The 135,630-nt window shown below is 38.3% G+C and overlaps 24 protein-coding genes across 33 annotated transcripts; 14 read left to right on the top strand and 10 right to left on the bottom strand.

The window, feature by feature from the left end:
- Window positions 1-1,639: 1,639 nt before the first annotated feature.
- LOC133733247 (uncharacterized) lies at window positions 1,640-2,946 on the top strand. Its single transcript, XM_062160898.1, has 2 exons — window positions 1,640-2,388; window positions 2,532-2,946. Exons 1-2 carry the CDS (start codon window positions 1,640-1,642, stop codon window positions 2,944-2,946), a joined length of 1,164 nt encoding a protein of 387 aa, XP_062016882.1.
- Window positions 2,947-7,829: 4,883 nt separating this feature from the next.
- Window positions 7,830-8,404, bottom strand: LOC133745141 (stress-induced protein KIN2-like). The gene is made up of 2 exons (XM_062173140.1): window positions 8,248-8,404; window positions 7,830-8,142 (listed from the first exon to the last, which is right to left on the bottom strand). Exons 1-2 carry the CDS (start codon window positions 8,305-8,307, stop codon window positions 7,999-8,001), a joined length of 204 nt encoding a protein of 67 aa, XP_062029124.1. The 5' UTR covers window positions 8,308-8,404; the 3' UTR covers window positions 7,830-7,998.
- A 1,495-nt stretch (window positions 8,405-9,899) lies between these two features.
- On the bottom strand, window positions 9,900-11,102 carry LOC133733238 (F-box protein At5g65850-like). Its single transcript, XM_062160889.1, has one exon. The coding sequence runs from the start codon at window positions 11,100-11,102 to the stop codon at window positions 9,900-9,902; it is 1,203 nt and encodes a 400-aa protein (XP_062016873.1).
- Window positions 11,103-16,583: 5,481 nt separating this feature from the next.
- Window positions 16,584-17,267, bottom strand: LOC133745132 (stress-induced protein KIN2-like). Its single transcript, XM_062173129.1, has 2 exons — window positions 17,110-17,267; window positions 16,584-17,006 (listed from the first exon to the last, which is right to left on the bottom strand). The coding sequence occupies exons 1-2, from the start codon at window positions 17,164-17,166 to the stop codon at window positions 16,863-16,865; spliced, it is 201 nt and encodes a 66-aa protein (XP_062029113.1). The 5' UTR covers window positions 17,167-17,267; the 3' UTR covers window positions 16,584-16,862.
- A 10,295-nt stretch (window positions 17,268-27,562) lies between these two features.
- Window positions 27,563-28,315, bottom strand: LOC133745126 (late embryogenesis abundant protein D-7-like). Its single transcript, XM_062173120.1, has 3 exons — window positions 28,162-28,315; window positions 27,918-28,052; window positions 27,563-27,815 (listed from the first exon to the last, which is right to left on the bottom strand). Exons 1-3 carry the CDS (start codon window positions 28,207-28,209, stop codon window positions 27,672-27,674), a joined length of 327 nt encoding a protein of 108 aa, XP_062029104.1. The 5' UTR covers window positions 28,210-28,315; the 3' UTR covers window positions 27,563-27,671.
- Window positions 28,316-30,245: 1,930 nt separating this feature from the next.
- On the top strand, window positions 30,246-34,657 carry LOC133733230 (uncharacterized). Its single transcript, XM_062160880.1, has 11 exons — window positions 30,246-30,263; window positions 30,412-30,600; window positions 31,358-31,457; window positions 31,749-31,841; window positions 31,946-32,074; window positions 32,376-32,459; window positions 32,604-32,750; window positions 32,845-32,991; window positions 33,165-33,262; window positions 33,842-34,049; window positions 34,346-34,657. Exons 1-11 carry the CDS (start codon window positions 30,246-30,248, stop codon window positions 34,429-34,431), a joined length of 1,299 nt encoding a protein of 432 aa, XP_062016864.1. The 3' UTR covers window positions 34,432-34,657.
- Window positions 34,658-35,362: 705 nt separating this feature from the next.
- LOC133726211 (S-adenosylmethionine decarboxylase proenzyme) lies at window positions 35,363-36,860 on the bottom strand. Its single transcript, XM_062153718.1, has one exon. It carries the CDS (start codon window positions 36,706-36,708, stop codon window positions 35,593-35,595), a length of 1,116 nt encoding a protein of 371 aa, XP_062009702.1. The 5' UTR covers window positions 36,709-36,860; the 3' UTR covers window positions 35,363-35,592.
- Window positions 36,861-40,425: 3,565 nt separating this feature from the next.
- On the bottom strand, window positions 40,426-44,926 carry LOC133726210 (uncharacterized). Its single transcript, XM_062153716.1, has 9 exons — window positions 44,577-44,926; window positions 43,679-43,909; window positions 43,324-43,519; window positions 42,308-42,478; window positions 42,112-42,228; window positions 41,536-41,733; window positions 41,385-41,444; window positions 41,197-41,295; window positions 40,426-40,968 (listed from the first exon to the last, which is right to left on the bottom strand). Exons 2-9 carry the CDS (start codon window positions 43,810-43,812, stop codon window positions 40,879-40,881), a joined length of 1,065 nt encoding a protein of 354 aa, XP_062009700.1. The 5' UTR covers window positions 43,813-43,909; window positions 44,577-44,926; the 3' UTR covers window positions 40,426-40,878.
- A 1,490-nt stretch (window positions 44,927-46,416) lies between these two features.
- Window positions 46,417-50,852, top strand: LOC133726208 (probable inactive ATP-dependent zinc metalloprotease FTSHI 3, chloroplastic). Its single transcript, XM_062153714.1, has 4 exons — window positions 46,417-47,861; window positions 49,145-49,468; window positions 49,959-50,259; window positions 50,559-50,852. Exons 1-4 carry the CDS (start codon window positions 46,755-46,757, stop codon window positions 50,756-50,758), a joined length of 1,932 nt encoding a protein of 643 aa, XP_062009698.1. The 5' UTR covers window positions 46,417-46,754; the 3' UTR covers window positions 50,759-50,852.
- Window positions 50,853-51,767: 915 nt separating this feature from the next.
- LOC133726209 (proline dehydrogenase 2, mitochondrial) lies at window positions 51,768-54,870 on the bottom strand. Its single transcript, XM_062153715.1, has 4 exons — window positions 54,143-54,870; window positions 52,479-53,124; window positions 52,148-52,388; window positions 51,768-52,052 (listed from the first exon to the last, which is right to left on the bottom strand). Exons 1-4 carry the CDS (start codon window positions 54,710-54,712, stop codon window positions 52,013-52,015), a joined length of 1,497 nt encoding a protein of 498 aa, XP_062009699.1. The 5' UTR covers window positions 54,713-54,870; the 3' UTR covers window positions 51,768-52,012.
- A 13,087-nt stretch (window positions 54,871-67,957) lies between these two features.
- Window positions 67,958-68,741, top strand: LOC133745121 (stress-induced protein KIN2-like). Its single transcript, XM_062173117.1, has 3 exons — window positions 67,958-68,091; window positions 68,188-68,256; window positions 68,457-68,741. The coding sequence occupies exons 1-3, from the start codon at window positions 68,035-68,037 to the stop codon at window positions 68,529-68,531; spliced, it is 201 nt and encodes a 66-aa protein (XP_062029101.1). The 5' UTR covers window positions 67,958-68,034; the 3' UTR covers window positions 68,532-68,741.
- A 3,025-nt stretch (window positions 68,742-71,766) lies between these two features.
- LOC133745110 (stress-induced protein KIN2-like) lies at window positions 71,767-72,563 on the top strand. The gene is made up of 3 exons (XM_062173107.1): window positions 71,767-71,924; window positions 72,021-72,089; window positions 72,294-72,563. The coding sequence occupies exons 1-3, from the start codon at window positions 71,868-71,870 to the stop codon at window positions 72,366-72,368; spliced, it is 201 nt and encodes a 66-aa protein (XP_062029091.1). The 5' UTR covers window positions 71,767-71,867; the 3' UTR covers window positions 72,369-72,563.
- Window positions 72,564-72,856: 293 nt separating this feature from the next.
- Window positions 72,857-77,165, top strand: LOC133745085 (ubiquitin-like-specific protease 1A). 5 transcript variants are annotated; one of them, XM_062173079.1, is made up of 8 exons: window positions 72,857-73,273; window positions 74,613-75,644; window positions 75,746-75,830; window positions 75,903-75,974; window positions 76,059-76,178; window positions 76,251-76,397; window positions 76,488-76,667; window positions 76,747-77,165. In XM_062173079.1, exons 2-8 carry the CDS (start codon window positions 75,493-75,495, stop codon window positions 77,029-77,031), a joined length of 1,041 nt encoding a protein of 346 aa, XP_062029063.1. In that variant the 5' UTR covers window positions 72,857-73,273; window positions 74,613-75,492; the 3' UTR covers window positions 77,032-77,165. The 5 variants fall into 5 exon arrangements, with proteins under 5 accessions (XP_062029063.1, XP_062029077.1, XP_062029070.1 ...); XM_062173086.1 differs by lacking the exon at window positions 72,857-73,273 and adding an exon at window positions 73,298-73,551; XM_062173091.1 differs by lacking the exon at window positions 72,857-73,273 and adding an exon at window positions 73,298-73,570.
- LOC133733226 (protein FAR1-RELATED SEQUENCE 5-like) lies at window positions 73,451-75,407 on the top strand. The gene is made up of 2 exons (XM_062160870.1): window positions 73,451-73,570; window positions 74,613-75,407. The coding sequence occupies exons 1-2, from the start codon at window positions 73,451-73,453 to the stop codon at window positions 75,405-75,407; spliced, it is 915 nt and encodes a 304-aa protein (XP_062016854.1).
- A 2,659-nt stretch (window positions 77,166-79,824) lies between the features above and the next one.
- Window positions 79,825-83,786, top strand: LOC133726206 (uncharacterized). The gene is made up of 6 exons (XM_062153713.1): window positions 79,825-79,984; window positions 80,495-80,907; window positions 81,213-81,358; window positions 81,700-81,976; window positions 82,623-82,895; window positions 83,156-83,786. Exons 2-6 carry the CDS (start codon window positions 80,599-80,601, stop codon window positions 83,630-83,632), a joined length of 1,482 nt encoding a protein of 493 aa, XP_062009697.1. The 5' UTR covers window positions 79,825-79,984; window positions 80,495-80,598; the 3' UTR covers window positions 83,633-83,786.
- Window positions 83,787-84,799: 1,013 nt separating this feature from the next.
- On the top strand, window positions 84,800-86,219 carry LOC133726204 (uncharacterized). Its single transcript, XM_062153711.1, has 2 exons — window positions 84,800-85,217; window positions 85,305-86,219. Exons 1-2 carry the CDS (start codon window positions 84,901-84,903, stop codon window positions 86,152-86,154), a joined length of 1,167 nt encoding a protein of 388 aa, XP_062009695.1. The 5' UTR covers window positions 84,800-84,900; the 3' UTR covers window positions 86,155-86,219.
- A 208-nt stretch (window positions 86,220-86,427) lies between these two features.
- On the bottom strand, window positions 86,428-88,236 carry LOC133726205 (protein translation factor SUI1 homolog 2-like). Its single transcript, XM_062153712.1, has 5 exons — window positions 88,080-88,236; window positions 87,695-87,779; window positions 86,987-87,192; window positions 86,844-86,897; window positions 86,428-86,674 (listed from the first exon to the last, which is right to left on the bottom strand). Exons 2-5 carry the CDS (start codon window positions 87,729-87,731, stop codon window positions 86,630-86,632), a joined length of 342 nt encoding a protein of 113 aa, XP_062009696.1. The 5' UTR covers window positions 87,732-87,779; window positions 88,080-88,236; the 3' UTR covers window positions 86,428-86,629.
- Window positions 88,237-88,501: 265 nt separating this feature from the next.
- LOC133745069 (uncharacterized) lies at window positions 88,502-91,439 on the top strand. 2 transcript variants are annotated; one of them, XM_062173073.1, is made up of 6 exons: window positions 88,502-88,753; window positions 89,398-89,725; window positions 89,819-90,035; window positions 90,121-90,559; window positions 90,741-90,839; window positions 90,944-91,439. In XM_062173073.1, the coding sequence occupies exons 1-6, from the start codon at window positions 88,678-88,680 to the stop codon at window positions 91,198-91,200; spliced, it is 1,416 nt and encodes a 471-aa protein (XP_062029057.1). In that variant the 5' UTR covers window positions 88,502-88,677; the 3' UTR covers window positions 91,201-91,439. The 2 variants fall into 2 exon arrangements, with proteins under 2 accessions (XP_062029057.1, XP_062029049.1); XM_062173065.1 differs by having other exon boundaries at window positions 90,121-90,658.
- An 859-nt stretch (window positions 91,440-92,298) lies between these two features.
- On the top strand, window positions 92,299-95,354 carry LOC133726203 (protein FLX-like 2). Of its 3 annotated transcripts, none has more exons than XM_062153710.1 (5): window positions 92,299-92,447; window positions 92,662-93,252; window positions 93,365-93,510; window positions 93,687-93,724; window positions 94,529-95,354. In XM_062153710.1, exons 2-5 carry the CDS (start codon window positions 92,699-92,701, stop codon window positions 95,027-95,029), a joined length of 1,239 nt encoding a protein of 412 aa, XP_062009694.1. In that variant the 5' UTR covers window positions 92,299-92,447; window positions 92,662-92,698; the 3' UTR covers window positions 95,030-95,354. The 3 variants fall into 3 exon arrangements, with proteins under 3 accessions (XP_062009694.1, XP_062009692.1, XP_062009693.1); XM_062153708.1 differs by having other exon boundaries at window positions 93,627-93,724; XM_062153709.1 differs by having other exon boundaries at window positions 92,329-92,447; window positions 92,665-93,252; window positions 93,627-93,724.
- A 496-nt stretch (window positions 95,355-95,850) lies between these two features.
- On the top strand, window positions 95,851-100,603 carry LOC133745055 (uncharacterized). 2 transcript variants are annotated; one of them, XM_062173058.1, is made up of 7 exons: window positions 95,851-96,126; window positions 96,220-96,353; window positions 96,643-96,826; window positions 97,582-97,725; window positions 98,185-98,724; window positions 98,943-99,119; window positions 100,112-100,603. In XM_062173058.1, exons 1-7 carry the CDS (start codon window positions 95,974-95,976, stop codon window positions 100,292-100,294), a joined length of 1,515 nt encoding a protein of 504 aa, XP_062029042.1. In that variant the 5' UTR covers window positions 95,851-95,973; the 3' UTR covers window positions 100,295-100,603. The 2 variants fall into 2 exon arrangements, with proteins under 2 accessions (XP_062029042.1, XP_062029037.1); XM_062173053.1 differs by having other exon boundaries at window positions 98,182-98,724.
- Window positions 100,604-113,016: 12,413 nt separating this feature from the next.
- Window positions 113,017-117,217, top strand: LOC133726202 (protein trichome birefringence-like 19). Its single transcript, XM_062153707.1, has 2 exons — window positions 113,017-113,651; window positions 116,262-117,217. The coding sequence occupies exons 1-2, from the start codon at window positions 113,118-113,120 to the stop codon at window positions 117,075-117,077; spliced, it is 1,350 nt and encodes a 449-aa protein (XP_062009691.1). The 5' UTR covers window positions 113,017-113,117; the 3' UTR covers window positions 117,078-117,217.
- A 4,358-nt stretch (window positions 117,218-121,575) lies between these two features.
- LOC133726200 (protein trichome birefringence-like 19) lies at window positions 121,576-123,967 on the top strand. 2 transcript variants are annotated; one of them, XM_062153704.1, is made up of 3 exons: window positions 121,576-122,311; window positions 122,459-123,243; window positions 123,827-123,967. In XM_062153704.1, the coding sequence occupies exons 1-2, from the start codon at window positions 121,820-121,822 to the stop codon at window positions 123,239-123,241; spliced, it is 1,275 nt and encodes a 424-aa protein (XP_062009688.1). In that variant the 5' UTR covers window positions 121,576-121,819; the 3' UTR covers window positions 123,242-123,243; window positions 123,827-123,967. The 2 variants fall into 2 exon arrangements, with proteins under 2 accessions (XP_062009688.1, XP_062009687.1); XM_062153703.1 differs by lacking the exon at window positions 123,827-123,967 and having other exon boundaries at window positions 122,459-123,518.
- On the bottom strand, window positions 123,657-126,290 carry LOC133726201 (uncharacterized). The gene is made up of 6 exons (XM_062153706.1): window positions 125,960-126,290; window positions 125,450-125,572; window positions 125,036-125,224; window positions 124,839-124,920; window positions 124,279-124,343; window positions 123,657-124,192 (listed from the first exon to the last, which is right to left on the bottom strand). The coding sequence occupies exons 1-6, from the start codon at window positions 126,248-126,250 to the stop codon at window positions 123,896-123,898; spliced, it is 1,047 nt and encodes a 348-aa protein (XP_062009690.1). The 5' UTR covers window positions 126,251-126,290; the 3' UTR covers window positions 123,657-123,895.
- A 3,569-nt stretch (window positions 126,291-129,859) lies between these two features.
- LOC133733224 (uncharacterized) lies at window positions 129,860-130,693 on the bottom strand. Its single transcript, XM_062160854.1, has one exon. It carries the CDS (start codon window positions 130,691-130,693, stop codon window positions 129,860-129,862), a length of 834 nt encoding a protein of 277 aa, XP_062016838.1.
- Window positions 130,694-135,630: the final 4,937 nt, after the last annotated feature.

The following is a 135,630-nucleotide window of genomic DNA, read 5'->3' as shown; positions in this document are numbered from 1 at the left end:
TGTTTACAAAAGAGAACCCCTAGTACTAACAGTCTAACACCCATTAGCATACATTAATAATTTCATGAAGCCAAGGAGTCCGAACTTCCTGAGATGTTTTAGCTTGTACCATCTTCAAACTTGTTCTAGCAAGAGTATGAGCAATTTTATTATTTCTCTTGCGTACATGTTTCCAATTAATTTACTAGATTTTTATGAAATTCTTTTTTATAGTTTTTTAATAATTTCTACTAAAATAGAAAGAAAGAAAAAAAAAACTCTTGTTTGAGAACAAATTTTAAGAAGGTATTATTGACGAATATAACCTCAAATTTAACGGCTTCTACGGAATATTTAACGACAGCGAGTTAAGTAATGTTTTAAAAAGTGAATGAATTAAGTATCGAACATGTCAGACCAGAGTGACTATTAGTGTTAAAAGAAAATAAAAAAATCAGCGAATTTTGTCTTGGACCAGCATGGCAACTGGATCACAGCTCTGGGCCGGAACCGACCCGCTCACTCGTCAAGTCTCTGGGCTGCCCACCCGTTTGGGTTTTTTGTTTTTTCCCGTAAGATGTGGAAGAGCAAACAAAGCCGAACCAGATCTCCGAACAGATAAAGCCTCTTCCGTTTTGCTTTATTGATACTTGTTTCCAGATAAAGCCTCTTGCTTTAGGGTTCAGCCTTTCAGGGATCTAAAACTTGTTTCCTCAATGATTTTGGGTTTGATTCAGAAACCCTGATCCCCATTTGCTGGTATGACTTGACGTTTCTGTGAATTGTTGCTCTTTCTGTATATTCAGATGGACTTGAATGTTTGGGTTTTGTTTTCGCTGGTGTTCTGTTTCTTCCATCTTATTATATGTAGTGAGGACTGTCAAGTTTGGTCATTCTTTGTAATTGTTAAAGCAGAGTTTTTGTACTAACATTGATCTGTTTCAGGTTGCATTTCAACTCCACAGTGGCAGCATTCTTGCTTTAGCTTTTGAAATTATTTTCAAGCTCTCTACAGATTCAGTGGTTGAGTCTGCTGCTTTGTAGGTGATTCTTCTGCTTTAGATTCACAGTTGAGGTGATGTAGTGAAATTCTTATTTTTACTTTTTCCTGATCATCAGCGGACATTTGCAGTTGTATGTATTTGCTGGTATGACTTGATTGTTTTGTTTCATTATATTGTTTTTTTTTTTTTTCCACTTCTATTGTTTCCTCCAACTTATTATGTAGTAAGATATGCGTCGACCACTCTGAATATAGGCATTCTGTATAATAACTGGAGCAGAGTTTTTATTTATTCCCTATGTTATTTAGCCAAATTGATCTCCCAATAAAGCCTCTTGCTTTTTCCAGAATCAGAAACCAAGAGTGATGGGTTTCTCATATCTTATTTTCATTTCTTCCCAAAAAGTATTCTCCCAATCAGTTTCTTTTCTGCTTATTATGTACATGTTCTATGTGGAGTGTGTTTATCTTCTTTTGATTAATGACTAACTTGTGCGTTATTTAGTCTAGGACGGGTTTCTATCATATTTGTTTTCTGTATATTATGTACAAATATAATGCAAGACATTATAGCTTTGGTGTAATTTTTGCTGTTCGGGGGAGGAACTCTTTACATTAATCAGTTAGATCGGTGGATCCTTGTTTAGTTCTGCCGGCATGAGTGGTGAAGGTTACACTACTGGTACACATGCAAGTATAATGTCATTTGGAGAGGCCTATGATGGTATACATCAATTGAAAAGATGCAAAAGATTACCAGCAAGAGCATCATCAAAATTCACTGATACTAGTATCGATGATCTCCCTGATTACCTGTTGGTTGAAGTCCTATGTCGACTTCCTGACAATAAAATCTGCTTGCAATGCACATCTGTGTGCAGACGTTGGTGCTCTCTCATCTCTGATCCTCATTTTATTGGTCGCTTTCTTTGGCTCCAAAGGGATTTAGGGTCGCCAATAATTCGTACTTTGATAAACCACAATGCAGAGGAGTTCCCTACTAAAGATGTGTTTCAAAGACTCAGGAGTTTCCTCCGTCTGAAAGAAGATCCATTTGTACTAGCGACATGGAATGACTTGGTTTTGTGCTGTGCAAGCAAGGATGATCAACATGATTACTACATTTGCAATCCATACACCATGCAACTGGTTACTCTTCCTCCCATCCCTGCATGCCACAAATTTGTGCCAGTGGGATTCATATGCGAGCCCTACTATAATTATGAAGAGGAAGATGGTGATCATCGAAAAGAACAAAAGATCAATATTAATGGTGATTATAGGTGCAAGGTTGTGAGAATAGTTCCTTCAGAAATAACTTGTTTTGGCATTACCATTCAAGTATTCTCTTCTGAGACCGGGGAATGGAGAGAGTCAGTTGTATCAACACCAGGAGACCTTTCCTCGTATATTTTTGATCGGAATATTAGCTTTGCTAACAATGGAATGATATATTGGAGCACTCATGATGGTGATCTCATTGGGTTGGGCCCCTTTGTGAACAACAACAATAGCAGTTCTGATAGTGTCGTTTGATTGAATTTGACAGTATTGTGAAGGAGAATTTCACATTTGATTTCTTAGGTGTGTACCAAGGATTTCTGCGCATGTGCGACTACAACTTTGACAATTATTGGCTGCTTGTTTGGGAGATGACTGAAGAAGAACATGAGCAGCTGGTTGTCATTGGACCTGGAAAATGTGGTTTGGAACATGTGAAACGTTATTCACTTCCCCCAAAAATGATTCCTGGTGATCCAGATGGGCATGTTGAATTGCTAACTTTTGACCCAAATAATGGTGATATCCTTTATCTACGCATAAATGGAGAAATCGTCAAGTGTAACATTCGTACAGGAAAGTGGTCAAAGATGGTTGGGACGAATATGCTAACTGATTTATACTTCTTCCAATTAGTGCTCCCGTGGTGGCCTACACCAGTTCCGAGACTACCAGATTATTAGCATGGCCAGATGTATTTAAATTTAATTTCTTGTGATTTAGTTGTTTCCTTTTGTCATCAAATTTTCTGGTCAGTTGTTTAATTCTGAATTTGTGTTTTTGGTAAAAGGTTTGCTCCATTGTTGTCATATATTTCTTTGACCCATTTGTGTTTCTAGAGAGAAGGAACCACATGATGTCACTTCTGAACTGAACAACAGTGGGAAGATGTTTACTGATGTTGGCTTGAAATGATGAGAATGGGAAAGTCAGATCAATTTCATGTCTAGTGGGGGTTGGTAATCCCTCATTGTTGGTCGTATCTGTTACCAAATAATATCCTAAGAAATTGACATCATGGTAGCAGACTGTATGTACTAGTTTGAGATCAACTTCCACACAAATGTATTTGGTAAAACTTCAACCAAAATTGATTAGTTGTTGTCATCTTGTCATGCATGCCTATTACCAGATCAAACAAATTAATGGGGACAGAAAGGACCAACAGAATCATGTACAAAGCAGCAGCAAATGCGTAGCCTTACATCATTTGCTTGCAGAGAGCTTAAAAAAAAAAAAATTGCTGGAGAAACTTCACTTGTTCAATTTGAAGCAATAAAAAAAAAAAATTCAGTCATCAAAGTAGCAATGACATATCAACTAATGTTACATTACAATGCAGACTCCATCGACGAATGCAGTGTCGAGGAATTACACAAGCAATTCTACCTCGAGGTCAATTAAATTCATGATGCTGCCAACACAGAGCGCCCAAATGGCCAAATTAATGCAGCAAGTAGGCTGCAGAATTGAACTAAACCCCAGGATATATCACAGGAAGAACCCCAAAAGCCAATTTCAAGTCTCGCTTGTTTGTAACGCACGATGTGTTGGTCAAGCCAACCATTCAGAGCTTCATTTATCCCACTGAACACTAGTGTGTAATGGAGATACAAGCTAGTGCAGGACCCCTTGACTTGTACGGTTGTACCCCAGTTTCCTCTCTTTGGATTCCTTGATGACCAGTTGGTGAATATAGTTTCCAGATTTCTTTTGGGAGTAGTCCAGATTTCTTCGTTTTGGTAGATTTCTGTGGTTGATCTTCTAGCTTCCAACATTTTGGGTCTCGCTCATGGGCTGCATAACTAACTTGGTCACCTCCAAGATCACATTCCATAACTATAGCCATCTTCCAAAGCCTCAGCTGTGAGTGGGTGACAACAATGTCAAAACATGTTTAAGACCCAATTAATCCATATCCTAGCCACACTCCAACAAGATAACGATTATGTCCCTTTTAAAATAAAATAAAAACAATAATGCTGTTATTGGAAAACAATACCATATAACTCCAACTGGGTCAACTGAAGACACAAATAAAGACTCGAACTAAACTTTCAATCTATAAATGTTCAAATTAATTACCAGGACCGGAAGAGTGCTTCTCCAACGAACAGCATATCAAAATAGATTAGCAATTTTGATATGCTTGAAATCTCATTCTCCTCCATCTTATGATTAATAGAGGAAGCAACCGTAGCTTGTTCAGGAACATCTCCATTCTCACATGAAACTCCAGTGTAGTCCACAGATGAACTCCTTTTGACTCCTCCGGTTCTAATACAGGAACCCTGCCACCAGATAGTTGAAGAGTTGAACCATGTGAACTGGAAGTTGGTCACATGCAACCGGAACAGGCCCCATTTTGAGATGATCTTCAAAAGATATACCCGATTGAGATGATCCTAGAGCCAAGTCTGAATTATCTTCTGAAACACTCACATCATCTGTCATATCTCCAATCTCCTCACCAGAATCAGACATGGCAGGTAATTCTCTGGCTGATCAATAATGGTCACCGCTTGAATTACTCATTGGAGAGCACAAGTTTAAATTATTCTTTCGTATATGCACGTTCTCAATCTCAAGAGCATCTACAAATGGCCCTTTTTTCCCGTGGATATTTCACTACCTTCTTATGGAATGCATGCATTGTACTACCCAAAACAAATGGCCCTTAGCTGCAGCGGCCTTGGCTTTTGGAATGCATGCATTGTACTACCCAAAACAAAAAAGCTTTCAACCTCGTGGATGTTCTATGTTACACCAGTCCCTACATCAATGGCATCAATATTAGATCATGTTCATATGTTAGTTCAAAGCTAAACACCTCATACTCTAGACAAGGAGTTGATAATATCTATTGATGGGAGGAGAAGAAAAATCATACCACAACTATATATATGCCAAAAAGCGGAAGTAAACTTTTCTTGAGGAAAGGAATTTATATTCATAGACTTCAATGCTCTTCAGAGAAAAGGGGAAAAAAAAAAAAAGAGGGGATAAAAAAGAAAAGGAAATATAAACTAGAAAACTAAAATCTGTGTCCATCTAAAAGCAAATGGAGTAGCCAATGATGCACTCTTTGCTAAATGGTGCTTGTTAGAATACATAGATTATGTTGAGAATCCTGATATTATTTCGGGATGTTCTCTTGAGGTTTATTGTAATGTGGGGTTTAGGCAAAATGTCCCCCCCCCTTGTATTCTGTGGTTTCATCAATGGTCACGGCTTGAGGGCAGTCGTACTCGCCCTTACTCAAAAAAAGGTCAAAAAAAAAAAAAAAAAAAAAGGTCATAGTAAAGATGTACTAGTTTTTTTTAATACTATTTCTCGGTGCCTAATCTATTTTGATTTTGATTTCGAATCTTCGATTTCGAATCTGCCCTCTATTTAATTTTGATTCCTCTACTCGTTCACTTTCCAAGATTTTGAATATGTATCAGTTCCTTGACTAGTAGATCTTGTTTCTCGTGCTTAATCAATTTTCAATTTCGAATCTGTGCCTTGTTTAATTTCGATCAAGGACTAAAATATCCTCAATATTTCCTCGAAAATTCCATTTTTTACAAGCACCAATATTAATTTTACCATCTTACTGATATTTTATTTTTAGTATAATTTTAGCTTATCATACAACTTTTATTCAAAATTTTAGTAAAATTTCTATTGGTATTCGATATTTCCATCAATTTTTTTTTTTAAACTATCGATATTTCCATGATTTTCGATATTAGGTCATTGGTTTCAATTGATGTATGCGTTCACTTTCCAATAATTTCGATTTCGAATCTGTGCCCTAGTTAATAGTATCGGTTTAGGGTTTCTGATGAAATCCATGCCTAATTATCTCTACTAGGTCGATATAAATTTTATATTTATCAGTGTATTCATTGAATTTTTCATCAAGATCAAGAAGAGTTGGAGCCTGGTTGGCAATTGCGTGCCAGCATAGACTCCGTTGTCAGCTATATGTATAGAACCTTGAAGGCTCGAACTGGGAAGAAATCTGCTGTCCCTAATACCCTGTGCCAAACCTGTCCCCATGCATTCATTGGTCCATAAAGATTAAGAAAATATTTTCTTAATCTTTTGTTCCATATTTTATTCTTTGTGGACCAATGAATGCATGTGGACTGGTTTGGCACAGTATTTTTGGGGACAGCAGATTTCATCCCGCTTGAACTGGCCTCCGACCCCTCGTCATAGGGAGCTAATCCGTTGAAGTTGGTGTCGAGGACTTCGTCATCACCAACGCTACTGAATTCATGGAAATCTACCGGGCAAAATACAATGGCAACGCAAGAATTAACAATCTTGGGCTTGAAACGCCATTTCCAAAGACTGGTAAGCAAGCAGTAACCATCTCTGTTTTTGTTCATCTGAGCTAATATTAATTGTGTATTGTGTATCTATTATCTGACAATTTCCCATTTCCCTTCTGTATTGGGAAGAACTTCACCATAAGAGGTCCCGTCATTTACTTCTTTTGAAGGAAGGTTTTAATAAAAAGCATAATTAGTTAAACGCGTATAAAACTTCTGTACACATTTCGATCATTATTTTGCATTGGGCCACTACTTGAATTTCAGTCACATAACAACTTCATTAACCATCACTTACTAAGCTCGTGCCTGTTGTAACATGAGAACAAGCTGGTCGATCAGCTGGAGAAGACCTCATATTAATCAAATATCAATTAATGTGACAGCAGGTTGAGAGAATAGTTTTTTTTTTTTTTTTAATTACGTTGTTAGTTTCATTGAATAGTTCTTCCTTTCTCTGCGGCTTCTCTTTGATAACTTTAAAGGATGATCACGGTGTTGGTTGCTCTCATGACTAAGATGAGGTCATTGGTATAAAGATTTGTTACACGACCCTTGTTTTTTTCACTGGCAGCATAAACTTGTGGTTGACATCAAAGGGATGATGATATGATCATCTGAGTTTTTGATGGTGATCCATCTAGAACTTGAGCTTGTTCCATTAACTTTTTCCTTGTTTGAAGAGTGACCACAACATCACCATTTTCGAGGGAATTTTAGCAATTAAGCTTGGCTGTTCATAAACAAGCAAATTTTTCAATGCATTGTTTTTGAACACCATTTGGGAGGACTTTTAAGCACTAAACTCCGCTTTTTATGAACAACCTCTCTTTTCAATGCTTTAAGCCTAAAAATCATTTGAGAGCATAAACAATCTCATTTCGACAAGTTTGGGAGGACTCTAATAGTTGTCGTAGTTCATGAACAACTTAGTAGTCTTGGAGGCCACAAGACATATGAAATTGATTAAGATCTTCGCTTTCACCATTATTAGCCGAGTACTCAAGTTAGAAAAATTTATTTTGCGAAGAAAGTTACTTAGGTACTTCCGTCATTATCAAATTTGATTAATTTTAGTAGTTCAAATTTGTTGTTATATATAGTAGTTCATTAGTTACTCATGTAATATAGTATACTTATCCCCGTTAGTTAGCAACACATCTTTCTCATATTTGAATTTGCGCGGAATGGGTTTGAATCAAGGTAATGATGACGAAAATTCTAAACAAAACACAGAGAGAAGAAGAGAAAGGGGGAAAAAAAAGCTTTTATAAAGTTTAGAGGAGTAGAGCTCTCTTCTTTATAAACGAAAACAAATTAAAGAATGTAACCAAAAAAGAAAAGAAAAAACATATTAAAGAAGAAATTGGCCTAAAAAATATAGGCACAAGTTATTATAACTTGCATGGATCATTTGTTCATGCCAGTGGCATCCTTGACAGCGTCAGCAGCTCCCTGTGCCTTAGCCTGCACCTGTTCTCCTGCATTCTGCATTGATTCCTTGGCGGATTGCGCTGCATTCCCGGCTTTGTCCATCATTGTGTTGGCCTTCTCCTGTTCAATGATTGGTCATCAGTATCCAACAAAATCAGAACCAAATTAACCAAAAACAATTTAGAACAAATTAAAACAGCTGCTGGCTACTAGTAGAGTACGTACCTGAGCTTGGCCCTTGGCCTCACCAGCGTGGTAGCTCATCTTCTGGGAGTTGTCAGCCATTTCTTCTTGCTTTTCTTGGAAATTTAGAACACTTGAGATAATCAACTGTATTGTTTGAGATTCAGTTTAATTCCCTGATGATGGATATCTCACCAATTAAGAATGCTTTATATAGCATTCTCAGTAAAATGGGTGTTTGACACGTGTACTGCCTTGTGGAAGTCTGTTTCAGCCTTTCGGGTACTTGATGCTATTCCTACGGCTAAGCTGTGTTGAAAAACTGCAGATGCTGGAGGTGCTCGACACTACAGTGACATGTGGAAGTCAATGTACATATATATAGCCTAACTATTCTCTAAATTTGACTACCACGTGGATCGGAGGAATTCCAAATCCAATTTCCTTATATCACAAGTAATTAATCTATCATATTTTCCAATTGTAAACCCTAAAAGTTTCTAATTAATTAGTAAGAAAAAGGATCCTTCTAAACCAAGCAAGGCTCGGTCATCTGCCATATTTATAACAAATTAAAGTCAAGAGCTTAACGTGTTTGGTTAAGTAGGCCTATGGATGGAAAAGATAACCAAGAGCTTGCGTGGCTGCAGCAGCAGAAAAAAGTTGATAGACCTCCCTACTGAAATCCTTCTCGACATCCATTCGAGACTGGCCAACAAAAATCACTTTTCTGGTCACATGGATCTCTAAGACATTGTTCGATCTAGTCAAGTGGCCTTCCCCCTTGCTGCCTTAAAAATTACAACACATCGATGATGCTAACAATGAAAAGACGCCGCCTCAAATATTGATTCTTTTTAGTTCCACAAGCTGTTACAAATCAATGATCTTGCGATCCTCGAAATACGATGACAATGGCTGGTCAGAGATAAGTGAAGATGATGGATTCGTCTCGGACATTTCGTCGAATATATATGAGCTAGAGATTGTAGCTTGCGGCTTGCTCCTTGTTAAAGACTCACAATGCTTGCTTAGGTAGCATATACAAGGAACTATAACTCGTAGCATATACAAGGAACTTCTAACTTCAGATAAGCTTTATAAACCTTTTTTGTGTGTACGAAAATACAATTGATATTAGTTTTGGTTAGTCCTTGTTGCTGGCCGGTTACGTGAGTACTGAGGGACCTAACACGGCCTGTTCGGATTCTGTCAGAGAGTACTCCCAGTCCCCGGTTCCAACCCTGCCCCTTTAAGAGATAAGGCAATCGTCAGCCGCCATCTCAGAAAGGCGACTCAAGGTTTATATTGGGGAGGAGAGCAAGGGGAAGAGGTTTGCCTTGATTTGATCAGTCTTGCGTCAAAATGCAATTGCTACAGGCGTATATAACAAAAAGTTTATCAAGAACACTCTATTTTGTTAAATTTTGGTGTACTTTTACATGGATGTTAAATGGTGCAAAACGGCTGCTAGAGAATCTCTTGGACCGGCTACAAGTTTCAAAAATCACAAAAAAGCTAAAGTTTGAAATAGTAACCAAGAGGAACCAAATATCTTTAAAAAAAATAATAATAATAAAGGGAAGAAAAAGAAGAAGATCGATGCAAACACAAGTTCAGTCTCTTAAAACCAAAAGATTATACGAATTAAAGAAAATGTCATGAAATTACAAGACAAATCGAACTTGGATTAACTAAGTGGCTTTCCCAGATAACAAAGTTCCAATCCCCTGAGCTGCCTCTGATCCTTCTACCAATAAATTACCATATGTTTTTAGAGAAATCAGGCTTCCGGTGTAACTGAAGATCTTGGGGACGGAATTCACTTCAACTCTTCCATTTCCACAACGCAAGCGTTTCCTAGAACCCCACCCTAGATTGTAATGGAGCACACCCACAATGCTTTTTCTGCTCCTAGAGTCATCAACAAGAATAAAACAATTGAGAGGCCACCATTCATAACAATAAGATGGACCAACATTGAGTTTTATGTTGTAGTCCTTCACCCATTCTTTCTTATCATGACTTTTCAACACCCATACCTCAACTTCGGTAACTGATACTGAAGTAGCATCAACAATGGCCAGAGATCCTCTCAAATTAAGCAAGTTAAGAACCCTTTTGGAGGGTAAGTTGGGATGAGAAGTCCATATGAACCTCTCCTCATTGAAGTCGAAACATAGTATACATTGTCCAATCAACCAATATGTGTTTCCATATGCAAATGCATTCTGCTTACTTAAACCACAAGGAGGAACCGCGGGTATTCGTCGCCAAGAGCTTGTCCCCAATACATGAACTTGGGTCAAATATGAACTGGAACGGCTAGGATCAATCCCGAAAACAATATTAACAATCTTGTAGGTGCTGGTAGTGGCATCCACTCCTATACCGTACCACTCATTCAAGCGGGATAGTGAATTAACATTAGAAGGTGGGAGCTCTAGAGCTTCTCCCCTAAGTGGATTGCATAATAGGGCTGGACCTCTTGATAAACTAGAGTCCTTAAAGCAAAGCAAGCCACCAGAAGCAAACTCTAGCTCATATTTAGTTTCAATGGACAAAATACCTGAAGAGAAACTGTCATCATAGCTTGTTGCTGTCCAACTATCGCCATTGTATTTCCAGCCTCGAAACAGCATTAATCTGGAATATTTGGATGCAGACCTAGAATGGACCATGACTAGAGGTGGCTCCTCAATCATATCGGTGTGCTGAAGATGCATTGCAGCTAGAGAGGGGTCGTTGACTAGCTTATAGAAAATCTTAGAGACACATTGGAAACGAAAAAGAGATTTTGCTGGCAGTCGAGAAAGGATGTTGAGGAGGATCGCCGTAGGGAGGTCCTTTGAGCTGTGGCTGCCGCTGGACATTTCCTTGGTCCATGAAATCTCCATAGCTCTACTTAATCCAACATGTTGAAGATTCAATAACTACGTGCTCTGACTGGTTTTGAATATGAAAGTATGAAAAATTTAAAAGATTTTCTATGGCTTCAATACAAAAGATTCATGTTTGACAAGGATAGTTTCTTGAAATACAAAACATTAGATATACATTAACTACTAAACCCAGGAAGTACGAAGATCCGAATTACATCTTAATCACCACAAAAATCTTTTCTTTTGCATACACAGTTACCAACACTCACATCTTGTAAAGCCCAAACTTTACTTCTATATATAAAGTATAAACCTTAGTGAGAGGTTGCGTACCTTGAATCAGCAGGTAAAGCAACTTAGGGTTGCAAGAGACACGTCTGATAGTTCTGTCTCTTTAGGTTGGAGAGTCGGCGCTTTATATAAAGATCGATGTTGATGATCCTTTTCCTTGATCGATCCTGAAAAATAATCGTTAATCCGTAATTAAGAGAAAGACCTCTAAGATTTTCTGCACGGCCCAATAAACTTGAATTGGGATTTGACTTATTTAATTAGGCTGTGTTATTATGTTTAGAAGTGCTTACCTAAGACAGCTTCCCGTAATATCCATATCATATCTCATTTAATTCGGAAACTACTACGTTTTTTCTTGTAGAATGATAATTTAGATGATTGCATTTAATCTTCCTATCATTATTACGAGACCTAATAGGGCGGATTTTTTGGGATATTAATTGATTAATGTTATGAAAATCTATTAAGGGCAACTACACTGTATGACTGTAATTTGAACATCATCACTCTATTTCGATCTAGGGTTGTTTGGATTCAGAGGAGAAGTTCTGAAGCTGCCAAAAAGTAAAAGTTAAGGAATGCAAAGTTTGCGAAATGTTCTATGAATCTGTGGTATGGGATTCCATGCCATCACTAGCATGCACCTACAAGATTGTTAGTTTCTCATGCGGAAAATCATATGGATATGTGACCAAGGAAGGGATCCTCTCTTTCGATTTCAAGGAGGACGATTTCACATGCACATGCACTCCTCTTCCTAGTTACTTACCATGTTACGGTTTAATACTTGGTTAATGTGAGAGAATCTTTGGCCATGGTTGTTATGTCAAGAGATGCTCCCCTTCATGTATCAAGAATCAACATTGAAATAGACTTGTAAATGGATTGGATTTTGATCCGTATTCACCCCGGATTCGTGGTTATTGAACTAGTTTGGATTGAAAATTTGCTCTGCTGATCTGTTAATGGTCCGGATATGTTAATCCATTTATTTAACGGATCAAGCACAACTTTAGTTTGATCCGATCCGTTAATAATTCAGTTCATTTTTATAATTTTTGTATTAATAAATATTATTTTTCAAAATATAAACTGTAAAATATCAAGAATACTTACTATTTTTAAATATAAAATTATAAATATATAATTTTTCTTAATATTTCTTTTTTTTTCTTTTCTTTTTTTCTTTTTTAAATTCAAACCCAGTTAAGGTATTAATATATTTATCACAAGCCAGAATAGGTCGTTACATATCATTCCGCTGCTATCTATAGACAGACAAGAAGATAGTGGTAGCACCCACAGTGGTACATAGAAATAGACATAATCAGTACACATTTAAATACATAGACATAGCGAGAATCCTCCTTCAACACTACTCCAGAGGCGCTAGAGAGCACTCAAAGTGCATAGCTTCCTAACACAAGAAATTATTGTAAATAGAATAAAAACTAAAAACATAGTATAAGCCTAAGGGCAAAAAACTCAACCCAAATTTTCAAGCCCAAGGGAGAGTCCACTCAAAGTTCATCAAGCCAGGAATGGCCTAGGCCCAGTCTCCGTCTGCATCCCACTGCCGCACGTCACAGCTCCAGACTAGCCCCGCCCCGACCTGCACCGCCACGAACCACACCGCCACGACTCACACAGCCACAAACCGCACTCCATGCCACGACCCATGCCGCAGGTCTGAGACGCCGCCGACGAGGCCCTCCACTACTGTTCAGCACGACAAACGCGCTCAGAGACTTCCACCGGACTAGATGCCAAAATCATACATGCAAAACCTTAATCAGAACACCCAATCAAGCTTCGTCGGGCAATAGCATCAATACCCATCCGGCAGCAAACCACAACGTCAGTGAGGCCGGAGGCCAACCAGACGTCAGGCCGCCGCCGGACGAGAGCGATCACTCAGTCAGAAGGCTCCGCCGCGGGCTTTAGGGTTTCTCAAAGAGAGAGGTTTGAGAGAGACTTTTTCTTTTCTTAATATTTCATGAAGTATCATGATAAAAATATAGTATTATTATTAAAATTTGAAAATATTCGTTACTGTAAACAAATCAAATTAGCGGATCGCGTATTCATTAATTAGGCGGATACATATTTAAAATTTATAACAAATTACATATAAGTTATTGACAAAAGATGACTTAACAAATACATCCATTAAAGATTGAATTAAACATATAAGGACTAAATCTTACAAATAAGGACAATGTGCTCTCCACTTGCCACATGTTATGAGCTAATTTACTTTTTTACCCTTAACTACTTCTTTTGACTTCTAATCTCTTTACAAGGATTATCTCTTTACAAGGATTAAATCTTACAAATAAGGATAATATGCTCTCCATTTGCCACATGTCATGATTTAATTTATTTTTTTTATTTTTAACTACTTCTTTTGACTTTTAATCCCTTTATGTAACTTTTTTTTTTTAGAATAATCAATTTATGTTACTTTTTTTTCTGAGAATAATTCATTTATGTTACTTTTTATTTTTTTTTTCTTCTGAGAACAATCCATTTATGTTTTTTTTTTGTAAGAACAATCCGTTTATGTTACTTTTTTTTTTTTTTTTTTTTTTTTTTCTGAGAACAATCCGTTTATGTTACTCTTTTTTTTTCTTGAGAATAATCTCTTTACGTTACTTCACAAAACTTCACTCTCCTACTACTCTTATCTCATCGCCTAATCCTGCTATTGCACTCATACTCGTCCAATTCTGCTACTGCACTTGTACTCGTGTTCTACTACTGCACTTGTGATCGCCTAATCCTGCTACTGCACTCATACTCGTCCAGTTCTGCTACTGTACTCGTCATCGCCTAATCATGCTACTGCACTTGTCCAATCCTGCTACTGTACTCATACTCGTCCAATTCTGCTACTGCACTCGTCTAATCGTGCTACTGCACTCGCTGCATTCATACTCGTCCAGTTCTTGAGAATAATCTCTTTACGTTACTTCACAAAACTTCACTCTCCTACTACTCTTATCTCATCGCCTAATCCTGCTACTGCACTCGTCCAATCCTGCTACTGCACTCGCTGCACTCATACTCGTCCAGTTCTGCTACTGCACTCGTCTAATCCTGCTACAGCACTCGCTGCACTCATACTTGTCCAGTTCTGCTACTGCACTCGTCATCGCCTAATCCTGCTACTGCACTCGTCCAATCCTACTACTGTACTCATACTCGTCCAGTTCTGCTACTGCACTCATCATCACCTAATCCTGCTACTGCACTCGTCCAATCCTGCTACTGTACTCATACTCGTCCAGTTCTGCTACTGCACTCGTCATCACCTAATCCTGCTACTGCACTCGTCCAATCCTGCTACTGTACTCATACTCGTCCAGTTCTGCTACTGCACTCGTCATCACCTAATCCTGCTACTGCACTCGTCCAATCCTGCTACTGTACTCATACTCGTCCAGTTCTGATACTGCACTTTTTCCTACGTGCCGGAGCTTTTTTTCTCACTGGTTTTGTTTGATTATTTCTTGTATTATCACCCTTTTGCACCTCCACACAATAGCCAATTTGAACCATAAACAATGAAAATCATATCATTAACATAAACAATAAACTATAAAGTAGCGGATCAATTCAATTTGAACATTAGCAGATCATATCATTGACAGTAGCCGATCATATCAAAGTAAACCACAGAACCTTAGTGATACTAAATTCATGAATCTGCTCCTCATGTATATCAAAGTAAACTACAGAACCTTTGTTACGCCCGGAATCAAATTTTTCATGTTTATTTGTTATTAAACGAGGAATGACGATTTTCTATACAATTTATTTAAGTTTCGATATTTTAGGGGGCCCTGAAAGTTTACTTTTTGACCGGGTCAAAATTTGAAAATTTTTTCTTCATGAAAGTCGTAGAGGACGTTAAACCGAGCGCGTGCATATTTGGTTCGTAAAAATCGGACTTCATATGCAAAAGTTATAAGCGAAATACGAAAGTTACTGTTTATGGTAATTTGGAAAGTTACTGTGGATAGGTCAGAAACCTACCCAGCCACTTTTCTCTCTCTTCTTCCCCGATCTCACTCTTCCTCTCTCTCCCCTGCGTCGGCCCTCTCCCGTTTTTCCTTGATTTCTCCGGCATCCGGCAACCAAACGGCGCGCCACCACCCATAAAAGAACCGTCTCTTTCTCCTCTACACGTTGGTACCCGTGGGTCACGGCGATTTGGCCAGAATACCATCAATTTTGACCAAAACCGTCACTGTAGCAGTTGTGTTCTCCAGCAAAATTCTCCATTTTCCGGCCACTTCCAGAAGTGAAATTGATCCTATTAGGAGCGCCTCGAGTCACTGATCATCTTCCCTCAAAGCTTCTAGCTGAAATTCTCACTGTGGAAGGAGAATTTGAAGGATTTCCAAATCGGTGAGTTTGGAAATTGATGAAACTCGATTTAGGACAGTGGCAGTGTCGTAAATTATGATGAAACTCGAGTACGTATTTTAGTAATTTGTCATTAAAATTGGGAATCAGGCTTGATTCATTTGGCTTTTGGGCCTGGGCTCATGTCCTTATTTGTATAAATCTTTTTGCAAGTAGGTTTTTTGTGTTTACATCTTTGGTCATGTGCTACTATGTAATTTTCTATTAAATTTAACTATTATTGATCCACCGGGTTAACGGATTGAGTCGGATTGAAATTTTTTATTATTAAACAAATTCAGATTTAGGTCAATCCGCTCCAAATTTGGTCCAATTACAGGTCTACATTGAAATATGAATTTGCAAAATTATGATATCGAAAAGTATCGAGTAAAAGACTACTGCTTAGTGGCAGCACCTTGCTGTTTTTCGGAAATAACCCTCCAGTTTCTCTAGGTACTTGGGAGCGCAGCATAATTGTTAAAATGGATCCGAGACATGGAAGTCGGAGTACTCTGCAATTCTACAATTGGAGACATACCCGGGACCAATTCCATATCGAACCGTGAGACCGAGGAAGTAGCTAGCTAGCTATAGATTCTAACGTTCATGTGATTCATATACCCATTGACATCTTCAATTTTGTTGGATGCCCGATTTGTCTCAAAGACTATGTTTCTATGCAATTAAGTAACTAGCAATTGGGAGAGCTTCATCATATCACTTCATATCAGAATAAGACTATCGAAATAAATATATGGGGAAATTCATTTAGGGTGCGTACACCAATAATGGTCACATTTAGGAACAATTTTTCATAAATGAGGTGAGAACTACAACAAACACAAAGCGCTCTCTTCCTTATCCAAAAGGGGGAAAAAGAGAGCAATAACACAACATTAACAAATAACTGAACCAGAACCAAATGAAAGTGGGTATGTGAAATAACACGCACCAAATGAGGAGAACTCTAGAGCTCGATCTTAGAGGACTAGAGCTTCTCTTCTTTATAAAAAAAGACTAAAAAAGCTTAAACATAAACATAGATGCCATCATAACAGCTAGCCTCAATCACTTGTTCATGCCAGTAGCATTCTTGACGGCGTCAGCAGCTCCCGCAGCCGTTTGCTGAATAGCTTGGCCAGCATTCTGCATCGATTCCTTGGCGGACTGTGCAACATTCCCTGCCTTGTCCATCATGGTGCTGGTCTTCTCCTGTTAACAATCAAAATCCAAACACAACGAAATTTAGAAACAGAAACAAAACAGATTGAATAGGTGATCGAATAGAGCTAGCTAGGGCTGAGAGTATATATACCTGAGCTTGGCCCTTGGCCTCACCAGCGTGGTAGCTCATCTTCTGCGAGTTATCCATTTTCTTCTTGTTTTTCTTGGAAACGTAGAACCGTCTGAGATATTTTACTGTATTTGCTTAGATCTGGAATTCGATCTTGCTTTTGATGAATACCTATCCACTGGGTTAGGGTTTATGTAGAGCTCGGAACCAGCTGAATGCTCGACACGTGTTGTGCTACGTGGAGGCAAACTGCAGGTGTTGATCCTGCTCTTATTTTTGACGGGACACGTGTTGCTTGATTATTTGGTGGTGGACCATTTGACCGTCCACTTTGCTCAAGTAGTTATCTTCGTATTTATTGGCAGCAGTAGTTCCCTGTTTTGGAGGGTTTTGACGGATTCTGGTGAAAGGAAATTACCTTTCCAGAAATAGAATTTTCTTATTAAGAAAACCACATGCATTTTGAGCAGAAGATGTAATTAGTTATGTTGATGTAAGAATCATATATGTCGTAACATTTTAATATTTTATTTATTATTGAAATTAAATTTGGGTGAATTTATTTTGTGTTTAATTTCTGAATTTATTTGTGTGTTTAAATTCAGAATTTATTTTGAATTTTATTTTGTAACTCATGGTGTTTTATTTTGATTTATTTTGGGTTTTAATTCTTGTAACCTATGGCTTTTGGTTACTACCCTATTAATGGTAGGGAGTGTCCTAAGAGCCTATAAATAGCACCATTTGTTGCATGCTCAAACAAATCATTGCTTTTACGTAATATTGTTACAAAACACTACTATTCGCCCATCAATTTTCTTTCCAAAATCCCCCAAAGCGTCTTGTGTGTTTTTTGGCCAAAGAAATGTGTTCTTTTGGTGGAGCTTTGGGTTCCTCCAATTTGTGCAGATTGGTGTGAGCCATACAACTTGTTGTTGGGCTGTTGTATCCTGGAGGGGACAAGTCAAGAGATTTCTGGTGCACCGGCATTGTTCCGCAGAGGGCTTGAATCTCCTTAAAGAGAGCGAGATACCCGCGCCTCAGCCTATTGTCAACGAGTTTCTCATATAGAAATTATAATTTTATTGTAATTTCACCAACAATATAACCCTAAAGCCAATTGCTTCCCGTGTTCTGTGGTATTGTTAAGGGAAGGGGTCAATCCCAACTCAAATCTTGGAGCTACAAGCCATTATATATGGAAAACTGTAAAATCTGTGGTGTACTTAAACACGTACTAGCTAGCTTAGTTTGTATGCAATAACTTGCACTAATCCCTTACCCTAATAACATTAGAAAGTGTTTTTAATATTTTTTTTTTGTCGTTGAAGACTTTTTTTTTTTTTTTGGAGGGGGAGGACGTCAATAGTAACCACACACACACCCATGCAGTGTATCCCAGCTTTGCCAGACTAATCACTGCACCGCAGATGCACGAACCCTCGTGTTAACGAACAAAGGTCCCTCAAATCTGCTGGCCACGGGATGAAGTTGGGAATCGAACGCTAGACCTGGAGGTTCTAGACTAGGCCGCTCGACCAGCACACCACACCACGTGGTTTGTCGTTGAAGACTTAATATTGCGTACATGTTTAAGGCCAAAACAACAAAATCCATTAATTCTCTATAGGACATTAGGACTAGTTCAAAATCACATGTTTATAGATATATAATGACATTTTAAACTATCATTATTTTCAAAAATATTACTATGTTCACACTTCACAAATAGAAACTTCTGACTTTACCCTAAAAGATATTTACCCCAACAAGTTATTGGCCTACCAAAATCAAAGCTACTTCTCAACTTCTAACTTGCAGTTGGAATAATTCGAAACCTTTTGAGGGGAATGTCTTCCATGCCTCGAGCTTCCCATACTCGTCTTATCTGGGTCCACACACGTGAGCTGCACGTGTCAATTCATTAAGGAAAAATGTGTATTGGAAAGGCATAGATGGTTTCCGGTTCCATTACTGGTTCGGGTGAAAAGAGTTTTCTTTATTTTTTTATTGACACCGAGTGAAGAGTTTCACCTGATTGGTCCTCCCTTCTTCTTCTTTTTTTCTTCTGTCCTCAGATACTGCTAGGTAAAGGGGATGAGAATTTTTGGAATTGTGAGTAATAGAAGTAGATCTGAAGTGAATTTACGTAGATCAATAGGACAGCGAAACCCGTGGGTATTGGAATTTGTTGAAGTTGATCCAGGCGATGAAAGGTTTATTCCGATTCCTCAAGGGTTGTATATGAATCAGTCAATCAGATGCTGAGATCAGCAAATGTTGTAAACAGTACTGGAAGAATTGGTTTTTTTACATGATAAAAAAATAAGTAAGATGATTTGATACTTCATGACTTCCGGTCTTCCGCAACAGAGTAAATGAAACAGAGGAAGCAGACAGAGCTTTTGTATGGAGTGTGTATTAAGAAAATATGGGTGTGTATTTAAAACTCCCCAATTACAAAGTAGGTTGTTAAAGAAAAGAAACAATTATAAGACTAAATAAATAAATAAAATACACTGAAAATGAGGAGGTTGTTAAAGGAAAAACATATTATGTGCCTTCGTCAAAGCGACTGACGGAGAGGGAATCAAGGAATCAGTGATTACCATCAATCAACACGATTACAGATCAATCAACATTTAATGTCATCATTGTAATTGATATTTCCGTTGTAATTCTCTCCCTATATAAAGGGACTATGAAATGAAATGAGTAGACCGATTCCAATCTCAATTTTACTTTTACACGTTATCAGCACGCTCTGAGCAAATAGCCAAGAAAAAAAAACTTAATTTTCTAGTTTCTTTCTCCTTCCCGTCAAAAAAAAAAAAAAAAATCCAAGAAGAAAATTTCTTCTTTTTCAGCCGCCACCAAAAAAAAAAAAAAGTTGCAGATCGGCCTCAGAACCCAAAACCCATCCTTGCAACCCTCCACAGCTGGCCTCATCCTTCCCGGCCACGAGGCCTTGGTTTGGACGATCAGCCCGCCCACCAGCATACCCACCCGCGCTGCCCCCCTCCGCGTCTGCTAAGCCGCCTGCAACAGCAACCCAGCGCCGCTCGCCTCCCACCTGCCGCCTGCAGCAGATCCCAACCTCGCGCGGTTCCAATCCTCCAGCCTCCACCCGGGCCTCGCTCAGCGCCGCACATCAGCCCGCGCTACTGACCCCTGCGCAGCAGCCTTCCCGCCCAGCCTCCGCGTCAGTCCACCGTGAGCAGCAACTGGGATTGTCTGCAAACCAGAAAAGAAAAAAAAACAGAGAAAATCAGAAAGAAGAAGAGTAGAAGGAGGAAGACGCGAAAAAAAAAAAATGAAAGGTGATACCCGGCCCAACAATCAAAGAAAAAAGAAAAAAAAACAAATTAAGCCCTGTGGCCCAGAGAAAAAAAAACAGAAAAAGAAAACAAAGAAAAAAAAAACAAAACAGGCCCTGCGGCCCAAGAAAGAAAAAAAAGCAAAGAAAAAAAGAAGAAACAAGGCCTGCGGCCCAGAAAAGAAAAAAAAAAGGTCCCGTGGCCCACTGCTGAAAAGAGAAAGGAAGCGGCTCAGTTTTTCTCAAACCCAAAAACATTGTTACGCACGCCTGCATCAACACGCGTGTGCGTTAACAATCCTTTCTCGAAATCAAGTATGTTTTCTTTATTTTGTTTTTATGATTTTAATCAAGCATGTGAATTTTATTTATGTTTTCTATTTTTAAGCATGCTTTATACTTCATTGTTTATGCTTTTATTATATTTTGTTATTAAGCATGTTTAGTTAAGATAATTTTGATCATTTTAAACATGCCTTGTTATTTATATAATTATGTTTAAGCGTGCTTTATATTTTATTGCTTATATTTTTATTATGAATTTTTAAGCATGTTTCGTGATTTTTATGATATATTATTGCTATTAGTATGTGTAACACATATTTTGGTGTTTATTTGTGAATTTTTTTGAGCATGCCATGTACTTTATATGCTATGTTTTATTATTACATGTGTTATGGTTAATTTTAGAATGCAACATATCAATTCCGTTTTGCCATGATAATGAAAATTCATGCACATTATCCATACACACTTACTGTGATAAAGCATTTTCACATAGCATCGAAAGAAAAAAATGTGACCATTACGAATCTTGGTCTTGAAATCTAATTCACATTTTTGGAAAATAATTTACGTGGATGTCTTTATGACTGCGTAATTTATATCTTCTCTCTTGTTTATGTAGATGGCTGATCCAACTCGACCTGAATTTGACATCTTGGACTCAGAATGACTTGAGTACCATCGTTGGGTTTCCGATGTGGAAACTGCCTTTGTGGCAAAAGACTACACTGCCACAATTACCGACCCCAAAGATGATGAACTATCTAATAAGGTGAAAGGAAATGTCTTAATGTTTCTGAGGCGACATATTGATCCTAGCCTACGCTGGGAGTACCTTTAGTTGAAGACACTCAAAGAACTGTGGGATGCCCTTAAGGGACGTTTTGGGAACATTCATGACACCTTGCTCCCAGAACTGGCCGTTTAGTGGAATGGAATCCGCTTGCTTGACTACAAAATGGTCAATGACTTCAACAAGGACATGTTGCGCGTAAAGGCAAGTCTCAATTTTTTGTGGAAGGGAAATCACAGAAGATGATATGATCTATAAGACTCTTTCCACCTTTCCTACTTCAGCGCTTATACTAACGAACCAGTATAGGCTGGAGTATGACTACAAAAGAATCACAACCTTCAATAAGTTGATCAGCCTACTGCAAGTGGCTGAGAGGCATAATGAGGTTCTCTTGAACAACAATGCCACGTCCATTGGGACAAAGAAAATTCCTGAGGCTAATTATGGAAAAATGAAAGGAGGAAAGAACTCCAATGCAAAGGGGTTTGGACGTGCTGATCCCTACCCACATGGCAACAATGCACCACGTGGAAAGGGATGTGGAGGTCGTGGAAACAAGGTGCAACAGGCACCTAAGAACCCTTCAGTCAAACAGGATAGAGTTGGCAATGAACCATGCTATACGTGTAGAGTCATTGGGCATTGGTATAAGAACTGCCAAGCAAGCAACATAGTTGCAGCCACTTACAAGAGGTATAGGGAGTCTAAAGAACAAGAAGCTCACTATATGGAAGAAGGAGGTCATGACCAAGACGTCAACCTCACAATTGCAGACTTTAATGGCAACAAGGAACTTGCTCAGCCAATCGATGCACTAGATTTTGACTGATCTGCCTTATTTATTTTATTTTCCAAAGACGATTGTGAAGGCATAATGCCTCATTTTTAATTAGACTATTGTTTGGTCTTAAAGAATGGTTTGATGAATTAGATTTCTGAACAAGACCTTGATTTGATTATCGTTGGCTTATTAATAAATTTCGAATTTAATTCTGAGCACTGAATTTATTCAAATTTATTTACTATACACATATTTACATGGTTCGAAATAGCACTATAAAGATGTAAAGCAATACATCTAGAAAAAGAAAAATTATTTGAATGAAAAGATTATCATTCTACCTAAAATAGAAATACTCTAAAGAATATGAGATATATTTAATGTCACAGACGCTCTGTATGCACCAAGAGCTAATCGAACCTTGTTAAGTTTCAAAGATCTTCGTGCCAACGGTTATCATGTAAAAACACACTGTGAGAATGGATCTGAATACCTTTATATTACCTCTAATAAATGTGGAAGGAAACGCATTTCAGAGAAACTTATGAGTCAATCTAGTGGACTGTACCTCACTACGATTCGGATCATTGAATCCTATGCTGTCACCAACAATGAAATGTGGGACACTGACTCATACAGGCTTTGGCACGACCGCCTAGGGCACCCCGATCGTGATATGATGATCCGTATTTTAAAGAACTCATACGGACATCCCTTCTTTCGAGTGCAAAATAAAATGGGAGAAAAATCCGCCACACTGCAAGCTGTCGGTCCTAGTACTGCTCAAATGCAGCCATTGCCTTCTGAAGTACCAGAAGCACTACCTCCCTCCCATTATGCCTCATTGACTATTTCAAAGGCACATCACTCGTTTTGCAAAGCCTGCTTTTTAGCAAAAACAGGATCGAGACCATCCTATGCTAAAGATACAAAACAAAACATTCCATTCTTACAAAGGATACAAGAAGATATCTGTGGACCTATCCATCCAGAATGCGGACCATTCAAGTACTTTATGGTTCTGGTGGATGCCTCGACACACTGGTCACATGTCGCTTTATTGTCCACAAGAAATGCTGCATTTGCAAAACTCCTAGCACAGATTATACATTTAAGGGCTCACCACCCCGATCACCCTATCAAGTCTATAAGGCTTGATAACGCTGGAGAGTTTACATCAAAAACATTTGATGATTATTGCATGTATATTGGGATCAATGTAGAGCATCCTGTACCCCATGTGCATACACAAAATGGTCTCGCAGAAGCCACCATCAAAAGGCTACAAATGGTGGCTAGGGCATTGGTTATGCGCACCAACCTGCCTATATCTGCATGAGGTTATGCAATATTGCACGCAGCTTTACTTATTCGTTTCAGACCCACTGCTAGCCAACCATTTTCTGCGTACCAGTTGGTAACTGGATATGAGCCTGACATTTCACAGTTACGCATATTTGGTTGCGCAATATATGTGCCTATTGCGCCCCCACAGCGCACCAAAATAGGTCTCCATAGACGATTAAGTATTTATGTTGGATACGAATCCCCAACAATTATCCGCTATTTGGAACCCTTGACATGCTATCTCTTAACCGCTAGATTTGCGGATTGTCACTTTGATGAGACAGTCTTCCCGTCGTTAGGGGGAGATAGGAAAAAGGTTTTTCTAAGGGAACGACAGGAATTGTCGTGGTTTGTCCCCACTGTGTCTCATTTTGATCCCCGCACTTCACAATGTGAAAGTCAAGTGAAAAGAATAATCGATCTTCAGAACGTAGCAGATTCGATGCCTGATGCGTTTACTGATATCGCAAAAGTGACGAGATCACATATACCAGCTGCAAATGTGCCTGCAAGGTTAGAAGTCCCCAACAAGGGGCACGGTGCCGCAGATAGAGGCACTGCAACCACACTTAGTGGAGGTGTGGTTGAGGCCGTGGCTCCCCAAAGGAAGAGGGGGAGGCCACTTAGTTCGATTGACACTCACCCAAGGAAGAAGAGGGTGAGTAAGGCACAAACCTATCCATTAATCATCAATGTAGAGAATCCCTCTCATGAGATTATCTCTGATTATAATTATGTCCATGAATCAATACTGGAGGACGCTCCGATGTTTGAAATGATTTCAGAGAACAAAGAAATCTCAATGGATTATGAGAGTGCGTATGAGTTGATAGAAAGATCTTCCATACACATTGATGATGTATTTGCATACACTGTTGCTCAAGAAATCATAGAGCACGATGATATCGAACCACGTTTTATTGCAGAATGTCAACAAAGAGCAGATTGGCCTAAATGGAAAAATGCAATCCAGGCAGAATTAGATTCTCTGGCAAAGAGACAGGTATTTGGTCCGGTAGTGCTAACCCCACCAAGTGTAAAGCCTGTAGGACATAAATGGGTCTTTGTCAGAAAGCGTAATGAGAAGAATGAAGTCCTGAGGTACAAGGCTCGCCTAGCCTTGTGGCGCAAGGTTTCTCACAACGCCCTGGAATTGACTACGAGGAGACATACTCTCCCGTAATGGACGTTATAACGTTCCGCTACTTAGTTAGCTTAGTAGTTTCTGAAGAACTGGAAATGCAGCTCATAGATGTGGTTACTGCATATCTCTATGGGGATCTTGATTCAGAGATATATATGAAAGCGCCTAATGGCCTTACATTACCCAAGTCAAGTGACTCTAAACCACGGAGTGCGTTTGCAATTAAGTTGAAACGCTCACTTTACGGATTGAAACAATCCGGCGGATGTGGTATACCCGTCTAAGTGACTACTTGATTGGGAAGGGATATAAGAATGATGAATTACGCCCCTGCGTATTCATAAAGAAAACAAGTTCCGGATTTGCAATTGTAGGTGTATATGTCGATGATATGAACATAATAGGTACTCTTGATGAAATAAGAGAAACCGCGAGCTACTTGAAATCCGAATTTGAGATGAATGATCTTGGGAAAACTCGATTCTGTCTAGGCCTTGAACTAGAACACCGAGTTTGTGGAATACTAATCCACCAGTCTGCGTATGTCCAAAAGTCAGGCGATTTAACATGGACAAAGCGTATCCTGCTAGCACTCCCATGATCGGTCGAAGTTTGGATGCAAAGAAAGATCCATTTCGTCCAAAGGAAGATGACGAAGAGGTGTTGGGAGCTGAAATTCCCTATCTAAGTGCAATAGGCGCATTATTGTACTTAGCCCAATGTACTCGACTAGACATTGCATTCTCAATGAACTTGTTAGCTAGATTTAGCTCAGCGCCAACGCAGCGTCACTGGAATGGTATCAAGAACAATTTTCGATACCTAAAAGGAACCATTGACTTTGGACTGTTCTTTCCCTACAGAGAGACAAGAGGGACCGCAGATGGAACTACAATCCCTAAAGGAAATGTTGATGGCGAAAACGCCACTCACTACACTAAAATGCCAAATGACGTTTTGGTCGGTTTTGCTGATGCTGGGTACCTCTCTGACCCACATAAAGGTCGTTCCCAAACTGGTTATGTATTTACCATTGGGAACACAGCGATATCTTGGAGATCAACCAAGAAAACCCTTGTGGCTACCTCCTCGAACCACTCAGAGATCATTGCTCTACATGAGGTGGTTCGTGAGTGTATATGGTTAAGAGCTATCATTACACATATTCGAGAGACTAGTGGTTTGAGTTTTACCACTGAAGAGCCTACTTGCATTTATGAAGATAATGCAGCTTGCATCGAACATATGAAGCTAGGATATATCAAGGGTGATAACACAAAACACATATCGCCAAAGTTTTTCTACAATCAGCAACAACAGGCCCTCCTCAAGATTCAAGTGAATCAAGTAAGGTCTGAGGAGAATGTGGCAGATTTGTTCACCAAATCATTGCCTAAGGCCATATTTGAGAAACATGTGAAAAACATAGGAATGCGAAGACTTTCCAAGCTCCCTTGATTAATGTAAAGATCAGGGGGAGGTGTAGACGTCAGGGGGAGCCTAACACATACATGTCATTCTTAAATGTAGAAGGTGCGTTGTGCTCTTTTCCTTCGACCAAGGTTTATTTTTTGTCCCACAGGGTTTTTATTGTTACTTGGCAAGGTTTTTAGTGAGGCAACAACTCATGCACCATTTCGTCTTTGACTTGGCACAAGGGGGAGTGTTAAAAGAAAAACATATTATGTGACTTCGTCAAAGCGACTGACGGAGAGGGAATCAAGGAATCAATGATTACCATCAATCAACACGATTACAGATCAATCAACATTTAATGTCATCATTGTAATTGATATTTCCGTTGTAATTCTCTCCCTATATAAAGGGACTATGAAATGAAATGAGTAGACCGATTCCAATCTCAATTTTACTTTTACAGAGGTCGAGCTTTTGTAGGGAACGCAGTTTCTATTTATTTATTTTAATAATTCATTTTTTAAATTTTATTTTATTAATGTAGTGGAAAGAAAAACAAAAGACTATAGAAAGAAATAATTGAAATAAAAAAAAGAACAGAAATGAGGTTGAGCTAGATCGAACGCACACAGCCAAATTGATATCCTTAAAGCAGCCTCGTCCACTGAGCTAACCATTCCACATATTTAGTTTACAAAAGATAATATGAATCTTAGGAACTGTACCCAGAATCCCACAAGCCCAGACATTAATTTCTTCGACCTCCTCACCGGTGTTGTGGATCACAATCATGATCCTTTATGTTTAAAGAAGTGTCAAGACCTTGCCTCACCCTCACCACCTTTCCACGCCGGCCCTCCTCCTCCGGTGGCTGGTTCTCCGTCCTACCTGGAGCTCCACGAACGGATCGACAAGCTCGTCGAGTACTCTGCCAAGAACGGACCCAATTAAAAAAACTGCCGTACACACCGTTTTTTTTTTTTTTTCACCCTTGCCTCTTATATAGTGGGACCCTTGCATTTTTATTCAACTTAGAAAAGCTATGCAAGTTAGCCGGTTTTCCAAAAGAATGGCCATGATTGTCCAAATGAAATCAATGGACCAAAAAACGGTGACGTCCCATGTTTGGAGCATGGCAGAATTGAACAGGTTAAAACCTGTAATCCTTCGGAGCTAGATCCGAGTCCTCTTAGTCAACTTCAACAAAAATATTATATAATTATCTAAAAATTATCCATTTGATTATTGGTGACCACAAAACTTTCTCGTTTGTTGACCGTTGGACGATTAATCAATACCATCAAGTATGTGAAATGTTAGATATTTTTTTTTAGGAGAAACAAGAACAATTGATTCATTCAAGGTGATAATAGTACAAAGAGGAATCGGCCACGATGTGGTAAAAAAAGACGAGATCGAGCTTCTCTTCTTTATAAAAAAAAAAAGACTAAAAAGGCTTAAACATAAACATAGAGGCCATCATATCAGCTAGCCTCAATCACTTGTTCATGCCAGTAGCATTCTTGACGGCGTCAGCAGCTCCCGCAGCCGTTTTCTGAATAGCTTGGCCAGCATTCTGCATCGATTCCTTGGCGTACTGTCCAACATTCCCGGCCTTGTCCATCATGGTGCTGGCCTTCTCCTGTTTACAATCAAAACCCAAACACAATGAAATTTAGAAACAGAAACAAAGCTGCAGATTGAATAGGTGAATAGAGCTGGCTAGGGCTGCGAGTATAGGTACCTGAGTTTGGCCCTTGGCCTCCCCAGCGTGGTAGCTCATCTTCTGCGAGTTATCCACTTGGCCAGCATTCTGTATCGATTCCTTGGTGGACTGTGCAACATTCCCGGCCTTGTCCATCATGGTGCTGGCCTTCTCCTGTTTACAATCAAAACCCAAACACAATGAAATTTAGAAACAGAAACAAACCTGCAGATTGAATATTAATTATGTGAATAGAGCTAGCTAGGGTTGCGTGTATATATACCTGAGTTTGGCCCTTGGCCACACCGGCGTTGTAGCTCATCTTATCCATTGTCTTCTTAGCTTTTTTGGAAACGTAGAACCCTCTGAGATATTTAACTGTATTTGCTTAGATCTGGAATTCAATCTTGCTTTTGATGAATACCTATCTACTGGGTTAGGGTTTATATAGAGCTCGGAACCAGCTGAATGCTCGACACGTGTTGTGCTACGTGGAGGCAAACTACAGGTGTTGCATCCTGCTCTTAAAAGATATTATTTACCCCAAATGCAAAAGTTACTGGCCCAAATCAAAGCTACTTCTCAACCTCTAACTTGCAGTTATTGTCCCAATTCGAAACCCTTTCGGGTTAGTTTGGAATTGCTGTGACTTTTGAAAAAAAACTGCTGCTGCTATGTTATAAGAATAATCAGCTGTGAATTAAAACAGTTTCGTGTTTGGTAAATAATATTTTTAAAAATGCTGTCAGTACATAAAACAACTACAGATCGTGTTTTGATCCATAACAGCTTCTAAAAATAACCTCTGGGCTGCTTCTATAATCTGCTGCCAGTGACCTATAACTTTCAATTAAAGCTGTTTTTTATTTATTTACCAAACATAATAAAATCTAAAATTTTAAACGAAAGCTAATTTTTTTTAAAAGCGAAGCAATCCCAAACGGGGGGCCTTAAACAAGTTAGAAACCGGTCACCCCTTTGGAGCTAGATCTGAGTTCTTTTAGTAAACTTCAATAAAAATTAATTATTTAAAAATTCTCTATTCCATTATTGGTGACCGCGAAACTCCCTCATTTGTCCACCGTTTAACCATCAATATTATTAAATATGTAAAATGTTAGATTTTTTTTTTTTAGGAGAAATGAGAACACTTGATCCATTCAACGTGACAATATTATAAAGAAATCGGCCACGACGTGGCTAAAAAAAAAAAAAATACTCCTCACACATAACATAACGTAACATTGTACTGACATAATCTTGGACCCCAAGTATAGGAAATAGGGAAGTTTAAAAAAAAAAAAATAAGTCTCAATTGGCCATATAACTATCCCCTATTGTGAACCGTTTACATCCAAATGATACATAGCGAAATCAACAGCCATGAGGCCGTAAACCAGCCCTCCACCATCGTCGTCTATTGGCCGGCCGGTACCCCTTCACTTGGAAGAGCTAGGACAGTCGCCAGGTGCGAGGTGTGATATCGATATACAATCGTGGACATAGTTTAGAAGGCTATTTGAATGTGAGGGGGAGAGAGAGAGACGATGACAAAGGAGGAATTGCAGTGGAACAAAGGAGGTAGACGATGACAACTTTACCGTAAAACAGAAAATGTCCAGAGAGAAAACTCTCGTACTCTAAAAATTAGAGTCCAAATAGGTAGTTTAATTGGTAAGTACAAGGTTAGAAGCTATCAAGGGATAACTGATAAGTACGTTTTCGATAGTTTTCTTTTATTTTCACCTCCATATATCTCCAATTCACTCCTAACCTCTGGTAGGGGATTCGGCAAAGAAAGCTCCACGTTAGCATCTTCTTTGGCTGTAAATGCTAGATACTTTTTCTTGTCTTGGCGTCCGACATCAAAAAGGATAAAAAGTGTAAATAAAAGAAAATGGGGGTTTTGATTAGGCCTGGCATTTAAACCCGCAACCCGCAAACCCGCACGGAAAAAGCCCGCACGAACCCGTCCAATTATTAATCCGGACTGAGAAAAGCCCGCACGCCAAAAACCCGTAAATTAACGGGCCGTGCCGTGCTAGACCCATTCGGCCCGTCGGAACCCGTTAAGTTATTTCTGAAAATTAAAACCCCTTCTGCCTCTTTCTTTCAGCAATCCACTCTCTGCCTCTCTCGTAGACTCCATGACTCCATCTCTCTTTCTTCATCCAAACCCACAATTTCAGAGTGAGAGAATCTGAGCTGGGATTGGGTTCTGAAGGTACCATCTCTGATCTCTCTCTTTAGTCTCGGTTTTTGCTTTGTTTCTTCTTCTTCTTTTGATTCAGTTTGATTCTGGGTCTGTGTCTGGTGGTCAATTCTGGTGAAAATTTTTAGTCTTTTTTTTGTTTTTGTTGGAGGGTAATGTTATTGGTGAACTGGGTTTGATGGGATGTGGATTGTTGTTGTTTTGCTTGGGTTTAATTTATTGTTTTCGGGTTTGAATTAGGGAAATCTTGTGGCATCGTTTTTCTCTCTTATTTTCCCGATTTCAATCTATATAATGCTTCTGTCTAATATTTCGATTTAGAGAGAGAGGTGGGTTTTGTTATGCTGTAGAGCTTTGAGACTTCTGTTGATTGAGTCCTTGATTGATAAGGTGGATTTGTCGGAGTCCGAAGCCGAAGCTTCATTGGAGTTCTTGCTGAGTGATGCTAATGAGGCTTTGATTAGCGCCTTTCTTGTGTTGTTGAGAGCCAAAGGAGAGACTTTTGAAGAAGTAAGTAATCTCTTAAAGATAAGAACTTTAGAAAGAAGTGGCATTGTGAGTTGGATCATGTTCTGTAAATTGTATTTTTATGTGGTCAGCATTCTCTATTACTCTTGTTTGTGACTTCTGAAAGCAGTCATGGAAGGCTATTTGTTCCTCTCAATATGTGAAATCGGTTAGCTTTGACATTTGAATTTGGAAGGCAACTTAGATGCTGGATTAGTTTTAATACTAGAGCTAGTCATCTTATTCATGAAATTGAGCGAATGTCAGTTCACTTTAGATTATATAAAGTTTCTGTACTTAATAAAGATGATATTGTGGTTTATAATGTTGCTTAAAATCAGGAAAACTGAAGTTTGCTGTCGCATTAAAAAAAAAAAAAAATCTGTTAACGGGTTTTTAACGGGTTCCAACGGATAACCCGCAAACCCGCCGGGTTTAGCCCGCAAAATCCGTTAACTTAACGGGTTTTTATCGGGTCGGCCCGTTAAAAACCCGGTCCAAGATCAGGGGCATCACCTGCAATTTTCAAACTATAAAAAACGAACACATCAAATTACAAATTTGCCCCCGAGCACCCTAACAGACCCAAAACCCCTGTTTCTCCTTAGCCTCCTCCCTCTCGATTTTTGTTTCTGGGTTCAGTCAAGTTCCGAACTTGGTCTCATATTTTGGTTCGTTTCCTTAAGGTTTAGATACCCTCTTCTTCTTCTTCTTGCTTTGTATTGGTTTCAAGTAAGATAAGGTAGTCTCAGTTCTGTAGTTGAGCTATTTGCTCAGAGAGAAGATGGGAGTCAAGGACAAGAAGAAGACCAAGAAGAACAAGGAGCTTGCCCAGAAAAATTTGGAGCCTGTTGAAAAGGGTTCGTTGATTTAATCTCTTGCACTTTGATTCAAGTTTCGTTTTTTATTCGTTTTGCTGTATGAATTTACTTGAATGCTTCTGGGATTATGTAGAATGAAGTTAGTAGGGAAAGGGTTTTGGATTTTAGAACAAAAACCAATACATGAATGTGTGTAATTGATGTCCATTATGTAGTAGACAGAAGACACTTGGATAATTTGGCCTGGAAAGTTGAAGTTTTGCTCTGTAGGTTTATGAGAAGAAGAGTATAAAGTATAAACAAGTTGATATTGTGTTGAATTGTTTCCAGATAAAAAGGCAGGACCTTCAGAGATGAGAAAGAGAAAAAGAGACAAGGAAAACAATGGTGATTCGAGAAGAGTTGTTCAGATCTCTATTGAAGGTAAGTGGAGTTCTAGCTTTATTAAATGTTAACTTGTTAATTACCTGGTCAGAATTTTGCATTCGAAATGAACTCAATGTGGTTTGCTCTTGTCATTTCACTAGATAACACTCCTAAAGCAGCTAATGACAAGACAAAGACAAAGAAACTGAGGAAAGGAAAAGTAAAGAAGGTGAAGAACAATCAGGATTTGGATGATCCCTCTAATACCGATGGTTTTGATGAATTAAATGGTAAGCTTCTTTAGTTGTTCTTGTGGCATTATACTAGTTATGCTTGCAGATAAACCCCAATTATTGTGCAATCTGTTCATGGTGACCCCTGGTGAATAGAATTTGGTAGTGAATATTGAAACTTTCAAATTGCTTATGCCATTGCCTGTCTCTGCTATATTTGGCTTTATATGCAATTTGAGGTTTTGTACTTTTTTTTCTTGTCTGAAGTTATAAAAATAAGGCATTAATGCCTTGGGGTTGTCAACAAGAAAATCCTTTTCTGCTTTCAACTCAATTAAGACAATTTTCTTTTTATTAGACGATGAAGCAGCAGATGATCAGAGCCAATTAGCAATTCAGGGAGGGACTGGAAGTGCTGAAATGGTGCTCAATGAAGATGATCGTAAGAATACTGAACTCAGAAACTATAAAAGAATATTGCTTTGTTTTCTTATCTCTGCAAATCAGCAAGTGGTCACTGAATGGGATGTTAAAAGCAGTTGTACTTAACCTGAGTGTTCCTTTATGTTTATCCATTTTTGTGTAGGTAACTCAAAGAAAGCTAGGAAAAAGAAAAAGAAGAATCGTGATTCCTTGGAAGGTGGGAAGTTACTGGAAAAGAGAGTGGAAGCTGTTCGAGATGAACTTTGTCATCTCTCTTCAGTGGATGAGGACTGCTCAAGAGAAATAACAAGTATAAATCTTGAATTGACACATTCTGTCAAGCTTTTACAATTTGGTGGCAACCGGTGCTATTATTTTCTCTATAATCAAAATTGTTGATGTAGGCATATCCAAGAAATCTCAGAAAAAGAAAAGGAGGGATATGGATTCATCAAAACCTAAGAAGTCATTGGAAAAGAAAGAAGAAGCTAATCAGGAGGATGTTTACCTTATCTCCTCTGAGGATGAGGGCAGCCCGAGAGGAATGAAAAGTACGATATACTGATTCCAAAGTACTTGTTGATCTGTGCATGTTTTAGTACCAAGAAAATTTATTTTCTTTACTAATGTCAACATGTTTGATATTAATTTTGCCATCCACATTGTTAAACTTGAAGCAATGATAATGTTTTATTTCTAGTTTACTGAATTTCTTAATCCACAGAATGGATTATGGAATACCAGCAAAATAGACCTGGATTGAAGGTACTGCAGCAAAGAATTGATGAGTTCATTATTGCACATGAGGCAAAATTGGAACAGGTAATTTCCTTTTCCATGTTATAACTGCCATGCAGCTGGAGTATTGTCATTTAAACCAGACTTTGAACCTTGACTATTAGCAACTATGTGCACCTAGTAGAGGATTTATGCATGTAAAAAGCACTGTGCTAGTTATATTGTTTCATTTAAACATTCAATGGACTTCGTGGCTTGCTGCTGTTTGTACTTCTTTTGAATGTTGGTCCACATAATACTTAAATCTTCCTCATGAGAGGTATGTCTCATATGCCCCTCTTATGGATAGAGGCTAAGGTACTGTAGAAAAGGTGAATTTTGTATTCAGTTGGTCTCTATATAATATATATATATATAAATATATTATTTATAGGTGAATTGTATGTTCAGTTTGGTCTATGGTGTGTTAGTGTATACGCAGCTGTTCGAACTTGGTGAATATATATACATTTTGTCTGATCCAATGTATATGAATTCACCTACATCTCTAACATCGTGAATAAAGTCTATCCTTACAGATTCTCAATCAAGCTGTTCATTTTCTGTTCCAGTATCTTGTAGCGACTCATTTAGTTCTCATCCGCTTTGTTGTCTAATGTACAGGAAAGAAAAGAAAGAGAAGCCCTTTCTGCTGAGGAGGGATGGCAACTTGTACAACATCATAAAGGAAGGAAGAAAACCAAGGATGCTGATGGAATTACAGTAGGCTCTGTTGCCCAGGCTGTTGTGGAGAGCAAGAGAGCCAAGAAGAAGAATACAGATGTTGGGCTAGACTTTTACCGGTTTCAAAGGAAAGAAGCTCAGAGGAATGGTATGTTAATTTTGTATCTAGAACTTTGTATTATTATGACACCCCCACCTAATTATTTAGATTGAAAGCTAGCCAGATTACAAAATTTACATTTTTCAGGTTTTGTTAAGAAAATAAATCATTCGATAAAAAGAAAAACACTCCCATTATGAGTATGCTGTGGCTTATTCCATGAGCTTCTAGCGCACTTATCTTAAGAAAAGATTTTAATGTTGGGAAGGGAATATATTTATTCTTGCTGGTAAAAGGGCCCAAATACTGAAAAGAAAGCACTTATAATCTGTCTGTCCTTGCAGAAATTATGATGCTTCAGAGCAAATTTGAGCAGGATAAAAAGCGGATACAGCAGATAAGAGCAGCAAGGAAATTCAAGCCATACTGAAAAGAAAGCACTTAGAATCTGTCCGTCCTTGCAGAAATTAAAGGTTTTTGTCCTGTAATGCTAAGCCATTAGTCGTAGAGGCATACTTGACGACAATTTTTGGTCTCTGATATTGTTTCCTCCACTTGTTTTCAGCAGTGTAATTGAAATCCTTGATAATTCACTAATTTGTGAGAACGTACACAACATTCATTGCACCAATATATCTTGTTAAGTTGAAGCATCATTCTTTTGCTTGATACCACAACCCTCTTAAATTTTTCTTGGTCACCAAATAAATCATAATTTACTAATTTAGTCACGTGTGGATGGCTTGTTTACCTTTCTTCGAAAAGAGCATAGCCTAGGCAGCTTCTCCACAAATTCAAATGAGCATATGCACTGTATTGTGCCGGTTGATTTCTTCCGTGATATGTACATGTTCTTTGGTTTCTTCCACATTTTAGTCAAATTTGGTGGTTGCTTTTTCTTGTTCTTTTGAAATTTCTATATTCCTCATTGAGGTACTTGCATAAAGCCCAACAACTTCTAACAAAGTGAAAAGCATATATGCGCGGATGTTTCTTCCTTCTTTCTGAAAAGAGTGGTAATCCCAAGCAAGGAACAAAATGAAATAAAAAGGAAACACCATTAGAAATAAAAGAAGAAACATCAGTCGAATATAATTTTTTTTTTTAAAAAGGTAATGAAATTTCATTAGCCATAGTCCCACATAAGAAAACAGAGATATTCGTCGGTAACAGCCTCACAAAAGAAAGACGGATTTCAACGGCAGCAGCCTCACACTCACACAAGTAAAAGACAAAGTATAATAGGGAAAACCTCTGCCCGCGTAGAGAACAAGGTGCGAGTACAGTTAGTCGGAAAAGGCAGTGTCCTCATGCAGATCAGCTAATGAAGCATTAATCAACAAAAAGGTGCAAACAAGAAGTTGCTTTAATTGCATATTTCATAAATCACAAATATCATTAACATAAAAACTTCATCTTAAAACAGACTCAAGACTCCTGCATCCAGGAGTCGAGGACAATGGATCTCACACTTCATGCAAGATCCACTTTATTTAGAGATTAAAACAGCATAAAATACTAATACCCTACTACATTATCATAACCCCTCACGACAATTGTTTATTCAAAAAGAAAAAAGAAAAGGGAAACACTAGTTCTTGTCCAGAACTTTCTCTTCAACTTCCTCGTCCTTCTCGTCCTCGCTCCAGCAGCATTTTAGAATTGACCTTGGAGACTGAGAACCTTCGTCCTTGGCAAAGCTGTGGTAGATGACTGCACCTCCTAGACCCAGTTCTTCATAGTTTGTTGATCCGCAACAGTATCCGCTCAATTCCAGGGGGAACTCAAGTTCTTCACTTGCGGCAATGGTGGAATGCAGAGACACAGAGAACTCAGCTGGTTTGAAGCAATCCAGAACCCTCTTGATCAGATGGGTCAAGTTCACATCCTTGAAGTTGTAGCCCACTGTTTCAAAGCTAGCATAGCTGAAACCGTCTTCAGGTGTCACATGAATGGTAGAAATTGCATCCCCTTCGATGGAGTTCATAGAGTAGCCGCAAGGATCAAACTCAAAGTCACATATTTCAGACTTTGGGAGAATCTTCCTGATGCCAGAATCTTCAGTCATAATAGCAGCTGAACTTGCATTTGTCTTGTAAAACACAGATGCCTTCTTCCTGTCCAAGCCAGTCATGCACATCTCAAGAGTGTAGATGGGGCCTGAGGGGCGTGCTCCCCAGAATAAACTTGCCAACTCAGCCGAGGCAGAGTAAACATGCCATTTCTGAGCATTGTCAGGGCTACCCATAACGTAGGCTCTGCTTGCCAAACCAAGCTTGCCAAAATGGCCATCAAGAACAGATACTTCCTCTGAGAAGCTACGATGTGGGGAAGGCTGAGCACCAGGAAATATGAAGCTTCCACGAGAGTACCTCACAGATCTCACGGCGAGTGAGAGAGTCTCTGCCAACTTAAGAATGGCAGGAATTGAGCGAAGCAATTTCGTTGTCCCGCAAGTTTTGATGATAACTTTGTATGGGTACACAAAGAGGCTGGATTCCGAAAGGACATACGAGTCCAGATCATCATTCGACAGTGATGAAACAATGGTGCATTCAGCTGGGTTCAGAATCTCATCAATTTGAGCTTTTGACAAAGTGCGGAGACCCATGCCATTAGGGTCAGCAAACAGTCCTGGCTCGAAGAAACAGACCTCGAGCCTCTTTTCATATCCTTCAAATCCGATTGCAGACACCGGTACAGCCATCTCGAATTATTGAAGTGAAGGACGTCGCAACACCAGATGAAAGGAGAACGAGAGGAAAACGAGAGAAGATTGAGAGAAGTAAGACAGAGAACTAGACTAAAGTTAGAAATTTAGAATGCAGTATTAACGATCTTAAGGGGCTATGTGAACTCCTAGCACAACTCAGGATGGCTTTCGCACGCACTGCACAGAACAAAAAGTAAAATGAAATTAGAACTCCATATATACAACACAAACCAAGAATTGCATACATCAAGAAGCACAGTAAATCAAAACTTACGTTAGAGTATGCAGCTGATCTGAATTTCTTGATTCCACCGTGAGGTCTGACGTCTTCAATGCTGTATCCTAGGGGAGCTTCGTAGAATAATGAGGATTTACTACTGCTAGACTTCTTTTTCCCACCCTTTGACTCCATTAGCTCATTCAGCTTATACCTGTAAAAACAAATCAACCAAAGAGTTAGCACCAATAAACCAAAACAAATAAGGGGGATACGAGACACACTCAGCATCAAGAATTAGACTCAAGTAAACCGGCAAAGTGATCACATACATTTACACAAACCTGAGTTCTATGAGATTCCATAAACATCACTAACAATGTCCAAAAAAAAAAAGAATAACACAACAAAAACAAATCTGAAACAAAACTCTGTCATATTCGGGTCAAAATAGCATCTTTATCACATAACACGGACCTGAGTTCGTACAATAAGATTGAATAATGATTACAGCCATAGCAATATTGTAATTCTCACGACCTGAGTTCGTACAAAAAAATTCCTGAATTCTACAAATTCAGATCCATACTTTTCACGAACCACAAAACCAACACAAGATTTCCTTTATTAGGTTGAAAGAACAATTCTTTTTCCTCTAATATCAAACAAACTGAAACTGAAACTGAAATTGAAATTGAAATTAAACCAAAGAAGAATAAAAATTCTCAAGAACCGAACTTACAAATAAATGAATAAAATTTGACCAAATCTACAACCTCCTTCAAAGATCCCCTTTTGAAACCTCCAAATCAAAACCTGCAAATTCAAATCAGAATGAGAGAACAATCCAAAATTGAAACAACAAAACTCCACAGGGATGAGAATCAAGGTTCGAAAACAAACCTAAAGATTGGAAATTTTGGGACGGCGACCAAGATAATGGAAACCCTAATCCGTTTCAGAAAACCTAGAAATCCTGAGAGAGAGGGGGGCTCACGAAAATAATTGATGAGGGATATGTAAAACAAATCACAAATGTTCCTTTGTTTTCGTGAAGCTTGGTTTCAATTGAGAGCAGGGTTTATATAGTAAAAGAAATGCGTGTTTGCCACGAAAGTTTCGATTTAATTGCGGTCGTGCCCCTCTGTATTTACCCTACAAAAACTCATTACGTCCTGTTATTTTTGGTCGTTGACGATTCTGCCCCTCCGCCTTTTTCTCCGGACGCAGAGTGTGCTACACTGAATCACCGACGCCGTCGGGACTTTGACGTCTTTGTGATCTGGAACCATTGCAAGTGGCCTAGTGGTTCTTACCTAGTTGGGTGTGCTCTCCAACCTAGGTTCGAACTCCGAAGCTGTCAAAGTGGCCAGACACTATGCTGCAATGCACAATTGAAGCATTTCATATGCGTCGAAGGGGTTTTATCTTGGGTCTAGGAAGCTTTTGGATTCCCCTTAATAAAGTAAAAAAAAAAAAAGTCTTTATGATCTGGAACTATTACGTGTTATTGTTATGTGGTGGTTCGAGTCAATAATATCACTAGAATATATGAGCTAAAAAAATTAAATTAAGAGACTAATAAAAAATAAGAACAATTAAATTGAACCTCCACGTGTATCATAATCCGAGACCATGTTTGGGAGGGGTATTATCGGGTGCGGGGGGGTGGAAGAATAGGCGGTACACGTGGTAGTACGATAAGAAGATGTGGTTTGGATGAGTCATGAGTGTGGCATCAATTAAAGGAGGACTCTATGTGTGATGCTGTGAGCTGGCCTTTTTTGTCATTTTGGCTTCTTCTCGATCCATTCCACGCTTGTCTTGCATGGCACTGGCCCACATCACAATATTCGCTCTTTCTTTATGTCTTCTTGCAGATGAAATTACTATATACAATATTTTTGTACAATACAACATAGAATACACGTATTTTGATTTTTGAGTATGTATTTTTGTCTTGTGTACTCTTTCCGTTTCGGATATACGAAGTAGCTTTATTGGAGAACGTCGGACTTGTGCTATGATCAGTATGGCGTGCGAGCTTACCTAGGTAATGACTATTTTTGATGCATTTATGATTGGGAAATCATTTTTATTTGATTTGGCTAATCTGATATCAACATTTTTCATTTCGAAAATACTACTAGAATGAAATTCCAATTTAAATGAAATTTTACGATGAATTAATGAAATTTAGGAGGACTCAAGATATTAGATCAAATACAGAATTTAGGAAATAATGTCAGTAAAACAAGATCTTCTATAATGATCTGAATTTTAAATGTACATTTATTTTTCAACAAAATTACTAAAATTATATGAGTGCATAATTGTTGACACTTACTCAAATTATATGAGTGCATAATTGTTGACACTATACATTTTCAATATTTCTAATTGTGAAATAAATAAAGACACCTTGACTTTACTAATTTTTAGTGCTTTTTAATGATCTTATCACCAAATTAGGGAGGCTCTTGCTATAGCGAGCCACCCAATTTTGAGGCAATAGATAGTGGCCAATAACGGCCCTACAATTTTGGTTAAGGACTCAGCTTTCTAATATCTTCCAACAATAAAGCCAGAGGAGTTTAGCAATGGTCTAATTAAAGATTAGTTAAAAGCCAAAAATACCAAGAAAGAAACGTATGAGCAGGTTTAAAGGCCTTTATTTAGGTGCCTGCATTGCATGTGAGACATTTGTGTGGTTCTTGGAAGAGCCATAGTTAGCCAGTAAAGGGCCGTTTGCCCGTTTCGGGTTTGAGGACATGAAACGTTTTTTTTTTTTTTTTTTTTTGTGAGAAGGAGGACATGAAACGTTTGGACACAAAACTGAAGCCACTGACAACGCACAAGGCAACCTCTAACTTCCCCACCTCTTCAGGGCCAAAGCACAAAATGCATGTATATCCATTTGCGTGATCTTCTTGGTCAAGTAACCTTCATTTTTCATGACTATTTGGGCCGTTCAGAAGAATTAAATGTCATCGGTTGCGTATAACTATGTGTTGTTTAGTACATTAATAGTAGGAAAAGAATTGAGTGCATAAACACATAATGCATGTCAATTTGCGTGATCTTTTGAATCAAATAACTGTGCTGCTGTGTATTGTTGCTTATTTTGGTCCGTCTAGGAAAAAGTATGAAGTACGCTCGGTTACATACAACCGTTTAGTATGTATACTAGTTGGAACATAAATCAAACTTTTATGTCAAGAAAATGAAAGAGATTTATTATTTATTAGCATATTGGACTTGAGTGGAAAGTTGTGATTGTTAGGGGACCATAAAATATATCAAGTTGCATACTTTCAATTTCAATGAGATTTCATATATTCCCATCTTGAATCTACATCTGAGAATCGATCTTGATTTTACATTTTCATATCTGGAATCCATACTTGAGAATTTAGTCCTTTCAGTGTCCTTTCATTTTCATAAGACATGAATATGTACCAAACAGAGGAGTGTTCTGAATGAAAGCACTTAGAAATTCAAAACTATACTTGATACTCATAACTATATTAGAAGGACGGCACCCATAAACTCACAGGTTAAGATGTGAGTAGGACTTGAGGCCTCATGTACATCAGAACTATCAACTATGGCAACTCCATTCTTCTTCCGCTACAACTAGACGGACCTAGCTCGGACATTGATCGTCACAAGCAACTGACAAGAGGAGGAACTGAGGACCATCAAACATGAAATCCCCAACTCCACAAGATAATTTGTTCGAATCTAAATGTGAGGAAGTGAGGTTGTTACAAGAATAGGGCAGCAGTTCATAACCTTGGACTTAAAAGAAGCTATCCGACAAATTTTATGACATTGTTAATTTCTTTATACAATATCTGCTCTAGATAAATTGGACTCTACAGTTCCTACAGAAGAATGAAGAATTATGAGCTGCCCTAACTCCCCTGGGATAAGAACAACCTTCATTAAGCCGGCTTCTCATCCTCTGTAGGCTGAAGGTTCTTCCCATTCTTCTTATCATACTGCTGTTTCAATTCCTCCAAGCACTTGGATACCTAATGATCATCAAAACATATACAAACAAGGATTAAGAAACTTTATGACAGTATAAAACAAAGTCAGAAACAACAAATCGATACAAAGGAAAACATGCAATAGCAAAACAAATCAAAGTAATCGACCTACTACTTTATACAGTTTCTTTAAGAAGTGTCATGAACTTTATGAGGTATCACAGCAACAAATTGCATCAAATGTATTAAAACAGTGCAGGAGAGAAAAACCTTGATAGAGTAAGCCATTGGAAGTAACGTGTCAGGGTCCATTGCATCCTCGGGGAAGTTACGCAAAGCATGAATAAGTTTCTCGAAGGGTAATTTTACCTGTCCAAAAGAAACAAAATATAAAACATCGATGAGGTGACATTATTCTAGTTATCAACATGGAGCAGAAGGATTTGTCATATACTCACCAAGTCGTCGTGGCAATATTTTAATAGGGCCAAACCAACTTTAAAAACGATTTTAACACCCTGGAAAAAAAAAATAATACAAATAGATTCATATTAGACTCCAAAGAAAAATAATACTTCTGAACAGAGATATAACACAAACATCACTAACCTCATAGAGAAAGACATCCCAAATTCGAAGAGCCAAATGGAAAGGAAAAGAATATGAAAAAACTGTAATGAACCACTGGCTTGCATACATGCTGGGATTTATCGTTTCTTGGGTAAAATGCTCTCCGAGCTTTGGCAACTGCTCCCTTACCAACTGGTCAAACTGGAAAAGGTATTGTTGTACCAGTGGTAGACCTACCTACATGACAAGCATAAACTAACAATTTTCAGTATACTGGAGCCATTTCCATGTTTTTCTAGTGAAGAAAAATAAACCAGGCTTTGATAACTGAACAATCTTAGATTATTCAATTTCAACAACTACTCAAACCCCAAACAGATGTAGGGCATGCAAAGACGAAAACAAAAACATCGTATCACAATGAGACCACGAAAATGCAGAGTGTGATAAGGTTAATTTATCCAATGTATGGATTTCTTGTTCCTCTCTCTTAGGATGGACTGACCAAAGTGGTGGCAAACACTCTCCTTTTAGTTAAGTGAAGGGGGCCTCGCACTTAACAAGTTCAACAACCCAAAAGATAAGGTGAAGATTTTCTCATAGCAGATGGGCTACCTGATATAATCCTTCCATTGGTGCATGGACTGCTCCTTTGAGTAATGCGACCAATAACCAAAATGCATCCTCCTCGCTCATATAAAGAAGCAATAGACCAGCTAGAAACCCCATTCCCTGCATTCTTTTAACCATTTAAAATTATCCAGTGTGACATAAACTACGCACGAGAGTGAACAGACAGAAATTGTCAAACCTGAACATATCCAACATCTCTGTCAAAGACAGAGTATGCCTTCAAAACATTGTAGAGAGACCTCTGACCAGGACCATGTCTCTGCTGGAAGAAAACATGTGAAGGGAAGGTACGCGATATATCTCGAATTATATCCAGCTCTGAAGCTGATGTCTCATAAATTACCAATTGCTGCAACAAGCCAACAACCATACAGCATTTTAGTTTAATACTATGGGTGTGGATGCACAAAGAAAAAAGAGTCTTGAGGATGTGAAAAGAATAATCACAAATAGGAACAGTAGTTTCAAGTATCCAGCCACCACCTCGACCAACCTAAGACCTAATTATCCTCTTTAACAACCAAAGACTCAAAAGTGATACCTTCAAATTCAGCCAACAAGAACCTAGCTCAGGTATATAGCACTCAACTTGATTCAACTGAAGCCATCATTGTTCTTTCATTGGAAGTTAGGGTTTTGGCTTCTTTCTTTTTCTTTTTTCTTTTTGTTTTGAAAAATGGAGGTTTGGCTAGTGATGATGGGTAAGCTTCATAGCAATAAGCCTAATGTTTATGAATTGAGCCTGAGAGTCTTTGACATAAGCCTAATGCTTGAACACTGACTTTGGATTTACTTTTCAGCCCTGGTCAACAGAAAACATGTCAATGAGTGGCACATTGGAGCTCACAAAATAAAAAATACGGCTACTAAGCAGGGTAACTTGATTGAATTTGCTACAACACCAGTTTGATTAGATTAGATTTCTGTGCATTTTCAAGTACCAGAATCAGGCGTGCACCTGGATAACAGCAGTTTAATATTTTAAGCAAACAAATTCAATTCTGAAAGTAAATGTGATTATCAAACTGCTGTTCACCTAGGAGAAAGCTTTGAGATAAGGCTGGGTTCAAAACTCATTTAAAAGGAAAATAAGGAAAATACAGGAGGTATGTTTCTTCTCCAAAACAGCTTGTTAAGAAAGCTCAGAGATAACGTGTCATGTTTGTTGATTATAAGAAACCAAGAATAGTGTACCTCATAAACACCAGGGTTCATCAACAAAAGATCCCGACTTCCAGAGATCAACTGCCATACCAGACCTCTTAAACAATCAGGAATTCCTTTTCTTATTCTCCTTTTGACAACATGAGGTTTTCTCCTAAGATAATATTTCCAATCACTGCCTCCAACTCCAATCATCTTCCTCCATTTCCTAACCCTCCTTTCCTCCCTGAAAAAGTTAAATAGTTGCAGTAAATAATCATAGCACTATTTTAAATAGCATTGATGAAATATTAATTTGCTCATGTCCTAAATCCATTAAAGTGGATTGTTAGTCTGTCCAAGCTTTAAAGCTTGACATGCTAAATTGAGAAAAAGAAAGGCTTACCTCTCGAATTCAAAGGCTGACCTGCCCTTGGGTAAGCCGTTAGGAGATGGTTCCTGCTTCAAAAACCCAAATCTGTCCAATCTCAGTGGAGGAACTGGACCCAACTCACTGTCATCTGTTCGTTTCTTTTCCATTCCACGATCACAAATAAACTCTTACATGCAACATTGTCAAATGAAACAAATTTTTTCTTCCTTTACCGATCTCCTCGATCACTTAAGACAGCTAAATCTGAAAGAGGTGAAAGGAAAGAAAGATGATACTGTTTCCCTTCACAAATTAACCACAATATCAAGTAATCAAACAAAAGCCACTTCCAGAAACACACAATTTGCAAAATCCAAGCAGATCAATGACAATTTGTAGTAGCCATTCAACATGACAGCAATCAATTGCTGTCGAAATGGCATTACAAAGATTATGAAAATATCGAACGCAAACAATCTTTCGACACATATACTGGACAGCTTCTATAAGTCAATGAATATGATGGAAGACAAGGTCATAGCTTTTTTAAAATGAGTAATACAGCTAGTATCCCAACAATGGATATAGACATCAAATCGGAAATAAGCAGAAACTATCCCCAAAAAAAAATATACTTAAGAAGATGCTCAACCGATTATACCACAATAGAACAAAACAGAAAGAATCACACAAACTTTCCTCTAAACCCATTTGGCATACAATCCAAACACAACCAATCTCTATTTGCACAATTACAATCACAATCACAAACCCAATAACCAGAACATCAACCATCCTCAACATCACACACCCACAATTTACCACAATAAAAAAAACTAATCTTTAGCAGAAAATCAACCACCATTAATCTAAAGTCTCAGTCTTTTGAGGCGAAAATGAAAACCCAGATGAAAAAAAAACGAAAACCAACCTGGGTTTTGCAGAATTTGAGTCGACGAATGATGGGTTGTTGTCCGTTTTGGTCCTGGGATTCGATAATGTGAGATAAGATAGCTCTGGAAATTCTGCAATCCTGAATTAGATTGAGACAGAGGAGGGCCTACGAATGGTAGTTGGAATCGTTCACGAAAAGCAAATGGAGGTTTTACGCGTGGTAAGAGGTTAAGTGATTCGTCCTCAGTGCGATGGGAATCAACGAACAGAAGAGGAGGGGGAGAACGGCGCCGTTTTGCTGAAATATCGGAACCGCCCCCGAAGTAGTTTCGGGCTGAAGGCTTCAGCTCCCCAACAGAACAGTACGCGTCGTTGGTTATTCAAAGGAGCGAGTCATTGCGTCGTTGATCAGATATGGGGAATTGGAAAAAAAAAAAAAAAAATTTGTCTGGTACCATTTGATATAATGACATAAGTCTTCCATTAATAAGTCGGAGTTTGTGAGTTCGATTCACAATAGGCTAGTTGTTGTATATGAGTTGTTAATTTGATAAAATAAAATAATTTAATCACCTGGTGTGGTAAGGTTGGTCGAGCTGTCTAGCATAGAATTTGCATGTCTAGAGTTCGAGTCTCAACTCCCACCAGTTTGTGGCCAGCAAGTTTGAGGGGGTCTTTGAGTTTATGCGCCAGAGACAAAAGTAGGGCTGGGCAAGTTTGAGGGGGTCTTTGAGTTTATGCGCCGGAGACAAAAGTAGGGCTGGGCGTTTTCACCCGAGAGACCGTGAAACCGGATCGATCCGGACCGAAATCGACAATTTGGGTCGGTTTTGAAAGCAGATTTCCTCAGTTCGGGCTAAAGCGAACCGATTACAAGGTTCCTCGGGTCGGTCTCGGTTTTCATATTTCCAGGCCCGATTAGGACCGATTATTTGTACATGTATACGTGTCAAATTTTAATTGGTTGTCATATGTATGTATAGAGCATACCATACACTCACTTGCAGGCAATCACCCAATAATCCCAATTTCATTTCGAGTCTTCGACAAATCACAGATCGACCTAATCACCTAATCACCTTTTCAGTTCGAGAAAACCTCAAAACCCCAGCCCTTATTTCCTTGATTCCTTCTGTTCTTCACTTCTTCACCCATCGATTAGGGCTGGGCTCTGTCACTCTGTGTCTCGAACTCTCGATCAATCACCCATTCACCCATGGATTCCTCCACTGGAAACACATAACAAACCCAATCCCAATCTCAAAGCCATTCCGAACCCAATTCAAATTCCGATTCGAGTCCAGCAAACTCTAATTCCAAGCCGATCCGGAGCCCGAAGTTACCGAGAATGCTGTCGTCCCTGCAACCGCAAGTACTGGTACTCCATCTTCTGCTGGAACTCCATCTACGATGACATCAAGGATGTGCAAGGATCAAGGATGTGCTTTTGCAAGGATAGCTTCATTTTGCAAGGATCAAGGATGTGCTTTTGCTTCAGTTTGCACTTTGTACTTTGTAGTTTGTAATTTGGATAGCTTCAGTTTGCAAGGATGTGCTTTTGCTTCAGTTTGTAGTTTGTAGTCTGTGAATCAATGAATCTGGAAAAATAGGTTTCTTGGCCCGGAAAACCGATAGACCGAACCGATAGTGTTCGGGTCGGTTTCTAATCGGTTCTTACATGCAAAAAAAACCGATCCGAACCCAGCCCTAGACAAAAGATTAGCTTGACTTTATTGAGATACTCTCGTAGTTTTGTGGACCTCGGTCAGAATAAGATCAATAACAAAGTAAGCTCGAACCCTCCTTCCCAGCCCGCTTCTAAATGCTACATACTCTGGTCCAAGTGTTGGAGAAAACACTTCTGCGGTCACAACCACAGCCAAGAAACAGAACGACCCATACACCGCATAACACGTGGATATCTCTTATATTCAACTGGCCCAAAATAAAAATCCAAAAAGTGTAGATAATTTCTCATTCCATTGTATCCATGATCCTTCCTGCAACCCCCTCCAGGTTTCAATGGTGAAACACCACTTCCAGGTTCCATTCCCTCATTCTGGGTTTTTCTTTTCTTTTCTTTTATCAAATTCCACATCTTTATGTGATTTCTCATTTCTGTACTAGTGTTCTGGCAATGGTGCTTGTACAGTTAGTGGGTATAATTGGTATTATGTCTGAATAGATAGATTGGTATTGTGATAGAGGTACAAACATGGCTTGCTTTTCTGTTGTTTGCAATACTGGGTTTCACCCTGTTCATAATAATCTGGGAGTTCATGGTGGAAAGCCCAAGTCTTTAGGGAGATTCAGAGACTTTTGTTGTGATTCATTTGCTTTTAGTTCTCTAAGATTTGATAAAGGTTGCAACTTTCATCATGGGTTGGTGTGGAACAGTGAGTTTTGGTCACTTAGTGATGGAAAAAGTGGAGCTCATTTACAGAGATATAGTAATTATGGTAATAAATCAAAACATGGGTTGCGTTGTTACAGCAAAATTGGGCCACTGACAAGTGAGAACAGTGCAAATAAGCAGATCAATTTGGGGAAAAAGGGTGGCAGTAATGTGAGGAAGAGGTTTTCATTAAGATTGCGTCCGAGGGTGCGGTTATTAGCTTTAAGATTGAGAAGAGTTTCAATCCGGTCGATATTGATTGATGTTGGCATCTTCTTGAGAAATAATAGAAGAAAAGTTACTCTTTTTACTTCGGTTTCGGTAGCATTGGGAATGTGCTATCTGTTTTTAAGGTTAACAGCAATCCCGTCTCCAAAAATGGTTCCGTATTCAGAATTGGTTACAAGCATACGGAATGAGTCTGTTTCGAAAGTTCTTCTCGAGGAGGGATCTCGTAGGATATATTATAACACACACTCTCCCATTGTTGGGAGTACTCAGTCGTCTAATGAAGAATTACCGAGTGATCAGATTGAGAATGTGGCCCAGGTTGCGAGTTATGATGGTCAACAATCCGGTCAAGCATTGAACCGGAATAAATTGAAGAAATTATCAGTGACTCGATCTTCAGCCCCCGAATGGCAGTTTTCCACCAGAAAAGTAGATCATGATGAGAAATTTCTTCTTAGTTTGATGAGAGAAAAAGGGATTACATATGGCTCAGCTCCTCAATCAGTGTTGATGTCAATGAGGACTACTTTGATAACGATAATATCTCTGTGGATTCCTTTGATGCCATTGATGTGGCTTCTTTATCGTCAACTTTCTGCTGCTAGTAGCCCAGCTAAAAAGCGGCGACCTGATAATCAGTTGGTTGGGTTTGACGATGTTGAGGGAGTTGATGCTGCCAAATTAGAGCTTATGGAGGTAATCATCTAATCTCTAGAATACATAAACTCTGTTACCTGTTATTCTTTATTTATCTTTGTTAGTACTTTCAGCATTGCCAGCATGCTTCTATAGTTGATAATTAGCCTTATTTCTCTTTTTTTGGAACTGTGGATATCTTTCATTCTTTCAGCTTCAGTTATACACCCCATAAGAGCTAGAAAGCTTTTTCCATCACCACTCAATAAATTTTAGAAATTCTAGGACAATCTAAATCAATCCATAGGTAAAGAGGTAGAACTTGAATCAAAGCCAAAAGAATGCAGCTTTTGTTTGTTGTTGGAGTTTTCAGATCTTGGAGAGATTGAAACACCACCAAAAAAAAAAAAAAAAACTCATGCAAATGATGACTAAAAAGAGCTAGTTTTGTACTACTTCAAGCAATATTTTACAAATAATGGCATTTTCCGAAACTCTAGAGCGAGTGCTATAACTGTTGCATAAAAGGAGCAAGAATATCATTTCATTTGTTTACGAAAGCCACACGATAAAGAAATTCAATTATTTGCACCCCCACACCTCCTTCTGAGGTTTATTTTCAATGAATTTTTATACATGTATAAGGACATCACGGTCTACAATCAACAAAAAAATTCAATTATTTGCACCCCCACACCTCTCTCCTGAGGTTTATGTTCAATGAATTTCCATACATGTATAAGGACATCATCGGTCTGCAGTCAGGAGTTTCCAGAGACGTGTAATCTAGCTTCTACGTATTTCAGCCTGCTATTGATATGAATGAGCTAAGATAAGGTTGCTAGGTAAATTTTTGATGCAGTGCACAATTGGGTTCTTTACTCTAAGGAGTACCCTTTACACAGCACACTTTCTTTTTTCCAGAAGTAATCATTAATTGAAACTAGGTGTTCTTTAAGAAGCAAAAAGGTTGGTGCGGACCATGAATCAAAAGTTTTATCTAGATCAGGTGCTGGGAAGATTTCCCTAGGCTTTGCAGCAAGCCTTTGTACGCATGGTGCTATGTCTTGCAGCTTATATCTGTTTCTGTTAATATAATCCTATGAATGTTTCTCATTTTTATAAAATGTGGTTGCCAGACAAGTAGCCACTTTTGTCAGATATTGGGATGTATTTAGGTTGTTTGTACAACTAAAGGTCACTGAGTATATCTTGTGACAAGATTCTTGTTACCACACACACACACACTCACACACATATATATATATTTTTATTTTTATGTATATACACATCTTACTCTATTTCTTTCATTTGTGTTTGTTGACATAGTTCTTGTTTTGTAGATAGTTCTATGCTTGCAAGGAGCCATTAACTACAACAAACTAGGAGCAAAGTTACCTAGAGGTGTATTGCTGGTGGGTCCTCCAGGAACAGGGAAAACACTACTTGCTCGTGCAGTGGCTGGAGAAGCAGGTGTACCATTTTTCACTGTTTCTGCCAGTGAATTTGTTGAGATGTTTGTCGGAAGAGGGGCAGCTCGCATCAGAGATCTATTTAATGTGGCAAGAAAAAATTCACCCTCAATCATATTCATTGATGAGATTGATGCAGTTGGAACAAAGCGTGGTAGAAGTTTCAACGATGAGCGCGACCAAACGCTGAATCAGGTAATCTAAGATTCAGTTCTTTCCACTTATGTTAAAAGAAAAGTATCCAATTTTGTCGTCCCACCTTGCATAATTCTCATCTAGCAATATCAACTTCTCTATTATGTTATTGTATTCCTAATGTCTTCTTGAATTGATTAACATATAGATTTTGATTGTAGATTACTAGATCAATATAACTATTGAAAAAATTATGGTGGTACTTGCGAAAATTCTTTGGTTCAGTACCCTTTATTTTATTTTATTTTACTTTAGTTTGAGATACCGCCCCCCCAAAAAAAAAAAAAAAACTAACTAAAACTAAAACTAAAACCCTTTCCAACTTTTCTTGCTTATTTATTTTACATTGATCATAATTCTTTCACATTCGATATTCGAACATTGCTCTGTTTTTTTTTTTTAACCTTGGTTTTAATATTCAATTATCAAGTCTAAATAATAAAATAGTAATTTGACAGTCTAATTTGGCTAAACTGTGTCTCTTCTTTAGTTGCTGACAGAAATGGATGGATTTGAGTCGGATTCGAAAGTGGTTGTTGTTGCAGCAACTAATCGGCCTGAAGTATTGGATCCAGCCCTTTGTAGGCCAGGCCGCTTCTCAAGAAAAGTAGTTGTAGGAGAACCAGATGAGGATGGAAGGAGAAAGATCTTGGCTGTACATTTGAGAGGAGTTCCGTTGGAGGAAGATGCTAATCTTATCAGTGATCTCATCGCTTCTCTGACACCAGGTTTTGTGGGGGCTGATCTTGCAAACATTGTCAATGAAGCTGCTTTACTTGCTGCTCGTAGGGGTAGGTTGAAGTATATTGTACTTTCATGTATCACTCTGTTTTTTTTCCCTCTGAAATTGTGGTCCTTCTTCTCACTTCAAACGTAGGATCATCATTCTAATTTTTGGTCTCTCTCAGTGAGATTCATTTATCTGTTATTCACACCTGTTCTTCCAGAGCCTAAAACACCCTTGTCTCTTCCCTCTTCAGACCTTATTGTTTTATTTGTGCCTTACTGATTAATGCAATGTTTATGCTACTGCTACCTTTATAAAGGGAATTGCGATGTCTAAAATATGTCAATCTATTAACTTCCACAGGTGGTGAGAGCGTTACCAGAGAAGATGTAATGGAAGCAATTGAAAGAGCAAAGTTTGGAATCAATGATAAGCGACTTAGGCCTACAAGAATAAGCAACGAGCTCGGGAAACTCTTCCCATGGATGCCTTCTCTGACGGGAAAGAATAATACAAGACAAGACGGAGCGCAAGGGCCACTAGGATACCAAACTCTGAGCTGAGTATGTACCTTACAATTTTAGTGATAGTTACACACATATTACATTATAACTGAGCGTATTCAATTTTTGATGAAAGAAATTTTGATTTATACTAGTCATCATCGGCTGAAGAAATATATCTGGTGTAATGATTGGAAAATGGTAATTTTCTAGTATCCATGTGAATGCTGCATTAGCATTTAGCTGGATTTGCATAGGGTTTTACAAAAGTAGCTTAGGCAATCAAAACTCTAATTATTATTATATATAGAAAATGCTCGATTTCCTTTGGTTGAAAGTCATTTTCCAAGTGGATGTGCTGGTGGTAATGCTTGGTTCCCGTATTGGGATGTGCTAGGCATTCAAAACTCTAATTATTATTATTATATAGAAAATGCTTGATTCCCTTTGGTTGAAAGTCACTTTCCAAGTGGGATGTGCTACTGTATTTTTGTCAGCATGCATAATGACTGAGAGAAATGCTAATCTCCTACTTTGTTGGAATACCCTGTGATTTTGACACCCACTAATTTTAAATTATATAACGTGTTGGCTAAATGGGAAACTAGCATGCTTTAAGATGCAAGAGAAAAAAAATGAATATTTTGCCAGGCTGCTGTATTTGTGTTTTTAGAAGCACACTGCTGTATGTGTTCATTATTTCTTTTATATATATATATATATACTAAACTATGATATCTACTGATTATTGTATCATATTTATATACAAGCATGAGGGAATGGATTTCTTTAAGTTATCTTATGATATGAAATTTTAGGAAAATGAATATGGCATTGGTCAGAAATAGTGAGCCCACCGCCCTCATGATATTATGATGTTGACATGCACAACCAACTCCTAATGTCTTTTTGCCTTCTTGTGGATGTGTTTTAATATTCAAGTCCTGGTAGAAATCCTAGTCAGTTACACATCAGCTGTTCCTATCTGGGTAATGAAGACATTATCTTCCATTAAAAGAGTAGGCATATCACATGTTTGTACACCCTTCTAGTACTGGTCCAGTACTGATTTGGAAGCAACATAAACTGACTTTTATTCGTTTTGAGCATGGAAGTAGGAAGAGTAGGGACCTGTTGCAGCCCTAGATTACAGAATGCCCTAATGTAATAGGGAAAACAGAGCACAACTCTCCTACAACACATCTTCATTATTCATTCCAGTAACTGTGCATTTCACCACAATTACTGATAATTTACAATGTTGGCGGTGAAGCACCAAGCTTGTTGTTGTGCAAAAGCCTTTTAGTTTTTGCCTTAGAAAATTGCTGCTTTGAGTCTCCTTTTCAACTCCTCCCTGTATGCAAAGAAAGACCAGAGTACACATTAGAATCACATCAAGTTTTTATGATATGAAATTTAGAGGTTGTTTGCTTAAACTTGAATTATTACCTGGTAAGGTTTCTGTCTAGAGTTGAAGCAGATAAAAGCCCTCGGTTTTCTTCAGCCCTCCGTAAAAGGTAAGGCATCACTAATTCTATAGGTCCAAATGGCATATACTTGCTGACTTGAAACCCTGCGTCTTTCAGACCAAAGGAAAGTGCTTCTGCCATTCCATACAGCTGAGCAAATTCGAGCTTCTGGTGCACCTTGCTGATCCCAATTTCATGTGCTTTTTTCACAGCCAGTTTCCCTGTATGCATTAAAATTTCACGTCAGGCATATTAGCTCAAAACTCTAGAGAGGATTTCCTACGTGTCGTGAAAGTGTTTCAATTCCATACCAGATTCTACATTATGGGTTGCGAGAACAACAGCGCCGGAGCCATTTCCAATTCTCTCAAGCATGTACGAAGCACACTCGTTGTAGCACGCGTGTGTCTCCTCAATGCTGTTGTGAATGGGAGAGTCATAGCCCAAGGCAGAAGCTATTTTACTTTCACTTGACATATAAGCACCCCTCACCACTTTGAAACCCATCGGAATGCCCATCTTGTCTGCAGCCTTTGATGCTAGCAACAATCTTTCCTTTGCATCTTTCAAATAAGCTTGGATTGTACCGTAAACAATTGGGTTGTCACCTTTATTGTGCTTGATTGCAGAAGCGTATGTCAAGTAATCAATGGAAGGCTGAATCGATGTGTACTCTGCATCCACCGATAATGGGACATTAGCTTCTACGCACTTTTCGGATAGTCTTTGTAGCCTCTGATGGACTAACTCGAGATCACGCTCTTCTTCCGGAGTTAAAGGTTCGGGTTTTTCCATCGTATGATACAGAGGACTGGATTCCGAGAAAATGGGTAAAGTCTCATGCTTCCATGGAAGATTGAAAGAAGGGTCTTTCTGTTGCCATCTCAGCAAGTCACTAACCCGCTGGAGAAGCTTCATGGGGCATATTGCAGTAATCTTCAGTATAATAAAGCTCACCTGTCAGAGGTTAAAAACATCATTTTCAGTTACAATCAAACTCCAACAAAAAAGATTTCCTCGTGAGCACTACTGTTCTGACTAGTCACGGTCAGATTTGGCAGGAATCCAAATGGAATCAATGATTCTATTGCTAGCTAAGATTCAGCTGGTATATACGTACAGCTATCACAAACCACAAATTTCTCAAGTACTTTTCCAACTGGCTGAAAAGTAGTGCCGTCTTCTAGCCAATCTCTAAATCTATGATGCTAAAAATGCAGAAACTCATCAACTGTTACGACCAAGCCAACTAACAAGTTGCCCTACAACACTAAACCTGTACGGCCGCTAAATTATAATAAGAATAATTAAATACCAGTTTAAAAATAGAAGTTTAAAAAAAAAAATCAGTTCTAAACTAAACATAGTATCACTATAAGAATACCTCGTTAGATCCGAACTTTAATCGGCAGACTTTTAACTTTAGAGATTAAGAGCATTTATCGGTAACCAACTCAACACTAAAGAGTCAACTTCAATCAATCAAACCTATTTCCATTTCAGCTTCGACTACTTAATTACCACTTCGGTTAATACAATTTGACGGGAACTCAAAACTTGATTAAACCTCTTTTTAGTAAATATTTGAATGAAAATTCTTTTTTCCTTTTTTGGACTAAAACACCACTGTGCAAAACACAGACCAGCACCAATCTCCGAACTTTAATCCAGTCTTTAATGAAGAAAATTTACCGGAAAAATAATTTTCAGTGAACAAAGAACACATGTCTGAGCTTTGGTTACCTACATGTCACGTCAGAGTGACATGCACCACTCCACGTGGCAGGAGTAGACAGAGTAGGACCCACAAAACCTACTTGGCACCACGTCGTTTCAACACAATCTTAACCTAGCTAGAAGCTAGAACCAAACAAAGTGGGAACAAAAACCAAAAAAAAAAAAAAAAGAAAGGGTTGAATGAATGTTGGGAGAAAAAAAACAAGAAAAGAGGTTGGAAGATTTGATTTTTACTTACAGAAGAACGAGGAAGGGACTTGGTGGATTCAATGGTGTCCAAGAAGCCCTGCAAGTTCCGATCACATGACTCGTTGTCGCTGGCGTACTCTAAGGCGTAGACCAGCATGCCCCTAAGCCCCGCCTCGTTGAGCGCGCGAACCGACTCACCGGTCGCCACGGTGTCCTCACCGGCGCAAAAGTGCTCGTAAAACGTGGACCTTATGAACCCCAAAATGACGTCTTTGACCCCGGGCGTCGTCATCAGCCTCGACCTCATCATCCACATTCCGACGTCCACCATCGGCTCCATCGCCACCATGTGGAGATTCGCCGCCGCGCGGAGCAGCTTCAACGTAGGAACCGACGCAAACAGCCTGTTGTTCTCGTCGTCGAGGTTGAACAAGGCCTCCGCTGCCTTGGGGTGGTGGCCGTCCAGGGGCGGCAGCAGCAGCTCCTCCTCCGCTTCGGGTTGGGCCTTTTCAGGGAAGGTGATCGGCGAAACGCCGGAGATGGTGGTGGAGGAAGCCGAGTTGAGAGGGCGGAGCGTCTTCAGGAGTCTCTGTGCTGCTGGGATTACACGGTTGGCCATAAAAGTTTCGGCTTTGTTTGGATGGTTTTGGCTCTCCTAGTTTGGTTTTTCTCTATGAAAAAAAAATTTGCCTTATTTTTCTCTCTAGGGAATTTGCAACTCTCTTTCTCTCTCTGTTTTGCTATTTGCGCTTTGATGTGGGCGAGGAGAAGTGAGGTCCCTTCCCTTCTATATAGACCAGTTTTAGAATTAGTAACCGCTCAGTAAAACGGTAAAAAAAATATTTTCGTGAGCTGGAGCCACCTCAGATTTTGACTTTTGACCAGGATCGTACGATCCGCGTTGATTGGTTAATTTACTTTACTGACAGTGCGTCCCAGATTACTGGATTAATACTGACGTAGTTATCGAACAAGCTAGATGCCCGAACGGGCATTTGGACGGGTAGACGCGCTGGAAGGGAGCGTGGGAGTCACGGAGGAGATAGGAACGTGGAAGGATAGACGGTGAGGGATTTGCGGGTGGGAGTTGGTCAGAGGGTTCTAGGCTGTCAGATTGGGTCTTACGTGGCTCCACCGAATTTTCGTACTGGTTTAAGAGGCGTCGACGTCAGTGGGATTAAGATTTCTAATTTTTTTTTTTTGAAAGGAGGTTTCTAATTATGTTTGTGGGATTAGTTAGAAAGAAATTTTGTAGATTTGGATTAATTGGTAAGAAAATTATGTAGATTTGGGAACTAATTTAGGTAAGAAAATTATGTAGATTTGGGAACTAATTTAGGAGAGAGTCAAATTAATCAGACCTAAAATTTGCAGTACGTTCTTACCTTAACAGAAAAAACAAGGCAAAAAAAAAAAACATCATGCCGAAAATATCTAATCTGATCTGATTGTCTGTTTTGCAATATTTTATTAAAAACAAATATAGAAAAACCGAAATCTAAATTTAAAATAGCAACACACTTTAAGATTTTTATTTTAAAAAATAGATTTAATTCAATGATATTGTTTGGTATTGAACGTCAATAACATTATTTTCTATTAGTATCATTACCCCTATTGACTGTGAATAACATTATATGTGTAACACTTGTTATTACCTACTTCTATAACCAACTGAATGTTAATATTATGTGTAATACATATTTGTTATGACTATCACTAACATGTTAATATTATGTGTAATACATATTTGTTATGACTATCACTAACAATTTTATAATTTTTTATTGACTATCAATTATGTGATTGATAATATTAGTTAATTAATAAGAGAAAACAACTATTTATTTGCTTTGAATTGTGTTTTGAGATAAGTAACTCGATAGGATTATTGCTATTGACCCTTAATAGTGCTTTTGACCCTTAATAGCATCATTGCTATTAACACTCAATAGCATGCCAATTGTCCAAGGAAAAACACATTATGTGCCTTCGTTAAAGTGACTGACGGAGAGGGAATCACAGAATTAGTGATTACCATCAATCAGCAAGGATTACGGATCAATCAGCATTTAATGTCATCATTGTAATTGATATTTCCGTTGTAATTCTCTCCCTATATAAATGGACTATAAAATGAAATGAGTAGACCAATTCCAATTCCATTTTACTTTTACACCAATAACATTATTGACTATCATTTGCATAATTTGTTATTAGTAATAATTGAGTAATTATGTTTTTGCAGAGTTTCATGTGTGAGATTATTTACAAGAATTTTAACAGGCTTATTTATTCAAGAGGACAATCTTTTATGACTATTTATTGTTGAGGGTCAATAACATGGTGATACTCACTGCTAAAGAAGTTTTACCTGTGAAAAGTGGCTGTGTTGTAATGCTTCTTTGGTTGTCATATTTGGAAAATTCGTAATTATTGTGAGTTAGACTTGTGAGTAATTTGTAATAGTTTTATTTTATTTTTTATTATTATTATTTTTTAATGAAACTGTCCTCAAGTCTTGATTAATGAAACTAGACTGGTGCGGCTGCCCTCAAGTCTTGATTAATGAAACTGTCGAATACAAGGGGGAGACATTAAGCCTAAACCCTTGATTACAATAAGCATTTAGAGAACATCCTGAAATACTATCATGAGTCTACCAAATAATTATATTAAACTAGACACCAACTAGCAAAGAGCGCTCTACTGGTGACTCTATTTGCTTTGACATAACGGAAAGATAACTCGATATGTAACCTAATTACAACGTAGCATAATTACCACACGCACAACTTTCCTACTATGTTGCCGCCGAAGGATAAATCCGACGACACTTAGCTTCATCCTACCACTAGGCGGCAACGACCATTTGACGAAGCAAGGAACTCGCTGCCTACCTAGAGCAGACAAGACATTTTAGTGCACACACAGACATATAGCCCGACTAGCTCTACGTAGCAAATGTAGAGACTTGTTACTCGCAAAAAGCGCAGCAAAACTAAATAACATAAATAAACAAAAACACAGGCACTTTGTAATAGTTTACTAATTGTATGAAGTAGTTGAAATCTGATTGTTTGCTAAGAAGAATATGCTTGTGTGACTTTTGGATGTCATTCAACTATGGGCCAAACGTAGTTATAAAAGTTGTTGTGAAATTGTATATATTACTATTATACAATAGTATTGCATAGAAAATTAGTAGCATTTCATTCTGATTTATTTTCTTTTTTTGAAGGGTTCTGATTTATTTTATTAGCTTATTACTTTTGGTAAAAATCACTTAGTTGAGGTTGATGAATCATTCTTTCAAGGGGAATTAAAGTTTTATTAATCATATCAAATGGTCTATAATCTTTAGCTTGGTACGTTTTGAGAGTAATGAGAATGGAAAATTATTGAGCGAAAGAAATGAGATTGGAAAATGATTGAGAGAAAGTAATGAGACGCTGTTGGGAAATTTTATTGGCCAAGATAATTCTGAATATCTTATTTCTTATGTTTGACAGGATCTGAATGTTCAGTGGCAAATTTCATAATTTTATGAAACTTTAATGTTTATTCTAGAAAGTCCGGTTAATTAATGGTCCGCACGGAACAAATCGCTATTGTCTTTGCGCATGGTTCTTGGACCAGCGGACTTTACCTTATTGGTTATTATCCCCAGTTTTTTTCTGTTAGAAAACTATTTGTTAGCTTTGACTTTTGAATGCTTGTAATTTGTTACCAAATTTGCAAAAGAAAAATTTTTTTCAATATTTATTTTGATATGGAAATTAAACCAAAAAACAATTGACTTTTTTTTTTTTTTGAGAGAAAGGAGGTCAAAATTTTATTGAACTTTGAATAAATTACATAGGAGTAGCATATGCTGCTAACGCAGCAAGCAAACCTGAAGGGGAAGAAGAAAAATAATAATGTTCCTGTGCTTCAGAACTAGCTTGTGCTACCATAAGGTGAGCCACTTTATTAGCACTCCTATTCAAGTTTTGATATGGAAATTAAAACAAAAAAACAACTGACTTTTGTTTAGCCTAAAATATCTAATCTTCTTAGTGTCCGTTTTGCAATATTTTCATTAAAAAAAAAAGATTTTGAATTTATTAGTTTTGAATATGTGTTATCTGTTTGGATTTTCTTTTTCTTTTCTTTTTTGATTGGATTTTCTTTTTCTGAATTTGCAGTGGGCAAGTATTTTTCATACTTTATTTTGATATGAAAACTAAAACGAAAATAATAACATGTGAAAAAGTAAACTATTTATGAGTTCTTAATGAGTTAAAACTGTTTTTGGTAATTTTTTTTCCCTGAGTTTATTGTTATGAAAATAACAGAAATGACCTGTTTATATATATATATATATATATATATATATATATATATATATATATATATAAATAAATAAATTTTGCAAATTAGTGACTAGTAAAATTATGATCTCCACCATTTCAGTCTTGATTGCATTGGGTCAATGCTTAATCGGGGGACCTGGCTCATTAAGTTAACTGGAAGAAGAATTAATGCAAAAGAATTTATTGTTTGATTAAGCTTGAAGTCATACACGCATAAATTCTGGAACACGATCAAAGCGTCTTTATTTCTGCTCTGAAGCAATAGGGTTAGCTGGTTGGCAACGTTAATTACCACCCTGATTTATAATCAACGTCGATGCTGCTTTGATACTTGTCTGTTTTGGAATCTGAACTGCTAGTTGAATACTCTGACTGATCTGACCTAAAGTTTGTATTGCATTAATGCATTGTCATCCCCAAAAAAGAATTAAGGAAAAAAAGAAAGAGAATTTTAGTTTTTAATGAATGAATAAGAAATCAAAATAACAAACATCACGTGTTAGAGCATATTTAACAAACTCTATATCTTGACTTTTTAGCTATTTTGGAGAGTGTGTTTAACTTTTCATTCATTTTAGCAGCTGCACCAGACTTCGAAGTGACTCTCAATTTTAACTTTTAACTATTTCGCTCATAAATATAGAGAGCGAGATGAAGTTCTCCATTATGCATGTTTGTTAATTTAAAACTTTTAAGCTATTTTGTTAATTTATAAATATATTTAAACTATTTTTTTATTTATTCAAAAAAAAAAATAGTAACTATTTAAAAATAAAGAGAAGTGATAAAGACGTATGTGTTCAAGTAAATTCATATTTTGTGTCTGGCCCAAACCATAGGTTACTTGACCTAGTGGTAATAGGGTTAGATTAGAAGAATCTAGAGATTCCTATTCAATGTATGATTATTTTTCATTGTATGATTCAGATTCTATGCATTGTAATCCTCTATTTAAAGAGGTCCCTATTATCAATAAGAATACACAACGATTTTCTCTCAATTCCCGTTTATCTAAAACACGTTATCAGCACGAAACCTTAACCCTGAAAACCCTAATTTCGTAGCCCTCAAATTCCAGCATCCACCGCCTCACATATAAAATCCCTAGCCTCAAGGAGCCCAGAACCGGCGGTGGAACCACCGGAACCGGCCGGAAACCGCCTGAACCGGCCGTCGGAAAATCTGAACCAGCCACTGCCTTGTGCCTGCCCCTGCGCATCTGCCGAGAAGCTGCCGAGTCCTGCCCACCCCTGTGCCTACATCTGCCGACAGCCCCTGCGCGCCCTTGCCGAGCACCTGCCTAGACCTCTGCGCAGCCCTGCCGAGACCTGTCCACAACTGCATAGCCCCTGGCGAGCACCTGCCGACCCCTGCAAAGCTTCTGCCGATAGATTGCCTGCCAGCCCGCACAGCCCCTGTAGCAGCCCCGCACAACTCAGCTTAGCTCCGGCCACCAGATTCCGGCCATTTTTCCGGCGACCTTTTTCCGGCTAACTCCATCAACTTTTCCGGTCAAGATTTCCGGCCACTTTTCAAGGTAAATTTTTCTAAAAGTTCCCGTTTTTGAAGTTTTTTATTCTTTTCCTTCTTTTTCTTGGGGACTTGCAACCTCCCTTCTTCTACCCCGCTTTCTTCTTCATAGGGGAGACCAAAAGACGAACTGTGGGGGTTTGTGCTCACTCCAAGCTTAGAGCTTGTAGAGTCCTCCAAACTTAGAGTTTGTTGAGAAGAAAACGATCGACCACATACATCGTTGTTTCGATCTAATCCAAACCCCTCTTGGAACAGGATTTTCTTGGAAGCGACTACGCTCAGAAATCCCTAATTTCTTGGAAGCGACTACGCTCAGAAATTTTATAGTTTTTCGTGGTAGCCTTTTTCGCTCTGAAACTAACCCTAATCTTGTGTTGTTTTTCAGGATGAGCAACCTGAATAAGTTGAACTTTGTTCCACTGGAGACAACAGGCGCTGGATACCATAGGTGGGTCCGAGATGTGCGCCAACATCTTAAGGCTGATGGACTTCTGGAAACCATCCAAGAGCCAAGTCAGGACGTGCTTACCCCTCAACAAGTTGCTGCTTTTGAAGCAAATAGAGCTACAAGAGAGGCAAATAAAGCTAAAGCCATCATTCTCATGACAAGGCACATGAATGACGCGCTCCAAAGTGAATACCTCAACGAGGAAAATCCTAGAAAACTATGGGTGGAAATTGAGCAGCGATTTGGCAACGTTCGTGACTCCCTGCTTCCTGATTTAGAAGTGAGATGGCATAGCCTCCGCTTTTGTGATTTCAAGTCTGTACTTAACTATAACTCGGTAGCCCTTCGTATCAAGTCTTTGATGGAGTTTTGTGGAAAAACCATTACTGATACGATGTTGATCGAGAAGACTCTCTCTACATTCCCCATCTCTGCACTGATGATTTCTACGAATTATCGGATTGATGTGAATGCAAGACGTATCACAAGGTTTCATGAGCTTATTGGTACCCTGAACGTAGCTGAGAAGCACGACAATATCCTTGTGAAGAACTATAATGCTAGACCCGTGGGAACCAAGTCTATTCCGGAGTCTAACTATAGTCGCGTCCCCAAGGGAGGACGCAAGGAGCGAAACCCTAAGAATAGGGACAATTCTGGACGTTCTGGTCCATATACTCGCCCTAAAGAGGAAGGAAACCGCTATGAGAGGCATGCACCGAACAGTGGTGGTCAACGTGTGAAGAGAGAGAGAGGCGGAGCCTCCGGCCAAGGTGGTGACACCACCAAAGGGAATGGTCGTCCAAATCGCGCCCCAAAGGCGCCTCGATCAAGGGAGCCTGACCATAATGATGTTTGTCTTCGATGTGGATCAACCGGACATTGGGTCAAATCATGTAGAGTATCCCAGAATGTTGCAGACGCATACAAGGCGTATCGTGAAGCAAGGGAGGCGCACTACATGGAGCAAGAAGATCAAGAGGACGATCTCGCTCTTAGGGTGGACGACTTCAAGGGCCAAGAAACTGGCGATTTTGATTAAATCCTTTTTATTTTCCAAGAGATGTTGGCAATTGCCATATTATTTTTGTAGTAGATGCCAATGGTTTAGTCTTTCTTCAAAGTAGGCGTACTCAATATAAATGTGATGTCTAGGAAGGTTTTGAGTTAAGTGGTACTTAAGTGAGTCTCGCTCCACCGACATCTCTCTACTCACCTGGTCACATTTGTGTTGGAATTACCAAAAGAAGTTAGACGACCGCCATTGTTTTGCATTAGCTAGTTTATTGGATTAGATTTTCTTTGGTCAAAGAAACGATGATGTAATTCCGTTTGGCTTATTAATAAAAGTTGAGTTCTTTTCTTTATAACTCCTTTTTTAATTACAAGCTTTTCTTTTAGGAATGGATTCTGGAGAACTACAATGTCTTGCGGATAGTGCGACTATGCACACCATTCTACGCCATAGGCAATTATTCTTAGAGATGTTGCCTACATATTCCTCTGTGACTACGATAGCTGGGCCATCAGGTTTAGTTCAAGGACATGGGATGGCCCAATTCCTATTGCCTAATGGCACCTTGATTAAAGTCGCAGAAGCTCTCTACGCTCCTAAGGCAAATCGAACCTTATTGAGCTTTAAAGATATAAGAGCCAACGAATTCCATGCGGAAACGCATACTGAGAACGGAAAAGGATTCCTTTGCATTACCTCTAATGATTGCGGACGAAAGCGCATCTTAGAGAAGCTTATGTGTCAATCTAGTGGACTTTATGTCACTACAATTCGACCAATTGAATCCAATAATGTGATAAGAGAGAAGATCTCTTGGATTCAGACACATATTGGCTTTGGCATGACCGACTAGAACATCCTGGTCGTGATATGATGATCCGTATACTAAAGACTTCACACGGACAACCATTTTTTAGAGTGAGACGAAGCAAGAATCGAAAATTGATTCCTGGACTTAGTACGACAGCCGCTACCGCTGCTTCTGGCGCTGCAGCTGTCCTGAGCCGCCCTAGGGCAGCCTAAGTCCCTTGTGACGACACCATAAATGGCGCCAACCATGGCCATGACGCCATGGATACTTCTCCCCATGGGCAAGACTCCATGGATGCCACTTTCCATGGTTCCACCGCCATGATGGGTGATGTAGTCACACATTTTGCTTCTAATAGCGCTACAGACGCTCAGGCCCAACCAAAATCCTCATTGGTTGCTTCCAAGGCCCCTCGCTCATTTTGCAAAGTCTGTTCCTTCGGGAAATTAGGACTGAGACCGTCCTACGTAAAGGATCCTAAAATACTCATTCCGTTTTTACAGAGAATCCAAGGGGATATCTGTGGACCAATTCAACCTTCATGCGGACATTTTAAATACTTTATGGTATTGGTTGATGCGTCAACACGTTGGTCACATGTCGCGCTGTTGTCCACTCGAAATGCTACTTATGCTAAACTTCTCGCCCAGATTATCCGTCTACGGGCTCACTACCCTGGCCATCCTATTAAGTCAATTCGACTTGATAATGCTGGGGAGTTTACATCGAAAACTTTCAATGACTATTTCATGTCACTGGGGATTGATGTAAAGTATCAAGTTCCCCATGTTCATACTCAAAATAGTCTCGCAGAAGCCGCTATCAAACGACTACAAATGATAGCACGGACATTGGTTATGCGCACCAATCTCCCTGTTTCCGCTTGGGGATATGCAATATTGCATACAGCTACGCTAATTCGTCTACGACCCACTGCCACCCAATCTTACTCTGCGTTATAGCTAGTGACTGGGTACGAGCCTGATATCTCGCACTTACTCATTTTTGGGCGTGCCATTTATGTGCCTATTACGCCACCACAACGTACTAAGATGGGTCCACAACGACGAATGGGCATCTATGTTGGCTATGAATCTTCAACTTTCATCCGCTATCTTGAACCATAGGCGATCTCTTTACCGCTAGATTTGAGGATTGTCACTTTGATGAGACAGTCTTCCCATTGTTGAAGGGAGATAAGAACACAGATGTTCAATAGGAACGACATGATTTGTCGTGGTCTGTCCCCACTATGTCTCATCTCGATCCCCGTACCGTACAGTCTGAACTTGAAGTGCGACGAATAATCGAGCTCCAGAGCGTAGCAGATACTCTGCCTGATGCGTTTTCTGATGTTGCCAAAGTGACGAGATCACACATACCTGCTGCAAACGTGCCTGCAAGGATTGACGTCCCAATACTGGACGTAACACCACTCCTGTGATACCAAGAGATGGCGCCACTGCCCAGGATGGCAGTGATGTGGCGTCTATGGCCGCAGGTCCCGCAAGGAAGCGTGGTAGAACTATTGGTTCGAAAGATACTCGCCCTAGAAAGAGAGCGAATGATGCACAGACAAATCCTTTGATCATCGATACTCAAAATCTGTCCCATGAGAATGTTCCAGATTATGGTTATGTTCAAGAGACATCATTGGGGGACGCCTCAATGTCAGAACCTATCCCTGAGAACGTAGAGATCTCTGTAAATTACACTAGTGTACATGGGACGTGGGAAAGAAGCTCCATTATCGTTGATGATGTATTCGCGTATTCCGTAGCGCGTGAGATTATTGAGACCGATGACATCGAACCACGCTCCGTTGATGAATGCCAACATAGAGCTGATTTGCCAAAATGGAAAGATGCGATTCAGGTAGAACTTGATTCTCTAGCGAAAAGAAAGGTATTTGGAAAGGTTGTACCAATACCGCCCAACACCAAACCAGTTGGTCATAAATGGGTATTCGTTAGAAAGCGTAATGAGAAAAACGAGATTGTAAGGTACAAGCTTGACTCGTGGCGCAAGGCTTCTCACAACGCCCTGGAATCGACTACGAGGAGACCTATTCTCCCGTAATGGACGTTATTACGTTCCGCTACCTTGTCAGTTTGGTAATTTCTGAAAAACTGAACATGCAGCTTATGGATGTGGTTATTACGTATCTATATGGGGATCTAGATACAGAAATATACATGAAGGTTCCTGATGGATTTCAGTTACCCAAATCAAGTGGCTCTAAACAACGGAGCGCGTTTGTTATAAGGTTGAAACGCTCACTATATGGATTGAAACAATCTGGACGGATGTGGTATAACCGTCTAAGTGAATACTTGATTGGTAAGGGATATGTCAACAATGAACTATGCCCATGTGTGTTCATAAAAAGGACAAGTTCCGGATTTGCAACAGTAGCGGTTTATGTCGATGACATGAATATAATTGGCACCCTTAAAGAGTTAAGGGAAACCGCTGAACACTTGAAATTCGAGTTTGAGATGAAAGATCTTGGGAAAACACGGTTTTGCCTCGGTTTGGAACTTGAGCACCGTGAAGATGGTATCCTGATTCATCAATCAGCTTATACCCAAAAGATGCTTAGGCGTTTTAACACTAATAAAATTAAGCCTTCAAGCACCCCAATGGTCGTCCGTAGTCTTGATCCAAAGAAGGATCAATTCCGTCTAAAAAATGACGAGGAAGAAGTGCTAGAAGCAGAAGTGCCCTACCTAAGTGCAATAGGCGCATTATTGTACTTAGCACAATGCACAAGACCAGACATCTCATTCGATATAGCTCTGCGCTAACACGACGTCATTGGACTGGTGTTAAAGATATCTTTCGATACCTAAGTGGTATGATCGATATGGGCTTGTTCTATCCCAACAGAGAGACGATGGATTAGGACCCATCAAATGACAGGGACGCCACACATGGTGGACTGCGTTCCCTCTCCCCATCCCAAAACAATTTAAGTGTTTTGGAAGGTTTTGCTGATGCTGGGTACCTCTCTGACCCGCATAAAGGTCGTTCCCAAACTGGTTATGTTTTCACCATGGGTAAGACCGCGATATCTTGGAGGTCTACTAAACAGACCTTAGTCGCTACTTCTTCGAATCATGCAGAGATTATTGCTCTTCACGAAGCAGTTCGTGAATGTATATGGCTTCGATCCATAGTTACGCATGTTCGGAGTAATTGCAGTATGAAGTCTACCACAGATGAGCTAACGAGCATTTATGAGGATAATGCTACTTGCATTGAACAAATGAATCAAGACTACATCAAAGGCGACAACACCAAACACATATCGCCAAAGTTCTTCTACAATCACCAACAACAGAAGCTCCTCAAGATCAAAGTGAACCAGGTTCGATATGAGGACAATGTGGCAGACTTCTTTACGAAGTCATTGCCCAAATCCATGTTCGAGAAACATGTGGCAAGAATTGGCTTGCGAAGGTTATCTGAACTCCCATAATCGTAGTCATCAGGGGGAGGCACAGACATCAGGGGGAGATGTCTATGTGTTCATCTCGAAACGTGAAGGGTGTGTTGTGCTCTTTTTCCCCTTCGACCGAGGTTATTTTTGTTCCACTGGGTTTTTGTTACTTGACAAGGTTTTTAGCGAGACAACAAGAGAAGCACCGCGTTTGGGCTACACAAGGGGGAGTGTTCAAGTAAATCCCTATTTTGTGTTTGGCCAAAACCCTAGGTTACTTGACCTAGTGGTAATAGGGTTAGATTAGAAGAATCTAGAGATTCCTATTCAATGTATTATTATCTTTCCTTGTATGATTCAGATTATATGCATTGTAATCCTCTATTTAAAGAGGTTTCTATTATCAATAAGAATACACAGCGATTTTCTCTCAATTCCCGTTTCTCTAAAACAGTATGTTAAAATTGGTTAGCCAAAATGATTTTTTAGCTATTTTAGCTAAAATTTGACTAAAAAATAGTCTAACAATTATTCTATGCACCGACGGTGCAAGTGACCCAACAGTTATAAAATAATCTCAACCTTTGATATTTATTATCAACTTTATTTTTAATAAACAAAAAGTGTATTTAATGCAATCTAACCATTCATTTATGTTGGTGCAAGTGCACGGCGGTGCTCTGAATAATCTCTCAAAATTGAAGTCGAGTGATGACTATTCAGATTAATTATGATCTCCACCTGTTGTTCAGTCTTGGTAATTAGTTGCAATGAGTTAATGCTCATACGACCGAAATTGATGGGAGTGGAATCTTCAAGTTGAATCGTTTGATGAAGAATATTCAATGACCAAAAGGCAAGCAAAAGAATTTAATGTTTGATTAAGTTTGAGTTAAGAGTACAGCTAGAGCTGGTCGCGGAAGTTGGCCGGCCAGCTAATTTAAGATCAATGTTGATGCTTGCGTTGGATATGAAGGTCCATGAAGAGTTGCATGGTGTAGCGGTGAAGCGTTGATTATATTTCCAAATGGAAAGGGCGTCTTCATGTATGCTATTGCATGTGCCAAGTAAGCACGTACTCACATGAAGATATTACCCTTCACTACCGAACTATTCCTCGGATCGATCTCATTACACTTTTGACTGATCTCTTGAAGCAGTAGTCTCTAAATATCTAACTATAATAAAACCCAGCCTAGCTGGCTGGGGTATGTGGCCATTAATTCAACACGTACTGCCCTAGATTCTAGATTCCCCAATGGGTTTGATGATGACTTGGTTTTGAATGGTCTGAGGAATCTAGGTCCTTGGTTTATGGAATATGGTGCTATTGATTTGATGACTTGGCTTCCTTAATATATTCCTTTCTTTTGTTTAAAAATCAAACATTTCTTAAAAAGAAGAAGACACGGAGCTACAAAGACTCTGGTGCAGGGCCTTACAAAAAAAAAAAAAAAAAGACTCTGGTGCAGGCACGCAAGTACGTACCAGCTGCCTACCTAGTTGCCAGATCTGGCAGTGTTCTTAAACCATTTGAAAGAAGAGTTTGAAAGATGAGTTCTTCTTACTGTGCCGTGACCCATTTGAAAATCCTAAACTGCCAGTCATGTGACTTGCACGTTGCCCCTTCTCCAATATCGATCTAATTGCTAGACGTACGATTGTACACTAGCTGAAGCCATAAATCCAGGAAAAAGAAAGGAGTAATAACTTGAGAAACTCTATCAGCTAAATCAATGGAAATTTTTTATGTAGTGTTTTTCGATTAGCTCTAGATCCTTAGATGACCTTAACAATTGGTTATAGGCGGGGGGCAGATATCCACTTTTGTTAACTATGTAGTGTTTTTGTTTTACACCCTAAAATTTTGAAGTTTAAGAACTGAAATGTTGCAAGAATAAATTTCACAGCAATATTGAGATTTAATATTCGCAGTTTGCATTATGGTTCATGTACAATCAAGCACCATGGAAATGTGACTTCTGCATATGATGACCATCCTGTATTCTCAGAAAGCTGTCCAAGTCCCAAAAGAACATCCAAATTAGGAAATAATGGAAAATAATTAACCCTATAAAATCGTAACTACTTAGTTTATAATTACCAAATGAATTCATGAAGGAATCATTCAAACTCAGTAAAAAGCAGCCCTGATCTTTAGCCTGAAACTTATACATCAACCATATGCGTAGCTCGACACTTGTCGAGCAAGGAATTGGATTCAACAGGTTATATATACTCCTCACTAGAATCAACATTTCATCAAGCAAATTTGAGTTTGTAATCATCTCTATTCTTTCTTGGGTATTTGTGTAAAACAAAGAGTTACAGATCAATATGGACAACTCCCAAAGAGCTTCTCATCAAGCTGGCCAGGCCAAGGGCCAAGCTCAGGTGAGGATGTAGTTATATTATAACTTGATTTAATTTCACGGTCACAATGGTGGTGGCTAAATTTTGTTAATTTTATCATATGTTTGCCTGATGCAGGAAAAGGCCAGCAACATGATGGACTCGGCCAGCAATGCTGCCCAATCTGCCAAGGAATCAGCTCAAAATGTATGGTGAAACATTTCTTAATTCATACATTCAGCTATCGAGTTATAGATGTTCACTCTCAGTTTGTTATTCTGCACTTGAACTCAATAATTTATCATTTTATAACGTATTAGGATCACAATCTCGAAGTAGAAATAACTTTTGCCCTAACTTGTTTGTATCAAGTCATATTGCTAATTTATTGATTGATTGTGTTGCAGGCTGGTCAGCAAATGCAGCAAAAGGCACAGGGAGCTGCTGAATCAGTCAGGGATGCAATGGGAGGCAACAAATGAAGCTGATCGATGAAGAATCTTGATCATCATTAGCCTTTTTGTTTTGTTTCCCATATTTTCGATTTCCACATCGATTTTTGTTCCCCACTTTTTATCTTTCGGAATTGATTTTCGCTTTTGAAGTTGTACCTTTCTTCTGATCTTGCAAGAAGAAAGTTTCCACATTGTTATCACTTGCTATTCAATAATTCCAAGGATTTTTCTACTCTAGCAAGCACCAGTACGTGTCTAATGAATGTTTGATATTAAAATCGATTTTTGATTGTTGTGGCATGGAATTTTTGGTAGCCAGATTGCCGAACAATCTGCCAAACACACAGAGATAGATATTGTTTGGACTTTGGAGATATGGGAAAGCTTCTAAAATCAAGTTCTCTCAAGTGCAATAATTAATATTACAATGCAAACCGGCCTGTCATTTTGGTACATTGCGCGCATGTATTGCTCATACTTATTTGAGTAATTAATCTCCCTAATTACTGATGCAAATCAAATCCAAAACCAACCCTAAGATAGCCAGGCATGGGCACAATTAGGGTGCATGTCACACACCCTATACGCAGTTGAAGAAAGCTATAGAACATCAGCTTCATTTAGCCCTTCAAGCTAAGGATAAGTTGGTAGACTTGCTGTTGAGCTGATTTCCAACACTGCTGTGTGGTTAAGTCGAAGCCACACATCAAGGTTGACGTATAAGTATATATGTCTCGTTTGAGACAACTTCAACCTTGTTTTGGATACTCTCTTCTTTCAACTAGACTTGTGAACACATAAAAATGAGGATCTGATTTGTTGCAGAGGAACACGGATAATTGTTGGGTAAGCTACTGTATTGAAACCTGTGCTGGAAAAACCAATCAATTAAACATTGTATGTTTTGAGGATAGCCATGCAGATGATAATGTTTAAACTTAATGAGTTTGAATTCCCTCTTATTTGCTTGCCCATGCATAGATTTGTATTGTTGGAACTTTGGTCACATGCAGAAACTTGCAACCTAAAATCGGTACTGGGTATCATGTATTTTTCCCTAAACCTTATTTTATTTTAAAATAAAGAAAAATATTCAAAATGAAGCATTATAGTCTAAAAAAAACTAATAACGTTTTGTTCTGTTTTGTTTTTTTTTTTTTTTTTTTGAAGATTAATAGATAATTTCATTAACTTAACCTTGGCCAGAAAGCACGTACATTAGATGCTGTCTCATACGGTCATACCAAAATCATAAATGGCATGCACAAGTTGCCAAGCAGAAGACAGGTGACCCTCACTGTTAACACATGCGCTCACTTATTGAGCCTAACAACAAAGAAACAAAATCCTCACTACCAACCTCTCATGAAACAGTAACCTAGTCTCCTAGAGACTTCAATTGGTGTACAACTAGAGAAACTAAGATGAAAGTAGTACAAGACCCAACTTCTAGTATTAGGCAAGGAGACCTAGAAAACCTAAAGTTTTCCTTTGCCCTTGTCTCTCGGGTTGGGAGCAGAACTAGTGGCTGTAGGATAGGTGGTGAGCCTCAGAGGGACACCACTAGACTTCTTATTAGAACGCTGGATCTTATTCTTGCTTCCAAGAGGCCTGCCAGTCCTCTTCTTCAGAGTTACAAGAGTAACATCATTGTCATCTTCAATCAACCCCAGAGCATCAGTCTGCAAAGTTGGAATCTTGCCACCCAAGATGGTTTTGAACTTCTTGGGAGAAGGATTGCAACCACCATTGCGATCCCGTTTCTTGGAAGGCAACCCCTCCTGCTGCACCACTTGCATCATACCTGTAAATTCATCACAAACAGCGTCAATGGTAGGCTCCAAATCTGGAACCCGATCACATTCCAGCCCGTGCTCCACCGCAGAATCAGCAGCCAGTACTGCAGGTGCCGAACCAGTAGAGGAAACAGGATTGGGAATGGGGCGCTCCACTAGGCGGATAACAGGCTTCTTCTTCTTTGGGATGGAGGAGGAAGCAGTGAAGAGATCAGCAGAGAAGGAGAAGGAGCCTTCAGAGGCCGAAGGTCCGGGAAAGTTTAAAACCCTAAGTGTAGAGACAATCGTGTTGGGCTCCTCACAAGAAATTTCAACATGTGTGATGAGACCACACTATGAGCATCTCCCTTTCAGATGCTCAAATTGAAACTGCAGAACGGGTTCAACACCAACATCCAGAAAAACTTTGCGTTCAAGTAAGACCGGTTTAGAGATATCATGAGTAAATAAAACCTTAATTGATCCCTTCTTGAATTCCTTCTTATCATAATCCAAGAAACCACCCAAGAGATTACCGATCAGAGTGAAGTTCTCAGGTTCTTCATACAAGGGTGGGATTCCAGAAACCTTACCCCAAACTCGAACATGCTTGAACTGAACTTCATGCAGTAGCTTAACGCCATCATAATCTTCAAAGTAAACCGGGGCTCGATCAAAGCACCAGACCCCCCCTCGGAGTACCTTGTTACGATCACGTACTGATTCAAAGGAGAACAAGAACAAATTCCCAGCCCGTTCCTGAATCCTGAAATCTTTATCCACCATCCAAGTACGATAGAAGTGAGCTTTGAAAGCCTTTGGATCAACCGGCTTATGGGTCCGAGGTTTGCCAATTAGAAAAGATTGGGAGGACCTGCACACAGGGTCACTGCCAATCTTCCCCATGCCCAGGTCATGGGTGCTGCCACCTTCAGCAAGGGCAAGGGAGGCAGCGAAACTCATTGTAACAGCATCAATGGAAGCCATGGAATGAAAGGAGAGGAGTCAAGGAGAAAAGAAAACGATAGCGGAGGCTACTGAAGGAGGCTAGGGTGTCGTAGAAGGCTAGGGTTGAGAGAAAAACTATCCTAGGATTTAAAATTAAAAAAAAAAAAAAAACTAATAACGTTAATATTCCCAAAAGGGTTTTATTCAATTTTTTTTTAATATCATATAAAATATAAGGTCCAATGTACTATTCGACTCCAAAGTTCAAAAAGCTAGGTTTAAAATTGTAAATAATTAAAGGCAAACCAATTCAGGTGATCACCCGGTAAAAACCATACCACTGATCCCGCGCCCGTATATAAAGATCTCCGGCCACGTTTGAGTTGAATACCGGAAATCAAACTCATTCAAAAGCAGTAGTCCTTGTCTTTAGCCTGAAACTTATATATCCATCGATCAACCATAAACGTAGCTATAAACACTTGTCAAGCAATGAGATCAATCTGATTCAAGAAGCTATCTATAAATACTCCTCTCTGCTATCAACATTTCATCAAAGCAAATTTGAGTTTTCGATCAGCCTCTTAAATTCTTAATTATTCTTTTGTTGTTTGTGTAAGAGAAAGACCTACAGATCAGAATGGACAACTCCCAAAATGCAAGCTACCAAGCTGGCCAGGCCAAGGGCCAAGCTCAGGTTAGAATCTAACTTTTAACCTAATTTCATGGTTACACTCGTGGTGGTGGTGGTGGTGAAGTTTTATTATTTTCACCATATTTTTGTTTGATGCAGGAAAAGGCCAGCAACTTGATGGACTCGGCCAGCAATGCTGCCCAATCTGCCAAGGAATCAGCCCAAAATGTATGGTGAAACATGTATTTAATCATATATTCACCTGTCGAGTTTTACATGTTCACTCTCAGTTTGTCATTCTCCACTCCGAACTCAATAACTTATCAATTTATGATGTATTCAGATCACAATCCCAAAGTATAGATAATTTTTGCCCTAACTTGTTTACATTAAATCATATTGCTAATTTATTGATTGATTAATGTGTTGCAGGCTGGTCAGCAAATGCAGCAAAAGGCACAGGGAGCTGCTGATTCAGTCAGGAATGCAATGGGAGGCAACAAATGAAGCTGATCGATGAAGAATCTCGATCATCATTCGCCTTTTTGTTTTGTTTCCTACATTTTTAATTTACACATCGATTTTGCTTTTGAATTTGTACCTTTCTTCTGCATTGCAAGAAGAAAAGTTTCCCCACATGTCATCATTTGCTACTCAGAGAGCATGAATAGCCAATAATACAATGAATTAATTTAAATTCTACTCGATCTAGCACCCATTTCAGAATTGATGAATTTTGATTGTCTTGGCATGAAAATATCGATCTATTGCCAAACTATATATATGCCAAACATACAAAGGTAGAGATAGCTTGTTTTGGCAATCATGCATGGAAAAGCCTTCAAAATACTTCTCTTAATTAAATGCAACATTAGAATGCAAGCTAGTCATCCCTTTGGTAGAATATTGTATTCTCATACTTATTTGGGAATTTGGTACAAGCTTCCGGAAAATTCTACAGTACTGGGGGTATCCCATACTGGGGTTTTGTGAATATTTGTGACCATTGGATCAGTAATATATCTAATGGTCATGGATATTCAACAAATAATTAACCTATTCAGCAGGTAAGGTAACCTGTTAAAAAAAAAAAAAAAAAAAACCCCAAACGTACGGTTCGCTCTCTCAGTTCGCTCTCTCCTCACTTCGCCGTCGGTCTCAGTTCATCACCGTGCCTCCGGCGTCGGGCCTCGGTGCGCGGCGCTCCTCCACTCCACTGCTCCTCCAGTCTTCCAGCCCACGGGTTCTCCACGTAAGCTCTCTCAGTTCGCTCTCTCAATCTCAGTCTCACCCTCATAGCCTCACTTCGCCGTCGGTCTCAGTTCATCACCGTGACTCCGGCGTCGGGCCTCGGTGCGCGGCGCTCCTCCACTCCACTGCTCCTCCAGTCTTCCAGCCCACGGGTTCTCCACGTAAGTTCTTGTTTTTTACTTCTTCCAATGTTCTTGTTCTGATAAATTGAGAATCTGGGATTATGGGAATTATTGAACTGAGGTTGAATTGGAAAATTGAAAATTGAAATTTTGAATTGGTATTGTTCAATTTATTTCTGTCTTACTGATATCAACTGGGAATTTGGTAAAGGCGTAATGTTGCAAAGTTGGAAATTTGGTGAAGCTGGAATTCTGGATATTTGGGTGTTCTTGTTTCTGTTGTTGGCTTGGTCAGATTGTTCTCGAAAGGACTTAAGGTCAGATTGTTCTGTTAAGGTCAGATTGTTCTGTTAAGTTTTCTTCGTAGTAGGTAGCACATGCTACAAAGCACCATTGCCAGAAGAACAGCGACTAGTGCAATTAATACCAATCCATATCCACTTATGCGATGCATCTGCATAGAATAACTATTATGCATCATTATGCTTTGTGGTTAAGTAGACTCCGGACGTAATCTGGATTCATTAGGTTGCTAATAGTTTTCATTCTGTTTGTATCTTATGAATTCTGTGGTCTTTAATAATATTACCGTTGTGAGTAGGCATTCAGTTTCATTAGCAACTTGTGAGCACGTATCATTATCATCCAATTTTCGCAATATATGTAAACGGCTCATTTAGATACTTGATATTTGTTGTTCTATGGCTTCTGTAATCTCCATCTGATTGGAGTAGTGCTGAAAAGCTTTTGGTTCATAATAAAACTATTAACTTGCAGACCTCATTGATCCTTAATTAATAAAACCAACCACATATTGTCCAAGGAATGCTCATGTTATATCTCATTTCTTTATTATAATTGGGGATAAGATGGGTGGGATGATTGAAATCACTGAAAGTTTGTCATTACTTACCTAGGTTTATTTCAGGGGACGGCAATTGTTGCCGGCATTGAAGTAGTTTCTTTCCATATGTGACAATAAGCCACTTCAAACTTCTTTATAGCACCTCAGTCTCTTGCTGCACCTTTTATATTGGATAGATTTGTATCATTTTGAATCCGTTTAATATAGTCATCATTGTCTAATTCTTGCCTGTAGTTGCCATATGGATTCGTATTTATAGCTCATTCTATAAAAGACAATAGCTGCTGGTAGCATCAGATAAATTTTATCCTATATATAGTCATGTTTATGGTCTATGCAATTTCCTATCAAGAGTTAAATATTCGGATTCTAATGGTGTCTTTCTAAGAAAATCTCTGGACTAAATGTGGACTCATTCAACTTGATGTAATATGAACACAAAAAACTGACACTTGGTTCCTTGAGGATTTTAAACGTCTCTGTCAATATTCATTTTCATGTTATATGTTTCAGATGTCAAGTCAGGATGCATTAGATGAACCTCAACCTGAGATTTCAGACACTAATTTGCAAGAGTCTGAAAGTGGCATCAATCAGTTGGAATATAATGGTATTAGATACGATAAGTTGGCTCCAGAAGACATTATAGGCGTGAAGTTTGTAACTGTTGAGGCAGCAGAGACTTTTTACTATGCTTATGCGAAAGCAATGGGTTTTGATGTTAGAAAGGATGACAAGAGAACAAGTGCAAGGACTGGGAGAGTCACTATCCGCAAATGGGTTTGTTCTGCAGAGGGGGAAAGACTAGAGAAATATATGGACAACAATAATAATGTCCGTATGCCAAAGAAATTGACAAGGTGTCACTGCCCATGTTTGTTCAAGGTAAGGTACTTCAAGGAGAAGAACTCGTATGTCGTAGTTGATTTCAAAACAGATCATTCACATGATCTTGCACAGCCACAGGAGTCTCATTTTCTTAGGTCACATCGGTCTGTCCCAGATTCTCATTTAGCTTTAGCCACATCTATGCGGAGAGTATCCATTAAGACTTGTCATGCATATCAATACATGGCTGACATATCTGGAGGGTTTGCGAATGTTGGTTTCAAAATGAAAGACTTGTACAATAAATTGGACTCGAGTCAACGTGAAATTGTACTTGAAGGGGATGCAAAAGCTACACTTGCCTATCTTGAAGGAAAAGCAGCTGAAGATAAGAAATTATTTTGCAAGTACAGCACAGATGAGAGTAACAGGTTGGCCAACTTATTTTGGAGAGACTCAACTTCATTGCTAGATTATTAGTCCAAAGAATCTTCGACGCACTGTTGAAAGAAAGCCTGGCCATCAAATCTCAAGTCCATTTGTGCATTTAGGGAAGTTGGAAGTGATGGGGAATAAAATAGATCTTTTAACTGCAAAACTTATGGAGGATAAGCCAAGAAAGCTGCAAGATATTGGTCCTTTCACAGGGTGTCGTGATCTTTATGATGACGACGTATATTTGATTGCGTTTGTATTTCTGGAAAAGGAAGATCTAGAGTAAGTAGGTTTCATTTCAATAGACACATGATGATAGTCCAGCACTATTTATATCAATCTATCTAAGTAATCTAAAATTGTTCTTCTATTCTGTTTTGCAGTTTCAGAATTTTTCAAACTGATTATGAACATCTTGACCGTTTGGCAATGAAATGCCTAGAGCCGGGGGGACTTGTTACCTCCCAGGTATGACCTTACTTTGGACCTCAACACTATAGATATATAATTTGTTAACTCTCATTGTTGTTTCATAAACAGATTATAAATGCAGCAGTTAGTCTTCTCAGGGATCCAGAGTCATCTACTTGGTATTACACTACATGCTTTTCGGTATGAATCCATGCTTTGTGATTTCACTTTAGTGTATATGCAATATTATAGATGGAGTACATTGAGTTTGGTAAGTTAATACAGGATAGAGCAATTAACGCTGCCAAGAAAGGAGGTAATGATTTGTTAGAATTTGCTGCCACGGCACCAAAGAGATTTGCCTCTATATTACAATATCGAAAAGGCCTTAAGAATGGAGAAAAGGTATACAATGAGTACTTGTACATAGCATTCCTAAAATAATTGCTCAATATATTAACACTTCATCATTTGTAGATATTTATCCCTATCCTGGATCCAGATACTACCCCAAACCACTGGTTCTTCATTGTGATTAAATTAGCGAGAACGGATGTAGAGATATGGGACACTTACCCGAACCCTGCACGCACTATGGCTCGAAATGATCTTGTTTATTATGTGGTAATAAATTTAAAAGAGTGAAATCATTCTCTTGATTATATGGAAACTGTATTGCACATCACACTTAGCTTCTTGTTGTTTGAAATACAGCTTTTGGCATTGGACACAATATTTGACACTGAAATCCAAAGCTGTTTCAAGAAAGGATGGTCGTTATGTTCATTCACAGTTTTCAATGTAGATGACATTCACATTCAACAAAACAACTTCGATTGTGGCATTTTCATGCTCAGATACATAATAAACTATGATAATCCATTGAAAGATGAGGTAAGATGATTCAACTTTAATTGCAATATATGATGTTTTTTTTCCCCTATTGTATAACTTTGTTGTTTACTAAATGCAGTTAGATTCCGTAAATCGTCGTGTGCAACTTGCCCTTTGGATGTTGAAGCACCCAAAGAACCAAGCATGGGTGAAAATTAATGAGGCTTTAGATAATGAAAACAAAAATGATGGTGCCAAGAACAAGATCAAGACAATAGAAGCAATTGATGAAGCTACTGGAAATAGTGTTGATCAACATCATGGCAAGAGTTGTTCAAAAGTCGTGCAGAGAAAAACCTCAACACTACAAGCAAGGGGTCGTGGTCGCCCTCGTGGTGCAAAGAATAAAAACTCTCGAAAATAAATCAAAACATGAACAATTTGTTTTAACAGAATCTTTATGAGATTGTCAAATGTTTGTTTCTTTTCACAATCAACTTTAGGATAAAACCCAAATCGGAACATTCTACCTAAATCATGAGTGCAAATCTCTAAGTTTCATTTCGTCATTCCTCCTCACAACTTCATCTAAAATGTTTCTTCCTAAGTTTTTTTTTTTTTTTTTTCAAAATGAAAATCATAACATCCCTTGCAAGGCAATGCCGATCAGTACAAAATCTCGGATCTCAATGTGAACAGAACATACAATCATAGTAAAGAAACAAACAAGAACGGGAACAAGTATCCTAAGTAAGAAAAGAGCTGACTGTCTAAAAGACATGCCAGACCTCAGAGAGAATCTTGCAGCTAAGTATGTCTTCAAGTCTGGGACAGCGTCAATGGACTTTATCAACGAAGCATCCACACTCTTCTGATCATCTTTCCTCTCTTGTGGGAACACTTTCTTGTCCTGCAATTTGTTGTTGGGAAAATATTAATAATGGAAAGAAAAAATAGAGCATGTGTCCTAACTCACGTAATAGAGATCTTGATTGTGTAATTGGGTGGTACCTTGTGTAATGTTCGTCATTGAGAAAATAATTATCTCTCTGACTTGCTTATTACGATATACAAGGACAAATGATGAAAAATGTTGTAAAAAATGTCATCTTTGTGGTAACTACAAGGTCTACGACTACATTTACAGGTTTATGAACCATTTTACAAAATTGAATACGAATGTGTTGTCCAGGTGGTAAATCTTCATATTTCATACTAAATAGAACATGTGTCCTCATTCACGTAATAGAGTTCTTGATTGTGTAATTGGGTAGTAACTTGTGTAATGTTCCCCATGAAGAAAATAATTACATCACTGACAACGATTATTATGAATATAAGGACAGATGATGAAAAATATCGTAAAAATTGTTCTGTTTGTGGTAATTACAAGGTCTACGACCACATTTACAGGTTTATGAACCATTTTACAAAATTGAATACGAATGTGTTGTCCGTGTGGTAAATCTTCATATTTCATACTAAATAGAACATGTGTTCTCATTCACGTAATAGAGTTCTTGATTGTGTAATTGGGTAGTAACTTGTGTAATGTTCCCCATAAAGAAAATAACTGACAACGATTATTATGAATATAAGGACAAATGATGAAAAATATCGTAAAAATTGTTCTGTTTGTGGTAATTACAAGGTCTACGACCACATTTACAGGTTTATGAACTATTTTACAAAATTGAATACGAATGTGTTGTCCGGGTGGTAAATATTCATATTTCATACTAAATAGAACATGTGTCCTCATTCACGTAATAGAGTTCTTGATTGTGTAATTGGGTAGTAACTTGTGTGATGTTCCCCATAAAGAAAATAATTACATCACTGACAACGATTATTATGAATATAAGGACAGATGATGAAAAATATCGTAAAAATTGTTCTGTTTGTGGTAATTACAAGGTCTACGACCACATTTACAGGTTTATGAACCATTTTACAAAATTGAATACGAATGTGTTGTCCGGGTGGTAAATCTTCATATTTCATACTAAATAGAACATGTGTCCTCATTCACGTAATAAAGTTCTCTATTGTGTAATTGGGTGATAACTTGTGTAATGTTCCTCATTGAAAAAATAATTACATCACTAACAACGATTATTACTAATATAAGGACAAATGATGAAAAATGTTGTAAAAAATGTTCTGTTTGTAGTAATTACAAGTTCTAAGACAACATCTACCAATTTATGAACCATTTTACAAAATTGACAACAAATGTGTTGTACAAGTGGTAAATCTTCATATTTATACCAAATAGAGCATGTGTTCTCATTCACGTAATATAGTTCTCCATTCTGTAATTGGGGTAAACCTTTTAGTAATTACTCAATTTAGGACAATATTTACAAGTATATGGACAATATTACAAATTGATGACAAATGTGTGCTTAAAAATGTAATTTTAATTTTTTTAAATTGCCATGTGTCAAAATTTGAATGGGTAACCTGATGACCTATTCATCAGGTTACCATCATATTAACTTGTTATATATTTAAAAAAATAAAAATAAAAAGGTATCCCATACTGGGGGGTACTATAGTCTGTCTCCAAGCTTCCAATCTAGATATACAGTTTAAGCAGCTAACTAATTGGTAGTTACTTTGTGCCAAAACGAAATCTACAACTAACCCTAAAACAGAGCATTGGGTTATTCAACTAAGAAGAGAAAACACGTACAACTTGATGATATATACCAAATTCATGTTTTAAGACATTCCCAATCACGATGAAGTACAAAATAGCATAAAATTCAAATCTTATTGACAATCGTAAAATTAGCTCAAGCTTTGGTAGAAATGATGGTCTAGGGGAGGTTTATATTTGTTTACAAGTATTTTTAGGTCATAAACTATAGTTAGCTAGTTTATAAGTTCTAATTTTTTCCTTTCAAAAAAAAAAAAAAGTTCTAATTTTTTATTTGAGAATAAATAAATAAAATTGTATTATTATAAGTTACTGATTAGAGGCTAAGTAACACGTTAGAAATTAGAGCGGACACGAATGACTAAGATAGTTTCATGTCACATGAAACACCAATACATCATGTGCCGAGTAGAAAATAGAAAAGAAAAAAAAAAATTCCTTTGATCCTGAAAGAAGGACTCGGGAGAAACGAACAGGCCCAAAATCATCCAAACAACCCGGGAGGCCCAAATCATCCAAACCCAAGTAAAAAGACTTGTATTTTCACTGAGAATCAATCCTCTGCTTTCAAGTTTGAAGCTTTACGCAGAAGATAGAGACCTTCAGTCTTCAGCCATAGCCAATTCCTCAAGCAAATTCTGAAACCACAAACCCAGTTCCAAAAGCAATTCTTTTTATTTCTGGGTCCACAAACAAGAATCGCCATTTCGAGGTAGCACAATTCAATACTCTGCATCAAGAATGTCATGTTCTTAGTACCTGTTAGATTGATTTGCATGCATATATATGTGTTGTTTAGTGCTTTAGATTCCTTCATCAGGGTCATTGTTTTATGATCAGTTTTGGTAAAGATTGGAGCTTTGAGAAATGGTGTTAATCATAGCTGCTTGATTGTACTTGTTTTGCTACTAGTTTGGTTTCTGTACCTTTTGTTGTTTTGTCTGATGGTTTTTAATTGGAGAAACCACTTTGTTCCGCGACTAATTAATTAAGGTCAGATTTCTGTTCTTTTCATGAGGGTGTAAGATTTGGTGAGTATCTATTTCAATTTTGATAGCAATTGGAAGCAGCATAAAGTTGTTGTTTGAAGTTTGAACCATCACTCAAGTATGGAAAATTTATCATTTGATCTAAATTTAACAACATCTCTGATCGAATTTGTCATGAATGTTAAGATGGCTGAAATGATGACACTGCTTCTTCTTTGTTTATTTGGTTGCAGGTTTGAGATGCTCCAGTGACTCTGCTTTGAACAAATCTGTGTCACGAAGAAAGGAGGGGACCCAAAAGAACATAAGATTCCATTTTTCTTGAAAACCCAGATACATGGGGCATCCCCAGCAGCCAAAAAGAAGAGTCGCATTTTTGTTGATTGATGGTGTGGGCGATGTGTCAATACCAAAGTTGGGATTTAAGACTCCTCTTCAGGCAGCCAAACTGCCGAATTTGGATGCCATAGCATCCGCTGGAGTTAATGGTCTAATGGACCCTGTTGAAGTTGGTCTGGGTTGTGGAAGTGACACAGCCCACCTTTCTCTAATGGGTTACAACCCTAGGGTATATTACCGGGGCCGCGGTGCATTTGAGTCCATGGGAGCAGGATTGGCAATGTCACCAGGTGACATTGCATTTAAGGTGAGTATTATTTTAATCATCTCATTTCTTCATAAAATGGTAGCTTGTTATAATGATAGTTACAACATGATCCTGGATGAGCAGTTTCAACTTGATGCATTGCAGTTGATCATTATCACATAAGACACAGAAGCCATGGGGCTGATATTGGTCCCATATCAACTTGATATAATTAATGGTTAGCATAAAAATAGGACAGTCATTTCAGCAAAATGTTTGTTGCTATAAATGCTATCCTTCAGATTATGTTTGTTCTAGAGTCCAGGATGTTCCACAACATAATGATTGCGAACTTTTATTTTCAGTCTAATTTTGCAACATTGGATGAAAAAACTGGAATAGTTATCAGTAGGAGGGCTGACAGACACTTTGAAGAAGAAGGGCCCATACTGTGTGCAGCACTCGATGGAATGAAGTTGCCATCTTTTCCCGAATATGAAGTCAGAGTCAGGTGCAAATGCAAATGTTTATTGTAACTGATGTAACAGGCTTCTTATTTGATGTGCATGTATGTATCTCTTTTATCTGAGTGTATGTATCTCTTTTATCTGAGTGTTCGATCAAACCCTACCTCCTTTATGCAGACAGCTGAAAAATTATCAAAAGTTTGTTCTAATTCAATTCTGTTTGAAAAAGAAAGTTTGAAATATTGATAAGCTTTCAAGGTGACTGGCCTTCACACCTCTAGCATTATAAAGTTTGACTGTTTTCAATTCTTAAGAGCACATTGTCTGCCCACTGGTTGCAAGTACTTTCAAATACCTAATTCTTTCAAATGCTCATTTGCTACAGGTATGCAACAGAACATAGATGTGGAGTGGTTGTAAAAGGACCAAGTTTAAGTGGAAACATATCAGGAACAGACCCTTTGAAGGACAACCGTTTACTTTTGCAAGCTGAAGCTCTAGATGGTAGTGACGAGGCACGGCATACAGCTAAAGTTGTTAACGAGTTATCCAAGGAAATATCAAATATTCTCATTGCTCATCCACTGAATGCAAAGCGGGCCTCTGAAGGGAAGAACATAGCTAATGTTGTCCTTTTACGAGGCTGTGGTATCCGGATTGAGGTCAGTTATCTCAAACCTACATGATTTTGTATTGCATCATGTTGAACTAATTACTCAGCAAACCAGATGCAATCTTCTAAGTTCTTGCATATAACAGCTTTTTCTGCTGTTATTTAGTGGTCAGACAGCCACCATGTGCAGGAACACTCCTCTGGAATATTTAATGTTTCTATACTTGGCCTACTTTATCTTGTTATTATCATACATCATAATTCTGAATGTGTCTATTCTCATGATTTATAAGTTCTGGAATCTGTTGTTCGGCTTCGCTCTTCTGATACTTCAGTATGTGCCTATACTCTTGTATATTAATCTTTTGATCTGAACAGCAACTGGTGGACATTAGGGGTTATTATTTCTTTCTGGCAGCCTCATAGGCAATGCTTGAACTTCCCACAACTAGTTGTTTTAGTAATACTCCTGAAAGTACTAGACATATCCCATTAGAATGTCAACTTTTATAGAATATTGAAAGCCTAAGAGATCTCCAATCCAAGGATATCCTTAGGCAGTTAGGCCTACATGCAATTTTGGCCTTACAAGATCTCAACCCTCTTGTGATGGTTTACATATTAGGACACATATATTAAAAAAATGTACATCATGTCTCCTGTCTTCTTTTTCTAAAACACTCGACATATTTCAGGTTTCTCCATTTGCAAAGAAACATGGGTTATGGCCTTGTATGGTAGCTCCAACAAAAATCATTGCTGGATTGGGCTTATCTCTTGGCATTGATATCCTGGAAGCTCCTGGAGCAACTGGAGACTACAGAACACTTCTAACTTCCAAAGCAACTGCAATAGCCAAGGCACTCTCGGCTCCTCTGCAGTCTTGCCCCAATGTGTTTGTGCCCGGGGAAGATGAACACAAACCAGGCCGATCAGATGGCTATGATTTTGGGTTCCTCCACATAAAGGTCATATCTGAGCTTCGACTCTTCATATATTTCCACATTGAAGCAGAACACATCTTTGTTAATTTAGTTTCCTGAAATGAAAGAAGTTGATGGGTGGAAGCAATTGCTTGCCAGTAAACTTTAATGTTGGATGCTCTGCTTGCTTGCTTAGTTGTTGGTCCCAGATAGGGTTTCATACTGAGGCAGATTGTTATGAGATTTCAATACTTAGGTCCCCATTTCATAATTGGTAAAGGAATCTCTGTTTGTTTGCATTGCAGGCTATAGATGATGCAGGTCATGACAAGGCAACCATTTTCAAAGTCAAAGGATTGGAAGCTGTGGATCGAGCTATAGGGCAGCTGGCCAGGCTCCTTTGGGAGACTGAATCAACTGGAAAATTTCAGTACTTTCTTTGTGTTACAGGAGACCACTCTACCCCAGTTGAATATGGAGACCACAGCTTTGAGCCAGTTCCGTTCACAATATGTTCATTGAAAGATTTTGTGGGTGTTGTAGGTGTGGAAACGATTTTGGGTGGTTCGCTTGATCCATTTCCTCTTCCAACCGTAAAAGAGTGTGAATATCCAACAGAACATGTCGAGATGGAACAGGAGCCCACCAAACAGCCTCGAGCTTTCAGCGGTGATTCAGTTTGTGAGTTTAATGAGATAGCGGCAGCAAGGGGATGTCTTGGACGTTTTTCTGGCGGTGAGATGATGGGAGTAATAAAGAATTTCCTGGAGCTAGAAGCATGAGCTGCTCAAGTCGAAAGTGTGCTGCGACCACTGGGTATATGCCCCACCAAGGAAATTGGCTACAATTCAATGATATGTAGTGAAGTTTTGAAATCCTTTAAGAAAACAAGAGAATTGAAAATAAGCATCCCAAGAGGTTTTCCTTTCTAAATCTTTCCATCTTTTTCAAACATTTCTTCAGGTAGACTTCTTTTATGAAGTCTGATCCTTCATCACCTGGTATACTATCACTGTTTACATTACATGCAGACTAGGCGCGTAAAAGAGGTGTTTAATCAAATTTTCACCAGAATTGCTAGTACCAGATGCAGAAAACAATTCAGAGCTAACTGGCTTTGAAAGTAGACGCTCCAAGTGAATTTTCAGTTCCCCGTCAAGCAATGAAAGGATTGTTTGATAGGCCAAGCAGCAAATGTTTAGACTGAAAAACCTTGAAAAAAAAAATTAACAAAAAAAAAAAAAACATGAACAGAATTGTATAATACAACTTAACAAGTTGGATTACATATACCACTTGCTAGATAAGCTACATCCTTCAACAGTCCACGGTCCACAGGCAAATAATCATTAAGCTAAGCTTGGCCATGGTCATGCTGTGGCAGTCTTGGAACTCGTGTAGGCCACCATGGAAGCACAAATTGGAATACTCTACCACAAAAAGGCTTTACATCCATCTTTTACCAGCTTCCTGTACCAATGTTCTTGATAGTGTCTTCATTTCAGAGGATATTCATCTAATCCTATATCTATCTTGACTCTTCGATGTTTTATTTCTGCTGGACTCTTCGATTTATCATCCCAACCTGCAGCGTTAGATTCTTCATGATTCAATTTCAATTGACTTCTGCTATGCAATGAAGTTTCATATCCAGCTATCCTATACTATATGGTTAGAGTTTACAAAATTTTGACACAAATCATGACAACATAAAATGTTGTTGGTCTGCAATTGACACATTCCTCTACCACTTTATAGCTTCCAATAAGAAGTGGAAGTTCTTTTCCAACTTCAAAATTTGTGCGCGCTCTTTATAAAAATCAGTAGTCTAAAGTCGTGAGTTGCATGTAAAATATGGCACAAGAAGTAATGGAACATAAAGTTTCTTTATATCACTTTAGCTTTGCTTTATTTACATTATCGAAATTATCTCATCAGACACCAACTTCTTTTCTTAATTCATAAGAAAAATGAACTGATTAAATTCCTCCCTCCTCCCTCAGAAAAATTGCAGACCACACCCGCACCAAAAACAGACAGAACTAGAAAGATGTATGTGACAAAACCTCTTTCCATGTACCGGAAATCTCCAAACACTCTTTCCATACAGCCACCAGATGCTCCTTATTCCGGTCATTTAGTAGTTACAGATGAAGAAGCAGAAGCACAAGACTCATGTTGTTGGGGTATCTGCAAGCGTGACCAGATTAAGCAACTACCATTTCCACAGGACAAGATACTCACCGTTGTTTATACATCGGATTACCAAGAAGCATATACCACCAAAGTTTGGTTCATCCCGGTTCTTGATCAGCCTCTGTCTTCTAATTGCTACTATGTTATCAAAGCAAATGGAAGACACAAAGGGTTTGCTCTTCTTAATTATACTGAAATTTCATCTCATAAACTTTTTCCATGCACTGTTTTCTAAGTACGTAGTACATGTCTGTGCAGGAAAGTATGCAGATGTTCTAAAGAGAGGGACATAATGAATTGTTGCTTCAGAGACTTCGTGAGGGACAAGAAACCAACACTTTTGAATCTCAGAAACATATACCAACAGGTTAAGATTCATCGGCACCAAGGAGGTGGTTTTTTCGCGGAGTCTCTAGCTCCTGATGGTGTTCCTCCTAAATTTCTAAGAAGGAAAGGATGGGAAGTCCGCAGCTCAAGTTTGTACCGATGGCAATTAAGTGATGCCTTAGGCCTCGATGCTTCCCTCCGATCACGTTTCCCTGACTTCAACTTTCCCATCTTTAAGAAACGTTCAGCTTCTAATGTTGTGGGCAAATGGTACAGTCCGTTTATGTTTGTGAGAGAGAAAGCAACCATAAGACGCCAGATGAAGAAGACGAAATTTTACAGAATAACTCTCGAGCAGTGGTGGGAAGAGATTTACGCCTGTGGGAATACTAGCAACGAAGGCAATGTTGTGAATGTGGATGTAAGCGTGCAAAGGGAAGTGGCTTTCGTATCTGCCGTGGAAGCTGTCAAGGACGACAGAAATGGTCCTACTGGGTTCTCTTGGTTCAAGGCTTATAATCCAGAGAGCCAAAAACTGGTCACCGTAGGTCTGAGTTCAGCAATTGTCCAGAATATGAAATGGGTTTTAGAGGCAGGAGGGTGGGTTACTGGGGACGAAAGGGACGCAAGGGTGCAGAAAGTGGAAGAGATTACAAGCAGGTGGAGGAAGTTTGGCTGTTATGTTCTGGTGGAGAGTTTCTACTTGAGAAGAATGGACGGAAGCTTGGTATTGAGACGTGATTTTAGGCACACTAATAACATTCGATGTAAGTGGGAATAAGGTATTGAAATTAAATTGTCGTTCTGGGCTCGGTTTATTGTTTATACATGTATCCTCCTTATAGACCTCACCATTCATATAGCACGGTTTATTGTTTATACATGTATCCTCCTTATAGACCTCACCATTCATATAGCACGGTTTATTGTTTATACATGTATCCTCCTTATAGACCTCACCATTCATATAGCATAGGCAAAATGGCTCAAAGCTTGTCAAGGTTACACCTTGATTTTCTGTTTTATCTCAATACTCCAAAAAAATTCATAGAGATTTAGAGAACACGAACTTATAATATGATTAAGATAGAAAGAAGTTGTCATACATTCCAGTAGCATATTCATGGCGCATCACACAGTTGCCTTAAATATTAAAACAAACTAAAAATACAATTCAAATAGCAAACTTGGCCGATATAATATCCAAATAACATGTTCAAGAGGGGATGGATTGTGCAGACTTGAGTTCCTGCAGCTCAGAAACCGTGAATTTTGATGTTATCCTTCTTCACAATGCCAGCCTGTAGAAGAAAGCAAATGAATTAGCCACAGATCTAGCCAGATATGCATGATCCATCCAACAGAAATAGTATGTTCAGTACTTCAAACAATCAAGCAGTATCCACAAAATCTCTATCTGAAAAACAGAACATCCAACTTGACTAAAGCATTATGGAGGTGAGTAATTACCTGAACTAGGAAGGCAGACACGTTCTTTCGCTGATCACCTTGAAGTTGAATCACCTATCGTGAGCAACCATATATGACTATTAGTGTGTGTCGAAATAGAAATTCGGATTAATTTTCATGTACTAAACAGTTCCAACACGTACCTGGCCTTGTTCTGGGTCCTGGACAACTGTACCATTGCAGCAAAATTCCTTCTTAAGGTCTTTGAGAATCTTATTGTAGCTAAATTCCTTCTTCAGTCCCTGCACTGTTGTCAGGCTTTTCCTACCATTTCGTTGCTGTATACGAATGTGCACATACTCCTTTGTTCCAGCACCCGAGTCCTCAGCATTTGCCTCAGCAAACGGATCTGTATCCAAGCACCAGTATTTCAATTAGATTTCTCATTAGAGGGAGGCAAGAACATGTATGACAATGGCACTGAGTTGAATTACAATTTTCTAATCACGTGCTACGAGATTGGATATAACACATATAAAGCACACGTCACAGATCAGATGAAGACGACAAACGTAGTTTTACTTGCACCAGAACCCTTGCAGCAAAATTAGATCTACTACCAACATATAACTTTTTCAGGCATACAAGATTGATTCAATGGTGCGGATTCTATGAATCAGCACCAACTGCTCTTCTGTCCGCTTAAAAAGAGTATATCAACCAAACACCAATATAAATTAAAAACAAAGCATTTGATCACACAACTACTACATCCAATACATAATTTGAAATTCATCCGGTGCTTCTTTTTTCCTCCAACACAGATTAACCAAGCAATTTAGCCTATATAACATCAAATAAGCCCCGAGATTCGAAAACATTGTTTTGGCATAAAGGAGAGTAAAACATACCAAAGGCGGTAGGAATCTGGACGTCGAGCTCAGACATGAAACTTGGTAATGAACTAATAGGCCCGGACAACCACAACGCTCAGACCTGAATCACATCACACAATCTTAATCAATACTTGCAGCAAACAAAAAAAATATCATAAATTGCTATTCAATTTCACCAACAAAATTCCATCTCCATATTCAAGAATTATGATCCAGCACAAAAAATAAAAAGCTCTCTTCAGCTTAGTTCACAGATAGATCTGAGTTCATATAAAATTTTCAAAGGTCACCAATCTCAAATCGAAACCCTAAAATCGTGATTGAACCATGAAATCCCCAAATCGGAGAAAAACGAATCCCTAGAAATCATCGGAATCAAAATCAAAGACCGAATTTTTACCTGATGAGATGATTTAGAGGGATTCGGAGATTGGCCGGACGACGGTGACGGAGATAGGGCTGAGCTGTTTTTGGGAAGAGAGAGAAAAAAGCGTATGGAAATTTTGGTCTGAGAGAAAAATTTACAGAAACTAAATGATAAATATAAAGGTGTGGACTTGAGATTAGGTCGGTGGCATGTACAATGATTCCCCCACGCTCATGATAGTCCACGCGCTGGTCTGGAAGAGATGGGAATGGAGCGTGGAGGAGCTGTGTCGGTGATTGAGCGTGTGAGTCGGAGTGTTCCAGAACAAGGAGGATTGGGTGGAGGGGACCACTGTGACGTAATGGGCTGTAAGTTGGGCTTGGGCCTGGCCCACCTGGCGCAGCCTCGTTACAGTTAATTGCCAGAGTCAAAGTTAATGGTCAAGTATTCTCCATTTTAATGCAGGCCATTACTGCATAGTTTATGCACTCCCAAATTCCAATACTGGGATCAAACTAGTGTTTTCTGAGCTGTGAATCAATCAAAACCCTAAATCTCAAGCTCTGAGAGTTAGTCTGGTTCTTCAGTTTAGCAATGGCTAAGCTAGGAGCTTGAACCTCCAAGTAAAGCAATGGCTACTCACTGTGTTAATTTCTGTGCAACTTCATTTGATGCTAAGCCTTCTTCATCAGGATCACACTCCAGAGGTAATTTGTTTCTGCCCTAAACTTGCTTCTTTGTGTTATTTAAAAAGATTTTGGCTCTGGGCTTTAGGTGGTTTGTAGTTGCTTGGATGATAAACTTGCTAATTTTAGTAATGCTGGAACCTGAGATTGGTCATTTGTAATTTGGGGTTCTGACCTCACGATACAAATTTTCAGTGATCTGGTAATGATATTGCTGTAGTTGAATGTGATGCTCTGAGTTCTGATCTGCCTGTGCACTCAGTCATTCATATATGCAATTATGCTCTATGTTCTAATGCTCTGGTAAAACTGGTAATGCCTATTTGGTGCAAATGGTAACGTGAGACTTTGTCGCTATGGTGCATTGAGTTCTTGCAGAGATTGAAGAGGAAATAAATTTCTTGAATAATCTATAGATATTTCCTTAAGGATTTAAGTTATTTTGAACCATGTTTGTAAAACTCACTGTGAGGCCAGTTGAGCTAATGACTAGTACTTATATGGTGGGTGTTATTGTGTGTGTTTTATGCCGTGGAAAGAAGGTACTAACCATCGAGTCTTTCAATTTGACTTGTAAAATGTCCCAGAACCTAATCATGCAAATCAAAGATGAAAGTTTATGCCTGATTGCTTTCTTATGCCCTGTTTTTACTAATTTGCGTCAGTTGAGAAGAAATGGCTTGGATCTATTGCACTTGATAGAAAGCCGAAGAATTTGAAGCTTTCAAATGGCTGTAGAGCAAGAGCAGCCCTCAATGCTGATTCAATACCAATCGAAATCCCTCGTCAGTGGTACAACCTGATTGCAGATCTTCCTATAAAACCTCCTCCTTCATTGCATCCCAAGACTTTTGAACCAGTAAAACCTGAAGATCTGTCCCCTCTATTTCCTGATGAGTTGATTAAACAGGAAGCAAGTGGTGAAAGATACATAGATATCCCAGAAGAAGTTCGAGAGATATACAAGCTTTGGCGTCCAACCCCTCTCATTAGGTTTGTTCTGCTAACACACATTGCATTGTTTCTTCTGTAACTTTTGCCTCCCATAAAATTGTTGGAAGCATCTTACGCTTCAGTTGAATATAGGGCAAAGAGGTTGGAGAAGCTTCTTGACACGCCTGCCAGAATTTATTACAAGTATGAAGGTGTTAGCCCTGCTGGATCACACAAACCCAACACTGCAGTTCCTCAAGTGTATTATAATGCACAACAAGGCATCAAGAAGGTTGTGACAGAAACAGGAGCTGGTCAATGGGGATGTTCTTTGGCTTTTGCATCCAGCTTATTCGGTCTTGACTGTGAGGTGCGAAAACTTCACTTTGTGATTCCTATAATTGTCTATAATTGCCTGCTTGTTTTAAAGGGTCAAATTTTACATGTCTTTGTAGGTATGGCAAGTGCGTGCTTCTTATGATCAGAAACCATATCGCAAATTGATGATGCAAACTTGGGGGGCAAAGGTACACCCATCTCCATCGAACATAACTGAATCAGGTAGAAAAATCCTTCTGATGGATCCATCGACCCCGGGAAGTTTAGGAATAGCTATTTCTGAAGCTGTGGAGGTTGCAGCTATGAATGCTGACACTAAATACTGTCTGGGAAGTGTTCTCAATCATGTTTTGCTCCACCAGACTGTAATAGGTGAAGAGTGTCTGAAACAAATGGAAGCGATAGGTGAAACCCCGGACTTGATCATAGGGTGTACTGGTGGAGGATCCAACTTTGCAGGGTTAAGTTTCCCATTCATTAGAGAAAAGCTCGATGGGAAAATGAGCCCTGTAATTAGAGCAGTTGAGCCTTCTGCTTGTCCTTCATTAACTAAAGGTGTATACAGATACGATTATGGGGACACAGCAGGGATGACTCCACTAATGAAGATGCATACACTTGGGCATGACTTCATTCCTGACCCAATTCATGCCGGTACTGAAAGTTTCTTGCCTGAGAGCTGTAATTTTTTAAAATTTTCTTCTTCATATTCAACATTTGACTGTTTTTTCGACAGGAGGATTGCGTTATCATGGAATGGCTCCATTGATTTCACACGTCTATGAACTCGGTTTCATGGAAGCAATTTCAATTCCCCAGATTGAGTGCTTCAAAGGTATTTCAAATTTCAAATTTTCTAAATACCTGATCATATACTGTATGGTAAAGGAAGCCAACTGTGTTACTGTGATTCTAACTTGTGTGTTGCGCACATTACAGGTGCTATACAATTTGCTAGGTCCGAAGGATTGATTCCAGCGCCAGAGCCAACCCATGCCATAGCTGCCACCATTAGGGAGGCTCTGAAGTGTAAAGAGACCGGAGAAGCAAAAGTTATTCTCACTGCAATGTGTGGACATGGCCATTTCGATTTGCCAGCTTATGACAATTATCTGCAAGGAAATCTGGTTGACCTGTCATTCGAGGATGAGAAGCTACAAGCAGCACTGGGTAGTGTTCCTAACGTAGGGAGCTGAGAACACTACTACAATCATGCATTGGATTTGGATGAACTTAGGCATATGCATGATCTACTTTTTCACTTGATCATAGAATGATGACAAGTTGGAAATTCGGAACTAGAGAGTTTATGAGTTTTTTCAACATGACAAATAATTAGTGATGCCAAGACAAAAAATAAAATCTTGTATTGATTGCAGTTCAAGTATCGTTGAATGGTTCTTGAGGAATAAAGGGATGCATTTTTGCTTAAGAATGCCGAGATATTTCGATTCAGTTGTTCGTGTTACTTTTAACTGTAAATTCATCTGAGGTGCCAAAACCTCCAACACAACTATTTTTCCAAGTTTTACAATATGAGGTACCAGAGTGTTTCTGATATAAACCCTTCAAAAAAAAAACTCTTGCAAGAAAATTTTGGGTTTTAGCATTTTACAGTTAAGAAAATTCGACGATACATTAATATGTCAATATATCAAGTAAACTATAGATTTGATATATTTATGCATAAATAGATTAACTTGACTTGATTTTAAAATCGAGCCAATCTACGTCTGTATTGAACTAATATACTTAATATATCAATACATTAATATCGTTGGGTCAAATAATCAACTATTAACAGATTTTGGGCATTATTACAAGGCTTAAACAGGCCTGGTTGGCGAGCTCCTTGCTTTGTCAAATGGTCGCTACCTCCTAGTGGCAGGGTGAGACTAAGTGTCGTCGGATTTATTTTTCGACGGCAACATAGTAGGAAAGCTGTGCTAAAGCGGGTACTTATGCTATGTTGTAATCGGGTTACATATCGAGTTATCTTTCCACAATGTCACTGCTATGTTAAAGCAAATGGAGTAGCTAATTGTGCACTCTTTGCTAGTTGGTGCTTGTTAGAATACAAGTCTCCTGTAGAGATTTCTGATATTATTTCAGAAAATACTCTAGATGCTTATTGTAATCAGGGGTTTAAGCTCATTGTCCCCCCCTTGTATTCGATAGTTTCATTAATCAAGGCTTGAGGGCAGCCGCACCAGCCCTTTATTCAAAAAAAAAAAAAAAAAAAAAAAACAGGCCTGGTTTGAGTGTCCCAAACTAGAAGGGTAAAGGTGGGCTTTTGTTGATTTAATTAGTTAGGAAAATATGCTCATCTTCTACCTTGGTCTATTGAATTAGAAATTCGATATCTCTCTACTACTTTCACTTCACTAGGGCGCAGAGCACACAGTCACAGAGAACGGAGGTCCTTCAAAGAACAATTCATAAAGTAAGTCTCTAACTTTTTACTGCTACTTCTTTTCTTTCCTAAAATTTTTCTCACAGCCCAGAACAGGTTTTAGGGTTGATACAAAATCTAAACGAATTCGATGTTGAAATTGAAAATCAAAAGCAACCCAATTGTAGAAACGCACCGAATTTCAGAAATTTAGAGTCTTTTCAATGCAATTGTGATTCTCATTTATCTGTTTTGATTCATGTAGAAGTAGGGAGATTAGATTAGAGTGAGAATTGGTAGAGATGGGAAGTAAAGGTCGAATCCCACCGGCCCATCTCCGGCGTCCTCATCCCGGACCCGACCCGTATGGGCCTGGTGGGCCGGGCACCCGCCCACCTCCGGGTGCCTATTCACCCTTTGACATGTTGCCTCCTCCACAAGTTTTGGAGCAGAAGCTGGCTTCACAGCATGTGGAGATGCAGAGGCTGGCAACAGAGAACCAGAGACTGGCTTCGACGCACGGCAGCCTCAGGCAGGAGCTGGCAGGTGCTCAGCATGAGCTGCAGATACTGCATGCTCAGGCCGGAGCTATGAAGTCGGAGAGGGATCAGCAGATGAGGAGCCTGGTGGATAAGATTGCGAAAATGGAGGCTGAGCTGAAAGCGGCGGAGTCTGTTAAGGTGGAGCTGCAGCAGGCGCGTGCCGAAGCGAATAACTTGGTTGGGGTGAGGCAGGAGAGTATTGTTAAAGTGCAGCAGTTGAGTCAGGATCTTCAGAGGGCGCATGGGGATGTGCAGCAGATTCCGGTTTTGGTTCAGCAACTCGATGGCCTCAGGCAGGAGTATCAGCATTGCAGGTTGGTGGTTACTCTTTGGAGTTCAAGGATTATGTGTTTGTTTCTCTTGTGGGTCATTTGGGTTTTTAGCTGCGGAATGAATCACATCGTTGTGTTGTGGTTGATTATGCAGGGCTACTTTTGACTATGAAAAGAAATTGTACAATGACCACCTTGAATCACTTCAGGTCATGGAGAAGAACTATGTTACCATGGCTAGGGAGGTAGAAAAGCTACGAGCAGAGTTATTGAATAATTCTGGTGCTGATAGAAGAACTGGTAAACTTCTTGCCTATTGATATTTTGTGGGGTGGGTTAGCTTGGATCTCTTAGTTTAGTGTTTATCCTGATTTTTAATACATTGTGGATGGCTTCTCTGCGGCCATGAAATGCAGGTGGGTCTTATTATGGGAATCCTGGAACTAATGAAAGTGAGGCTTCTGGGCTTGCTGCAGGACAAAATGCTTATGAAGATAGCTATGGTGTTCCCCAGGTATTTCATCTTCCATATCTTAATGTTTTTGACTTTTTCTTCATATTCCTTTCCTTTTTACTATTTGAAGTTGTTTTTATAGTACCATGCCAGCTTGGTTTAGTCCATGTTTGAGCTGAGATTGGCTTGGTGCTGTTGCATATGTTTTAATGAAATATATAGTTTTTTTCACCTATAAACTCAGACATAAGATTCATGAATACTTAGCAAAATAGAGTGTCCATTGTGTCAGTCCTACCATGATCCTGACTGAAGCATTTCTGAAAATAGTTCAAGCTTAATATTTCATTCTATAAATCTTGCTTATATAGGATGCTAGAGAAGGTCGTCAGCAATGCTGTTTTTTTGTTTGTTTGTGGCATTTTTCTCCAAAGATGTTTAATGCTGGACAATAAGATCGGACTCAAAAGGGTAATGTATGGGAAAAGAATGCGTACTGGATTTTACCATACCTTATTAGTGGAATACTAAAACAACTTCATGCAGTCAAGGAAACCAAATATGAACTTTCAGTTATGTACATCCATCACCTTTACTATCTCAAAGGCAATTGCTAATTTCGTCTGATAGTCTCTGTTTGTAAATAACATCCTTCAGATTTGTACCAAAGTAGATGACTTTAAAAATTGATTAAGATGGCCTATCTGACCTCATGGAATATTGTGCTGATAAAATCTAAGAATCTGTTGTGCAACCTTGCTTATCATTTTTTGTTTTCAATTGAAATATTAAACTGTTGCTTGCTTGCCGCTTTCAGATGCGTTGAAAACTGACGCACTGTCACTTGGTATTTTTTTATATCAGGGACGTGTCCCCTTCCCTCCTACTGCTGCTGGTGGTGGTCAAAGTGGGCCTGGGGGCAGTGCTGGTGCCGCTTCTGGCGGTGCTGCTGCTGCTGCTGCCGCCCCTGCCGGAACTTCTCCATTTGCTGGATCTCAATCTGGACCTCCTGGAAGGACCGGTTATGATGCACCAAGAGTGCCTGTTGGTTATGATCCCTCTGGAGGATCTGCTTATGATGCACAAAGAACTGGCTATGATCCACAAAGAGGAGCCGTCTATGATCCACAAAGAGGAGCTGTCTATGACGTACATAGGCCAGGTTATGAGGTGCAAAGAGGAACCGGTTATGATCCAACCCGGGGTCTTAACTATGATGCACAGTCCAGAGGTGCTTCTGGTCCTCAGGGACATGTGCCTACAAGCAATATGCCCTATGGTTCAGCCACTCCACCTACTGCTCGAGGGGGAACTGGGTATGAGGCACCGCCACCTCGAGGAGGTGCAAACCCAGTTCGTAGATGAAGCCTAGGCATTGCCTTTGTGCCAGTGAAATTCACTCAGAAATAGTGTAATTTTTAGGATATCCAAAATTTCTCAAATTTTCCTCTGAAATTCAAATCTTCCGGCTTCCGCTGCCTTAAATAACACATTATCGGCTATTTCTGTTTCAAATATCAGAACGGGCAGAGTTGTAGCAGGATTGTGGCAAAAATTATTGTAAAGAGGGCACTGTGAACATAGACCTTTTTTCCTCATCTCATTTGGAAATTATATTACAAAGAAAAAGTTGTATGTACAATACTATGTACTTTATAAATTGTTGATAGAATTTTCTCATTTCTTTCAACTTTTTTTTTTTTTTTGACACATTATTTTGATACAAAGTTGAAAGATGTGCCTATCCTTGTGGTGTGGATTTGTAACGAAGCAGATCGTTGAAGTAATCCTGGAGCTTAGCAGACAATGGGTTCTAGTGATTTTAGCTTGTTCACTTTGGTTTAGTCACATTAAGCATGTCTTAAACCCTCGCACACAGTGATGTTCGCCTGATCAGTAATTGACCAAATCAATTATGTTCGATCACCCATGAATGTAAATCCTACGATTGAAAATAAAACAACTCACCTTCAAATAATTCTCTCCAACCATTCGATTTACATCTAAGGGTGGTTGAGTATGATTTTCTTAGTCAGTTATTGAACATGCTCGTAAACGGTAAACCCTCGAACTGGCTTTGAGTGGGCCATAGTGCTGGTTCAAAACAATACCATAGGCCCAGATCCACTTGCATTATTAAGCGCCTTTTGAGTTTTTGCTCTCCAAAATTTCGAAAATATTTCAATTTCCCGGGCATTTCCTTTTCCACGGCTGAGAACCACCCATCGCTTCCTCACTCTCTCTCTCTTCAAAAACCCTAATTCAAGCTCGATTCGATTCGATTCGATTCGGATTCTGCTGCTGCTGCTATGGCATCTGATCCAATTCCAGGCATGGAGTCGGTGGTGGCCTCCGTCAGTGGGTACCGGGGATCGGAGCTGGTGAATCTGATCGAGCTCATGACTCACACCGGTGCCAGCTATATCGGTACCTTGTCGCCGTCCAATGCCTTCACTCATATGGTTGGTTTCAGGACCCATTTACTGCTTTAGATGTGTTTTGTGTGATGATTAGGCAGATAATTGCATTTTGTATTGATGGATTTCGGTGATTAGGTGTGCCGGAAATTTGAGGGAAAGAGATATGAAGTAGCTAAAAAGTTGAAACTCATTATTGTTAACCACCGGTGGATTGAGGATTGCGTAAAGCATCGAAAGCGAGTTCCTGAGCATCCCTATACCTTGCAAAGGTATCGCTAAGATGAGATTCTTGATTGCTCATAGTTTCTTGATTGCTTTCTTTAAGATGAGATTCTTAATCGCCGAATTGATTCAGTGATACTGAGCTCTGGTCCTATTATCCTTGTTTTGTAATTTTGGATGTTAGAAATATGTGGTTTATGGTATTATCAAGTTGATACAAGTCTTGGATAATAGGAATGCATATGTTAGCTTCAGTGAGCTACTACTTTCAGATTACTTGTCTTTGTTGTCAATGCTGCTTAATTTTATGGTCCTTGGGGATTCAATTCTTGGCAGTGGACAGGAAGTGGGACCCTTATTGTTGAAAGTTCCACTTGTTGCTAAACCAGGCTTCTCGGTTAAGAAGGGGAAAGCGGTTTCTGATAAATCCCATGTCTTTGGCGACTCTGAAGAAATTATCGATCTGGGGTGTGGATCTTCTCGCCGTGGTGTTTCGACTGATTCACGTCTATTGAATGAGGTAGCTGTAGCAGAACTCCTTCTGTCTTTCTCTCTATCATTCACTCATCTTCTATAATCAGATTAGTCGTGCATGCTACCTCTTGATAATGGAAGCCAAGATCTAAAATTTCACTTGTCATTTGTGTAACGAGGGAGTTTCTGTCTCTCATTGGGGCTGTTGTCACTAGATTCAGTTTGAGTGCATATATAAGAAAAGATGTTGATTGGCAATTGTACTACCAATAGTCTCACTCTGGTTTATATCATGCTCCCTTTTTCTTCTTTCCCGTTTTCCTATTATTTTGGTTTCGTCTTCTTTCAGGGGAATAAGAGATGGGTAGCGGGGTAGTACGGAAGAACTCTACTAACTGGAACCTATTTGAAGGATTTTTCTAGAAATTTGGTTTTCCATATTTCCAGTTCAAAGTCTTATCAACATTCTTGGACACAAGGTTTTGCTAAACTAGTTTTTGGTGGAGATGACAGTTATTTTCCTTATTGGCTTAGCTCCCTGCAATATCTTGTTAATTGTAGAGTTTCTCATCATTCTTTTTACATGTATGGTTCTACTGTTCTACATATCTAGTTTTAGTTCCAGCAACCTTGCTCGTAAGTCACTGTGAATATTCTCTCCAAACAACAATGTAGTGGTCTGGATGCACATATGCATGCTAGAAGACTGTAAATTTACTTTAAATCTCTTTGTTGAAGAATTTTGTTTCTCCTTTTGGCTCTGAATGACTTGACCTACTTTTCCATGTAAATTTGCTGTAGAATTTGTTTCCTGACTTTCAAGAAAACAATAGTTCCCAGAAGCGACAGAATAAATCTGTGAAAACAAATTCAAAGAAAGAGTCACAATCTAGTAGCAGAGACTGTTTTGAAGATCCTCCTTTATCCAGATCACTCAGAATGGAGGTAAGAATTCAACTATACCTATTGAAATTTTTATCCCTGTGGTTTGGAAAACAATGCTGCTATTGTTAAAAAAGTTAACATGGTGTTTGGATCACTATTTTGATATCAAGTCACAGACGCATGGTAAATATATCCTTTGTGTCCTCTATTGGACATGTGTTACAGTTTTAGCTTCATTTTACTTTTACATTCATCTTTTGGCTATTGTGGTATTTTCTTGTTTACTGTTATTGGACTTGAGTTGCACCTCTAGCTTTTGAATAATCAGTTTAAGTACTTATCAAACGAAAGAAGCCTATAGAACTTTTATATTTCCTTTGTAGCATTTTATAAAGCCTGATGGCTCTATGATCAAGTAACCATGAACTTATGGCCTTAAATTTGGAACATCAGAAAATATAGAGTAATCGATATCGTTCTTGCCATCTTAACATATCTCTTCCCATGACAATTCAGGAGTTTTGCAGGCATTCAGTTAGAGCTCAAAGAAATATTACCAGTGACACTGGAACCAGCATGACTGAAATTCCACATAAAAAAAGGAGGCTTGTGAAAAAGAATATTGGCTGTACAATATCAGTACTCTCAGAATCTGATCGAGAATGCCACCCAATCAGATTTCACAGTATCCGTAATGACAGGGTCACAATCCTTTCTGATGATTCTAATGACGAGTTAGACACTGGAACAGGAATCAGAGATGTGGGACGTAAAGGTGTTGATGTCGGTGGTAATCACTTATCTACTTCCAAGGATCCCAATTTTTCTGTTGTGGATGAGCCTACAGCTCCTGAGGGAACTCCACAAAATGGGTGCCCTGAAGTAGAGAATTCAAAAGAGGAATTGGAAATCAGGTTGGACAGAGAACATGCCACCAAAAGTCCTTCACAGGAATTATCGTGTGTTATATGCTGGACAGACTTTAGTACAACCCGAGGAATTTTGCCATGTGGTCATCGATACTGTTATTCTTGTATTGAAAATTGGGCTGATCAACTGGTATTCTATTCTCTTCCTTTTTCTTAGTGTATAATTGCTGGGTGTTCAAGTCTTTAAATAGTCAGTGATTAACTAATTTCTGAACCAATGTTTCATTGTGGTTTCAAATCTTAATTTGTCAGCCTTCCCATGATTTTAGCTGTGATAGGTGTTTTTCTCTCTTGTTGTCTTAATTTTCTGTGAATACAAAATTCATGAACCAGTAATGGTATCTGCAGGGTTCAAGGAGAAAGATTTCAACATGCCCTTTATGCAAAGCTTCATTTACAGTCATTACCAAGGTTGATGATGCAGTCACTAGTGATCAAAATATATTTTCTCAAACCATTCCATCTGCCCCAAAAGTGGACATTTCATTTCTTAATGACCAGGGAACATCTAATTTTGCTGCTCAGGTATGACTAAACTCCCTCATGGTGCTTGTAAATTGGGTGTTGAAACACCTGGTGTTGGTATGGTTTTAAACCTCCTCTTGGTATATCTCGACATCTGTCTGTAAGAGAAACAAATCTGACTTCTGCTTCATGATTCCTTACTTTGATTACGTGTACATTATATGATCGTTTTAATTGATAATATTTGAAAACTTATTATTTGTGGAATTAACAGACTTCTGCTGATATATTAAGAAGGATAGTGCATATGTGGATAATTGTCTATTATCTTGAGAAGTAAGCAATGAGTGTGGTAGTGGGTATTGCAAAGCATAATTCATGGCATTCCTGCTCTTCAACCTTTAGACTATTAGTATTTTACTATTTTTTCTTTTTTGGAGGAGGGGGACTAAAGGTTAGCAGGTTAAAACACTTACCATGAGTGGTATACATATATTAGGTCTTCATATTGTGCTTACTTGTGCAGAGATCCAATATTGTTCATTTTAATACTCCATTACCTATCATTTATCATCATTGAGTGATCGTGGAGGGTGTAAAATGGTTTCTTAGCATGCCACTGCATACACATGCATTTTGAGAAAGTGTGGTTTCTAGTGTTTGTGATTCATTCCTATAGTGCGTGTGGACTTTTAAGCCATCTATAGTGTAACAGAGACCTAACACAAAAGCAATCTAGTATAGTTTGGCCTGACAAATTGAAGTATTGAACAAAAGACTACAGCTTACAAATTGAAGTATCAATTTTTCTACCTTAATTACCAAATCTTAACTGTCCCCCCTCCTTTTTACGGAGTGTACTAAACATTCATGGATTGTCAAAGAAATAGAAGTATGTGCAAGTCTTGCTCTTCTAGATCTTTACCACTACTTCCTCTACTGCTTACAATTTCTGAAATTATTGTAGTGTTCATTTTTGCCTTTCATGACTAAAACTTGGTTCAGAATTGGTTGTCTTTGTGGCTAATTGTTCTTCTTTTGGTGTTAAACAGTCCGTATCAGCAAATGGTTGTTCTGTGTGTAATTCTTGGGAGCCCGAAGAGCTGCTTATTAGTTGTAATGTCTGCCAAATTCAGCGCATCCATACCTACTGCCAGGACCCTTTTTCAACTACATGGACATGCATTCACTGCAAAGATCTTCGAATGCTCTACCGCAGCTATCATCAATATTGATACGCATCCCTAGAAAACTATCAAGATTACCTCATACATAACTTACTGTCAAATACCGATGTTGTGCTTGTGACCAAGTATGTTCCTGGATAAAGCAGTCACTGGTAGTGAATGCAGCTCTGGTAGCTCTACCATTCTTATTGTCTATATCTTTACGAAGTAATATTTCTGAAACTCGAGTTGAAACCAAAACATTTGATCTACGATTGTTCTATATATAGTTATATACAGAGCTTTGATAATTTGAACCGGAACCCCAGTTGCTTTAAATTTAGATAATGAGAAATGGAAGACTTTGGTTTATGTATATTTAATTTGTTGGTTATGCTCTTCTTTCATCATCTTAGCCACTTCTGTCACTATCATATCCCATTACAAGAAAAACATACAAACAACTTTAGCTTTTCAATATGTGCAATTTTTTTTTTTTTTCCAAGTTAAATGTCTGCTAAACTTTGTGATTCACGAATAGCAATAAAATAGTTAAGATTTTAGAGGAGTGGTTTCTTTCAATCATTTCTTCTATAATTTTTTTCTGGCCTACATCATTCTTCTGCACCATTATCACTTTTATACCTTCATATTGATTTGTGGAAGGTGGTTCTATGAGTCACTCATTCATCCTAAGAGAAAAAAAAAAAAAAAAAAGAGAAAAAAAAAAGGCCATCCTCTTTCTGGAACCTTTTGGTACATATTATGTGGACAACCTTAGCCTTATTTGTAGTGGAACAGAATATGGAGTTGCTTTTCAGAAAATAATAATGTAAAGCCTCTGAAATGTACATGGCCATGATGTCCACCTTCAAAACCTTCATTTCATGTGCAAACAATTGCCACATCAAGAGGAGCCAACTTTCGTTGTCCTTTGTCTTATGTCCTCATTCTCATTCCCTAACCTGTTTTGTTATTGTGTTCATGTTGGTCTTATCACTTCCTTACTATGAAATTATGATTGGGTTAACCCCAGAACTGGTCATGTATATAAACAAAGATTTAACATGTGCATACAGGTTGGGGGTGTTACATTATTTATGTTGAAGCATATAACAAGGGATTTGTTCCACCTTCTTGTTGATCTTCATGCTTCTTATATATGCCCACATACACATGCCCTTTAAAAGGAGGTAAAGAACCATCTCACTTTCTTATGTAGTTTCATCATTGTTGTTATTTTGCATTCAGGGTGGCAAAGTCTTATGCTTTTAAAAGGATATTCCAAACCGATTTGAACGTGCCTGTGAAAAATTTTCCTTTTATTTTATATTATATATCAGAGTTCCATAATTTGAACCTTCATATTTTAAGTCATTATTTAGAGATCATCATTACAAAATTCAAAATAAATATTATTTATTCATACAATCGAATCAAACAAATGAACAATATATCTGTCACGAGAATGTTAGTGTTTACCCTTTTGATTTGGATTAGAAAGCGTTGGCATATTCTATCTTCATGGATTACCATGTTATAAGGGACCTTTAACCTTCCCCTGCATGCTTTGATAGATAATAGAGTTACTGACAGTTGGTCTAATAAAAGATTTTACTGTTGTGCTAATAATATAGCAAAACACACGACTCACAATAGGTTCTTCAAAGTTTAGATGCGTATGCTCACTTGATTAAACATGTATATGGGGTGGGGGGGATCGATGGAAATAACCTCTCTAAAGAGTACAACCTCGGAAATATTCACACCTTGTATTCATGATAGTGACAATTTCATGTATATATATGGCTATGAGTGAATACAGAAAGATAAGAGAGGATCTAGGGGGACAAAAAAAGAAAAAAAAAAAAGAGACCATCCTGTTAATGATCATTACCTTTATTCTAATATTTCATAAGGGTAATTCATCCAAAACAAGAGAAAGCATTAGCTGAAAGCTAGCTAGCTATAGCATGGTTTTGATCTCTATAAAAATATCAAAAAGCGAAAGTTTTCGTCTTGGGAGAGTCTGCAACTTTCAGTGTCTTCTCAATGAGCTTTCTGGCCTTCTTGCTTCTTATTTCGACTCTCATGCTATCGCTCTTTTCGATCTTGTTGTAATCCGCAGCTGGTTTCTTCATCTTAAAGGACCTGAACTTGGACTTCAAATTCCCCACCAACCTATCCAACCCCATCATCACCATTTCACAGTAATGAAGATATGAAGCCAATTAACCAAACCCAATACTAGTTATCACCCAAGCAGGAACACAGCGAAGGGTAAGAGAGTTTGAATAATAGTGACCTTGAAAGCGAAAGATTTAAAGGAAAGGGAATGGGGGACTCACAGATAGCAGTTGAAGAGAGACATCAAGGAGATAGAGGGTTGGGAGAAAAGAAAGTGAGAGAGATGATATGAATGATCAAGTCGACGGTTAGAGGTCACAATGTAAGCGTTTAAACTAGTAGCACTTGGAAGGCTTACCACGCAATACTAATGAGCCTTGGAAACCCTTTGACTTACTTTCAGAGTAGTGGCCACCTTTTGGGCGGTGAATACAACTACAAGTATATGTAGATGTAGGGTTGGGGGTGGTAAGTGCAATTATGGAGAAATGAATTACGCCTCCGGGAAAATGATGATTGATGAGTTTCGAGAAAGTGAAGGAAAATGAATCCTTCTAGCTATATCCATAAGATTTTATTTTGTGAATCTGTCCGTCTCTCTCATGTACCTATTAGCAAAGTTTTTTACTTGAGTACGTAGACTACAATCTGGGCAGGTTTAACAGGACTCGTCAATTTCTTTTAGTGTTTATAAGTTTTAGTGTTTATAAGAGCCACTTAATTCTCTGCCATATCCAAGGGCCATTTCTCATCGTCATATTTGATATTTCCATGTTTTGTTTTCTTGTGTCACCAGTTTCATAAGCGATTTTTTTTTTTTGATACAATTCATAAGCGAATTCATTGCATTAGTTTTCATGCATACAAGAAAGTTTTCTTCTTAAGCTTATTTTTTATGTAGATGAGTTAGACACCTGATTTTGAAGATGTCATGCACTCATGCACAATATAATGAAAGGACTAATTTAAATCTTTCCAAGAAACAAAATTGTGTTTGGTAATAATTTTAGGAGAGTGAAATTTGCACTCCTACTTTTACATTCTACACTCCTCTTGTGCTCCATTTACCAAAACACCCCTCTACTTATTTGTCCCCACCCTCTCTCTTCCACGACCAACTAACTGAAACACTCACTCCTTCCTCTCTCTCTCTCTCAAAGTCTTCAAGAGTTCAAGTCCTCTACCGCCACTTTTTTTTTTTAAGAGAAGTTCATTCCAAGACTTGTAGCTAGCCATAGCGGATTGTAAGTCTGAGATTTTCGTTTTGCAGATGAGGAAAATTATGATCACTTCAAGACCCAGAAACACAGATTAAATAGCTAATTTTTGCTCATATTCAATTAAAAAATTGGCATCCCAATAATTCTCTAATATTTTTGACTTTCAGATGCACATGGCTTCTTGGTTTTCTCTCTTTCTCACTCACATTTGTTTCAGCCTCTGTCTCTCTCTCTCTCTCATTCAATACCAGTACTACAACTGAAGCTAATCTTTTGACTATTGATGATATTTCTGTCAGATCTGCATTCATAGCCTTTTTGGCCATTCTCAAACTCTCTTCTTCATATCTTCAAAGGGTCTGCTTTGATTTCTTCACCAAGAAAATGATTGCTTTGAATTTGCAGTTAGTTGCTTTTATAATTCTAAGGCTTGATCAAGCCCCCTCTTCATGAAACTTGTCATCATTTCGCCATATTCGTGTTTTCGCCTCGACTGTCATGAAAAATTTGAAACAATTTAAGACTCTGTTGCCCTCGGCAGGATTTTGTCAATCATGGAACTCAAAAGAGTTCAACTGTTCAACCTCTTCCTTCTCTCTTATCTAATGGGTCTTTGTATAATAAATCACTTCTAGTCCAGGTGAAACAAAACTTTTCAATTTCAGTCTTTCAGAATTTCTGATCTCATAGTATATATATGTAGCCAACATTCTCTTATTCTTTTGCCAATTCTAAATTTCAGCGATTATTCTTTGTTCAATTATATGTTGATATGAACATACAATCTCTAATTCCAATTGTTATATAAATAAATCAGTATATTGGATTACACAAACTTATTTAACCACTTGCCTTAGCCCAGGTTCACCAAAGCGAAGAAGGGGACGATCAAAACAGAGAGAGAGAGAGAGATGTTAAGGGTAATTTGGGAATGCAAATAAGATTTGGAAATGAAATATTATAAAAAAAAAATCAAATGGGAGTGTGAAATGTAATAAGGGAAGTGCAAATTTCACTCCCCTAATTTTACTAGGAAAATTGTATAATGTGTTAACGTATGACATGCATACAATTGTCTTAAAAATGGTAAAATGAGTCTTCAAAATAGTAATATTAGTCCTCAAAGTGGTAACATAAGTCCTTAAAGTGGTAAATTTTCTTAGTTACTACATGAGTCCTCAAGTGGTAAAATGAGTCCTCAAAGTGGTAAAAATAGTTGATGTATGAGAAATGTTAACATACTATAGCCTTACCCATTTTACTAATATTCTCCACGTTCAATGATGTTTAAAGAGGATAATTATTATGTGGTCTCGGAATACTATGTGACATTGTTATGTGGTGGTCCGGACCAATCATATTACTCAAATTTGGTAGAGATCTTGCAAGGATGAGAAAAAAAATTAGATTAAAAGAACTAATCATAAATTAGTATAAGTAATGTGGACGAATGACATCAACTCGGACCACTATGTGTACCATAGTCTAGACCATATTATAATTTGATGTCCAGAGAAGGCTAAGCCATCGTTATTGTAAATGTAATTAATTTTTAATATCGCCAAAGTATTTATATGTATTAATTACTATCATGTCAAAAATGTAGAATGACAATGAAAAAAAAATGGAACTTTTCCTAACTCTCTCTCTCTCTCTCTAACATAAACATAAACATAAACATAAAATCGCTATGTTTGTGGAATGTTCATCAAAAAGTAAGTAAGCACTCATAATTTTTAGGGGTATTTGAATAATAAGAAGAGAAAATTTTAAGAACAGTACACGACAAATAGGCAATTCTGAACTTTGTACATTTAGTTTCTGAAATTTCAAAATAGTATATGACTTTCAAAATACAACCCAAATTTGGTATATGTTGTTACATGCTCCGTTAGTTTGTGTGCTTCCGTAATACTGTAAGGGCAAATCCATCTCTTCAAGGATTGATAAAAAAAAAAAAAAAAAAAACATAAGAATTCAAGCTCATTTCTCCAGCCCAATAGCCAACCTATTAGCTAGGGGAAAACCCTATCTCAAAAGGCCATCATCAGGCTGCCTTCAGCGCTGCATCCACCATCGCTCTACAACAACTTCGGCTGCTGGCAGTTGCTGCCCTCAGCCACAGCAACGTAATAGGCAGTTGCTGCCAATCCAAATCAAACCGCCTGTAGCAAACCCTTGCCTTTAGATCTCAAGTTCTGTAATCCACTTGCCCGACACACCTCTGTCACCGGTCGCACTATTCCCAAATCAGCCCCCAACCTTAAACACATTTGGAGCAGGATCCCCCGATCCACGGTCCAAAAATCCCTGATGAATCCACGGCGAACTGGGAATTGTGCCGCCTAACGTTGGTTCATCTCAAAACCAGAGATATTGATTCCAATGACTCAGCCAGTCTGGCATTGGACTCTGGTCCAGAAACAACAAGGGTCAACCTTTCTGGGCCAGTGTTTACTTCTAATTTTGGGAGATTTCTGGAATCTAAATTCATGCTCTAAGCATATTAGCCAAGCATATGCAGCAACAAGAAGGAGAAGTACATGTAATTGAATCAAACATGTGTTGCTTGGCTTATGAGTAAGCAGCATTGGAGAGAAAGTTCCAGATACAGATCGGCAAAGGAGGGAGGGAGAGATAGAGATAGAGAGCAGAACACCCACAATTACCCTTTGAAAAAATAATAATGGCATTAAGGATAACGGTGTTATTTACGTCATGTACTAAAAATGTGTCAAGTTTTGCAAGGCACGTACCATTTTGAAATTTTAGAAACTAAATGTACAAAAGTTCAAAGTGGGCCCCATTTGTCATGTACCATTTTCCCTAATAAGAATGGTGGAAGTAGGTGTAATGTTAAATAACGACAAATGTGTACTATGACTTACAATTGTGCCGATATTGTCTCAACTTAACCACCCATTAGGTGTTGGGTTTTAATCACAAATGATCAAATGCATCGTACAATTGGGTGTGAGCTACCCACTACCCACTTATAAATTATATATATTTTTTTATCACTTTTCCAATATGGGGTATTTCCTTTCCAACATATAAAGTCATAATTCTTTCAAGGATTTATTTACGATCCATTCCATCTTTCAAGAAAATAAGTATATATCATTACATACATCTTTGTGGAATCTGATACAGATCGAAATCGAGTAAATATAAGCTATAACAAAAGCAAGACTGTATATTCAAACATAATGAAAGAATAGTGTGCATTCAGCACATGCATTTCATATCAATTGTAATTTGCTACTATATAGTAATCCCTTTCTTTGTCATTTTAAGTAATCAAGGGGCATAATGAAACTGATTGAATAACATTAAAGATGGATTTTCACTTCATCAAGATAATAACCGTAATCAATTTAATTACGTCTATCCTTAAATCATGAGATACTAATCGTAACTAAACCAATAAGATGTTGACAAAATTAATTTTGATGTGGGAATATTTGACCTAATTATGGCTAACTGATATAGATTGAATAATACAACTTCTACTTCTGAGATAGCCATGCAGCCACGAACACACAAAGACACAAAGTTCAACATGAGGACCAGTAGATATCCCAATTCATAAACTCCAAGGTAGCTATGCATCTACCTATCTGCCTCAAATTCAAAACATGCAGCCCAAATCACTTTCCTAGAATAGTGCTATCTGGGCTATTTCCATTGAAAAAGAACAGACTTCTTCAAGTGGAAATATGTACGAGTTTCTTGCTTCCACGGAAATATTGATATGATCATCAAATGGTAGATAAGTAATAAGATGGTCACTCTGGCCAATAACTTTCCGTTAAAATTAGGTAAACGTGATTATTGATCAATGTCCCATACACATCAACCACTGCAAATTGTGTGAATCATCATATAGTTTCAAACACCATAATCCAGAGATTTTGTTTTATCTCACTTGGATTGGATATTCTATATGGACACTTTTGTTTCATTCTATGTTGAGTGCTTTAAAATGTACTCAGTAAAATTCTTAGTATACCCAAGAAATGTATTTGTTTTTAAATATATATAATTATTTATTAAAAAGAAAGAATATATATGTGTGTGTATAAAAATAATTAAACCTCTTAATTTTTCAAACTGCGCCCTTATCTTGTATCCAGCAAAAAAACAGAGCGATGTTTTGATGATTCAGAGTATTAGTTTTCAATCACCAAAGTTTGTCAATTTTGTTGGTTTAGTCGAGAAAAATAACATAGTTGCTATTGTTTGAGACAAATTCTTCTAGCTCACCTGGATTCCAGTGAGGGAAGTTCTATAAGCACCAAACAATTTAATCAAAATACTGAATAACACTCACCAAATCTTTAGAAATAATAAATTCTGAAAATATTTGGAAGTTCAACCTCGAAAGATGATTGTTTTTCTTTATTTTGCTTCTTTTAAATATGAAAACTACGAAGTAATTTGGTCTCGTTCTGAAGCTCACCCTTAAATAATTAAATTGTTATACACTATGATTCTATGAACTAGTTTCTCAATTTTCAAATAGAAAACCGACCCCTGCAAATTACATCCATCTTTTCTAACTTAACTCCCATCATAGATCAAAAGCAAAACAATAACTGAAACTAGCCCTAGCTAGAAGAAACTAAGACGTACAATACATGATTTTAAAAAGAAAAGGCATAGAGAATCAGGACTATCTGCATCGATGGATGAAGTTCTAGCTAGGTTGTAGGCAATGTAACACTGGGACTGGTTTAATCAATAGTTCCATTTACAGTGTTACATAAGAGAGATGTCCTTTTCGGGATCTATGGAAGTAATGTTGATTTGCTTGATATTATTGTTGAGACAAGCTAGAGTATCACCTACAGTCTTGGAGCAATCAAATGTAATCGCTAATCTCTATCTCTACTACTATAAATGGAGGCCCTCTTTTGGTGTCAAAGGGCTTCACCAAATTTTGAAGTGCCTATAATACCCTTCAATAACATAATTATCAAATTAAGTTAATCAAATATAAATAAATAAAAGTGTAAATTGAAAAAAAAAAAAAAAGGTCAAACCACTACTATTATATGTCCAAAAAATAAATAACCACTATTCTTTTTAGTCGATCTATTTTCTATTAACATCACAATATCACCCGCGAGAAATGCTGGCACATTGCTAGTACTTTAAATAATTCCCAGCGTTCTTCGATGAATTGAAATCACTGAAAAGGATTGCTATAAGGAATTAAGAACGCTGGGAAGTTTTCATCACCGCGTTTCGTTTGCTGGATACATGATAAGGTTAGTTTGGAAAATTATGTCGTTTAGTTAGATATATTCTTAAACAAATAAATCTGCTGGCTGTACTAAGAATTTTGCTAGGCACATTTAGAAATACCCTTCTATATTTAAGGTTCTCTAAGACATGGCAAAAGAGATTTTTTTCTCTTAAGAAATATGATAACTCTTTTATTGATCAACGAAATTATATATTTTATCCATGTGGGGATGACAGAAATATTATTACCTAAACAATTTAACCTTTTTAAAAAAGCAATGAAGTTCTAATTTATCCATGAAAAATCAAGAGCCACAGATGAAATGAACGCCCTTGGCGTCATATCTCAACAATAGCATAATTAGGTGCCGTGTCCAATGGCCCTAACCTTCCAATGTCTGAACCCTAGCCCAACCCAATAACCCAAACCCAGAAGACTTGAGAACCAGGGCCAACTGTGAGCCCAGACCCAATTACTAAAGACACCCAAGAAGCAGGGCACCCCAACCATCCTTTTGCCTCTGCCCGCATTGAGTCTATCGGCACTACCTTTAGGCTCGCCTCCACTGGCCTCAAGTCTGGAGCCGCTCTTCGCCTTGAGATTTCCGGCAGAGGAAACAGAGAACCCTGAGAATGAGAGGCCCCAACCTGGAGCAACACAGCCAGCGCCACCATTGATCGATTTGCCGCTACCACGAAACCACTCCCGCACCATCTCTTGAATATCGTCAACCTGTCCAAGCTCTTCTCTTCCTTTCAAATCCAACACCCTCTCTCTTAGGTCTTAATATATATATTTTTTTCTTCTTCTTTTGAAGAAGGTTCGGTGCGGCTGCCCTCAAGCCTTGATTAATGAAACCGCAGAATACATTGGAGGGGGGGAGGGGGGGGGGGGCAAGCATCAACTAGTGAAGAGTGCTCTATTAGCTACTCCATTCGCTTTACAATAGTAGTGACTATATATACACACACTTTCCTAAAGAAAGAATGACATGGCAAAAGGGTTTCTCTTTGGAAGCATTTGTAAAAGAGGTTAATAGCAGCATTGGATTTTGATGGGCTAGCTATCTTAACAACTAACTTATTTGGGTATTTACATACAAAGTATTGTTTTGGAATAGCATTCCAATTTGAAAAAACCCACTAAATAACTTTGCTTGGGTTAGTGGTTGAGGCGTGTGATGGGGTATTGGTCCAATAAAGCAATAATGTTTTATACCCAAAAATGAACTGAATAATCTGAGCCCAATATACAAGTCTCAAGTTTAGCTCCCTTCTCTCTCTTCCATCTTTGTTCTTAATGCAGTTCAGTAGTTCACCCAATGAGTTAAATTTACGCATATGAAACTATTCTATATGTCTACAATCTCACAATGGGGTGTTTTTACCGTCTGTTGGACTACTGAAACACAAGTCTTTTGATCTGTTCTCCAATGAATTTGATCCTCGTCTAATGTTTTTACCAACTCATGACTTTCGATGACCTGTGTACGTAATACAAGTAAAGAACTATAAAAGTACCAGTGTAATACCGGCGAAAGAACCTGAACTGATGCTCAAATAAGAAAGATGCCAAATGAGGATAGAGAAATTTACTACATACCTTTCTTTCGAAAGATGTATCCTTATTTATAAGGAGTGACCTGGTCTAGCTGACCTCCTTTGCCATTTTCAGGACAAAGGGGGGCTCTCTCACCGGTTGCATTCCCTAGTTTCACTATGATAAGGAGCTTCTCACTCGAACAGTCAAGGGATGATGTCGTCTGGCTCCTAACCCCCTAAAGCGTACATAGCTGCTCTCTTGACATATATGTATATATATGACACACACACACACACAATATATATATATAGGGAGAATCTAGAGAGGATAAAACTTGAAATGTCATAATGTTTTCATTTTTAGCATGTAGTTTAATGATCTAAACCATTCATTCTCTAGTTACATACACACATACGAATCTTAGAAAAAATTAGCAAATCGGAAAACGTCTAACCATTTGATTAATACAAAGTTCGTTTTAATTTTATCTAACGGACTATATTTGTTTATACAATTTTGAATGACCAAATGTTTTGGTTGATTTTTTGTAGACACAATTCTTGCATAGGAATCTAAAGGATTAACGATTGAAATCATCATTGAATTAAGTCATATACTAGTGTAAAAATAGTCTAATTCCCTAAATTCTTAAAGTAAGGAGATTATCTTCTAAAACGAGCCTCTATGTATGTATGTATGTATGTGTGCGCATGCACACTGCGCACACACACATAAGTATTATAACTTAGCTAAAGACCAACCTTGCAAATAAATAAACATACATTTGACATCACCTTCGCCCACCACTTGTATTTTGAACCAAGAATTATTCGAAGTCAAGCTAAAGGTCGATTCATATATATTTCAGTCATAACTGGTGATGGCATATCTAGTACCAACTTAAAGGGTATGGAGAAACAAAAAAGAAAACTACAAGATTTATATATGTGAAGGATTATATATGAGGAAATATCAAGCTTGACTTAACACTTTTAACAGGTCGAAAATATGTCTATTCAATGTATTCATAACCTATATAATTAGGATGGCAATAGTTTGACGACTACTTTGAGTGGTGGAGCCACACCATTTACTCACAAAGTCTGCTGATGGAAGTAGATATCACGGTGGTTATGATTAGAAGCCAAATCTAATTTATAAGCTTAGTTAAGCACCATACAATACGATTAATCAATAATAGAGGGGTTGGAAGTATAAGATGGTAATGTGATACCAACTGCTGATATAATCTGTAGGTGGGTAGACAAATTGGACGTGTCTTTTTTGTATTTTGGGTAAAGCATGGTCCCAATCTATAATTGTTAAGGAATTCTAATTGTATGCATCAATGATGCAATTGGATATATCATTTTCTCCATTCTTGCAATATAGTTAACCCGATGGATACATATATCCTCTTCATTTTTTTTTTTTTTTTTTAACAACCGATGGGAAAGTCGAACTCAAGAATAGTGGCGACACTTAGTTAAAGAAATTATCTTACCACGAAACTAAATTAAAATTCAATACATATATAGCAACATAAAGGAAAATTATATAAATTCCAATAATAGAGGAGGTGGCTCCCATTTATGTGTACATTAGAATTTGAAGTGAAATTTACAGACATGCATGTGAAACTAATATATTGTTTGGACGATAGAAAACTTAAATCGAATGTCTTTCAAAGATATTCAACAACAATATATATAGAGATCGAGAGAAATTTTATACACACACCTCTTAAATTTTTTTGTCTACATTTTTTTCCAAACTTCCTCTTATGTTCTCTTTATTTTACTTAATAGTTTTCTTTTCGTTCATCTTTATCAAAAGGAGTAAAAATGTATTAAAATTTTTTCAAAAAATGAGGATGTGCATTAAGTAATTTGGTAGATGTGAATAAATTTTGCATAATAATTTAAGCATGCCTTGGGAACTATCTCGATCGTGATTCATGAATGGTTTTTTTTTTTTCGAGAAGATTCATGAATGGGGGTTGGTCGACTAATTATTAACTTTAACATGTGTGTCCAAGTCGCCAAGTAATTTCCCATGCATAATTATCATACTTTTTAATGATGCTGAAAACAAAGCCTCATCGTCCTTATCAATCATCTATTCGATCACTTTCCCTTGGACTGTTTAAAACTTTTCGATCCATATATCATTTGAAACTTGCAAAGAATTTCATAATATACATGCATGAACTTTTTGATCAACTCGGGTTATTGAATTAGCTCGATCAAAATTTTCCTGATCGATCACATGAAACTTTGAACTTATATATATATAAACAAACATCCCTGAAAAATCAACAAATAAATCCTTATAATAATTAAGAAGATTCTCTAAGATGTGTAGCAGGCTAGATAGGAGCCTCATGATGATATTTCTTTTTATAGGATTTTTTTTCCTACTTATCTCGACCGATATGATTCTCCCGAAACGTGCTTGGTCACATACTCCAAATGAAAAAGGCTCACATAGTTGATCAACAGATCTGGTTTGGAGTAGCATCATTTTCATGCCCATCAACAGCCCATATTAATATACAAATTTATTTTAGAATTTTAAATATTAATCACTAACTAACCAAACACCCTCTTTGAAAATTTCCAACACCCTTTTCTTATCAGCCTACGTAGCCTCTCTTCCCACTGCCATTTAGATTATCACATCTCTCTCTCTCTCTCTCTCTCTCTCTCTCTCTCTCTCTCTCTCTCTCTCTCTCTCTCTCTTCTGGTTTTCAATGAAGCACTACCAAGCCAATCTTCATGATCATGAGCTTCCCTCTGGGAAATACCAGGCACTTATACTAAAGCCTCCCAAAAAAATTGTTCTTCTAGTCTTTGCCCTACTTCTTCTTACAATAATCCCATTCTATTACTCTTCATTAAGCAACTCTTTTTTCCTTAGAAAAACTATTCCAAACCCACCATCACTACCCTCTTCTCCATCATATGATGAAGAAGCTCATGAGGAGTTGCCAACCATAACTAATAATCTAAAGTGTGACATATTTAGTGGAGAATGGATTCCAAATCCAGAGGCTCCCTATTACACAAACACGACATGTTGGGCGATTCACGAGCATCAGAACTGCCAGAAATATGGAAGACCAGACTCAGAGTTCATGAAATGGAAGTGGAAGCCCGACGGGTGTGAACTGCCCGTTTTCAACCCGGCTCAGTTCCTTGAATTGCTCCGAGGGAAATCATTGGCCTTCGTTGGAGATTCTGTGGGTAGAAATCAAATGCAGTCACTGATATGCCTTCTTTCTAGGGTACGTACGTAATACTTTGACCATTTCATATGACTCTGTGAGAAACTTTTGTATGTGGCCGTAAGCCCGTAACCTCCCTTTAATAATATGCATGTAATTGAAATTCACGATGTACATACGTACATAATAGTGAATTTTACTTGCATATAATTAAAGAAAGGTTATTTACTACTTAACTGATGCATATAATTACTTGTTCTATAAATATATTTGCTATCCTCCTTCTTGGATCTATATATATGTAGATTTGATTTAATCTTGTTCTTAATGATGATACAAATGGATCATAATTAGGACGCAATTTTGGTAATTAAGTACATAAAATATTAATAGTGATACAAGAAAATATAGATATATAGAGAATTTAATGTCTTTATATTTTAGTGATTATCGTGTTAGTGTACATAACTCTATTCTTTTTTCTTTATCAATTTTGAAAAAAAAAGGTTTTAACTTAAAATTTCGTCCAATATTTCAAAGACATATCATCAAAACCAATAACCGTTTAATTAGTAAAGTCTAGATTCTTCTGGATAAGAGCCTTTGTGGACCATGAGCATGCATTGTTAATTATTGATGAACAGAAAAGAAAAAAGGATTAAAAAGAAGAGATCGGAAATTAAAGGTTAACGTTTTCTTTTCCCAAAGAAAGATAGAAAAGAGGTTAACTAAAGTATTGGATTCGATCTAGCTTGATAGTTAGTTTTGTCCCAGGCCATGTGATTTTTGATCTGCACACAAGGTTAGTTGGCCTAATTAATTACCTAAACCATTTTGTAATTGAAGGTTGCAGATGATTAGGTAAAAATACACAGTACGGACTAATTTGTTAATATATATTAATCTAATTAAGTACAATATCTTGTCCTTACCCAGCTTGCAGTGGAATCTTTTGCCACCACTCTCTGGTCCAAACGAGCATGTCTTTCACTGCACATGCGTGAACGCCTCACAACGCCTTTTCTTTTCACACCCGAAGATTCATACATACACACCTAACAAAATCTCCCTTGAACGGACTAGCTACCTATTCAAACTAACAACAAAAGCAACTTACACTAACGTTTTTTTTTTTTTTTTATCCCAATTCAATTAACAGTGAGATTTTTCGACTAGTCAATTAACAGTGAGATTCTAATTTGTAACTTTCACAATATTAAATTTCTCGAAACATCAATAGTCTACTAAAGTGCATATATAGTTGCTTTATAAAATCGAGCTCTAGCTAATGGTTTTTTTGATGAGATCGAGTCCAACAAATCAGATAAACCTAAGGGACATTCGGGACCCCTTGACATATATTCGATGGAATAACACAGATAATTGTCAAGACAACTGCTGTCTTGATCTAAACAGATGGATCTGTGTTTGGCTGAACTCGATCTCTCTCCCAACTCTGGCATGTTCCCTGTGTCTGGTTATGCATGGATTACTATATTGCATTATTAATTGGAGATTAGTTATCTGAAACCTTGTGCATGTTCATCGATCGCCTATTATACCTTCCACATGCTGTTCTGGACCTACCAATGCTGTAGGCATGTAGATCTGATTTAACCCTTCAACATCCCTAACAAGAAAGTTTGATAGAGTAGAACAGTTACGCTACAACCATGAATTTCTATATACCTATTAGGATTAACTTGATAAAGTAATCTGGAGTTTACATCCAAAACCAATTGGCAATGGATGGAGTGGCTCAAACTCTTATAAACCCATAGACAAGGTCCAATTTTTCTCATGTGGGATCTATAATCTCAAGTCCCAACACGTGTGGCGAATTTTCAAGCCATACACGTAAACAACTTATATTGGATGACGTGGAGCCCGTGTGACTGTTAAACATTCACACGTGGGATAATCCGCTCTGATACCATGATAAAGTAATCTGGGGTTCACATCCAAAACCAATTGACAATTGATAGAGTGGCTCAAACCCTTATAAACTCATAGACAATGTCCCATTTTTCCCATGTGGGATCTATAATCTCAACATAACTATCATCTACATTTCACTTAAATGTTGTTATTTATGTATATAATATTATTTCAATATTGTGTTAGATTTATTTGGCATAATTAACTTTTGTTATATTCAAATTAGATCTTACCTATTATATAATAAAATATAACTCTAACTTCTTGTATTTTCACTTTTAATTTTAATGCGTGTCCACCTGTTAGTAAAATGATATACTGCTCTTTTAGCTTATGAAGTATATAAAACGTACAATTAAGCATTTGAGAGTAGTGTTTGATTCAAATAATTGAGACATTAATTTTGACTTGGTTTAGGAAGAACCCTTTATTTAGAATTAAGGAACTTTGTATCTAGCTAGTATCATATACCTAGGGTAAACTAAGTTAAAATAGTATTAAATACTCGGAAACTAGGGATCTGAAGCAGCTATCTTACTAACTCTTCTTATTAAGGAAGACTCTAGAGATTCACAATTCAACGATGTTGATGATTCCAACAATATGGAGTAACAGAAACATAGTTAAGATTTGAATATTGAATCACAAACTCGCATTCGTCGGTCACTTTTATTACCAATAATTTATTAATATCTCTTCTAATTAGTATTGGTACGTGTAATTTTTTTTTAGGTGGAATATCCGATAGATGTTTCATACACAAAGGATGAGAAATACAAACGCTGGAAATACACATCCTACAACTTCACCATGGCCTCATTTTGGACGCCACATTTGATCAAATCCAAAGAAGAAGACAGTCATGGTCCAACCAACACTGGTATTTTCGGTCTCTACCTCGACGAACTCGATGAGGCATGGACAAGCCAAGTTGAGGACTTTGATTACCTCATTATTTCCGGAGGGCATTGGTTCATGCGATCCATGGTGTTCCATGAAAATAACAAAATCTCAGGTTGTCACTATTGCCTCTTAGACAATGTGCCTGACTTGGGAATGTTCTACGGCTACAGAAAGGCGTTTAGGACAGCTTTTAAGGCCATCAACAGCTTGAAAAATTACAAGGGTATAACGTACCTTAGGACTTTTGCACCATCACATTTTGAGAATGGGATGTGGAACAAAGGAGGGAATTGTGTGAGAACGAAGCCGTTTAGGAGCAATGAGACCCAATTGGAGGGTGCCAGTTTGGAGTTTTACATGATTCAATTAGAGGAATTTAGGACTGCTGAGAAGGAAGGGAGAAAGAAGGGGTTAAAATATAGGTTATTGGACACAACACAAGCCACGTTACTAAGGCCAGATGGTCATCCTAGTAGATATGGGCATTGGCCAGAGGAAAATGTGACTTTGTATAATGACTGTGTGCATTGGTGCCTGCCAGGACCTATTGATACTTGGGGTGATTTCTTGCTTGAGATGTTGAAGATGGAGGGTATCAGATCAGCTGAGGAGAAGCGCTATTCAAGAGATAGAAGAATGCATTGATCGAAGTTGGATATATTTGATTGCTTAATTTGGTATTCTTCATTTGTTATGAAGTTTTTTTTGGTGTTGGGAGTTTGTTTGTGATGTAATTAGTGGCTACAGAATAAAATTTAATTAAAATAATATGAAATCTTATTCTAGTTTTTGTTCAAGAGAAATTATACTACCTAGTCTCTGGAGTTAGTCCAAGTGGTGAGAGTTGTGGGGGGTGGGGTTTGGAAATTGGTTGGGATCAGACTAAATTTGGTATTTGATTCTCCTTCTAGAGTTCAATATATGTATCAAAGAAAAAAAATTATATTATTATAGCTCAAAACCTCAAAATAAGGTGAAAAGGAGTAGAGAATTTCAAAATGTTTTAAGTTTACAGGCTCAATGGTATGAAGTAGTACTAATTAACGGGAGCTTACCTCAAATTTGTGTAACATGTATTCACAAGTGAAATTGCAGTCGAATCTTGGTATATTGTTATAACTGGGGATTAATATGGTGTGTAAAGTCCGGATTAAACCAACCCGACGCCCAAAGTCTGGTCTTGTCTGCATCTCTTTCTTTATTAGAAAGGAAGAAAAACAAAAAAAAAAAGATAACCCACTAGTTACTGTGTCATTTGGGCTTTCAGCCCATTGTAGATTTAAAATGAAAGAACGCATCAAACTTATCTGACTTTCTTTCGAGCAGAGATCTCCTTTCGATCACAACTGAAATGGGTAACGCTGAAGTGAAACCCCAACACTCACGAAAGCTCACAACCAGCAAAGGAGGGTTTGTAAGCAATAGAGCAATTTCTGGTCCTATATATGAGGTAAGTCTGTCTCATTATATGCAACACGCTCAAACCCCTATTCTATTGTTTTCAAATTACCCTTCTGTAAAAGAAGAATTGGTCATGGAAACCGGAATTTGAAGTGGAAACGGCTTGTAGAGGAAGAAAATAATAACTTCAACGTGGGAAAAAGGGTGATAAAACTACTGAGCTACCAGTTGATTTTTTTTAAGCATGTTCTCTCCTTTCTACCCATCAAATCGAATGCACAAACCAATGTTTTATCTAGAAGATGGAGTCACACCTCGACGTACTTCACTAATTTTTTTTCCCTTTGTTAGTGAACAAACTAATTAAAGCACAGGAATTCATTACCAAGGTATTGATTTGCTGACATAAAAACTCTAATATAAAGGCTTTTCGGGTTGGGGGTTCTCGATCTGAGTTTGTCTTGTTTGCATGATTACATTCCTTTAGTGGTGATTCAAAGGGTTGAAGAACTTGTACTCGACTTGGAGTTAAGTGAGAGGTATGATTTGCCTCTGTGTATTTCGGTGTGATTCATTGAGTGGTATCACATTGAAATCCAGAATTGCAAATCCAAGGCCAACATGTCCAAAGCCTTATATGGTTTGGGTTTTCATCTTCGCATGCTAAGGCTACGAGTGGCGATCCGTTCATCACTTCACACTTCTTCTCTAACTGGTGTGGATTTCTCAGATAGTGCTTCGGCTGCGGATTTATTTTCTGGTTCTTCATTCCCTTATCTTGAGAAATTGATTATAACAGAATGTAAAAATATGATTGATCTCAAAATTAGATGTCCAAACGTCAAGAAGTATGTTAGCTTTACCAAAACGTGCGTAAATGGCATGGACATCTTTGGACTGACTAGAACATTTGTTTATCGGGTGCAATAAAAAACTAAATGCGACAATGGAAGTTGGGTCAACATTTTTGCCCCAAAGGCCCAAATATACAAATATTTTAGGGCAATTTACCGAAATGCTAAAATGTCTGAGTCCAATACCCTTTTTTTTTTTTTTTTTTTTTTTTGAGAATGGTCTGAGCCCAATACCTATGCGCAAAGGAATAAGCAATTAAAACACATTTAAGTTTTGGCTAATATGAAATGAACATTAAAGTAGCTGTTAATTACAAGATTGCCATCAATCTTTTAAACCCCTTGATTTTAATTAAAAAATTGCCACCTGATGTACTAAAAAGCAAATGTTTATGTAATTCTTTTCTGACTCATATCATGCTCACCCAAATCTTTCAAAAAAAATATTATATACACAAAAACACCTTTAACTTTTATAACAAGTTATGAGATTGATTTTGTAGTACAACACAACGTATTTTCTCCTTTGGTATATTCTTGGTCTTCATCGCTCTTCCTGACCTTGAGTTTTTTGCCCTACTGTTATCCAAAGTTTATGTCTTTACTCTACGAACCTTTTTCTTGGTAGTCGTTGTATGAAACTGCAAGTAATGAACAAATGATTGACATGTCAATTGTTAATGTTATATGGTAAAATTACTATATGCAGTATTTGTTGGTGGCTTGGTGCAACTTATTTCATATATCTAATAATTAAGGAATACATGCATAAAATGAGGCTAATAAGGGTCGGTATAATCTGGTAAGTGCTACTAAGGGTTGGTATAATCTGGTAAGTGGGATCCATATCCCCATCAACAACAGTTAGCACTAGTGGATACAAAGGTCTTTCCAGCACGGTATATTGGTTAACGTGCGTACGAACTCTCTACTGAGGTTTGGAAATAATAAGAATAAATTTGTAGTTTATGGTAATTTGCTATAGATATAAATAACGATATTGGTCTTAATAGGAAACCCTATAATAGGCATTAAAATGAATTTTAATGCCTAGTATAGGGTTTCCTGGTGGTCAACATTGACGTTGGAGACGATCCCTGAGAGTGCAGTTAGTTTTGCGAAGTTTTTGCTCAACTATGGAAGAACCCTGCAAAAATTTATGATTACCAGTAGTCGGCTTCCCGATTCGTTGAACGATACCATTCTTTTATTAGAGGAATCGCCCCGAGGATCTCCAGATGTCAAATTCTCGACATATATTATGCTCTTGAGGGTATTAGCTAGTCTTGTTAATTTACAGGTGCCATACAAGACATGCATGGACCTTGGTCTGATTAGATGTGAAAAACGGGGAGAGTAATAGAGTATAAGTGCTAGCTATATGAAGAGTAGGAGCGTTTCTTAACGCCTTCTTTTTTCTTCCCATCGGAGTTATTTCACAAAAACTTGCCTGATGCTTGTATGCAGGATGAATATAAGAGTCATTCGGACAATGTTTTATGCCGTTTACATGTGTGTACAAAACACATTGTTGATAATTAAGAGTTCTTGATCTCCTAGCCTCCAATAAAATCTCTACATTTGTTTTCTGGAAAGAAAAAAAAAAAACAAAGAAACAAAAAAAATCTCTACATATGAAGGGTGGAGTTTGCATGCAGGGACCAAAGCTAGCCATTCCTAGTGACTACTTTTGCCAACCATCCACATGTGGTCTACTGGCACTGGGGCGGGTGGCAAATGAGAGAGGCATTCCAATTCAATCTCAAAAAAAAAATCTCAAGTTATGAGGAAATTATTGGTCTCACATTAGTTTGTAATTTTTTCTACAGATAGATTATATTATTTGCTAATGAGTGTTCTCTAAATACTTTTTCTCTTGCTGGAAACTTCACGACATGCATCTCGTAATGTGATTTAATAATTAGACTTACTCACTCTCTATATTATCCTTCAAACTTTATTAATTCGAAGAAGATAAAAAATCACCTAAATCGAGTTGTTTGATACATAATCTAACTATAATCAAATAAAGATATAGATATAATAACAGTCAGATTCTCATAACAGTGCAAGTTCGTTGATTCTCTATAGATATGATCATATGAATCATATGATCAATGTTCAAAACTTTGATCTAGATAATAACGGCTTCGATTGCAAAATTACATGATGAAAGACATAAATTGAGAGAGAAGTTGCCAACAAGAAGATGTATTACAGCTGCTTGTGAAGTAATTGTGATAGCAACCAAAGCGTGTCGGCAGTGGTGGCCATGACTGGAATCTTTAAAGCCATCTCCTCAGCATTGAAGTCACCATCCATTTTCTTTCTGGTAGGGACAAAAGCTTTAATATTTTCACTTCAGTACTGTAAAGGTGAAAATTACTTGCACCACTGGTTTTGCAGTTTGCACTACCCATATTCTTGTCCCCAGGTGATAGAGTAGAGTCCACAGGCATATAGACAAAGGGACTTAATATTTACATCACTGAAAGGTACTATTGGTACCATTCCCATGACTTGTTTGTCCAGATGATACAGGAAACTCCATTAACATGTAGACAAATTTGAAATGTGTGAAAGGCATGAACTCAATTTGAAACCTTTGCTCTACTTCGCAATCATTTCCAACTTCCCTCTTAAGCCACTCCTGTATTACTATATGACCTGGTCATCATATTCCAATCACTTCTGTCACACAATACCTGAGAAATGAGTGAGTCAAACTATACATTGAAACTCAATTATTGCTGGAAAAATTTGGTGGATATTATGGCTTTAAATAAAGTTGCTAATAATCAAAGTAACACAATTTTGATGCACATGGGTTTTGTTTTAAAAGGATATAATCCCTTTATAATTGCCTATTGAATATGAAAAGGAAGGCGCCACCAAGAATAATGGATTTAAGAGGTGGGCTTCTGTTTTTTTGTCCAAGTTTGAATATAATCAATATAATTATGAAGGTTTAATGCCACACCGAAGTTAAAGTTGCATCATGATGTTGATTAGGTTGTAACTATGGCCAAACGAGTGGCTTTCAAAAATATGATTGTTATTTTTGCTAAATTTCTGATATATATTCCATCAGTCCAATCTTTCCTGCAACACTTCACATTATTTCTGTGAACCATGAAGTTTCATGCCATTGATCTCCCCAGTGTGAAATACACACAACCCTACAGCATCTACAGAAGGGTTCTCCTTCTGGCCCTTACCTTAATTGTTCTCACTTCAATTCCTCTCTATGTGAACAAGAGCTCAACTACTTCACCATTGCCATCCCCAACAACCAAAACCAGTACTACTACTGGTTTGGAAAGCATAGAAGAGAAAGAGGAGGAGCAATGCCATATATTTAGTGGGAACTGGGTTCCTTACCCTGATGGACCTGCTTACTACACCAATGAGACTTGCACATTGATCATTCCTCAGCAGAATTGCATGAAGTTTGGGAGACCGGATTCAGAGTTCATGAAGTGGAGGTGGAAGCCAGATGGTTGTGAGTTACCTTTGTTTGATGCAGCTGAGTTTTTGGAGATCTTTAGAGGGAAGTCCTTGGCTTTTCTTGGGGACTCTGTGGGAAGGAATCAAATGCAGTCATTGTTGTGCCTCTTAGCCAATGTAAGCATTCAATTACCATTACAGCCTTTATTTTCCAATACAACTGTGCTTTACCATACTTTTATGCTAGGTTTTACTTGTGATCTGGCCTGGTCAAGTTTTGAATCCCATTAGCATAATATTGAGTTTTGAGTATTCATCTTTCAGGTGACTTATCCTGAGGACCTTTCTGACCAGTACTCAAATGACACAGATTACTTCAAGCACTATGTCTACACTGATTACAATTTTACTATGGCAACTCTATGGGCTCCTTACTTGGTTAGATCTAGTGATGCAGACCCTAGTGGACATTCCCGGAACAGCCTCATGAACCTCTACTTAGATGAGCCAGACGAGGCCTGGACAAGTCAGGTTGAAAATTTCGACTATGTGATCGTCTCAGCAGGGCAATGGTTCTTCCGGCCGCTAGTGTATTATGAAAATGGCGGAAGTATTGGGTGTCACTGGTGCAACCTGGACAACATGACAGAGATTCCAGAGACCTATGGGTACAGAAAGGCCTTCAGGACTGTGTTTAGGACGCTCCAGAGCCTCGAAAACTATAAGGGTGTGACATTTTTGAGGACTTTCTCTCCGGCACACTTTGAAAATGGGGCTTGGAACGCTGGAGGGAGTTGTGGGAGGACGAAGCCTTTTAGCAAAGAGGAAATGAAGTTAGAAGGATTTATTTTGGACATGTATATGACTCAAGTAGAAGAGCTCAAAGCAGCACAAAATCAAGCTAAGCAGAAAGGTCTGGACTTTAGATTGATGGAAACAACTGAAGCAATGCTGCTGAGACCTGATGGACACCCAAATTTCTATGGAGCCTCACCGCATAGGAATACGACTTATGCCGACTGTGTTCACTGGTGCTTGCCTGGCCCTATTGATACGTGGAATGAAATTTTGCTGCATATGTTGAAGACAGGGCAGAGATCAACTTGAATGTAAGAATATATTTTATGTATTACCAATTGCTATTCTTTTATTTGAACTGTAATATAGCATATGTAGAAATATGGACAGAGTTGACTGGTGAGTTATACCAGAAAAATCATAATTATGTTAGCATATCTTGTAGAGAAAAAGACAGGGCACCAGCACAAATATGATTGTGTTTTTGCTGGATACTAGCTTATTTTTATTAGCAGGGTTTGTCTTCTGCTAAGTTAGGAAAAGTGTAAGCATCAGACTAAAGCAACGAAATTGCGCTGTTCATTCACTTTGGTCTCAATATATTCTTCAGCCGACACAAATTTGATTCAGACATCGAGTGAAATGGATAAACAAATATAATAAGTTGAGTATACTTCGACATGTGTTTATCCGTTAGAAGAAAGGCAAATAGGGACAGAGAAGCTTCCATTCCAAACAGAACTTTTTTTAACGAGTCAAAGCTCCTTCATAACACACACACACACACACACACACACACACATGAGATGTTTCATATACTGTCAATATTCAAACATTAAAAGCTTTCCTCCTCTCCCTTGTTTACATTTCTTCCCATTTAACAATACAAGACAGATCAGGTTTGGGCGTTTGGCACATAAACAGAACTCGGAAAGATCAATGTAGGATTCGTGGAACAACTCTTCAAAATGAGATCCTGATGAAGACTAAGATGTGCAAAGCTAAAATGTAAAGCACAAACATCGACCTGAGCAGCATGAGCCTCTGCTGATTCTCTGTTCGGCCACCAGCATATTTGTGATGAGCGTCAAGGATATTGTCAGAAGAAGCAGATCCTCTTTCAGATGTACTTCGTCCAAACCGATTTCTAGCAGCACTCATCTCATTGTTGCTGCTTTCAAGCTTCCTCCACAATCCATTTAATCTTTCTAGCTCCATCTCTTTCAAATGAATTTCACCAACTAGGCCTTCTGCTTGTGCCTATATAGTACAAGTGATCAAAGATAATATTGACACAACACAGAATAAATAAGAATATCCAAGTGTTACTGAAAAGTAAGGGAGACCTGTTTTGCTTCTAGTTGCTCAATAAGGCTATGATACTGTTTATCCAGAATCTTCTCTCTTTGAGCTGCACAACAAAAATTGCTTAGAGCAGAGTCTTTACAAGCTGGTATGACAATCCATAGCACACTTGCATGGATTTTCATCTAAAAATTGTAATATGCTATAAAGCAGTCTGATTTAACAATCCAATAGCCACTATACATCACTCCAGACGAAACAGAATGCAGGAACACAGAACTAAGCTGCCATGTGGCAGAGAGCCCCTACCATCACAGCCATGCACTACACACCACGTTTTGAATAATTTTAAACCTTAAGAACCCTAAATTTCACCACAATTTTCTTGCCCATCTGGGACTCAAAATGAAATCCACCCTTCTTTTCCCTCTTTTTCTATCTATTTTTCGAGCCAATTGTCTTCTTTTCAGCTAAACCTTCTTGGTATATGTGTGCAAGACCAAAAATATGCACAAAACAATACAGACTCAGAAGATACTGCACAGCTATCGTAATGTTTAAATGCATTCAAATAGACACAGGATTTGATGATGTAGGATACCTGGAGAAGGCTGGCTCAATGCATTATCTTGAATTTCTCCCCATTTTTTCTCTAAATCTTGAACTACTGCTTCCTTTGAACTCTGAGATGACAGGTTAACTTCTCAGCCACCAAATAAGATAACACAAGTGCACACGCACTCTGAAAAAAGAACAAGATGTGAGAAAATTTTAAGATCAAAAGAAAGAGCAACGAACCAATTCTCTTTTCCTCTCCTCTAACTTGTCTAGTATAGCTTTCTTTGATGATTCCATGTCATCTCCAGTTTCAACTGATGTTTTGGAGTTGCCAACAGCTTCATCTGATCCGCGAGATCGACTGGTATCCAAAGCTGTTTGTGCATTTTCCAGCTCATCTCTCAAATTCTTTTCAGTGTCCTCCATTTCCTGATAACAATATTCATCAATTTCAACAAATTGGCTTAAAACTTAACTACAACGCATATCCTCAACATTATAAGACAGATTTCTTTTCAAGTCTAAACTTCTGAATTACAAATTACAATCACTAGAAGAAGGCACACCAATCAGATACACAGTTCCAAGCATCATGTGAACTTTTTACATGACTAAATATTGGCTGAGTTACAAATATAAGACCATAAATCTCACCTCTAACTTCCTCCTAAGTAACTCTGCTTCCTCAATCTTCTCCTGTATTTTACTTTCACAGTTTGAGATAGCCTTTTCATATGCAGCATTTTCCTCCTGCAATGTCACCTCTCTCAACTGGGCCTGTCCACAAGTACACACAGGAAGTATATCAACATAGGAAACATAAAAAGGCATTGATCACCTACAACCATGAAACTCAACCAGGACCAAAAACAAAAACAAGGAAAAATCCCTGAACTTGAACACAATTTGCAATAGCCACAGCTACACCACATGCCCAGATAACAAAAATCCTGTCTTTGATCAAGATACGCAACAATCCAGAGGTGTACACCAGAACTAGAATCAAAATCAAAGACCCAGATAGAGAAACCTCCTAATTCGAATTAAAGCAACACGCCCAGATAAGAAAGATCCAAACTTTGAACAAGAAACGCAACAATTCAGAGCTGTACACAAGAATCACAATCAAATTCAAAAACCCAGCTACTAAATTTAGAGCAGAACCTGTTCTCGGGTGGAGGAATGGGCGTTCAATTGGAGGGCAAGGGCGGCGTTGGAAGCGAGGGAGTGAGCGTGGAGGTGAGGAAGGCGTTGGGAGATGTCGCTCGGAGGGATTCTGAGCCGTAGATCATGGATCAAACGGCTGAGAGAAGCCGCTTTTGAATCCAAGTCCAGGGCGTACTTTTGCTGCTCCGGTGTGAATATCAGTGGGATTGAATTGGGATTGTCGTCTTCGTCGCCTTGACCGCCACCGGCTCCGACTACGTCCGCCGCCCATGCTAGCAATCCCGCCATAATTCCCTCTCTCTCTCTCTCTGTGAATGTGCGGTGTTGGGGATTTGAAACTGAAACCAGAAAAGAGACCAATTCGTCGATTCGGGTCGGAGTGTGACATTGGGCCAAGAATTACTTGAGAATCCTTGGGTTTTTGGGACTTCTAAATGGGCGCAGTTCCTGGTAATAGGCCCAAATGAGCAGTTCTCCCCTGTAAACGTTTCAGAGTGATGCAACTGATGACACTCAAATTTGCTCACGATTTAGGGTTTAGTGTTTAGGGAAATGTATATCAACATACTATTCAAAGATTAAATTCAACTACCTTTTGTTCAAAGCTTTTCATTTTATTTTTTATTGTAGATCATACTGCTTTTTGTAAGTGTTTGTTGCTTGGCTATCATAAGGGACATGTTGAAATCTTTCTCCTTGAACCTTGCAGATACCATTACTGATTCATAAACTGTGTATTCACAGAATAATAACGTTAAGAAAACAAGACAGAAAAGCACCAACCACTGCTAAAAATCATGGGAAGGCTGAACAAATTAAGATTTGAAACCAGAATGAAACATTGGTTCAGAATTTAGTTAATCACGGCCGGACTATATATTTAAATAGACTTGAACACCCAACAATTATATTTACTAGAAAAACGAAGAGAATAGAATACCAGTTGATCAGCCCAATTTTCAGTACAAGGATAATAGTATTTATGACCACATGGCAAAATTCCTCATCTCGGATTCCTCTTCCAGTGTCCAACTCGTCATTAGAATCATCAAAAAGGATTGTGACCCTGTCATGCATTACGGATACTGTGAATCTGATTGGGTGGCATTCTTGATCAGATTCTGAGAGTACTGATCTTGTACAGCCAATATTCTTTTTCACAAGCCTCTTTCCTTTACGTGGAGTTTCAGCCATGCTGGTTCCTTCAACACTGGGAATATTTCTTTTTAGCTCTAACTGAATGCCTGGAAGACTCCTTAATTGTCGATCACGGGAAGAGATGGCAATAAGGATATTGATTACTCCCTACTTTCTGACGATCCAAATTTAAGGCCATAAATTCATGGTTACTTGATCAGAGAGTCATCGATCAGGCTTTATAAAATATGCTAGCTACAAAGGAAAGATAGAAGTTCTATAGGATTCTTTCGTTTGATAATTAGTACTTTAACAGAAAAGCTAGCGTGCATGAGAGCCAAAAGATGTAAAAACTAAAAAGAAGCTAAAACGTGGCGGTGGGCACGGTTCGGACCGGTTCGGTTTTGGGCCCAACCCGTTTTCGAACCGCTCATTTCGGTTGGCTCAAATCTCAAACCGAGGCCCGATTCATTTTCAGATGGGCCGAAAAAGCTGTTCGGTCCAGTTCGGTTTCGGGTTTTTTTTAATGGGCCTAATTAATATATTTTTTTATAACTTTATTTTAACAAATTGTCCAAATCCAGTCCCAGTTTCATATTTAGTTAACAGATTTAAGCCCAATTGTTGCTACATATTTAATAGTTGTAGAATTCAATTAACACTAATTCTTCAACCTAATTATATGAACAATAACCAATCTGGGAAAACTAACAAGAACCGAAGAACTTATTACAGATCAAATAAATCAAAGGGCCATAGTTAATTAATTAAAACAAAAACAACAAAAGATTAAATGTTCGATGATAGTGTTTCAATTCCCAGCTTCATTTCTCTTGGCTCCGGCAGATGAACACCACTGCAGATACCTCTGAAAACCACCGATCCTAGTTTACAAATCAAGATACAAAAGTATGAGAACATAAAATTTCAGATCATGATCTCAATAGCCTAATAATCAAATCCTTAATCGAACACTAAATCGAACACAAGCAATAGCGTAATATTCAAAGCCTAAATCGAAGACATGCAATATCGGAATCAGAACACTAAATCCATAATTCATTCAGTCAATAGCATACAAATCAAACCCAAATTCTTAGAAAGAAAACACCATATTCATTCAATCAAAACCCAGATCTATACCCAATTTATACTAAAAAAATAGAAACTTACCAATAGATTTGTATGAAACCTGACACTCTTATTGATGATCGATAAATCATGCACAAACAAACATCCAGATTGAATTCTTGTTGTCGAATACAGATTGAGTGAGGCCGTTGTGATTAGAGGGGGTTGGTGAGAGAAATCAAGAATGAGAGGGTGAGAGAGAGTGCGGCTGCAGAGAAAAAAAAAAGTGACTGAAATGGAATAAAACTTGACCTGGTCAAGTTGACTACAAAAGGAAAAATGTAGATATAATAATAATAATTCGGTGGATCGGTTTCAATTCGGTCGGTGCAAATAGCAAACCCGATTCCGATCCGAAGTAAAACGGTGCGGGTCGGTTACGTCTTCTTCAGTTGTTTTTTCATTTCGGTTCGGTATCCGACCCGTTTTTGCGGGTCGGATCGGTCGGTTTTTCAAGTTCGAGTAGGTTTCTGCCCAGCCCTACAAGTAGTAAAACGTACTGTAACACATACACGTTCTATACGAGGACACAAAGGATATATTTACCATGAGTCCATGACTTGGTATCAATCTAGCGATCCAAACTTCATGTTAACTAGCACCATTGTTCTTTAAACCACAGGGATAAAAACTCCAATCGGCCTCTATGCTGAGTGATCTAAATAAAGGAGGATCTTTAAAACAGTCTCTCCTACCAGATTGCAGCTCTTTCTTTGAACTTGTATTCACAGATTATTGTTTCGCTTCTAAGAACTATTGTTTTCTTTAAATTCAGGAAACAAATTCTGCAGCAAATTTACATGGAAAAGTATTTCAAGTCATTCACGGCAAAACAAATCTTCCCGAAGGAGAAACAAAATGCTTCAACAAGTCAATTTACACAGTTTTCGATTTTGTACTTCAAAGATTGGTTCCAACAACGTATGTCGGAATATGTTAAGAATTGAGATCACTAACATCTTTGATAAAATAATTGCCATATCATGAACATTCACAAGTACGTAATTCCTCCTGGAGCTAGGTAAAAACAAATACAAATTTTATTCCTTAGACAAACACACACAAACAAACATACAGACACACACACATATGCGGGCGCGCACATATAACCTATGTTATATATACATATAGCATAGGTCATATGATTTTATTACACAATCATCAAAGAAAAAACTTGAAAAAAAGAATGCACAAATTCCACTTTCGCAGGATACTCGATTGCATTGAGCATATGCAACAAGCCTTTAAACCCGTAGATAGGTATAAGTCATTACGGGACGATTATGTATCGTGAGGGTTTCTGGAAGCTACCCACAACCGTCACTCTTCTGTCCAATCAAGCTAGGGTTTCATGGCAGATCGAGATGCTGTATCTTCATTGACAACTCTTTTTTCGGGGCGGTGGTTGAGGTCACCGGGCTTTGCATTGTGGTTGATCCAAATGGCACGGGTAGAGGTATCTTTTGTTGTTTTGATGGGAAGATTGATGGATCCGGCAACCACTGCTCAGAAGGCGGTGAATCAGCAGCTGTAGAATTCGGCTCTTTCTGTGTGGTAACCTCATAAGAGTTGTATGAATTAACACCCGTGTACAGCCCATCATCTTTCTTATAGACAACAGTTTTACCGTTATAAAGCACGTCCCGCTGATAATACGAGTAAGGCATGTCGCATTTTCCCTTGGTTGCCATCAGGCTCACAGATATAGAAGTGTGTGTCGGCACTGCATGTAACCGTGTAGGTGGTCTCCAATGTGTTTTCGGATGTAATTGTCTCTCCCCACTCGTATGATCCGGAATATTCTGCGGAAACAGTGACCTCAGTACCGCCGATAAACGGAACTTTGAAGTCGACGGTGGCACTCACGCCCACCATCCACGAGTGGCTGGCACTCCAAATGCAGCTCTTACTTTCCGTGTAAGCAAACTTGAATTCCACAGTGTTGTCTACTGAGGTGTTGTTGGTGGCATTTGCAGTGGCCATGGTGACCGGGGTCTCGCCGTAGATTATGGCATTCTTAAGGTCGAAGTCGGTATTGTATATTCTCCTAGAGAGAACAAGCTCTTCCAGCCTGAAGCGTGACAAGTTTGAAATGGTGGTACTAGTCTCATTCACGTTCAGACCGTCTTGTATATAACCAGTGTGCCGAGTGCAAAATTTGTCGTTGCTCAAGCATTTGAGAGCGACCGTACTATTGTTGACCTTGACTGGCCAAAACAAGGTGGGAGGTGGGTAGCCGTTGGAGTTTCCATCAGCAAAAACGCAGTTGCCGTAGGCTGCATCGCTGAACCTCAGGTAGTTGTTGCTCAAGCTGTTGAACACCTTGATTTTCACCCTTCCATCGCCATCTGTGGACACTTCGAACCACGACTCAGGAACCCCCTTATCGGTGGACATGAACCTGAGCTGATTACTGTCCGCTTGCCGAAGGTAAAAGGTTGTTGCCGGCTTTGAAGGCCACATGCTTTGGCAATATCACCAGTGACTCCAAGTCAATGATCTCAAAGGTACCCTGATCAATCTGATCGGCATGTAGTCTCGAGAACTTTTTTCCACCTTCGTCCCATGCTGTTGCATATTTTTTTGATTGGACATGGAACAACCGGGCCTTGTCGGGGTTGCCATCAGCAGCTAGTCGAGGCTCAAATAGTGTACACGACCATTTGGATTGGTCCTCCTCTGGTTCGTCAGCCTCCGGAGAAAGGTGGACATCGCCTTCAGTTCTCATTCGCAGGAACTTTTTGTTGTGATAGCATCCGTCACCACTTGGAACTTTGCTAACGAGCTGAAGACATTCGCTCCGTTGAATTTGAGAAAGCCATGCTTCTCGGAATCAGAATCATTGCTGTAGTTCAAGTAATAGTTGAACTCAAGGCCGGTCCTGAGAATGAAAAAGAAGAAAGGAAGATTAAAAAACTGAGCCCACGACTCGAAACTGTAACAAAGGGAATGAAGGCGCACGCGCATTTGCCATCCTACCAGCTGCACTACACTTGCTTTTGTAGTCATTTTGGGAACTAAATTCAATATATTGACTTATACCTACATATACGTATTTGAAACTCGAAATCGGAGGCCTCCAATTTTCAGAGGCCTTGTGCAACGGCACTGCTTGCACACCCTCAGGGCCGCCCCTGGTTGAACTGTGATGATTTCAGAGCAATAGTGGGTGGCAATAGGAACGACATTTTCTGAATGAAATATGTAGATGATAGATCCCTCTAGTTCAGTGATCTTGTTTGTGTGGCTAGACATCTTGCTGGATATGTGCTATTTATAACCAATACTGAAGCAAGGTTTGATTGCTAAGGTTTCTTTATCAGGGGTCAGGTTTCTTGGCTACTAATTGTTCTAGATAATGTCTTTATTCCCTTGTTGCTTTTATTTTATGTTCTGTTTGATTCTCAGGTTTCTTTATCATGGGTCACGTTTGATGGTAAGGTTTCATAAGATTAATGGTATAAAACTTTATTTAATAGCTTTTTCTAGTAGATAAGGTGTAGAGAGAGAATACGTACGTTTTAATTGAATAAGATCCCGTAAAAATTACTAATACAATCGCAAATTTGATTCCTACACCTAGATTACCGTATTCAATCTTTATCGACTTGTGCATCAGATTTTTAAAATACAAAGCACTCCTCATCTCTTCCTTTATCTTCTTCAAACTTGGGTGTTCATTTCCTGTGTTCTTCTTCTCCTCCTAGTTTCAATCTTTTTCTATTTTTTTTTTTGATTAATTTCAGTTTACCTCCCTGAGGTTTGGGCCTAACATCATGTTAGTCCCTGCGGTTTCAATTTAATCAACAACACCCCTATACTCTCAATTTTGATCAGCCGTGTCCAATTTTTATTGCTCCGTCCAAATTGGACGTTAACCGCTGACGTGGACATTCAGACTCCTACAATTAGGCCCACCTGAGGGGCTAAATTTGTCAATTCAGTAATAATGAAAGAAAGAAGGAGAGAATCTGCATCTTGGCCTTGCAAGACGCATCATCACCTCCTACTCCATCTCCCTCAGGCGACTCCCTTTCTCTTCCTCCTTGGGATTCGTCACCGTTAACCTCTTCGTCTTCGTCTTCTGGGATTTTTCGGTTTTGTTTTTCTGTTTCGGTCTCTTCGCCAAGGAATGGATCGGAGAACGACCAAACTGATTGGAGGTGTTTGGCTTGGGATTGTCGATCTCCATAGACGACATCATCTAGTTCTAGTTCTCTTTTCCCATCTCAAATATCCTTCATTATCAAATCACACCAGCATTGATTAGTCGAATTTAATTAGCTGCCAGAAAAATGCAAGAGATGATGGAGATTGAGGTGGACGGAATACATGCCTGAGATTGCTCCGGCGGCAATTTTGCAGTGACCGCTGAGATTGAAAGTTGCTTCTACAGCTCTTCTCTCTAGCTTGGACTCTCGAATCGAAACAGAACTGGATCTTCAATCACATTTCACTGTATAATCAGTTCAATTTTGTGTGCGAAAACTTTATAAGTCTGCGTTCAATTGAGGTTTGTAGGGTTTGAAATTGATTAGAGTGGAAGAATCTACGTTTCAGATTGGGGGTTTTTGGTTAATTTGCAGGTGAATTGGGATATGTATCGATGTTAGGGCTTGAATTTTTATGATGCAAGAGGTAATCGGATCAGGTGTAGTGTGATCGCCACTCGTGGTGGCGAGCGAGGAATCGAATTCAAGGAGTTGGATTTCTTGTATGGAAACTCGAAGCCGGAAGTTGGCGGAGGCCACCTCAACATCCCTTTCATCTTCGTCTAGATTTTTTGGGCGCCGGAGATAGTTGCGGGGAGAGGAAGAGAAGAATAATTTTTTTTTCTTTTTTTTTTTGTCGTGGGGTTTGTCAGAGTGTGGGATTTTGGGGTACAACCGTAATTTAGCCCCTAAGTTTGGGAGAGTGACTAGATTTTAACATCCACGTCAGCGGTTAACATCCAATTTGGACGGAGCAATAAAAATTAGACACGGCTAATCAAAATTGAGAGTATAGGGGTGTTGTTGATTAAATTGAAACTGCAGAGACTAACATGATGTTAGGCCCAAACCTCAGGGAGGTAAACTGAAATTAATCTTTTTTTTTTTTTTTAATTCACTGAAATTTTTTTTGTTTTGCAAAAAAGCAAGCTTGACTTCACTCGTTTTACTTAGAAGGCATCATGGAATCTCCTTCATCTACAAATATTAAAACAAAATCAAATTCAAATCGAGTTAGCCATGTTTAGATTTGAAAAATAATTTGAACTGATTTGAGCCAATTACTCACTTCAAAATGAATTGATCTGTAGGGCTAGATCAGAACAAAATGCAGAAACATCAGCGATGCCAATATCAAAGCGCAAGACAAGCATCAACAGTGATCCACCACGATTGAATATTTTATGATTGGGATTGAAAGGTTCTAATATATGGGGAGAAAATGAAAGACTCTGTATTTCGGTTTTTGATCTCTCATGTTCGCTGCTATCAGTTCTAGTTGCTCAATCCGACCTTTCACCAGAGGAAAAGAGATAAGGGAAAGGTGGTGATGTGGTTTTCTGAATTAGCAATTGAAAACTCTCTAATGTATATACTAAGGGCTAGTTTGGGATTGCTGTGACTTTTAAAAAAAACTGCTGCTGCTGTGTTGTGAGAATAATCAGCTGTGAATTAAAACAGTTTCGTGTTTGGTAAATAATATTTTTAAAAGTGCTGTCAGTACATAAAACAACTGCAGAGCGTGTTTTGATCCACAACAGCTTCTAAAAGCAACCTCTGGGCTGCTTCTAAAATCTGCTGCCAGTGACCTATAACTTTCAATTAAAGCTGCTTTTTATTTATTTACCAAACACAATAAAATCTAAAATTTTGAACAAAAGCTGATTTTTTTTTTAAAAGCGAAGCAATCCCAAACGGGACCTAACTTTGTGTATTTTGTACCAAGGTATGCAATGCAAAAAAAAAAACAGTGGATAATGTTTGGTAAATACAAAACTAATACCAAAGAATAAAATCCGGAGACAAGCAATAAAAAAGGAAAAAGTAAAAAGGAAAAAAGGAAAAGGAAAAAAGAAAATGGTGACTCAATTCATATAAATACCTTTCTTCTAAAAAAAAAAAAAATTCATATAAATTCCTTCAAAAATTGACATTGACCTCCCTCTTTTTTCGAGTAGTAATTTTGTCAATTTAAACGAAATGACCAATAAGACTAGCAAAAGGAAGGAAAAAAAAGTATGTTCTTACCTTGAGTCGTTAATATTCCTTCTCCAACATTAAAGTGATAATTTCAGTTCTCTCTCTCTAGGGTTGTTCTCTCGTTCTCTCCCGAGGAACAGCCGCCACTCTCTTTTTTTTCTCTCTGTTCGACGGCGCGTCGCTTTGATGTCGTCGTCGGACCGGTCTCCTTGGTCTCCTGTTGATCTGCTCCCCTTTCGGGTTGGGTAGTGAGAGTGGGGGCATATAAGCGCCCTAGATCGGGTCCGATCTGGAGCATCTGGCGGCTTGTGAGATGATGGGTGATGTCATGCACGCTGGGTTTGGGCGGTGGAGGAGGTGGATGTCAGACTCGTCTGGTTTCGCAGTGGTCTTCTCCTGGTCGTGTGGTCGCTGCTCTTTCCGGATTGGCTGGACCTTGAAGGACGTTGTTTTCTTCATTCTCTTCTGGATTGGATCGACGTGGCGGATGCAGGTGGCGTTGGTGGACGACGGCGGGCATTCAGGCGGGTTTGGCCGGGTTCATGGTCTGCGGCTGATGTGTTGGGCCTCATCTTGGGTCTCTGTTGCTGGGCTCGGGCAGGGTCTGCTTTGTTGGGCTCTGTCTTCTTTAGGGTTTTTAATCTAGATTTTTTAGATTTCAGCTAGCATTTTATCTTTTTTCTTTGAGTCTCTGCTTTAAGAATAATATTGGGGAAGGGTCTTGGCTGCGTTCGGATCCTCCCTAGTAGTGTCAAGGTTAATTGAATCATTGGAGCTTATTCCTATGGATACATTATGTTTGGGTAGTCTAGGGCTTGCTTTAGTTTATTCATTCATGGCTATTTCTGTCGTTGCCCGGAGTTCGGGTGAGTCATCTTGTAATGTTTCCTACTTTACTATAATGGACTGACACCCCATGCGTTCAAAAAAAAAAAAAAAGTGATAATTTCAATGATAAAGAATGAAAGCACCATTTAGTAGCCTTCAAATGCGGTTAAGAACTTTTGTGTTCTATTCTACAAAAGTTTGTTCTTACAGTTTTACCTTCAGTCGTTTATATTCCTTCTCCGACATTAAAGTGATGAATACAGAATCAAAGCACAACTTAGCAACCTCCAAATGCGGTATTGATTAAGAATTTTTGTGTTCTATTCTTTTTCAAACTAAAACTCTAGATTTCTTTGCATTCAGGAGCTTTTTTTTTTCCCA

The sequence above is a fragment of the Rosa rugosa genome, chromosome 1 (genome assembly GCF_958449725.1).
Source record: "Rosa rugosa chromosome 1, drRosRugo1.1, whole genome shotgun sequence".
NCBI classification, from domain to species: domain Eukaryota; kingdom Viridiplantae; phylum Streptophyta; class Magnoliopsida; order Rosales; family Rosaceae; genus Rosa; species Rosa rugosa.
The sequence above is the reverse complement of the archived record's forward strand: the minus strand, read 5'-3'. Positions and strand labels throughout refer to the sequence as shown.

What these genes read in the sequence shown, in the direction of transcription:
- LOC133733247 (XM_062160898.1), top strand. Translation starts at nt 1,640, where the DNA reads ATGAGTGGTGAAGGTTACACTACTGGTACACATGCAAGTATAATGTCA. An exon ending in ACACCAGGAGACCTTTCCTC is followed by an intron (nt 2,389 to 2,531) that starts GTATATTTTTGA and finishes TGAATTTGACAG; the next exon opens with TATTGTGAAGGAGAATTTCA.
- LOC133745141 (XM_062173140.1), bottom strand. Translation starts at nt 8,307, where the DNA reads ATGGCTGACAACTCCCAGAAGATGAGCTACCACGCTGGTGAGGCCAAG. An exon ending in AGGCCAAGGGCCAAGCTCAG is followed by an intron (nt 8,143 to 8,247) that starts GTACGTACTCTA and finishes ATCATTGAACAG; the next exon opens with GAGAAGGCCAACACAATGAT.
- LOC133733238 (XM_062160889.1), bottom strand. Translation starts at nt 11,102, where the DNA reads ATGGAGATTTCATGGACCAAGGAAATGTCCAGCGGCAGCCACAGCTCA.
- LOC133745132 (XM_062173129.1), bottom strand. Translation starts at nt 17,166, where the DNA reads ATGGATAACTCGCAGAAGATGAGCTACCACGCTGGTGAGGCCAAGGGC. An exon ending in AGGCCAAGGGCCAAGCTCAG is followed by an intron (nt 17,007 to 17,109) that starts GTATATATACTC and finishes GATTGTTAACAG; the next exon opens with GAGAAGACCAGCACCATGAT.
- LOC133745126 (XM_062173120.1), bottom strand. Translation starts at nt 28,209, where the DNA reads ATGGATAAGATGAGCTACAACGCCGGTGTGGCCAAGGGCCAAACTCAG. An exon ending in TGGCCAAGGGCCAAACTCAG is followed by an intron (nt 28,053 to 28,161) that starts GTATATATACAC and finishes GATTGTAAACAG; the next exon opens with GAGAAGGCCAGCACCATGAT. An exon ending in AGGCCAAGGGCCAAACTCAG is followed by an intron (nt 27,816 to 27,917) that starts GTACCTATACTC and finishes GATTGTAAACAG; the next exon opens with GAGAAGGCCAGCACCATGAT.
- LOC133733230 (XM_062160880.1), top strand. An exon ending in AAGGAGAGACTTTTGAAGAA is followed by an intron (nt 30,601 to 31,357) that starts GTAAGTAATCTC and finishes TCAGTTCTGTAG; the next exon opens with TTGAGCTATTTGCTCAGAGA. An exon ending in ATGAGGCAAAATTGGAACAG is followed by an intron (nt 33,263 to 33,841) that starts GTAATTTCCTTT and finishes TCTAATGTACAG; the next exon opens with GAAAGAAAAGAAAGAGAAGC.
- LOC133726211 (XM_062153718.1), bottom strand. Translation starts at nt 36,708, where the DNA reads ATGGCTGTACCGGTGTCTGCAATCGGATTTGAAGGATATGAAAAGAGG.
- LOC133726210 (XM_062153716.1), bottom strand. Translation starts at nt 43,812, where the DNA reads ATGGAAAAGAAACGAACAGATGACAGTGAGTTGGGTCCAGTTCCTCCA. An exon ending in GGGATGTCTTTCTCTATGAG is followed by an intron (nt 41,445 to 41,535) that starts GTTAGTGATGTT and finishes TTTTTTTTCCAG; the next exon opens with GGTGTTAAAATCGTTTTTAA. An exon ending in CAATGGCTTACTCTATCAAG is followed by an intron (nt 40,969 to 41,196) that starts GTTTTTCTCTCC and finishes GATGATCATTAG; the next exon opens with GTATCCAAGTGCTTGGAGGA.
- LOC133726208 (XM_062153714.1), top strand. Translation starts at nt 46,755, where the DNA reads ATGGCTTGCTTTTCTGTTGTTTGCAATACTGGGTTTCACCCTGTTCAT. An exon ending in CCAAATTAGAGCTTATGGAG is followed by an intron (nt 47,862 to 49,144) that starts GTAATCATCTAA and finishes CTTGTTTTGTAG; the next exon opens with ATAGTTCTATGCTTGCAAGG. An exon ending in GCGACCAAACGCTGAATCAG is followed by an intron (nt 49,469 to 49,958) that starts GTAATCTAAGAT and finishes TCTCTTCTTTAG; the next exon opens with TTGCTGACAGAAATGGATGG.
- LOC133726209 (XM_062153715.1), bottom strand. Translation starts at nt 54,712, where the DNA reads ATGGCCAACCGTGTAATCCCAGCAGCACAGAGACTCCTGAAGACGCTC. An exon ending in AACCCATAATGTAGAATCTG is followed by an intron (nt 52,389 to 52,478) that starts GTATGGAATTGA and finishes TAATGCATACAG; the next exon opens with GGAAACTGGCTGTGAAAAAA. An exon ending in CTAGACAGAAACCTTACCAG is followed by an intron (nt 52,053 to 52,147) that starts GTAATAATTCAA and finishes CTTTGCATACAG; the next exon opens with GGAGGAGTTGAAAAGGAGAC.
- LOC133745121 (XM_062173117.1), top strand. Translation starts at nt 68,035, where the DNA reads ATGGACAACTCCCAAAGAGCTTCTCATCAAGCTGGCCAGGCCAAGGGC. An exon ending in AGGCCAAGGGCCAAGCTCAG is followed by an intron (nt 68,092 to 68,187) that starts GTGAGGATGTAG and finishes TGCCTGATGCAG; the next exon opens with GAAAAGGCCAGCAACATGAT. An exon ending in CCAAGGAATCAGCTCAAAAT is followed by an intron (nt 68,257 to 68,456) that starts GTATGGTGAAAC and finishes ATTGTGTTGCAG; the next exon opens with GCTGGTCAGCAAATGCAGCA.
- LOC133745110 (XM_062173107.1), top strand. Translation starts at nt 71,868, where the DNA reads ATGGACAACTCCCAAAATGCAAGCTACCAAGCTGGCCAGGCCAAGGGC. An exon ending in AGGCCAAGGGCCAAGCTCAG is followed by an intron (nt 71,925 to 72,020) that starts GTTAGAATCTAA and finishes TGTTTGATGCAG; the next exon opens with GAAAAGGCCAGCAACTTGAT. An exon ending in CCAAGGAATCAGCCCAAAAT is followed by an intron (nt 72,090 to 72,293) that starts GTATGGTGAAAC and finishes AATGTGTTGCAG; the next exon opens with GCTGGTCAGCAAATGCAGCA.
- LOC133733226 (XM_062160870.1), top strand. Translation starts at nt 73,451, where the DNA reads ATGTTGCAAAGTTGGAAATTTGGTGAAGCTGGAATTCTGGATATTTGG. An exon ending in GGTCAGATTGTTCTGTTAAG is followed by an intron (nt 73,571 to 74,612) that starts GTCAGATTGTTC and finishes TATATGTTTCAG; the next exon opens with ATGTCAAGTCAGGATGCATT.
- LOC133745085 (XM_062173079.1), top strand. Translation starts at nt 75,493, where the DNA reads ATGGGGAATAAAATAGATCTTTTAACTGCAAAACTTATGGAGGATAAG. An exon ending in GGGGACTTGTTACCTCCCAG is followed by an intron (nt 75,831 to 75,902) that starts GTATGACCTTAC and finishes TTTCATAAACAG; the next exon opens with ATTATAAATGCAGCAGTTAG. An exon ending in ATTACACTACATGCTTTTCG is followed by an intron (nt 75,975 to 76,058) that starts GTATGAATCCAT and finishes AAGTTAATACAG; the next exon opens with GATAGAGCAATTAACGCTGC.
- LOC133726206 (XM_062153713.1), top strand. Translation starts at nt 80,599, where the DNA reads ATGGGGCATCCCCAGCAGCCAAAAAGAAGAGTCGCATTTTTGTTGATT. An exon ending in GAATATGAAGTCAGAGTCAG is followed by an intron (nt 81,359 to 81,699) that starts GTGCAAATGCAA and finishes CATTTGCTACAG; the next exon opens with GTATGCAACAGAACATAGAT. An exon ending in TTGGGTTCCTCCACATAAAG is followed by an intron (nt 82,896 to 83,155) that starts GTCATATCTGAG and finishes TTTGCATTGCAG; the next exon opens with GCTATAGATGATGCAGGTCA.
- LOC133726204 (XM_062153711.1), top strand. Translation starts at nt 84,901, where the DNA reads ATGTATGTGACAAAACCTCTTTCCATGTACCGGAAATCTCCAAACACT. An exon ending in GCAAATGGAAGACACAAAGG is followed by an intron (nt 85,218 to 85,304) that starts GTTTGCTCTTCT and finishes ATGTCTGTGCAG; the next exon opens with GAAAGTATGCAGATGTTCTA.
- LOC133726205 (XM_062153712.1), bottom strand. Translation starts at nt 87,731, where the DNA reads ATGTCTGAGCTCGACGTCCAGATTCCTACCGCCTTTG. An exon ending in CCAGATTCCTACCGCCTTTG is followed by an intron (nt 87,193 to 87,694) that starts GTATGTTTTACT and finishes GCTTGGATACAG; the next exon opens with ATCCGTTTGCTGAGGCAAAT. An exon ending in TGTCTGCCTTCCTAGTTCAG is followed by an intron (nt 86,675 to 86,843) that starts GTAATTACTCAC and finishes TTTCTTCTACAG; the next exon opens with GCTGGCATTGTGAAGAAGGA.
- LOC133745069 (XM_062173065.1), top strand. Translation starts at nt 88,678, where the DNA reads ATGGCTACTCACTGTGTTAATTTCTGTGCAACTTCATTTGATGCTAAG. An exon ending in ATCAGGATCACACTCCAGAG is followed by an intron (nt 88,754 to 89,397) that starts GTAATTTGTTTC and finishes AATTTGCGTCAG; the next exon opens with TTGAGAAGAAATGGCTTGGA. An exon ending in TATTCGGTCTTGACTGTGAG is followed by an intron (nt 90,036 to 90,120) that starts GTGCGAAAACTT and finishes ATGTCTTTGTAG; the next exon opens with GTATGGCAAGTGCGTGCTTC.
- LOC133726203 (XM_062153708.1), top strand. Translation starts at nt 92,699, where the DNA reads ATGGGAAGTAAAGGTCGAATCCCACCGGCCCATCTCCGGCGTCCTCAT. An exon ending in CAGGAGTATCAGCATTGCAG is followed by an intron (nt 93,253 to 93,364) that starts GTTGGTGGTTAC and finishes TTGATTATGCAG; the next exon opens with GGCTACTTTTGACTATGAAA. An exon ending in ATAGCTATGGTGTTCCCCAG is followed by an intron (nt 93,725 to 94,528) that starts GTATTTCATCTT and finishes TTTTTATATCAG; the next exon opens with GGACGTGTCCCCTTCCCTCC.
- LOC133745055 (XM_062173053.1), top strand. Translation starts at nt 95,974, where the DNA reads ATGGCATCTGATCCAATTCCAGGCATGGAGTCGGTGGTGGCCTCCGTC. An exon ending in CATCCCTATACCTTGCAAAG is followed by an intron (nt 96,354 to 96,642) that starts GTATCGCTAAGA and finishes AATTCTTGGCAG; the next exon opens with TGGACAGGAAGTGGGACCCT. An exon ending in CATCTAATTTTGCTGCTCAG is followed by an intron (nt 99,120 to 100,111) that starts GTATGACTAAAC and finishes GGTGTTAAACAG; the next exon opens with TCCGTATCAGCAAATGGTTG.
- LOC133726202 (XM_062153707.1), top strand. Translation starts at nt 113,118, where the DNA reads ATGAAGCACTACCAAGCCAATCTTCATGATCATGAGCTTCCCTCTGGG. An exon ending in TGATATGCCTTCTTTCTAGG is followed by an intron (nt 113,652 to 116,261) that starts GTACGTACGTAA and finishes ATTTTTTTTTAG; the next exon opens with GTGGAATATCCGATAGATGT.
- LOC133726200 (XM_062153704.1), top strand. Translation starts at nt 121,820, where the DNA reads ATGAAGTTTCATGCCATTGATCTCCCCAGTGTGAAATACACACAACCC. An exon ending in TGTTGTGCCTCTTAGCCAAT is followed by an intron (nt 122,312 to 122,458) that starts GTAAGCATTCAA and finishes TTCATCTTTCAG; the next exon opens with GTGACTTATCCTGAGGACCT.
- LOC133726201 (XM_062153706.1), bottom strand. Translation starts at nt 126,250, where the DNA reads ATGGCGGGATTGCTAGCATGGGCGGCGGACGTAGTCGGAGCCGGTGGC. An exon ending in ATTCCTCCACCCGAGAACAG is followed by an intron (nt 125,573 to 125,959) that starts GTTCTGCTCTAA and finishes ACTTGTGGACAG; the next exon opens with GCCCAGTTGAGAGAGGTGAC. An exon ending in ATTGAGCCAGCCTTCTCCAG is followed by an intron (nt 124,344 to 124,838) that starts GTATCCTACATC and finishes TTTGTTGTGCAG; the next exon opens with CTCAAAGAGAGAAGATTCTG.
- LOC133733224 (XM_062160854.1), bottom strand. Translation starts at nt 130,693, where the DNA reads ATGTGGCCTTCAAAGCCGGCAACAACCTTTTACCTTCGGCAAGCGGAC.